The following is a 123,949-nucleotide window of genomic DNA, read 5'->3' as shown; positions in this document are numbered from 1 at the left end:
AACATTAGTGTCAGTATTTATTGCATGTACACAGTATCTCATACATTATTTTACAACATTTTTTTTATAATATTAATTTCAGATTAATTTGGTCCTAACAACACCGAAATGAATTATATTTAGTAAAATATAATGTAGATTCAAAATTATATGAAAATAGTTTTGAATTCTATCCACAGATTTAATTACAACTAGGTTTTCTGCACAAATCATTATAAGAAGATCATTTTTTCAAGGACAGTAAGCTAAGACCATTAAGTGGGTCTCTCACACACCTCTCCACAAGCAGCAGGTAAGTGTCAGGGTCATCGAGGATCTGGTTAATTTCCTCATCAAAGTATCCTCTCTGGTATTAGGGTGACTATATTATCTCACCCATTGTCAATAATCTTCTATTGTTGATCTCTCTTTAGTTTTGAAATATTTTCAGAGTAACACACTTGTTTGCCTTCTAATTGACCTGCATTGATGACTACAGTTTTGTCTTTGCCTTCTCTGTTAATCTGTGAAACTCACCTCTACCTTCTCCATCTAGTGGGAGAAGTAACAGTCCTGTCTGAGAATCATTTTCACTCTGAAGGTATGTTTGTGTTTTCCTTGGTATTGGGGTCAAAGAATCATTTCCTGCCATTGTTTGGATTGGACATTATTCCATTTGTTTCTTAAAGGTAGCCTTTTTTCTTGGCAACATGAACAGGTATCCTGTGGCTGTTGACTGGCTCAATTATTCCCCCTTTTACAATTTGTGCTTCTAGCAGATGCATCCCGTGGCCTTCCTCGATCAGATATATATTTTTTTATAGCTTCAAATAAAGATATTGTGGCGTATGTGAATGGATCTACATATCCAGTGACTGTTCCTTCCTTGACATCAACACAATTGTTGATTGGGTCTATGATTCCCTCAGTGGCAGCCTGGGCCTCCAACAGGGCCAATGCTCAGCCAGGCTTCAGTAGACGTTTCCTCAAGGTTTGATATATTGCTATATTATGCGTTGTCTTCTCCAGGAAGACTCCAGCTACTGCACCGGTGCCTTGTGCATGGCCATTTTCCTTCCCTTCCATATATTTAGTGATCAACTCCATCTTGACTTTCAAATCTGTGTAAAGACAGAGAATATTTTGTTAACCCTCTGGAAACTAAGGGTGTATTGCAATGAATACTGGACAGCATACTATCTCAAGGCAATCTCTCATAAACATTTCAATACGAGTTAAATCACCAGCACAGCTGATCTCAATTGCAACAACCATCATTAGCCACAGAATTGCCGCTTTTGTCAGTGTCAACTTTTAGTCCTGGTTGCTGTCAACATCATTGAAGACTTTCACTTTGGTGAGTATAGAGCCCCACAGTAGAAGCATCATAATACCTATAAAATCTAGCAGTTAAACACAAATGGTTTCGATAATTTTTTCTACTACAGAACCACTTTCATGTAGGCTTTCGCTGGCATGACATTTTGATAACTGAGGAAATATCGCTGACAAAGTTACTTTTTATCAATGTATTCGGCTCTATTTACTCTCAGAATCGAAAATTCTAATTATTAGCATCAAAGTAGACATGCAAGACTATAAATCCCTGCAAGCTCCTGTACGCATTCTCGAGGTGTAACTTTGCATTAGGACTTTTGATCAAATCAAATGTATTTATAAAGCCCTTCTTACATCAGCTGATATCTCAAAGTGCTGTACAGAAATCCAGGCTAAAACCCCAAACGGCAAGCAATGCAGGTGTAGAAGCACGGTGGCTAGGAAAAACTCCCTAGAAAGGCTGGAGCCTAGGAAGAAACCTAGAGAGGAACCAGGCTATGAGGGGTGGCCAGTCCTCTTCTGGCTGTGCCGGGTAGAGATTATAACAGAACATGGCCAAGATGTTCATAGATGACCAGCAGGTTCAAATAATAATCACAGTGGTTGTCGAGGGTGCAACAGGTCAGCACCTCGGGAGTAAATGTCAGTTGGCTTTTCATAGCCGGTCACTCTGCCGCTCCTGCTGTCTCTAGAGAGTTGAAAACAGCAGGTCTGGGACAGGTAGTACGTCCGGTGAACAGGTCAGGGTTCCATAGCCGCAGGCAGAACAGTTGAGACTGGAGCAGCAGCACGGGCCAGGTGGACTGGGGACAGCAAGGAGTCCTCAGGCCAGGTCGTCCTGAGGCATGGTCCTAGGGCTCAGGTCCTCCGAGAGAGAGAGAGAAAAAGAGAGAGAGAGCATACTTAAATTCACACAGGACACCGGATAAGACAGGAGAAATACTCCAGATAACAGACTGACCCCCCTCCCGACACAAACTACTACAGCATAAATACTGAGACAGGAGGGGTCGGGAGACACTGTGGCCCCATCCAACGATACCCCCGGACAGGGCCAAACAGGCAGGATATAACCCCACCCACTTTGCCAAAGCACAGCCCCCACACCGCTAGAGGGATAGCTTCAACCGACAACTTACCATCCTGAGACAATGCCGAGTATAGCCCAAGTGATGCATATACAGTGGCAAGAAAAAGTATGTGAACCCTTTGGAAATACCTGGATTTCTGCATAAATTGGTTACAAAATTTGATCTGAACTTCAACTAGGTCAATACAATAGACAAACACAGTCTGCTTAAACTAACAACACAAAACAATTCTACGTTTTCATGTATTTATTGAACACACCGTGTGAACATTCACAGTGCAGGGTGAAAAAAGTATTTGAACCCTTGGATTTAATAACTGGTTGACCTTCCTTTGGCAGCAATAACTTCAACCAAATGTTTTCTCTATGCTCAGAAGGAATTTGGACCATTCCTCTTCACAAAACTGTTTCAGTTCAGCAATATTCTTGGGATGTTTGATGTGAACTGCTCTCTTGAGGTCATGCCACAGCATCTCAATCAGGTTGAGGTCAGGACTTTGACTGGGCCACTCCAGAGGTGTATTTTCTTCTGTTGAAGCCATTCTGCTGTTGAATTACTTCTCTGTTTTGGGTCGTTGTCCTGTTGCATCATCCAACTTCTGTTGAGTTTCAATTGGAGGACAGATAGCTTAACATTCTCCTGCAAAATGTCTTGATAAACTTGGGAGTTCATTTTCCCGTCCATGATAGCAAGCTGTCCAGGCCCTGAGGCAGCAAAACAGCCCCAAAACATGATGCTCCCTGCTCCTCTCTGATGTTTAATTTTCAATAACTTACTCCGCTTGCTGCAAGTAGTTGAGATTGGTTGGATATCATACAGTTTAACCCGTTGTAACAAATGTGAGAAGGCATGTGCCTTCACATTAATTCTATTTTTCAAAAATTACTGGCGAACCTTCACAATTTATCCCTGAAAGCTGAAATCAATGGGATTACCGCACAGCGCGGGATTTCACTGTGAACAAAGGAAAAATGGTTACTCTCCCTTTGATAGCTTAGCATCTAGCTGCAAAGCTAGCCATTCTTGTACATGAATATCACTTTCAAGCACAACAGAGTTCCCTTCAATACGGGAACTAACAACGTCTCATGTTCAACCCAGTGTTTTTTTGCTAGCAATGTTTTACCGGAACATGCGGTAACATAAAGAAATACTCGCCTTGATCTACTCACGCTACTGAAACGCGAGAGATGGAGAGATAATAATTTTGCTTCGGTCAAATTAATATATCTACTCAAATTTCTTTAATTGGCCGGCCCGGCTCATATGTCCTTAAGAGATTAATAACAACCGAGTCGAATCGCGCCTGAAAGGCGAACGACAGAAATAGTACTTCGCTTTTGGCCCAACGAGTCTATTTCTCAGAATTCCTAAATCTCATAGGCATTCAGTAATTCAGGATTCACTTACCCTACACACTGACTTTTCATCAGATGTACAACACAAGAGTCAATCTCTCCCTAGTATCTGGATGAAAAGGAAACACACACACCCCACTCTCAACAATAATCCTGCCTACAGTGCTTTTGGTGTATTACGTAATTTGCTACACAATTCATATAGACTGAATTCAACAGTAAGGCCTTGTTTTATTTTAGATTACTCTCACTGGGGCTCCAATATGTTGCGACGTACCTTTCATTAATCTGATGATTTATGTATCGAATCAACTATGTTTAATTGTTACTCAATTAAATTAATCATGTAACAATTAACTCATTAGGATTTGGGGCACCACGGAAGAAGTTGTTTAACCAGGTACCATCTCCCAAATTAAACTCTAGATGATATAAGATATATATAATTTATTAATCATTACCTCATATCAGTCTCATAATTCTGAACGTTACATAATTCTTGCATCTACACACATCCCAGTCTTACTGATCATTCCGTACCACACAAATGTATTTAATTATTTATTTACTAACTAATGAAATGATAGCACAGGATACACACACGGCATAGGTTATTGATTAGAAACTTCATACGGTGAAAACCGGTCCCTAATGGACTACCGACAACATGACTGCTTGTTTATAAAAAGAGGGAAGAGTGGATAAAAAGGGAGACAACACTTGTACACTTGTAACTATGCTCACAGTAATCTTAGTACTTTGCTTCGAACTGCCGCCCATTTGGGTAAGAAATAATTAACCTCTCTGCGCACGGAACCCGGTAGCGGACTGAAATTCCACAACATACGGTGATCGCTACATAAATAGTCATATTAAACAGTCATGAAAATACAAGTGTCTTACATATCAAAAGCCTAGAATCTTGCTAATCCAACTGCGTTGTCAGATTTAAAAAAGGATTTACTGCGAAAGAATACGATGTGATTATCTGAGCACAGAGCCCCATAAAAAACAACTATTTCAACAAGCACAGGCGTAACATAATCACAAACTGCATTAAAATAAATCATTTACCTTTGACGATTTTCATCTGTTTGCAATTCCAATGCTCATTGTTACACAATGAATGATCTTTTATTTGATAAAATCCGTTTTTATAGCCTAACGCAAAACATTTTGTGAACCGGTTGTGTCGTGAATTCCGTCTCATTCCATTTTCGACGATACATTCCAGGTAAATAACCCACACAGAACGTGACTTTTACAGTCATGTTTGGTTTCACTGCAATCAACTGATTTGTTTGTAACACAATCAAACCTGATGGGTCATTTCGCGGGACTTATTGACTGAAAGAAACCAATTTGAAGACAACAAGTCATGACATCATTGTGCACCAATGATTTGCCTGCTGTTTTGTTGATTGACTGTATTTTAACCCAATGACCACTGATAGTCTTGAAATCTAGCTGGGTAGATAGCCAATGAGCTGAGGTAAACGGCAATAGGTCATGTTTATGTGTTGCAAGACCAACCCATGTAGTAAGCTCCAGCGTAAAGAGTTATTCGCTATTGAGGTTTCATACCGGAAGGAGAAACACAAAAAAAGAAAATCTAAGTCTAGATATACAAATGTACACACAATTTTAGAATAAATTGATTGGGAAAGTGAGACAGAGATTGTTGTAGGACGATTCATTTAGCGATTGTGGAGGAATATTTTTTGAACGGGAGAGGACATCGTTTTGGACTTAGTTCTTATCATGCTAATGCCCTTGTTTGAAATTAATAATATAAAATATTATTTGTTATTTTATTTTTTAGAAGCAATATATAAACATGTAATGTCTTAATGTGAGATGCGTGTGTCTGCCGCCCCACCCCACATGAAATAGCCTATTTGAGGCTGTTGAGGGGAGGGCAGGCCCACAACAATGGCCAAAGTTAAATGAAGACAGTAGATACAGCTGGTCTGTTGTAATATAATAAAGACAGTAGATCTAGCTGGTCTGTCATAATATAAGAGAGACAGTAGATCTAGCAGGTCATAATAATATATTCAACCTATATATATATATATATATATAATCTGTTTATTATACCTGTTGATACAGGGCTCATATGTGAAACTATTCTAACTGAACATTTTCTTTCACAGTGACACTGACTCCGAATGGCAGCCCCCAGGGCCAAGGTTTCCATCCCCCACTGAAGCTGGTTCATCCAGCTCCTGCCACAAGTGGTGTTCATCTGCCCAAATGTATTTCTGCAGAAATGGATGTGCCTCAGGGCCAAAAGGGCACAGCATGGAGGCGTCGCTGTGTTCTTTGCTAAATGAAGTGCCCCATCACCTGCGCCACATGCTTGGTGACCCTCTGCTTTACAGCAGAAAGAGACTGCTATGGCACCTGGCATCAGCAGGCCTTGCTGCTGTTCCAGTTTCAACTGTTCTGCCTGCGGCTATGGAACCCTAAACTGTTCATATTTACTCTTGAGGTGCTGTCCTGTTGCATCCTCTACAACTACTGTGATTATTATTATTTGACCCTGCTGGTCATCTATGATCGTTTGAAAATCTCGGCCATGTTCTGTTATAATCTCCACCTGGCACAGCCAGAAGAGGACTGGCCACCCCTCAGCCTGGTTCCTCTCTAGGTTTCTTCCTAGGTTTTGGCTTTTCTAGGGAGTTTTTCCTAGCCACCGTGCTTCTACACCTGCATTGCTTGCTGTTTGGGGTTTTAGGCTGTACAGCACTTTGAGATATTAGCTGATGTACGAAGGGCTATATAAATACATTTTATTTGATAGAGGACTGAGGGTCTTCCAAATATTGAAAGTGTGTAAATAGTTACCCATGTTATTTTGTAAATATATATATATATTCCATATTTATTTCTCCATTAGAATACCATTTCGGTATTTTGTATATAGTTATTTGTTTCAAAATGTATACTTTCACCAATTTGGCCACTTGGGTACATTTGGACTACCTGTGTGGGACACCTGGGTGACTTCATGATAATATCATGTAGCACACTCATTTGGGAAGTTATCATTCTGAAACCTTGCACAAGTACTGTTGCCCTCTTATGTTTTTCCCTGAAATTGTCCCCATCATCCTATCTGAATGTTTGTTTTATCTTGTTCATTTTAAAGATGATGATAAAAAAATAAACATGTTTTTTTTCATTGTATTATTTAAACCAGATCTATCCATTGTGTTATATTCTCCTACATTCAATTCACATTTACACAAACGTCAGAGTGTTCTCTTTCAAATAGTACCAAGAATATGTATATCCTTGGTTCTGTGCCTGAGCTACAGGCTATTAGATTTGGGTATGTCTTCAGGTGGAAATTGAAAAAAGTAGGGGGTAGCTCTAAGAGGTTTAAATGTATTTGGCTAAGGTGTATATAAACTTCTGACTTCAACTGTATCTATGTACGTATATATGTTTGAATGTTTATGTATGCGTATGTATATATGTGTGTGTATATGGATATATAAATTCAGCAAAAAAGAAACGTCCCTTTTTCAGGACCCTGTCTTTCAAAGAGATTTCAAAGATAAATCATAAACATTTAATGAACATGCACCTGTGGAACGGTCGTTAAGACACTAACAGCTTACAGACATTAGGCAATTAAGGTCACAGTTATGAAATCTTAGGACACTAAAGTGGCCTTTCTTCTGACTCTGGAAAAACACCAAAAGAAAGATGTCCAGGGTCCCTGCTCATCTGCGTGAACGTGCCTTAGGCATGCTGCAAGGAGGCATGAAGCCTACAGATGTGGACAGGGCAATAAATTGCAATGTCTGTACTGTGAGACGCCTAAGACAGCGCTACAGGGAGACAGAACGGACAGCTGATCGTACTCGCAGTGGCAGACCACGTGTAGAACACCTGCACAGGATCGGTACATCCGAACATCACACCTGCGGGACAGGTACAGGATGGCAACAACAACTGCGTCACACCTTGAACGCACAATCCCTCCATCAGTGCTCAGACTGTCCGCAATAGGCTGAGAGAGGCTGGACTGAGGGCTTTGTAGGCTTGTTGTAAGGCAGGTCCTCACCAGACACCACCAACAACTTTGCCTATCGTTACAAACCCACTGTCGCAGGACCAGACAGGACTGGCAAAAGGTGCTCTTCACTGACGAGTCGCGATTTTGTCTCACCAGGGGTGATGGTCGGATTCGCGTTTATTGTCGAAGGAATGAGTGTTACACCGAGGCCTGTACTCTGGAGCGGGATCGATTTGGAGGTGGAGGGTCCGACGTGGTCTGGGGCGGTGTGTCACAGCATCATCGGACTGAGCTTGTTGTCATTGCAGGCAATTTCAACGCTGTGCGTTACAGGGAAGACATCCTCCTCCCTCGTGCTACCCTTCCTGCAGGCTCATCCTGACATGATCCTCCAGCATGACAATGCCACGAGCCATACTGCTCGTTCCGTGCGTGATTTCCTGCAAGACAGGAATGTCAGTGTTCTGCCATGACCAGCGAAGAGCCCGGATCTTAATCCCATTGAGCACATCTGGGACCTGTTGAATCGGAGGGTGAGCGCTAGGACCATTCCCCCCAGAAATGTCCATGGAAGAGTGGGGTAACATCTCACAACAAGAACTGGCAAGTCCATGAGGAGGAGATGCACTGCAATACTTAATGCAGCTGGTGGCCACACCAGATACTGACTTATTTTTTATTTGGAACCCCCTTTATTCAGGGACACATTATTCCATTGCTGTTAGTCACATGTCTGTGGAACTTGTTCAGTTTATGTCTCCGTTTTTGAATCTTGTTATGTTCATACAAATATTGACACGTTAATTTTGCTGAAAATAAATGCAGTTGACAGTGAGAGGACGTTTCTTTTTTTGCTGAGTTCATATAAATGCCCATCCATTTGTAAAACAGGCCGTTGCCTTGGATTTTTTAGTCCTGATTCCTGTGAATTTGGCTATTTAAGCTCTGAATATCAGCTACCCAACTTTATCAAGCGTTATCCTGAGCCTATTTGCAATGCATTTACACAGCCGGAAATGCTAAAGTATTTAATTTTTTCGGTATGATCAGTTTGTCAAAAATGTATGGGTACAAACTTGAAACTTAACTTACATTTTACGATTCTATCACCGGGTGTCTTTCAGAGATATTTTTTTATATAAGTTCTATCATGTTTCAGCTCTTTGGTCTTGGCCATAGTGGAGTTTGGAGTGTGACTGTTTGAGGTTGTGGACAGGTGTCTTTTATACTGATAACAAGTTGAAACAGGTGCCATTAATATAGGTAATGAGTGGAGGACAGAAGAGCCTCTTAAAGAAGAAGTTACAGGTCTGTGAGAGCCAGAAATCTTGCTTGTTTGTAGGTGACCAAATACTTATTTTCCACCATAATTTGCAAATAAATTCATTAAAAATCCTACATTAAAAATCCTACAAAAATCCTGTATTTTTTTTCTCATTTAGCCTGTCATAGTTGAAGTGTACCTATGATGAAAAGTACAGGCCTCTCTCATCTTTTTAAGTGGGAGAACTTGCACAATTGGTGGCTGACTAAATACTTTTTTGTAATCACTTGTGGAATGTTTTAACAGCAGTTGACAGTGATAAAGGTTGTGATTGATTACCTGGCACAATGGAGAGAGAGTTCCATCCCACATGGGTGTGTGGGAGGAACAGGTGGAACCAGGTGTTCACTTGCGATGTGAAAGACCGGTTCGTGACAACACTTATGAGCCAATCGAAGTCTTTCATTTCGATTCATGTCTAGATTCATGGCACTGTCTGGGTACATGTAAAGCATATGTGAAACACAGTTATACAATGCCATTAGGAGTTTAGTGATTGAGGTATACTTTATTCCAAAACATTGCGTCAAGCCTACACTTTATCAGAAGTAGGATTGAAGTCAGAAGATTACATACACCTTAGCCAAATACATTTAAAATCAGTTTTTCACAATTTCTGACATTTAATCAGAGTAAAAATTCCCTGTCTTAGGTCAGTCAGGATCACCACTTTATTTTAAGAATGTGAAATGTCAGAATAATAGTTGGGAGAATGATTTATTTCAGCTTTTATTTCTTTCATCACATTCCCAGGTGGTCAGAAGTTTACATAATCTCAATCACTATTTGGTAGCATTGCCTTTAAATTGTTTAACTTGGGTCAAACATTTCAGGTAGCCTTCCACAATCTTTCCACATTAAGTTGGGTGAATTTTGGCCACTTCCTCCTTACACAGCTGGTGTAACGGGGTCAGGTTTGTAGGCCTCCTTGCTCGCACACGCTTTTTCAGTTCTGCCCACAAATTTTCTATAGGTTTGAGGTCAGGGATTTGTGATGGCCACTCCAATACCTTGACATTGCTGTCCTTAAGCCATTTTGCAAGTATGCTTGGGGTCATTGTCCATTTGGAAGACCCATTTGTGACCAAGCTTTAACTTCCTGAGTAATGTCTTGAGATAATGCTTCAATATATCCACGTAATTTTTCCCCTCCTGATGCCATCTATTTTGTGAAGTGCAGCAGTCCCTCCTGCAGCAAAGTACCCCCACAACATGATGCTGCCACCCCAGTTCTTCACGGTTGGGATGGTGTTCTTCAGCTTGCAAGCCTCCCTCTTTTTCCTCCAAACATAACAATGGCATTATGGCCAAACAGTTCTGTCTTTTTTTCATCAGAGGACATTTCTCCAAAAAGTAAGATATTTGTCCCCATGTGCAGTTGCAAACCGTAGACTGGCTTTTCTTATGGCGGTTTTGGAACAGTGGCTTCTTCCTTGCTAAGCGACCTTTCAGGTTATGTCGATATAGGGTGGATATAGATACTTCTGTACCGGTTTCCTCCAGCATCTTCACAAGGTCCTTTGCTGTTGTTCTGGGATTGATTTGCACTTTTCGCACCAAAGTACGTTCATCTCTAGGAGACAGAATGCATCTCCTTCCTGAGCGGTATGACGGCTGCGTGGTCCCATGGTGTTTATACTTACATTTACATTTAAGTCATTTAGCAGACGCTCTTATCCAGAGCGACTTACAAATTGGTGCTTTCACCTTATGACATCCAGTGGAACAGCCACTTTACAATAGTGCATCTAGGTCTTTTAAGGGGGGGGGGGGGGTGAGAAGGATTACTTTATCCTATCCTAGGTATTCCTTAAAGAGGTGGGGTTTCAGGTGTCTCCGGTAGGTGGTGATTGACTCCGCTGTCCTGGCGTCGTGAGGGAGTTTGTTCCACCATTGGGGGGCCAGAGCAGCGAACAGTTTTGACTGGGCTGAGCGGGAACTGTACTTCCTCAGTGGTAGGGAGGCGAGCAGGCCAGAGGTGGATGAACGCAGTGCCCTTGTTTGGGTGATAATAATACAAAGAAGAAAAAAAAACATTTATTTCTTGTTTTTTTTGTGCCATCATCTTTAAAATGCAAGAGAAAGGCCATAATGTATTATTCCAGCCCAGGTGCAATTTATATTTTGGCCACTAGATGGCAGTCGTGTAGGTGCAAAGTTCTAGACTTATCCAAGGAACCATTGCATTTCTGTTCAAAATCTTGTCTCAAGACTGCCCAAAAGTGGTTAATTTGTTTATTAATAACTTTTCATGTTCAAAACTGTGCACTCTCCTCAAACAATAGCATGGTATTATTTCACTGTAATAGCTACTGTAAATTGGACAGGGCAGTTAGATTAACAAGAATTTAAGCTTTCTGACAATATCAGATACATCTATGTCCTGGGAAATTGTCTTGTTACTTACAACCTCATGATAATCGCAGTAGCCTACATTAGCTCAACCGTCCCGCAGGGGACCCACCAATCTTGAAGTAGTTTAAGATGCAGTAGATTGTCACCTGAGCCTGTCTTATAACCGTGGACACTGACAGCTGTCAAGCGGATCCGCTAGTTTCTTATACTCTGAAAGTCTCCCCTGGAGACCCTCACCATGGCAGTGTATTCAGGCTGTATCACATCCGGCCGTGATTGGTGGTCCCATAGGGCAGCGCACAATTGGCCCTGAGTCGTCCAGGTTTGGCCGGGGTAGGCCATCATTGTCAATAAGAATTTGCCTCATTAAATAAAAGTTCAATAATAATAATAACAAATAATGGATGGGGAGAGAAAGTATGACTACTAACAGTTATGATGATGGGCGACAGGGTAGCCTCTTGGTTAGAGTGTTGGACTAGTAACCGGAAGGTTTCAAGTTCAAACCCCCGAGCTGACAAGGTACAAATCTGTTGTTCTACCCCTGAACAGGCAGTTAACCCACTGTTCCTAGGCCATCATTGAAAATAAGAAATTGTTCTTAGCTGACTTGCCTAGTTAAAAAAATTAAGTAAATAAATAAAAGTCTACCCAGCCTGATCCTACATCAACAATCAACTAAATGGAATTGTGTGATCACAGTTATTTATACCATAACCAATCACCATGAAAGCAATGTATGCAAATCCATTCGTTAACTGTTCTTCATTTTTTAAATGTTTTAACACTGTTTTATGCATTGAATCAACTGCTGAGACAACATCACTCTGGTGTGTGAAAGAGCATGCATGTGTGAGAAATTATTAAGATTAGATTCACTTAGATTCTCTGACATAATCACTTAGCTACATAACGTTCTCTCTTAGGCCAGTTGACATAGAATATGTTGAGACTTGCAATTCTACTATTGTTTGTACAGACGAACATGGTACCTTCAGGCATTTGGAAATTGCTCCCAAGGATGAACCAGACTTGTGGAGATTTGTGGTATGGTTGAAAACGAGTTTTAGTGACTCCAACCGAAGTGTATATAAACTTCTGACTTCAACTGTACACCAAGGTAAGTATTTGTCATGCATCATCTGAGCAGGATCAGTTGGTAACAGAGGTCTCATCAGGGTCAGGCAGCCAGGGAAGACCAGTCTGTGACGGTGAACTTTTGCCGATACAACACTTTATTCTCTCTGTTGAAGCAAGCACTAGACAAGCAAAGACTGAAACTATTTGAAGGCAGTCTGACAACCTTTAAAGTTGCTTCTCCAAAATGTATCAAGGGTTGATAGAGGCTTTTCCCGATGACACAAAACATGTAAAACAAAAATGTGAAGAAGACCTGGGAGACACTATTGATGATGATGAATGGATACAGATGTTAGAATGCCCAATCATGTTCATATCATCTCAGACATAAATTACTGCAGTTTAAAACCATCCATAGAACATACTATATGCCAGTTAAACTGAATATCATTCACTCAGAAATTGTATTCTTCTGCTGGAGGTGTAAAACACAAAAAGGGGACATATTTGCACATGTTCTGGTCTTGTGAAGGCTGGCTGAATCCTGGCAAAGACTATGTTCTTTTATCATCTCAATATGCAGATTCCTCCCTTCTCCCTGTTTTTGTTTGCGTGGAAATGTTGATACCGGAGACCGTTATCAGAAGAAACTGTGTAACCTAGCATTTATAACGGCTAAGAAATAGAGTGACATTAATTGGAAGGTTGGTTATCCACCAACAATGGATGGAAGAAATGTCAAGTTATGTATTACTATATTTAATTTTTTACAACATTAAGGGTAAACTGTGCAACTTTCATAAGGTCTGGATTCCTTATATGGAATACTGTACAACAAAAGGAGTCCGTGTTGAAAACATCACCACGTCAGGGGAGATATCTATTTAGGCAGTCTGATGGCCTGCTGATAGAAGCCGTTTGCAGGTTCTCGGTCCCTGCTTTGATGCACCTGTACTGTCTCCGCCTTCTAGATGGTAGCGGGGTGAACAGGCCATGGCTCGGGTGGTTGTTGTTCTTGATGATCTTTTTGGCCTTCCTCTGACATCGGGTGCTGTAGATGTCCTGGAAGGCAGACAGTGTGCCCCCGGTGATGCGTTGTGCAGACCGCAACACAGTCTGGAGAGCCCTGTGGTTGTGGATGGTGCAATTGCCGTACCAGGCGAGGATACACCCCGACAGGATGCTCTCAATGGTGCATCTGTAGAAGTTGGTGAGGGTCTTCGGGGCCAAGCCAAATTTCTTCAGCGTCTTGAGGTTCTTCACCACGTTGTCTGTTTGAAGGGACCATTTCAGGTTGTCAGTGATGTGCACGGCGAGGAACTTAAAGCTTTTCACCCAGTTCGTTTTGTTCGTCAAGCTTACCAGCGTTTTCCCTCTTGCTCCTGTCTTTTTCTAGTTTTCCTGGTTTTGACTATTCTGCCTGCCCTGATCCTTCCGGCCGTCCTGTACCTTGTTTAATCCACTATGGATTATTGATCCTCAACCTGCCCTGATCCTTCCTCCTGTCCTGTACCTTGCCCCACCACACTGGATTATTGATCCTCAGCCTGCCCTGATCCTTCCTGCTGTCCTGTACCCTGCCCCACCACACTGGATTATTGATCCTCAGCCTGCCCTGATCCTTCCTGCTGTCCTGTACCCTGCCCCACCACACTGAATTATTGATCCTCAGCCTGCCCTGATCCTTCCTGCTGTCCTGTACCTTGCCCCACCACACTGGATTATTGATCCTCAGCCTGCCCTGATCCTTCCTGCACCTTGCCCCACCACACTGGATTATTGATCCTCAGCCTGCCCTGATCCTTCCTACTGTCCTGTACCTTGCCCCACCACACTGGATTATTGATCCTCAGCCTGCCCTGATCCTTCCTCCTGTCCTGTACCTTGCCCCACCACACTAGATTATTGATTCTCAGCCTGCCCTGATCCTTCCTGCTGTCCTGTACCTTGCCCCACCACACTGGATTATTGATCCTTCCTCCTGTCCTGTACCTTGCCCCACCACACTGGATTATTGATCCTCAGCCTGCCCTGATCCTTCCTCCTGTCCTGTACCTTGCCCCACCACACTGGATTATTGATCCTCAGCCTGCCCTGATCCTTCCTGCTGTCCTGTACCTTGCCCCACCACACTGGATTATTGATCCTCAGCCTGCCCTGATCCTTCCTGCTGTCCTGTACCTTGCCCCACCACACTGGATTATTGATCCTCAGCCTGCCCTGACCCTGAGACTGCCTGCCATTCTGTACTTTATGGACTCTGATCTGGATTATTGATCCTCAGCCTGCCCTGACCCTGAGACTGCCTGCCATTCTGTACTTTATGGACTCTGATCTGGATTACTGACCTCTGCCTGCTCTTGACCTGTCGTTTTTCCTGCCCCCTGTTCTAGTAATAAACTTTTGTTACTTCGACATGTCTCCATCTGGGTCTTCCCTGAAATGTGATATTGTTTGAGTGTAATTATCTACATGCGTACATATTTGCATCAGGAAAAACATTTAATTACTCAAGACATTGCATGGACTTTTGTGTTGATGCCTCATAAGTTTATTTACATTCTGTTAGGTGTTACATTAAAGTACAATGTCACCCTTTCAAAACGCCATTGTAAGCATGCTTGAAAACCCAACTTTAAAGTAAATCCTTCAAACATTTTTAAAAGGCTTCACAACCAAAAATGTATTCTCAAATGGATACAACTATTTATATTTTCAACCAAGTTAAATGTCCTGCTTTAAATGACGTGCAGCTTATAAAGGCTTCATAAACACTACATATATGTGTTACAAATCATCTACAAGCATATGTCATGCTTTATAAAGGGTTCATAAATGTGGCATAACTGTGTGACATAACCACCAATCTCACATGTGACATAACCCACAATGTCAAATATGACATAAACCTGTACTTTATAAATGATGGCATAAGCACAGCTTAATAAAGGCTTTATAAATCATATTAAATTGAAGGTTCACAAAGCATTTATAACCCTGTCATGCATCTTGGTAGAGCATTGCAATGCCAGGAGAGTGGGTTCCTGAAAACACTCATACATAAAAATATATTCACGCATGACTGTGAGTCACTTTTGATAAAAGCGTCTGCTAAATTTGATATTATTTTAAAACATTTCTAGGATGGTACAACATCTTTCCCTCTTGTGTGCATAGTCAATATTGGACCAGACCTCAACTTTCCCCAAAATACTGTGCTGCAGGTTGACACACTCTGTGCAGTCACGCACAGCAAAACACGTTGGCGAGGCATTTTAAAATCCATTTAGATTTTTTGCCTACTTATGTTTTCTTTTCCCAAATAAAATGTTCTCAGTTTTGTTTTTCCAGCTTTCAGATTTCCCCAATTGTTTCAGGTTCTCCCTCGTTTTTCTTTGACGTTTTTAATTGAAAAACTACAACATTTGATTTTCTGTCTTCACTACAAAGCTTAAGCCGCATCAGGGGATGACTTTTGAGGTATGTGAAAAATCTATGAAACATATATTTTGAGTGTAGTTGCCCTTGAATTCAGTGCTCATGCCCTGCATTGTTGTTTGGTTAGAGGGCTTTTTGTTACGGAACAATCGCACATGTGATGATTATGTGCAGTGATTAGCATTATGACCATCAATGGATTGGGTGGAGTAAAAGGCCAGCAACACTCACTGTACACTGTACAGTGATTCGCATTCCAAATGTAATACAAATGTCACTTATATATGAACATATATGAATCATTGTTAATGTTTAGACAACTATTTTTCATATATCATGAATACAGATTATTGACACTTTTATACTATGAATTCAATACATGACGTACTTTTATTTGGAAGAATTCCTCAATTCCGTGACCCGGAAATAGTTTTTTAGCGTTACCGACAAGATGCTGATCATGTGATGAGTTCGCAAATCAAAATGCCCAATTGTGGTGCCACTGGACAGTGATAAACAAGTTAACCTTTATTCCTTGTAATTTAAATTGACTAGAGTTGAGTTAAATTCCATACTGTAGCTACCTCAGTCGTTATTTCAAATAATTTCGGTAACTTCACAGCAATTGCTAGCTAGCCAAAATGTTCCTAGCTAGCAGGCTCAGCTAAATAAAAATCCCCTTAGATACAGACATGTCTCATTGTCATGTCATCACATTTGTACATTAAATAATAGAATAATACGAATCAAATGGAGTTTCTGGCGCTGCACAGAAAAACAGACATGCTAACTTTCTTTGTTGTTACTTTTAAGGTTGGAACCAACATGCAGTACCTCCAGCAGGCAGAGAGGCAAGAACCATCAATCCACTAGCTCAGGGACAGGCTACAGTATTCACAGTCCTGTGTAATGTTCAATATAATTGCTTTGCTGGACTTTTTGAAACTTAATGTATTCGTCTTTAATGTTTATTTGTTTTAGCTTTTAGTGATCATTTCTTAAGTGTTAATACATATGTGTTTACATCATTAAGCTTTTATGGGTCTGTTATGAATGACCATAGGTGTCTGACTTTATAGTCAGTACAGCTTCATATGATACAAGGCATTTATGTATGTGTTATAAATCACCAAAGGGGTCTGACTTGAGTACAGCGTCATGCAAAATACATCTTTACAGGACTATGCAAGTATTACAGGACACTACAGTGTCAATAAATAGGTTATTAACGTTCGACTGAATTCTGAAGGTTCTATCATGATCCAAAGGTTACTGTAGGATGTAAGAGGTATTTAAATGGGCTGATGGACTTGCAAAGACCTGATGGGCCCAACAACGCACGGTATGGCTTGTTTCTGTGTGTGCGTGTACTGAGGAACATGTAACTTGGCGCCAGAAGACAGCCATTTTCATTTTTTAGGTTGGGGGCTTTCATAAAGGTCAGTGTTTCTTGGTGTAATGTCGTCCCTAGACTATTGAACACACCACACATTTAAGCCTGTGATATCAACCATTCAAAGCTGGCCTTAGTGGAGTGACCACAGAATTCTATAGGAGTGACATTACAGAATAAAGTACTTGTCATCATCACTAGTTAACACAGTTAAAAAGTCATAATTATTGCTAAACCCTGCCCATTTCCACAATTGATCTTCTTAAAATAAGATTTTAAACCTAACCCTAACTAATGAAGGCCAAGTTTAATGTGTTGGTCAAGCAGACCTTCCGCATATTTGGGCGGATGTGTCTGGGAATGAGATTAGGTGTAATGTGACTAACATGACTTCACTTTAGAGCGTATTCCAATCCCTTGACCCAACATGTCTCCCTTTATAAAGCACATGTTGCTATCATATTCCACATAGAGGGTTATGTCACATTTGACATGGGTGATTATGACACATTTATGAACCATTTACAAAGCATGACATACGGTGCTAGATACTTTAACACATTTATGTAGTGCTTATGAAGGCTTTATGAAGCCTTCATAAGATAAGCTGAATGTCATTTAAAGGGGGATCAAACATGCAAAGCAATAATAAAATATGTATGACAATATTATGGAAATTTAGATTTTTTTTACAAAGGAAAGCACTTTTAAGGAACAATAAAACAAACAATTGTGGTGGAAAATATGAACACTGGTTTAGGAGGCAACAAGTGATTAAGCTTAAAGATATTTTTCAAATTTACACTGACTGTACAAAACATTAGGAACATTACTCTTTCCATGATAAACTGACCAGGTGACAGGTGAAAGCTACGATCCCTTATTGATGTCACCTGTTAAATCCACTTAAATCTGTGTAGATGAAGGGGAGGAGACAGGTTAAAGACAATTGAGACATGGATTTTGTGTGCCATTCAGAGAGTGAATGGGCAAGACAAAAGATGTACCTGTTTTTGAACGTGGTATGGTAGCAGGTGCCAGGTGCACCAGTTTGAGTGTGTCAAGAACTGCAACCCTGCTGGGTTTTTCACGCTCAACAGTTTCCCATGTGTATCAAGAATGGTCCACCACCCAAAAGACATCCAGCTGACTTGACACAACTGTGGGAAGCATTAAGAGTCAACATGGGCCAGCATCACTGTGGAACGCTTTCAACACCTTGTAGTCCATGCCCCGACGAAATGAGGCTGTTCTGAGGGCAAAATGGGATGCAACTCAATATTAGGAAGGTGTGCATAATGTTTTGTACATTCAGTGTATAATACAGTGTACAGTACATAGCTTGTCAGTACATTTCAAATGTTATAATTATTTTTAGCTCTAAACATTTATTTAAATATTAGCCCTGTACAAATGTTCTTAGTTGTATTATATAGAAATAAAAGGGTTTTGATGCGGTATGAATACTGTATGATGCATAAATTGTGTCATGAACTTGGGAAATACCTGATAATAATGATAATATATAATTTGAACTATGGGAACTGTGTCCGTTTTTTTCTCCAGTTGTGAATCACTCAATTTACAGTACAATTCGCACCTTGTAATCGACGCAACCCTTTGATGCATTGAATATGCAGGCACTTACAAAAACATTTCAATACAGCAATTGTGGTTTGTGTGGAGGTGGTTAAAGACTGTTACTGAGATCAGGTGGAGGTGAGCAGGCAGAGGGTCAAAGTTAGACGCAAGGTTGTGGTTTGTGTGGAGGTGGTTAAAGACTGTTACTGAGATCAGGTGGAGGTGAGCAGGCAGAGGGTCAAAGTTAGACGCAAGGTTGTGGTTTGTGTGGAGGTGGTTAAAGACTGTTACTGAGATCAGGTGGAGGTGAGCAGGCAGAGGGTCAAAGTTGAAGACGGTCAAAGCAGTGATTCATTCTATTTTGCTCAGTTAACAACATCATCCTTTATTTTTTTTAAATAAATGGCTGAAAAATAAAAAACAAATAAAACAAATGATGGACATGTATGTCGGTGCAGTCTTGAACATTGCCGGTGATCTTCTTTTTGACTTGAGGTTTTCAGGATATTGGAAGACATCAAAGCATCAGCACACAGAGGAGGAGTGGAGATGGCTAAGGGAGTCAAATACAGACAAAACTTAGATTTCAACAAAATTAAGAAAAAAATACTTGAAGATACAGCATTTATTTAAGATTCACGTCTAGCAAAAAAAAAAAAAAATCAAAGAAAGGATTTAGAGACTCACCTTTCAAAAGTCTCCAGAGAAGCCATGGTTCTGCTGAGAAGTTATTGTGATTTGTGATTTGGGGCATTCTTTCACTTCAAGTGAGTTTGTCCAGGTTATATTATGTTGGGATTGCCATCCTTGGAATGCTCTCTCCATAAGGTGCTTGACTGTATTAAAGACTGCATAGTTTTAACTGATTGGTAGTCCATTGTATATTACAAGAAGGGGATAGGTAGAATCCAAACATTAGCAAAGTATTAGCGGCACTGTAGCCGAGATGAGAAAAGATCTTGAAGCTTGATTTTTGTTTAAGCATTTCTTCCAGTGTTATAATAAGTAATTGTCCTGTGACTCCTTATTCTACTCTGCAGATTGGATGCTTTCCTTTCTATATATTTGTAATGACAGACATCCGTTTAACAGCTTTTACATGTAATTTGTTTTTGCCATAAAAAGGTATACTTTATAATAGATATTGTTCTTTCTTTGATGGAATTTAACAGAAATATATAAAAATCAAAATTAAATTTTTACTCAAATGTCTGAAAATGTAACTATAGAAGTATAATGAATTAGAACTAATAACAAGCTGGCTTAAAAATGAAAAAAATATGTCAATATGTCTAACACTGAAAACGTTATTATCAATATAATTGTAGTTGCTAAAAATACAGCTCTTCTGTATGTAAGCATATAAATAATGGCAACATTGCCAGACTACACAAAACAAAAGAGAGCAACCAAAAATGTACTTCAAAAAGATTTAACTGAATAAACTATGGACAAAATGTAAAGCCAGCAAAAAGATGTATAATATACTGCAGAAAAGCCCCATAATAACGACATGCAGAGCAGAATAAAGGTAGTCTATTTTTCTAATAAGAATTAGGCAACTGGTGAGTAATTGGGTTGTATTGTGGTGAATATTCTCTCTTCAGAACTGCAGTTCCTGCCCATTGCTGATGATGTCAGGGCCTGTGCTAGCTCATCCATGCTAAGTCCGCTTTGTAATCCTGCATTATATCTGCGCCCATAGCTCGTCGAGCTGAAGGAGGAGGGGGAAAAGTTAGTGGAGAAACCAGAGCCTGTGGCATCAAAGCTCCCTCGTCTGGAGCCTGACCTGGAGCCAGTTCTTGAGTCGGGCCGGGAACCGGATGCTGACCCAGAACCGCTAACACTGTAGGGACTGTAAAGGCCTTTACTTGATTGAGAAGAGGCTTCCAACAGACGCAGACCAGAACCCTCCTCAATCATGCTTCTATCCATGGCATCCTTGTATGAGATCTTAAGCTTTGTTTTTGGACAGGTGAGATATTTGGAGTATCCACTGACATCTCGTAGCTTTTGTGCAGTACGTGCATCTAAGGTGCCCTTGTTGACTGCAACGTCTAGTGGAACTCTGCCAGTGACCTCTGGTTCGATCAAACCACCAGTTAGATATTGTACTTCCAGGAATCTCTGACCCGCCTCATAGTACAACCACCCTTTTTTTAATGCTTGTGCAGCAGACATTTTTTTTTTGGTTCTGGGATCCTCAAATCCATTGAAGGCCTTCTGTGCCAGGTTGATTCGGTCAACCATGATCTTATCCACAAGTCCCATGTTCATTGCATCTGAAACTGAGAACTTCTCTCCAGTGTTTGGATCAATGATGCCACCAACGCAAGCCTGAGCCTCCAGCAATCTTTGACCTGTGATATTGTCCACAAGATTTCTGTGCATGGCTTCTGTGACAGACACCTTTTCCAATGTGTCAGTATCCAGTATTCCAGCCACAGGCACGGTTTCTTCTGTTGGGTCATTCCATATTGTTGCTGGGGGTTTGATAGAGGGAGCTGGGCTACTGGAGTAAGATGATGTGGACCCGAAAGAGGATGACCTGGATCTGGTGCCAGTTATGTTTCCGGACAACATGTCTGCAAACTCTGTGATGGACAGAGTTCCAGCACGGTATTGATCCAGAGCAGACTGGTCAATGAGGCCCTTTGTGATTGCATCATCAATGTCATACTGTCGGCCAGACCTCCTATCAATGATCATGGACTTCACAACACCATCAGATGAGGTTATAGTAATCTCCTCCCACTCACACTCTTGCTCTGCAAGCTCCATGTAGGTCTGTTGATCTATAAGTCCTTTGCGATATGCCTCATATACAGACATCTCTTTGCCTGTCTCTGGGTCAACAATGACTACCCTGCGTTTACGCACAGACGATTTAGAGGATGTCTTCCTCTCACGTTTCTTTTCTTTCAACAGCAAAAGTGCTAGTCCAGTTTCCGGGTCAATCATACATCGCTCCATCAGTTGCAGGTAAGTGAGGTTCTCCTCAGTGTTAGGGTCAAAGAAGCCTTTAGTGTCATCAGATGGGTCTGTAAGAATGCCATTCATCTCCTCATCAAACAGGCCACGTGTGTAGGCCATCTCGACTGGCAAGCGGTGACTCTCTTCTGGGTCAATGATCCCACCAGTGGCAATTTGGGCTTCCAATAGGCGAATGCCGTGGTCTTTCAGAATGAGACCCTTTTTCATGGCCTGGAATAGAGAGATGATCTTGCCAGAGTACGGATCCCTGTAGCCTGTAACGGCACGCTCAGCAGAGATGAGCTTGTCTTTGAACTCTGGACCAACAACTCCCATTTTAACAGCTTCACCAACATTCAGCTTCAGGTTCTTTATTGGGTCAATTATATATCCTGTTGCTGCTTGAGCCTCAAGAAGTTCAAAGGCTGTCCCGGGTCTTATCATGTTCTTTTTCATTGCTTGGTAGATGGACAGACGGTCTTTGCTGGATTCTACATATACTCCGGCAATGCAGCTTGTACCCTCAAGGTACTTCTTCACTTCTCTGCTGACCTCCTCTACTGAGATAAGGCCTTCAGTGAGATCATTGTATGTCTTTTGGTCAATAATCTGTGAACGAAGCAGCTCATCTAAGGTGATTTGCTTTCTGAGACCCTTGAAAAGCAGCCTTCTGTCGGCCAGTGAAAGTAATCGCAGACCACTCTCTTTATCAGCTTTGCATCTCTTCAGCAGCTGGGCGTAGGTCTGTCTCTCCTCTGTGGTTGGATCAACATAACCTTGTACATCACTGTTTGGATCAGTGATTCTGTCATGCGTTTCCTTATTGATGTATCCGCGTTGCATGGCAACATCTGTGGGAAGGTGAAAGTAGTATTCTGGATCCATAAGTCCCCCAGTGGAAGCCTGGGCTTCAAGGAGCCTCAGGGCATAGTCCTCAGGAACAAGGTCTTTTTTCATCGCTTGGAAGAGAGAGATTACTTTTCCACTGTAAGGATCCTTGTAGCCAGTGACTGCCCTCTCGGCAGAGAGAAGTTTGTCATGGATTTCAGGGCCGACTAGCCCTTTGCGCACAGCTTCGTCAACTGTTAGCAATTCTTCTTTCACAGGGTCAATGATGAATCCTGTTGCCGCTTGGGCCTCCAGGAGACTGATAGCAAAATCAGACTTAATGAGACCTCTCTTCATGGCCTGGTAAATACTAACCTTAGAGGGGGAGTCTGAGAGGATTCCAGCAATACTGCCTGTGCCAAACAAATACTGCTTTACAGATGGCATTTCCATGACCTCCCGGATAGTTTTCTTCTCTTGCTTCAACAGATTGTATGTTTGAAGGTCGATAATGCGAGAACTATAGAGCTCCTCAATAGTGACTCTTCGTCTGATCACATCACAGGACATGCTCTGCTCTCCTTTCAGGATCTCCCTTTGTTCAATGATTTCAATGACGATGATGATCATTCTCTCCTTTGTGATTTGCCCGAGGCGATACTGCTCCAGGAGCCTTAGCTTTTCCTCCTCCGGGAGAAGGTTTGACCCCATGACATCCCATAGGGTCATTACCTTCCCTGCATAGCTCTGATGAGGGATATCCACTTGAGTGTTAGTCAAGTCTGTCTGTGCCATTTCTTCAGTGTATACGTATGACTTTTCCACAGGACTTTGAGCTTCAGCCTTTGATAACGGCAGGAAGCACAGACCGGTATCTGCATCTCTTATGCATTTCTCTTGCAGTTGTTTGTAGGTGGAACTTTCATTATTGTTGGGATCAATGAAAGCTTTGATATCCCCTGAGGGGTCAGTGAAGTTATTAGCCATTTGCTTATTGAAATAGCCACGTTGGAAGGCCACATCATTTGGAACACAGTGGCTGCTGACTGGATCAATAATCCCTCCTGTGGCCACCTGAGCTTCCAACAGGGGAATAGCATGTTCTCGTAGCACAAGCTCCTTCTTCATGGCTTGGAAGAGGGAAATCGTGTTGCCCGTGTATGGATCTCTGTAGCCAGTCACTGCTTTCTCTGCTGACAGAAGTTTCTCGTGAACCTCAGGACCAACAACTCCTGCTTTCACAGCATCATCCACAGTGTACCTCTGGTTTTTGACAGGATCGATAATGAAACCGGTTGCTGCTTGTGCCATGAGCAACGAAAGACCTGTATTTTGTCTCAATATGTTCTTCTTCATTGCTTGATAAATGCTAACCTTTTCCTTTGATTCGCCCATATAGATGCCTACAATCTGTCCATCTGTTCCTTGCAAGTACTTTCTGACTGAGTCAATGTCACTGATTTCTTTGGGTTTCTTTTTACCCTGTTGGAGTAGATCATATGTAGCTTTATCAATTATTTTGGATTCAAACAATGAGCTGGCAGTGACAGATGACCTAAGCCCTTCAAAGCTGGCCTGTTCCTTTTCCTGTTTCTTAGCCTCCTTTTCATCAACCATTGTGACAATGATTGTAATCATTCTTTCAATAGTCACAGTTCCAGTTCTGTACTGTCGAATCAACTCGATTCTTTGTTCCTCTGTAATATATTCAGAGTTTATGATCTCCCAAATAGTGACTTTCCTTCCTTTGAAAGGTCCATACGGCAGATCCATAGTTGCCTGGTTCAGGGCATCTTTGATCTGGACCTCAGTGTATTGATGTTCCTCTTTTGACTTACAATGTCCCTCTTTTGACTTTTGAATTGCTTTCTCTGAGAGCGGAAGAAATGGAAAACCAGTCTCTTTGTCAGTGACACATTTTTTCATGAGCTGTACATAAGATGCATTCTCCCACATGTTAGGATCAAAGAAAACTTTAGTTTCATCAGTGTTGCTGCTCAAGGTCTTGTTTGTTTCATCGTTAAAATATCCACGTTTGCAGGCAACATCATGTGGGATGTGATAACTTTTAACTGGATCAATTATACCTCCAGTTGCAAGCTGAGCCTCTAGCAGACGGATACCCTGGTCTTTCTTAATGAGGTCTTTCAACATTGCCTCAAATAGGGATAGATTCTTTCCAGTGTAGGGATCTTTGTACCCATTAACAGCTCTCTCTGCAGACATAAGTATTTCATGCATCTCTGGGCCAACAAGACCTGATTTAACAGCCTCATCCACAGTGAGCTTCTGATTTTTGACAGGGTCAATTACAAATCCAGTCCCAGCTTGAGCTTCAAGAAGAGTCAATGCAGTCTCGGGAGAGAGCATCTGTTCCTTTACAGCTTGATAGAATGGTATTTTCTCATTTGTTGACTCAATGATCACTCCAGCAATGCTATGTGTACCCCTTAAGGCTTTCTTAACAGGCTCCATCTCAGAGATTTCTTTGACAGTTGTTTTACCATTATGCAATTTGTTGAACAGGTCTTTATTGAGGATCTTAGATTCTAGAAGTTCAGCTGCAGTGACAGGAATCCTCAGACCGTCAAACACAATTTCATTCCTCTTCTCTTTGTCTTCCACAACGCTAATTACAATTTTGATAATTTTTTCCACAGTAATTTTTCCGGTCTTGTACTGGCGAATCAGATCCTTCCTCTGTGCCTCTGTGAAATACTCTGAGTTAATGATTTCCCAAATGGTCACAGTCTTTCCTTGGAATCTTCCAAATGGTACAGAGATATTCGCTTTAGTGAGTATCTCTTTAGTTTCTTCAGTTGTGTAGGTCTTGTAACTTTGTGTAGCTTTCTCTGTGATTGGTAACATAAGTAGGCCTGTCTCTGCATCTGGGGTGCATTTCTCCAATAGTTGCTGATAAGTGAGGCTCTCCTGAGAGCTTGGGTCAATGAATAACTTTGAGTCATCAGTAGGGTTTGATAGAGTTTTGCTCATCTCAGCATCCAATTGGCCCTGCTTATAGGCTGTCTGGAGAGGCACACGGTGACTATTGACAGGGTCAATTATTCCACCAGTTGCAATCTGAGCATCCAGAAGTCTAACGGCCTGGTCTTGTTCAATCAGACCTTTTTTCATGGCCTCAAAGAGTGAGATTTTGTCTCCAGTGTAAGGATCTTTGTAACCAGTAGCTGCTTTTTCTGCAGAAAGCATTTTGTTATGGAGTTCTGGACCTATTAATTCCTCCTTTACAGCTTCATCCACAGTGAGCATTCTGTTTTTCACTGGATCGATGATGAACCCAGATGCTGCCTGAGCTTCGAGAAGCATTGTGGCAGCGCCAGGAGAAAGTTTATTCTCTTTCATGGCCTGATACACACTCATTTTTTGCTTGGCTGCAGTCAAGACTCCGCCAACACTATTCTTGCCTTTGAGACATGTTTTCACTTTCTCAGTCTTGCTCAGGTCTTTCACTGTGGTTTTGCCTTTTTTCAGCTTATCAAAGTCCTTCTTGTTCAGTATACCAATGTCATGGAGCCTGCTGGCAGGAACCTTCTCCCTAATCCCATCGAAAGAAAAGGGTAATTCTTCGTTTTTCTTCTCACCATCAACTACTGCAGACCCATCCAATACTTTCTTTGTTGTTCCCACCATTGTCATTGCAATCAGCTGATCTTCAGGGACCTCATCCGTTTGCATCTCCATTTCTTTAGTGTGGGATTTTGCTGATGTTTTTAATGTAGAAAGTTGCTGCAGCTTCTCTCGTAGCTTTTCATTCTCCTCACCCAACAATTTCTCTTGTTCAAGCCTTTTCTTTTCAAGATCCTGCATCTCTTTCTGCTTGTTGCTCATCTCGTCCTCAGCATCCTTCTGCTTTTTAACAGCGGCATCCATTGTAGCGTGGAGTTTCTTCTTCTCCTGTTCCATCTGCTTCCTTTGACGATCCTGCTCATCTTTGAGATCTTTGGCCTTCTTAACCTCATCCTCAAACTGTTTCTCAAGCTTATTTTTCTCTTCTTCAATGAGCTTTTCTTTTTTCAACAACAATTGTTTTTCTGTCAGGAAAGTCTGCTCAAGAACGATCTTTTCCTTTTTAATTTGTTCCTGTTGGGCATTGGCCATCTAATTTTGAGAAAAAAAAGACAAAATTAATACAACTCCAAACATACCTTCTTCACATGTTCTTAACATTCTATTACACTGATTATAACTGCTAAATAATATAATCAATATATTTATATATAAATGGTATTGTATATACAGCATATAACTGTATTCTGTATTCTATGATTGGAAATGTATTTGAAATCGGTTTAATTTTGAAATGCAATTATAAACATTTGCTAGAAAACATAATTGGATTTACAAAATGCAGCAACATTTGGTAATTCATGAGCAATTGCTGGACACTTAGTATTGTTGACAGTCTCTGCAATTCACATGAATACTTTGGACCTCCTTTATGTGTTAGTGTTTTTGAGAAGGTTATGGATATTTGCAAAGGGGTTTGCACTTTTTATTTCACAGGATTATTTCACATTCTGCAATACCTCTTTAGAATTGTTCTGTAGATCTGCAGCCTCTTTTTGTAATTTCTCATTTTCTTTCTGAAGGTCAGCTATGGCTTTGCGTAGGTCATCAGACTCTTTGCTGCTCTGTAATCTCTGCACCTCCAGTTTCTCTACAATTACTTTTTCTGAAGCATGTTGCTCTTTCTCTTGGAGACGAACCCTGATCTCATCTGCTTGTTTCTTGAATTTCTTGGCCTCCTCTTCTGCTTTAGACTGAGCATCACTAAGCTGTGTCACCCTAAGCTTCAGTTTTTCTGCCTCCACCGTAGCTTCATGCTGCCTCTTGCGCTCAGCCTCTAGGGATTTTTGGAAGCCCTCTGTCTCCTCCTCAAAACGTTGCTGCATCTGCTGTTTGTCCTCCAGCAGTTTTTGGGCCTGCTTCTGAGCCTTGTCCTTTTGTTTCTGGAGATTCTCTGCCTCAGCTTTCAGTTTAGCTGCTTCTTGGATAGCTTGCATTTTCTCCTTCAGCATTTTGTCAGCAATTGCCCTCTGTTCTTCAAGCTCGGACTCTGTAATCTGTCTCTCTCGGGCTGCCTCCTGAGCTTCTAAGCTTAGCCTGGCAGCATCCTCCGCAAGCTTCTTCATGTTCTCAGCTTCCTCTTCCAGGAATTTCTGAGTATTATCTTTGTCTTTACTCATGAGACGCTGGTTTTCATTCTCAATTCTAAGCTTAAGTTTGACCAGCTCCTCCATCTGGACCTTGATCTTGAATAGCTCATCCTCCACTTGAGCTTTCTGCTTGACAGCATTGCTAACTTCATCCTTCTGGCGCTGAAGCTCTTCATCCAAAACAGATTTCTGCTTATCAGTCTCATCCAGTCGTTGTTTCACCTTTGTCAGCTCCTGCTCAACTTGTTTCTTCTGCTTCACTGTTTGTTCAGCTAGCTTTTTGTGCTTGGCCATCTCTGCATCTGCCTGCTGTTTCTGTTTCAGAGCAGCAGCCTCAGCTTCTGCTTGCTTTGCAGCCTCCTGCTCTGCTTCCATCCTCAGTCTCTCAGCATCCCCCTGAGCCTTGGCCTGTTTGGCAGCCTCAGCTTCAGCTGCTTTCTTCTGCTTCTCAGCATCCTCTGCTTTTTGACGGAGTAAAGCAGCCTCTTTCTCAGCTTTCTCTTTCGCCTTCTCAGCTTCTTGTACAAGATTCTTAGCCTTGTCAAACTCCTCTTTGAGCTTGCCCTGGAAAAGATTGTCCTCTTTCTGCTTGACCAGAACAGCCTGTGCTCTCTTTTCTGCAGCACTACATTTCTGTGCAGCCTCTTTGGCTAGACTAATCTGTTTCTCTGTTTCTTTGTCAGCATCCTCCTTTTGCTTGTTAGCATCAGCAGCAATCTTTTTAAGGCGCTCCACTTCTTTCTGAGCTGCCTGGCATTGACGCGCTGCCTCTTCCTCTGCTGCAGTGATCTTTTTTACTTTCTCTTCAGCTTGCTTCCTTTTGTTCTCCTCCTCTAAAGCATGCTTTCTGAGTTTCTCTGATTCTTCCTCCGCCTTGACTTTGTTCTTATGTGTCTCATCTGCAATGCCTTTAAGCTTGTTCAACTCCAACTCAAGATCCAACTTGCCTGTTGATGCCTCCTCAAAGTTTAGTTTTAGTATGCGAATCTCCTCTTCGACCACCCTCCTCTGCTTAAGAGTTTCCTCTACAATCTTCTTCTGCCTCTCCAATTCAGAATCAGAAGTTTTCTTAAGCTGGGTGATCTTTTCATCAATGTCTTGCTTGTGCTGTTTTGCTTGGTCTTCCAGGACCTTTCTCTGATAAGCCTCATCTTCGGCTTTTCTCCTAAGTCGCTCATTTTCTGCCTCTTTATCCTTCAGGGCAATCTCAGCTTCAGTTTTCAGACAAGTTGCTTCATTAATGGCTGCCAGTTTTTCCTTGAGTATCTTCTCAGCCTCTCCTCTTTGCCGAGCTGCCTCATCCTCTGCTACCTGCCTCTGCTTCTTTGCGTCTTCAGCAATTGATCTCAGCTTAGTCGCCTCTTCAGCTAGTTGCCTCATTTTCAATGCCTCAGACTCAAGGAGATTTCTGCTTTTCTCTGTTGTAGACATGGTCTCCTTCTCAGCTTTGGACTTCATCTGAAGAAGAACTTCCATTTCACGTCTTACTTTGGCCAGTTCATCTTCTAGCTCTTTCCTTTGTTTTACAGCAGCATTCACCTCATTTTTCAGGCGCTGGAGCTCTTCATCCAATAGAGACCTCTGTTGCTTACCATGGTCAAAGTCAGCCCTTAGGCGAATTAGCTCTTGCTCTGCAGAGAGTTTCTGCTGGGCCATTCCCTCTGCCAATTCCCTCTGTTTCTCCAGCTCCTTCTCTGCCATTTCCTTTTGCTTAAGAGCAGCCTCTTCAGCCTTAGCCCTTTTCTTTGCCTCTCGCTGAGCGTTCTCTTTCTGCTTCTCTGCTTCCTCCTGAGCCTGGCTCTTCTTATGGGCATCTTCCTCAGCCTGGAGTCTCAAACGGAGTGCCTCGTTGGCTTTCTGCCTCCACTTCTCAAGTTCCTTCTCTGCTTCCTCCCTGGCTTTGTTGGCTTCCTCTTGTTGCTTCTTGAGGCGCTCTGCTTGTTCCTGCAACTGAATAACAGTGTCCTGTTCTTGTTTCAGTGATGCCTCGAGCTTTACTGCCTTCTCGTTAAAGGACATGCGTTTGGTTTGCAGCTCGGTGGCGGCACTCTTCTGTGCCACCTCCTCTGCAACCATGACCTGCCTCTGCTTCTCCTCCTCTGCCTGTTTCATGCGCCTCTCTGCCTCTTCAGCTTGCATCTTGAACTTCTGCACCTCATCCAAGGCCTTCTGCTTTTGCTTGGCAGCCTCTTGTTCTGCCTCCGCTTTGTGTTTCAGCTCCTCCTCCGCGTTACGCTTTTTCTGAGTCTCTTCATTCACCTGCTTGCGAAGCTTCTCTGCCTCCTCCTGAGTAACTTTTCTCAGTCTCTCAGCCTCGACAGCCATGTCCCTGAGCTGCTGAACTTGGGCCTCAGCAGTGGCCTTCTGCTTTATGGTGGTCTCTAATTGGATTCTGATGATGTGGATCTCCTCTTCTATCTTGGTGTGACTGTACAGTGCCTCCTCAACCTGCTGGCTCTTGGATTGGATCTCTTGCTCTGACAGGTTCTTGAGTTCGTGCAGCTGCTGCTGTATGTTGTGCTTCTGTTTCTCAGAATCCACTTTCACAACCTCCCTCCTGCTGACCTCTTCTTTCATTTTCAACTTGAGCTCCTGGGCTTCTTGTTCCGCTTTAGCGATAGCTTTTGCGTGTGCCTCAGCTAACTGTCTTTGTTTGTCTAATTCAGCCTGCATCTCAGACAGCTTTTTTCTCTCCTCCTTCTTTAGTATTTCAGTAGCTTTCTGTATTAGTGGAAGCAAAAAGTAAAGGGAAAAACAATGTTAAGTATTACAGTGTTAGAATATAAATGTTTGAGTTGATTGAATTACTCAAAAAAAGTAAAACGTTTAAGTACATGTAGGTACACATACAGTGGGGTCCGAAATGATTGACACTCATTATAAAGATGAGCAAAACTGACTTTAAAAAGTTCCAATGTTTTTGAACATACAATATAGCTCAGTATTTGAATGATGTATTTTATACAGTAATTTCTGCTCATCTTTATCAAGGGTGTCAATCATTTCGGATCCCATTGTGGAACAAAACGTTACTTCAAATGAAAAAACATTTGTTATCTAGGGAGAGAAATGTTTGTTATTTGCTTTAGGGAAATAATCACACATATCTCGTCACATTTACTTAATGTATGGCACATATAATGAGACATTTTCACAACATTATTTGGGATCTTGAATGGTATATCATGCCAAATAGGTATTTTACCTTGGGTCTTTTGAAGTAGCCATTTAATCTTTCATTACTAAGATAAAATACGAATCAATCAAATAACACTTTTCAATGTACTGACCTAGCTACTACTCTTCAACTTTACCTTGGACTAAGATTGCATTACCTTGGACTAAAATTGGAACTAAACTTGAAAGGACAGAAGCTGAAAAATAATAATTTGCAAAGAGTGTATTACCCATAGAGAATATGCTTGGTTTGAGTTAGGTTGGAAAATAAAGGGGCTAACAAAACTGGTTACTTGAAATAATCATTCTGAGGTGGTAGTTAGTCAGACTGCAGAGTCCTAATCACCAGATCAGAGAAAATGGAGTGTGCAGAAATATTTTGTTTCAAGAGTGAAACAACAAATTCAATTGCAGAAGAAAAAAAGGCTGGGGTTGAATGGGGAGCCTGATGTTTGCTTCAGATTTGACTGGATACTGTAGGAAAACTAATTTGCAAGTGTAATTTAAAGACTTATTCCACATCCATGAACCACAGTATAGGGAGAATGAGAGACAGATACTGTTAGTGACGTCTTAGGGATGTGCTGCAGCACCAGAATTTGAAATGACTCTTTTTTTATTAGTCACCTTCCATACTGCGATGAGCTATACTAAAACTAATTCATTTCCTCATAGACCACATCAGCTAAAATATATTGAACCCTTTAATTAATACATTAATACATAAAGAGAGTGTTTTATAGTAATTGTTGTTATCGCCTGGGTATTCAAGTCTGTTTGTGCCATCATGTCACTCCTTGACATGCCAAACATCTAAATAGTTGACATGGGCGCACAAACAGATCTCGGACCAGGCAATTGTTATTTTGGTTGGTGGGTTTAATTCAAGTTGTCGGGAGCAGGGAGCTGCTGCCTGCCTTCAATGTGTCCCTCAATTACCTCCTCGTCCTCAAGGCGGCGCTGTGTCTCCGTGATAAACTTGATGTACTGGCTGGTCAGAGTCATTAGCTCACTGTAGCGAGTTCTCAGAGTTACATACTGAAAGACAATTTCAGATGTTTAGTAATCCCATTGAATTGTTATCAACTTTAAAGCTACTGTAGCTGTAAAAGACTATTAAATAAATTCCTCATTGTGTCTATATGACCGACCTCTTGGATGATATTGTCAGATGCACACTCCATTTTGGTTTTCCTAAGGGGCGAAGCCAGGGGCTCCACCAGAGCTTTGTACGTCACCACCTGAAGCTCATAGTCCTGGGGAAAACACATGGACATAATATAATCATTTTATTAATGCAACAAATCTCCATATGCATGATCTTGTTTTAAGGGATTTGCATACGCACCTTGACCGCGTCAATATATGCCCTTGCATGTTTTTGACACTCCTCAACCTTATCTTTGTTCTTCTCGATCTCTTCTAGGAGTTTCTACAATGATAAAAGATTGGAACACTGACTGTCATGATAATGTAACATTATATTCCATCATCGAGCAAAGAAGATTCATCTCCACTATTTGTAATGGAAGCCTCCTGCTACATTGTCTTGGGTGCCTCACATTGGTGGTGGATGAGGTGAGTTTCCCCTTTACTATGGAAATCACTTTGAGCATCTAGGTTTGAAAAGCACTATATAAATCCAATCAAATATTATTATTAGTCGTAGAGTACCTTCTCCTGTGCCAACTGTTGCATAAGGGCCTTGCTGTCGCCGATGGGCATGGCCTGGATCTTCTCCTGCCTTTGCTTGGCATCACCGAGCCATCTGATGAGCCAGTCATAGCTCTCGTGGTAGGCGCACATCTGCCTCCCCAGCAAGTCCAGTTCCTGTTGGCGCAGGTCTATCTGGGCAAACACGACCTGCCAGCGCTCCTCTAGCCCGGCCACTAGTTGGCGGTAGTGTTCCAGCTCGGTGTTGTGCTCGCTGTGGACCACCTTAATCCGCTCATTCACGGCCCCCGCCTTTTTCAGTTCCACCTGGAGATTGTCGAACGTCTTCTGGTCATCCTCTGCCTCGCCACGCATTGTCTACCAGAGTGAAAGAGAGAGAGAGAGAGAAAGAGAGAAGGAGAGAGAGATAGAGAAAGAAAGAGTGGGAGAGAGAGGAACATCACTACAAATGCATAGAAATCATTAAGTTACTGTCGGATAACCAGTCCATGTAAAAGCATTGTCTATTCACCAACGGATAGAATACAGTTCATTCTAACAGAGACACTGTACCTTTAGCTGGGTGTGGTAGTTCTCCACCTCTTTTTCATCTGTTGGCATCTTGTTTACGTCTCGTAAACGGGCTTCATACTTTTTGAGGGTGTCCTCTGCTCCCTTTGTGCTGCGGATCACTATGTCGATGGTCTTCAGTCTGAACAAGGAATGGTGTATAGTGTTAGCTGTATATGTAACATGACTCAGATCTACTATTTAGATTGAAGATGTCACTTATTGGTCCTATGGTTTTGATACGCATGTCGTAACAATCAGAGTCGGGAGGAACTCACTTGTCCAGGTACACGGACGACAGGCTGTAGACGTGCTCCATCTTCTTCAGCGTAATATCCAGCTCAGAGCGCAGTACTGGGGTGGAGCCGGACTGCTGAGGAGATGCCAGCACCTCCTCTGTCTTCTCAGCCACATTGGTCAGGTCTTTCTTCAAGCCCTCCAACTCTGACTGGACTTTCTATGAGCAGAAAAGGGAATAATGGACCATAACTGGCTATTCCACCTGGGCATCCAAGCAGTCATGGAGTTGTTAACAAGCTAACCAGCAATGTACTGTAAAGTGAAATAGGGACACAAAGCTATTCTGAAACTTCTTACGATCAGAAACGAGCAGATGGAACATACTAAACAGCATGACTGATCTAAAAATGTTAGTTTGTCTCTTCTACTGTCTAACTTCATTTACTTGACACACACAAACTTTAAATAGCTTCCTAAACAGTAACCCCATGTTAAATGCGACCTGGCTCTGTTTAAATAGCTTCCTAAACAATAACCCCATGTTGAATTTGGCCTGGGTCTGTTTCAAATAGGCATGTTATCTAATTTGGGCTCAAACTTCATTACAGATCTACCATTAACTCTGTTTGCTTTGGGATTGGATGTGTGATTTATAGCAACCATTTACCAGTGGCCTGGCTACCCCTGAGTCTAAATTACATAGATACTGATTTTTTTCTGTCTTGGTCGAGAAACAGCTACAACAGCAAATGTATCTTCCTCCATTGCCGTTAGACCCATAGTGAAGTGCCCGAAAACTCCCAAGGTGCCCCTATAATGTATTGTTGTATTGTCTTTGTGTTGTTCTTGTCTGTAACTGTTATGCACTGTGTCATCTATTTTGTGTGGACCCCAGGAAGACTAGCTGCAGGATGTGCAACAGCTAATGGGGATCCTTATAAACTAAACAAAAAAATGTCACTGAGGGGTGACGTCACTGCAGTACCTTCTGCTCAGCGGTCCTCTGGGCGCAAGCCTTGAGCGGTTCCTTGTCCACGGGCTGTCGCAGATGTGCGACGGTGCGAGTCTCACAGCCCTCCAGCTTCAGACACAGGTCCTTGATCTTGGTCAGGTAGCTTCGGCACTCAGATTCATCTTGCTCACCTGAACAGAACAGAAGAAGTTGAATTTACAGATCAATAGGACTAGAATTCTGGATCAGAAAATAGTGCTCTGTTCCCTGATTAATATTGAATGATAAAAAGAGCATATAGCTATGTATTTGCTTAAAATTATTTGGCTACATGGGCTGCATCCCAAATGGTATCCTATTCCCTATACAGTGCATTACTTTTGACCAGGGCTCATAGGGATGTGGTCAAACGTAACGCACTATGTAGGAAACAGGGTGCCATTTGGGATGCATCCACGGTTATGGTACAATAGTACAGTCAAAATAAAATATAATAAAATAGAAAATATAATAAAATCACATTTTATTGGTCGCATACACATTTTTAGCAGATGTTATTGCTGGTGTAGTGAAATGCTTGTGTTCCTAGCTCCAACAATATATATAGCTGAAGAATATGTGGATAGTATATCTACAGCAATAGTTGAATAGAATGGACTTGACTAGAATACAGTATACAGTGCCTTCGGAAAGTATTCAGACCCCTTGACTTTTTCCACATTTTGTGACGATTGTTATACAAAGCAAAAACAGTTTTTTTTTTTTTAAATTGTTGCAAATTTATGAAAAACAACACACAGAAAGACCTTATTTAGATAAGTATTCAGACCCTTTACTATGAGACTCAACATTGAGTTCAGCTACATCCTGTTTCCATTGATCATCCTTGAGATTTTTCTACAACTTGGGAGTCCGCCTGTGGTAAATTCAATTGATTGGACATGATTTGGAAAGGCACACACCTGTCTATATAAGGTCCCACAGTTGACAGTGCATGTCAGAGCAAAAACCAAGCCATGAGGTCAAAGGAATTGTCTGTAGAGCTCTGAGACAGGATTGCGTCAAGGAACTGATCTGGGTAATGGTTCCAAAAAACGTCTGCAGCATTGAAGGTCCCCAAGAACACAGTGGCCTCCATCATTCTTAAATGGAAGAAGTTTGGAACCACCAAGATAATTCCTAGAGCTAGCCGCCCGGCCAAACTGAGCAATCGGGGGAGAAGGGCCTTGGTCAGGGAGGTGACCAAGAACCCGATGGTCACTCTGACAGAGCCCCAGAGTTCCTCTGTGGAGATGGGAGAACCTTCCAGAAGGACAATCATCTCTGCAGCACTCTACCAATCAGGCCTTTATGGTAGAGTGGCCAGACGGAAGCCATTCCTCAGTAAAAGGCACATGAGAGCCCGCTTGGAGTTTGCCAAAAGACACCTAAAGACTCACAGACTATGAGAAACAAGATTCTCTGGTCTGATGAAACCAAGATTGAACTCTTTGGCCTGAATGTCAAATGTCACGTCTGGAGGAAACCTGGCACCATCCCTACGGTGAAGCATGGTGGTGGCAGCATCAGGCTGCTGTGAGGATATTTTTCACCGGCAGGGACTGGGAGACTAGTCAGGATCAACGGAGCAATTTACAGAGATCCTTGATGAAAACCTGCTCCAGAGAGCTCGGTTCACCTTCAAACAAGACAATGACCCTAAGCACACAGCCAAGACAACACAGGAGTGGCTTTTGGACATGTCTCAATGTCCGTGAATGGCCCAGTCAGAGCCCGGACTTGAACCCGATAGAACATTTCTGGAGAGACCTGAAAATAGCTTTGCAGCGACACTCCCCATCCAACCTGACAGAGCTTGAGAGGATCTGTGCCAAGCTTGTAGTGTCATTCCCAAGAAGACTCAAGGCTGTAATCGCTGCCAAAGGTGCTTCAAAAAAGTCTGAATACTTATGTAAAAGTAATATTGAAGTTTTTGATTTATTTACATCTTTTAAAACCTGTTTTGTTTTGTCATTATGGTGTATTGTGTGTAGATTGACGGGGGGAAATTATTTAATCAATTTTAGAATAAGGCTGTAACATAACATAATGTGAAAAAAGTCAAGGGGTCTGAATACTTTCGGAATGCACTGTACATATGAAATGTGTAAAACAGCATGTAATCATTAAAGTGACCAGTGTTCCATGTTTCTATGGGCAGGGTAATGGATGGTAGCCGTCTAGTGCCAGGGAGTAAGTTCAGGGCAGGGTAATGGGTGGAAGCCGGCTAGTGCCAGTGAGTAAGTTCAGGGCAGGGCAGGGTAATGGGTGGTAGCCGGCTAGTGCCAGTGAGTAAGTTCAGGGCAGGGTAATGGGTGGTAGCAGGCTAGTGCCAGTGAGTAAGTTCAGGGCAGGGTAATGGGTGGAAGCCGGCTAGTGCCAGTGAGTAAGTTCAGGGCAGGGTAATGGGTGGAAGCCGGCTAGTGCCAGTGAGTAAGTTCAGGGCAGGGTAATGGGTGGAAGTCGGCTAGTGCCAGTGAGTAAGTTCAGGGCAGGGCAGGGTAATGGGTGGTAGCAGGCTAGTGCCAGTGAGTAAGTTCAGGATAGGGTAATGGGTGGTAGCAGGCTAGTGCCAGTGAGTAAGTTCGGGGCAGGGTAATGGGTGGAAGCCGGCTAGTGCCAGTGAGTAAGTTCAGGGCAGGGCAGGGTAATGGGTGGTAGCAGGCTAGTGCCAGTGAGTAAGTTCAGGGCAGGGTAATGGGTGGTAGCAGGCTAGTGCCAGTGAGTAAGTTCAGGGCAGGGTAATGGGTGGAAGCCGGCTAGTGCAAGTGAGTAAGTTCAGGGCAGGGTAATGGGTGGAAGCCGGGTAGTGCCAGTGTGTAAGTGTGTCAGTTCAGGGCAGGGTAATGGGTGGTAGCCGGCTAGTGCCAGTGAGTAAGTTCAGGGCAGGGCAGGGTAATGGGTGGTAGCCGGCTAGTGCCAGTGAGTAAGTTCAGGGCAGGGTAATGGGTGGTAGCAGGCTAGTGCCAGTGAGTAAGTTCAGGGCAGGGTAATGGGTGGAAGCCGGCTAGTGCCAGTGAGTAAGTTCAGGGCAGGGTAATGGGTGGAAGCCGGCTAGTGCCAGTGAGTAAGTTCAGGGCAGGGTAATGGGTGGAAGTCGGCTAGTGCCAGTGAGTAAGTTCAGGGCAGGGCAGGGTAATGGGTGGTAGCAGGCTAGTGCCAGTGAGTAAGTTCAGGATAGGGTAATGGGTGGTAGCAGGCTAGTGCCAGTGAGTAAGTTCGGGGCAGGGTAATGGGTGGAAGCCGGCTAGTGCCAGTGAGTAAGTTCAGGGCAGGGCAGGGTAATGGGTGGTAGCAGGCTAGTGCCAGTGAGTAAGTTCAGGGCAGGGTAATGGGTGGTAGCAGGCTAGTGCCAGTGAGTAAGTTCAGGGCAGGGTAATGGGTGGAAGCCGGCTAGTGCAAGTGAGTAAGTTCAGGGCAGGGTAATGGGTGGAAGCCGGGTAGTGCCAGTGTGTAAGTGTGTCAGTTCAGGGCAGGGTAATGGGTGGTAGCCGGCTAGTGCCAGTGAGTAAGTTCAGGGCAGGGTAATGGGTGGAAGCCGGCTAGTGCCAGTGAGTAAGTGTGTAAGTTCAGGGCAGGGTAATGGATGGTAGCTGGCTAGTGCCAGCGAGTAAGTGTGTAAGTTCAGGGCAGGGTAATGGATGGTAGCCGGCTAGTGCCAGTGAGTAAGTGTGTAAGTTCAGGGCAGGGTAATGGATGGTAGCCGTCTAGTGCCAGGGAGTAAGTTCAGGGCAGGGTAATGGGTGGTAGCTGGATAGTGCCAGTGAGTAAGTTCAGGGCAGGGTAATGGATGGTAGCCGTCTAGTGCCAGGGAGTAAGTTCAGGGCAGGGTAATGGGTGGTAGCTGGATAGTGCCAGTGAGTAAGTTCGGGGCAGGGTAATGGGTGGAAGCCGGCTAGTGCCAGTGAGTAAGTTCAGGGCAGGGTAATGGGTGGTAGCCGGCTAGTTGTGGCTATTTAACAGTCTGATTTTTGTTCTTGGTCATTTCGATCATGAATTCATTATTTATGCTCACATAATTATTGTCATTTTCTGGAACTATATGTCTCATGAAATCCATATAATCACTCAAGCTTTTGCTCATCAACAAATAGTTTCAAAATCAAACTCAATCCACTGCCAGCTTCATGCAGGAGAAATGATTAAACAACATGATTATACAACCCATGCAAACTCATGCGATTGGACAAGGTGGCTAATGCAATGAACAGAGAAGTTAGAGAAAATCTTGAATGATGGATAGGTTGAGTGAAGTTAATGGAGTGAAACGAATCAGAACTATCAGAGAAAAAGCTAAGCCAGTCAAGAAATGTGCTCAATCTGACACTGCAACTGGGACACCTTACCTCCAGAGGGTGACACATAGCCTGTAATGTGAATTTAACAGTTAACCACTATTTCTAGACAAATGGGCCTGTGATGAATTTCAACAACGAATATTGAAATCATGATGTTCATGAACGGAAAATGCAATGGCAACTCATAAGGTGTGCAGTGCAACAAAGTGTGAAATAAAATGTGCAACACTGATGTCATTAAAAAAAAACATGGTTTGATGCTACTTCGTGTACTATATTGACCCTCTACCTGCCCAGATGTCCAACACTCACCTTTCTCCAGAGAGTGTAGCAGTCCTTCGTAGTGCTGGCTAGCCTTGTTGTAGCTACTCTCCACCTGCATGCGGTCGTCTGCACCAAACAGCTGGGAGTCCTGGCTGTCTCTTAGGAACTCTTGGTAGTGGAGTTCCAGGTTCCTCAAAGCTAGCCTGTACTCCTCCACCCTCAGGGTCTTAAACTGTAGTGATGGGGAAGAAAGATAGGAAAGGTGAGTGTGGTTAGGAAGAGTGTTAAATTCTCTTGGCTAAATTCCATCTGACCCCCCATTCCAGGACCTTTGGAATTGTATAGGTAAGAATAAATCATTTTGTGGGCCTAATTCAATTCTACAACAAAGAATTGTTGTCTCCAAAAAGTATGTGTGCATATCCCAAATGGCATCCTATTTCCTGTGTAGTGCGCTACCTTTGACCAGGCTGCACTACATATGGAATAGGGTTCCGTTTTGAGACACTGTGTGAAACTGAGCTCACCGCGGTGATGTTCCATGAGCTGATGAGGTGGATGTCTCTCGTCAGGTACTGCCAGGACATGAGGCTCTTCATGTCCACGTACAGCATCTGCCACAGGACCAGCAGGTTCTGGTGACTAGTGTCCAGACTGTGGGAGGAGGTTAGTGAACCATACAGGTGCTGGGGTCAAACGCAAGAGCACAAAAAGACTTGGGACCAGGCTAATGTTGTTAATGGTAAGGCTAAATCAAAAGTTTTGTCCATTTTGTTTCATGGTAAGGCTGAATCAAAGGCTTTTGCCATGGTGTTTTATTGCAAGGAGATGATTGGTTGCCTCACCCTGAGACGCCGCTCACTGCGTCATTATTGGTGGGAGGAACCAGGAAACAGATGGAGGGCACGGTGGCCTTGCTGCCTTTGGGGTTCTGCACCTTCCACTTGTACGGCTGAGAGTTGTCCAGCAGTACACACTCCTCCCCTCTGTGAACTGTGAGCTGGAAATAGGTACAAAATGGATGCCCACATTGTACTGTATCTGACCAGTTCTAATGACAAGCCTTCAAGCATGACTAATAAGATAAATAGAGAGAAAAAACTAAAACATATACTACTGCTTTTCTACTTCTAAGTGTCTACGCTGAGTGTACAAAACATTAGGAACAACCTTCTGCCCTCAGAACAGCTTCAATTCGTCGGGGTATGGACTCTACAAGGTGTCGAAAGGATTCCATGTTGACTAAAATGCTTCCAGCAGTTGTGTCAAGTTGGCTGGATGTCCTTTGGGTGGTGGACCATTCTTGATACACACAGAAAACTGTTGAGCATGAAAAACACAACAGCATTGCAGTTCTTGACACGAACCGGTGCACCTGGCACCTACTACCATACCCAGTTCAAAGGCACTTAAATATTCTTATCTTGCTCATTCACCCTCTGAATGGCACACATACACAATACATGTTTCAATTGTCTCAAGGCTTACAAATATTGTTTTTTACCTGTCTCCTCCCCTTCATCTACACTGATTGAAGTGCATTTAACAAGTGACATCAATAAGGGATCACAGCTTTCACCTGTCACCTGGTCAGTCTGTATCATGGAAAGAACAATGTTTTGTACACTCAGTGTATGTTTTGAATAAACACTATATTTCCACTGATTCTGATAGAATGTGCTTATACACTGTAAAACCGGATAAGACCTGGCTGCTCAAACATTTCTGAGGAAACCGATCACCTCAAGAAGTCAATAAACTTAAATAGCTGAAATAAGCAGTACTACCTTCATATTAGTAATACAAATGCAGTTTTTTAAAGTAAGGTATACTTAAATTTAACAACCCCCACTAAGCCAGCGCCTCTAATCATTTCCCGTGTGCCTTGGCTCTTCAATTGAATTGTAGAGTTACCACCCATGACCGTATTTGTTAGTGACAGAGACATGGTTGATGAATTCATTAATTTTCAGTCAAGTGTCCTTCACCAAGTGAGTTCCTAGTCGAATATTATCACTATAATAAAACCATTACATATACATAAGGCCTTATACAGTAAGTAGGGTTGCAAAATGACAAACTTTCCCAAAACGAATTGTAAATAACATTATGCTGGCTTGCAAAGTGTTGTGTAATTCCTATTGGGATCTAGCCAGCATTAGGCTATGCAAGAATTTACATTTGTATTCACCCGCATCACTTAGGAGACTACCTAAGCTTTTAAACTGGAACAATCAATTTCAGTAACAGATGTCATGATTGGATTCGCTTAGAAAAATGCTATTTATCTTTGTGTAGCATAACATTTAATCAATCAATCACTCAATGTACATGCAACAACACTGATATAGTTGAAGTCGGGAAGTTTACATACACTTACAGTTGAAGTCGGAAGTTTACATACACCTTAGCCAAATCGCTTTTTTTCACAATTCCTGACATTTAATCCGAGTAAAAATTCCCTGTCTTAGGATCAGCACTTTATTTTAACAATGTGAAATGTCAGAATAATAGTAGAGAATGATTTATTTCAGCTTTAATTTCTTTCATCACATTCCCAGTGGGTCAGAAGTTTACATACAGTCAATTAGTATTTGGTAGCATTGCCTTTAAATTGTTTGTTTAACTAGGGTCAAGAGTTTCGGGTTGCCTTCCACAAGCTTCCCACAATAAGTTGGGTGAATTTTGTCCCATTCCTCCTGACAGAGCTAGTGTAACTGAGTCAGGTTTGTAGGCCTCCTTGCTCGCACACGCTTTTTCAGTTCTGCCCACACATTTTCTACGGGATTGAGGTCAGGGCTTTGTGATAGCTACTCCAATACCTTGACTTTGTTGTCCTTAAGCCATTCTCCCACAACTTTGGAAGTATGCTTAGGGTCATTGTCCCTTTGGAAGACCGATTTGCGACCAAGCTGATGTCTTGAGATGTTGCTTCAATATATCCACATGATTTTCCTACGTTATGATGCCATCTATTTTGTGAACTGCACCAGTCCCTCCTGCAGCAAAGCACCCCCACAACATGATGCTGCCACCCCCGTGCTTCACGTTGGGATGGTGTTCTTCAGCTTGCAAGCCTCCCCCTTTTTCCTCCAAACATAATGATGGTCATTATGGCCAAACAGTTCTATTTTTGTTTCAGCAGACCAGAGGACATTTCTTCAAAAAGTATGATCTTTGTTCCCATGTGCAGTTGCAAACCGTAGTCTGGATTTTTTTATGGCGGTTTTGGAGCACTGGCTTTTTCCTTGCTGAGCGGCCTGTCAGGTTATGTCGATATAGGACTCGTTTTACTGTGGCTATAGATACTTTTGTACCTGTTTCCTCCAGCATCTTCACAAGGTCCGTTGCTGATGTTCTGGGTTTGATTTGCACTTTTCGCACCAAAGTACGTTCAGCTCTAGGAGACAGAACACGTCTTTTGACCCGCTGGAATTGTGATACAGTGAATTATAAGTGATATAATCTGTCTGTAAACAATTGTTGGAAAAATGACGTGTCATGCACAAGAAGATGTCCTAACCAACTTTTTCAAACATTCCACACATTTCTTGTTAACAAACTATAGTTTTGGCAAGTCAGTTAGGACATCTACTTTGTAATTGTTTAAAGACAGACTATTTCACTTATAATTCACTGTATCACAATTCCAGTGGGCCAGAAGTGTACATACAAGTTGACTGTGCCTTTAAACAGCTTGGAAGGTCCAGAAAATGATGTCATGGCTTTAGAAGCTTCTGATAGGCTAATTGACATAATTTGAGTCAATTGGAGGTGTACCTGTGGATGTACACTGCTCAAAAAAATAAAGGGAACACTAAAATAACACATCCTAGATCTGAATGAATGAAATATTCTTATTAAATACTTTTTTCTTTACATAGTTGAATGTCCTGACAACAAAATCACACAAAAATGATCAATGAAAATCAAATTTATCAACCCATGGAGGTCTGGATTTGGAGTCACACTCAAAATTAAAGTGGAAAACCACACTACAGGCTGATCCAACTTTGATGTAATGTCCTTAAAACAAGTTCAAATGAGGATCAGTAGTGTGTGTGGCCTCCACGTGCCTGTATGACCTCCCTACAACGCCTGGGCACCTCCTGATGAGGTGGCGGATGGTCTCCTGAGGGATCTCCTCCCAGACCTGGACTAAAGCATCCGCCAACTCCTGGAAAGTCTGTGGTGCAACGTGGCGTTGGTGGATGGAGCGAGACATGATGTCCCAGATGTGCTCAATTGGATTCAGGTCTGGGGAACGGGCGGGCCAGTCCATAGCATCAATGCCTTCCTCTTGCAGGAACTGCTGACACACACCAGCCACATGAGGTCTAGCATTGTCTTGCATTAGGAGGAACCCAGGGCCAACCGCACCAGCATATGGTCTCACAAGGGGTCTGAGGATCTCATCTCGGTACCTAATGGCAGTCAGGCTACCTCTGGCGAGCACATGGAGGGCTGTGCGGCCCCCCAAAGAAATGCTACCCCACACCATGACTGACCCACCGCCAAACCAGTCATGCGGGAGGATGTTGCAGGCAGCAGAACGTTCTCCACGGCGTCTCCAGACTCTGTCACGTCTGTCACGTGCTCAGTGTGAACCTGCTTTAATCTGTGAAGAGCACAGGGCGCCAGTGGCGAATTTGCCAATCTTGGTGTTCTCTGGCAAATGCCAAACGTCCTGCACGGTGTTGGGCTGTAAGCACAACCCCCACCGGTGGATGTCGGGCCCTCATACCACCCTCATGGAGTCTGTTTCTGACCGTTTGAGCAGACACATGCACATTTGTGGCCTGCTGGAGGTCATTTTGCAGGGCTCTGCCAGTGCTCCTCCTTGCACAAAGGCGGAGGTAGCGGTCCTGCTGCTGGGTTGTTGCCCTCCTACGGCCTCCTCCACGTCTCCTGATGTACTGGCCTGTCTCCTGGTAGCGCTTCCATGCTCTGGACACTACGCTGACAAACCTTCTTGCCACAGCTCGCATTGATGTGCCATCCTGGATGAGCTGCACTACCTGAGCCACTTGTGTGGGTTGTAGACTCCGTCTCATGCTACCACTAGAGTGAAAGCACCGCCAGCATTCAAAAGTGACCAAAACATAAGCCAGGAAGCATAGGAACTGAGAAGTGGTCTGTGGTCCCCACCTGCAGAACCACTCCTTTATTGGGGGTGTCTTGCTAATTGCCTATAATTTCCACCCGTTGTCTATTCTATTTGCACAACAGCATGGGAAATTTATTGTCAATCAGCGTTGCTTCCTAGGTGGACAGTTTGATTTCACAGAAGTGTGATTGACTTGGAGTTACATTGTGTTGTTTAAGTGTTCCCTTTATTTTTTTGAGCAGTGTATTTCAAGGCCTACTTTCAAACTAGGCAGAGTTGGAAAGAAAAAGCCATATCTCAGACTGGCCAATAAAAACAAAAAGATTAAGATGGGAAAAAGAACACAGACACTGAACAGAGGAACTCTGCCTAGAAGGCCAGCATCCCGGAGTTGCTTCCTCGCTGTTGACATTGAGACTGTTGTTTTGCGGGTACTATTTAATGAAGCTGCCAGTTGAGGACTTGTGAGGCATCTGTTTCTCAAACTAGACACTAATGTACTTGTCCTCTTGCTCAGTTGTGCACCGGGGCCTCCCACTCCTCTTTCTATTCTGGTTATGCTAGTTTGCGCTGTTCTGTGAAGGGAGTAGTACACAGCGCTGTACCAGATCTTCAGTGTATTGGCAATTTCTTGCATGGAATAGCCTTCATTTCTCAGAACAATTAGAGACTGACAAGTTTCAGAAGAAAGTTCTTTGTTTCTGGCCATTTTGAGCCTGTAATCAAACCCACAAATGCTGATGCTCCAGATACTCAACTAGTCTAAAGAAGGACAGTTTTATTGCTTCTTTAATCAGGACAACATTTTTCAGCTGTGCCAACATAATTGCAATTATTCTCATGATCTCATCAATTAGCCTTCTAAATTATACATTTGGAGTAGCTAACACAACATGCCATTGGAACACAGGACTGATGGTTGCTGATAATGGGCATCTGTACGCCTATATAGATATTCCATTAACAATCAGCCGTTTCCAGCTACAATAGTCATGTACAATATTAACAATGTCTACACTGTATTTCTGATCAATTTGATGTTATTTTATGGACAAAAAAATTGCTTTTCTGTCAAAAACAAGGAGATTTCTAAGTGACCCCAAACTTTTGAACGGTAGTGTATATATATTTTTTAACCTGCAGTAGGGCATGCTGGGAAAATGTTAATTTGTTATCATAGCTTTAAAAAAAACTGAGTTGGTGTGACTTCTCATTTAGTTTTGAGTCAGTACCACATAAACATTTGAAGTAATAATGACTTTTCATTGACTAAGTACAACTTACTAGATGTATTTGAGTTAGAGTGTACTAAGTAGTAGCCTAAGAATGTTTGCTTCTCCACTGGAAAGCTGGTCACATGAACATTAATATCTCCTCACCTCCATCTGTTTGAAGTCGCAGACGGCCTGGACAGGCAATTTGCCCTTAACTGGTGTTGCTGGGTTACGTGGCTTCAGCTGGACAATGGTCTTCGCCCTCCGGTTCAGCCCATCCAAATGGGTCTTAAACTCTTTCAGTTGCTCCTTCTCATCCTATAGGAAATATCACATTGTATTTAATAAAACAAACAATGACAGGTGCTGTTGCTATTGTAATGTCACTGAAGTAGAGTTGCTGAATTTCACTTCTTCAAGTAGAGTAAGTCAACCTACAGCCGCGTCCTGTAACAAGTCCTCGAGTCGTGTCACAGTGATGTTACGGTTGCATGTGTATTTCTTCTTCATTGTCTTCTGCATCTTTTTCATCGTCTCCTCTGCCTCTTTCACGTCGGAGAAAAACTACAATGGGTAGAAAAGGAGGAGCACAAGCCATTTTAAAGATAGGATGATGTATTTTAAGAAGTGTTTTTATGCTCATTGGACCATCTGAGGGGGATATATGAGTCGGCATACTTGGAAGTAGGCAGTGTTCTCTTTGAGGTGGGACTCGATGCAACAGCAGAGCTGCAGTATCCAGCTCCACTGGGTCTGCAGTGCTGCAGTGAAGGCCTTTGGTGGAGAGAGAGAGAGATGGGTGTGAGACAACCATTGGCCTCTTTAAAAAAGCGCTTTAACAACCCACCGATCCTCATGTCCTCTGCTTTTTAGGCATGAAACACAAATCCCTGTTAAATAGATACTGTAATGCAGGGGTAGGCCACTAGATTTAGCCACAGGATGATTTTTGTCTGAGTATATGGTCAGGGGGCCGGAACATAATTTGAATAATTTGAACGCTGTAAATTAAACACAAGTAAGCCCAAAAAGAGATTGTATTTAAAGATAACATTCTAATTTCGTACCTTTAATACATTGAGACACAATCACAAATCTTTATTTTTATTCATGGGAATACTTGGAACATAATTACTCAATTAATTTTAGCTGAATTCCTGGTGATATAAATGTATTTTTTTCTCACCTCTACAGTCGTCTTGGCAGGGTGACCCTCCTTCAGTAGTTTGTCTCCTTGGACCTGGACACTGTTGACCCTCTTCTCCCTGTGCTCCAGCTCTTTCATCAACCCCTGAGATAAACCAAAGAAAACACAGGAGTTACAGCAAGAGGGGGGATATTACTAGATATGCAAGTACATCCCTAATCATAATAAACAAATGACTAATTATTTTTTTCATTGGCAAGATTAGCAAACTTAGGCATGACATGCCAGCAACAAACGCTGACACTACACATCCAAGTATAACTGATCAAATTATGAAAGACAATCACTGTCATTTTGAATTCCGTTAAGTGAGTTTGGAAGATGTGAAAAAAGTATTGTTGTCTATAAACATTGACAAGCCACCGGGGTCTGACAACTTGGATGGAAAATTACTGAGGATAATAGTGGACGATATTGCTACACCTAGTTGCCATATGTTCAATCTAAGCCTACTAGAAGGTGTGTGCCCTCAGGCCTGGAGGGAAGCAATAGTTATTCCGCTACTGAACAATAGCACAGTCCCCTTTACTGGCTCAAACAGCTAACCAATCCGCCTGATACCAACCCTAAGTAAACTTCTTGAAAGAATGGTGTTTGACCAGATACAATGCTATTTAGAGTAAACAAATTGACAACAAACTTTAAACACGCTTATAGGGAAGGACATTCAACAAGCACAGCACTTACACAAATGAGGGATGATTGGCTGAGAGAAATTGATGATAAAAATATTGTGGGAGCTGTTTTGTTAGACTTCAGCACAGCTTTTGACATTATTGATTATTGCTCTTGCTGGAAAAATGTATGTGTTATGGCTTTACACCCCTTGCAATATTGTGGATAAAGAGTTTCCTGCCTAACAGAACATAGAGGGTGATCTTTAATGGAATCCTCTCAAACATAATCTAGGTAGAATCAGGAATTCCCCAGAGTAGCTGTCTAGGCCCCTTGCTTTATAATTTTTTTACTAATGACATGCCACTAGCTTTGGGTAAAACCAGTATGTCTATGTTGGCGGATGGCTCAACACTATACACGTCAGCTACTACAGCGAGTGAAATGACTGCAATACTTAACAAAGAGCTGCAGTTAGTTTCAGAATGGGTGGCAAGGAATAAATGAGTCCTAAATATTTCAAAACCTAAAAGCCTTGTATTTGGGACAAATCATTCACTAAACCCTAAACCTGAACTAAATCTTGTAATGAACAATGTGGAAATTGAGCAAGTTGAGGTGCCTAAACTGCTTGGAGTAACCCTGGATTGTAAACTGTCATGGTCAAAACATGTTGATACAACAGTAGCTAAGATGGGGAGAAGTCTGTCCTTAATAATATGCTACTCTGCCTTCTTAACCTCTTCAGTCGACCCTCTACTTTTTTGAACATTTTGTTAAAAATCGCGCAACATTTCAGCGCCCTGCTACTCATGCCAGGAATATAGTACGTTCATATGGTTAGAATGTGTGTATAGGAAACCCTCGGACGTTTTTAAAACAGGTTAAATCACGACTGTGGCTATTACATAACGTGCGTTACATCGGAAAGCGCAGGAAAACCTGATCACAGAAAATGGAAATAAATATCCTTGCGCCACTACCGCAATTGTTAACAGTGAGCCGAATTAGATAAGACCGAGCATTCAACTCCCACAGCATCCCCATGTTGTCGAGTATCTTGTGAATTTAATCATCTTTGATTCTTGGTTGAACCGAAAGAGGGGCACCGCTTACCTCCGGTCTCCGCCCAGATCATTCCGGAAGAGCTCTCTCCTGAAATTTTTCCAAGACGACAGCTAATGATATGTACATCGCCTACGGATGATTTTTATCGCTTATTAACGTTTACTAATACCTAAAGTAGCATTACAAACGTATTTCGAAGTGTTTTGTGAAAGTTTATCGTCTACTTTTGAATTTAAAAAAATGACGTTACGTTGTGAAATCGCTGTTTTTTCGTTTATCACACAGTCTACATATAACGATATCTTGGCTTTATATGGCCCGATTTAATCGAAATAAAGACCCAATAGTGTTTATGGGACATCTAGGAGTGCCAACAAAGAAGATGGTGAAAGGTAATGACTGTTTTCTATTTTATTGTGCGGTTTGTGTAACGCCGAAATGCTAATTATTTTGTTTACGTCCCCTGCTGTGCTTTTCTGTTGTAGTGTATTGGTGCATGCTATCAGATAATAGCTTCTCATGCTGTCGCCGAAAAGCATTTTAAAAATCTGACTTGTTGCCTGGATTCACAACGAGTGTAGCTTTAATTTGATACCCTGCATGTGTATTTTAATGAACTTTTGAGTTTTAACTAATACTATTAGCATTTAGCGTAGCGCATTTGCATTTCCAGAGCTCTAGTTGGGACGCAAGCGTCCCAGGTAGAGGTAAGAGGTTAACAAAACTATTAACAAGGCAGGTTCTACAGGCCCTAGTTTTGTCGCACCTGGACTACTGTTCAGTCATGTGGTCAGGTGCCACAAAGAGCGATGTCAGAGAAATACAATTGGCTCAGAACAGGGCAGCACGGCTGGCCCTTAAATGTACACGGAGAGCTAACATTAATGATATGCATGTAAATCTCTCAAGGCTCAAAATGGAGGTGAGATTAACTTCATCACTACTTGGTTTGTAAGAAGTGTTGACATCCTGAATGTACTAAGGGGTCTGTTTAAACTACTAGCACACAGCTCGGACACCCATTCATACCCCACAAGACATGCCACAAGACGTCTGTTTAAACTACTAGCACACAGCTCAGACACCCATTCATACCCCACAAGACATGCCACCAGAGGTCTGTTTAAACTACTAAGACACAGCTCAGACACCCATTCATATCCCACAAGACATGTCCCCAGAGGTCTGTTTAAACTACTAACACACAGCTCAGACACCCATCCATACCCCACAAGACATACCACCAGAGGTCTGTTTGTTTAAACTACCGGCACACAGCTCAGACACCCATCCATACCCCACAAGACATGTCACCAGAGGTCTGTTTTACATGGAACTCTATTCCACATCAAGTAACTTACACTAGCAGTAGAATTAGATTGAAAAAAACAAACAGATAAACACATACAGCAGGGACTGTGAAGAGATACACAGGAACAGACACGCTAGCACACACATTCTACACACACGTACATTGTAATATAGTTGTATGGTGGTATTATACATTTTTGTATTGTTGATATGTAGTGGAGTAATAATGTTATACATAATGTTATATGTAGCGTTTTCTCTTTTGATTGATGTGTTTGGACCCCAGGAAGAGTAGCTGCTGTCTTGGAAGCAGCTAATGGGGACCCTTCATAAATACTTCCCCAAATAATTTAACAGAATCTGATCAAAAGCTAATTAAAGATGGCATTTTACTGTTCTGTAAAGTGCAATAGCTTTTTACTTTACTCTACAAGATACCGTACTCTTTTCATATTTAAATTAAGTTGAACTTTCCAGGTATGGTGAGGACTTTTATTTTATTTTAAAATTTTATATAACTAGGCAAGTCAGTTAAGAATAAATTCTTATTTTCAATGACGGCCTAGGAACTGATGGGTTAACTGCCTGTTCAGGGGCAGAACGACAGATTTGTACCTTGTCAGCTCGGGGATTTGAACTTGCAACCTTCCGGTTACTAGTCCAATGCTCTAACCACTAGGCTACCCTGAGAACAGCCATACCGAGTAGTTGTCTTTCTTGGTTGTCATGTTGGTGTTGCGTTCGCTCCAGTCATAGTTAACCTCCTCCTCTTCCTTTTCATTCAGCCACATCAACTCCTTGGTGGCTGCAGTGACAAAGGCATGAAGCCCGTCCAGGCTGTGCAGACGAGCCTTGGAAGAACTCTGGGGAGAAAATAATATACATGAGATTGGAGAAGACACATTAGATAAATGTCAGATAGTTGAAAAGTTGTAGTTGCACGTTAATATCTTGAGTCCAGAACATACCAGAAGCTTGCCATAATGCAACTCTAGCTTGGATAAGTTGTCTCTGTAGGCACCTTTGCTGACAGGGGAGAGCTGACTCTGAAGGGGAATAGAAAAAGAGACTAAAGATTAGAGAAGAAGCAGGGTTAAAAAAAGAAACAGTCAGACTACTTTGAGCATTAACCAAAGAGGATCAATGATGGTATGACTGAATCAGTCCAACTCCAATCCCATCCCAGGTAGTTTTTCCAAAGTACCTCGTCTGCCTTTGCCCTGCCAATCTTAGCATGGAACTCCTCCACTGACTGGTGAAGGCCGCGGTGGCTGCCCAGCTGGGACTCCACGGTGGGCAGGTCCGAGCCCCATTCCCCCCGGTCCACCCGCCTCTGGTTCTCCTCCACCCAGGCCAGCAGGTCCTGGATGTAGCGCAGGGTCACCTCATCCAGCTCGGGACGCACCCTCATGGGTGCCTGCTGAAGGGTTTGCATCTGGGACATCTGGGTGATGGTTACCCCGGACTTCAGGCGCAGATTGTACTCACTGCGCAGGTTCACCAGCCGCTCGTGGAGACGGTACACTCTGGAGGTAAAACAGGAGAAACAATGATGACTTGTTCAATGACAACAAACCAACTTGTCATAAATATGTAAAGACATAGTAATAATATAATAGTTACAATACAGCTTGTCGCACAAGGCCTCACAATAACATAGTAATGCTCTGAGTGAATGTCGTGGCGCTGAAATGGTTTTACTCCGTGGTTGTTCTGACCTGCGGTACATCTGTTCAGCTTGTAGGTGGCGTCCATCCTTCAGCAGCTGCACATCGTTGAAGAGGTACCGGATCATGCCCTCGGCCTTGTCCAGGTCTGTATCTATCTCTGCTGTGTGCTTAGCAGGCTTTCCTGAGTTCAGCAAACGGACATCCTAGAACATAGATTACAATATAAACACCATGACACCATGTGTTCCATCTTGAATACAGCATCAGTAGGCATCAATCCATCAGCGTGAGAAAGCTTTTGAACATCAGAACACATCCAATCTGCGGGGTATTAATTCACTGTATCATTGACTAGACTCATTCTAGCATGGGCTTGTGGTTACAAATCTGTAGGGCCACAGACTGTACATTATACATATACATATATTATCTATATTGACTGTCTGCCCCAGCAGGGTATGAGACTCACCATCTGTAGCAGGCCCTCAACCTGGTTGAGCTGCTCCTCACACACCCCAGACTCCATCTGGACCTTACTGACAATCCTCTGCAGCCGCTCCAGCCTGAGGGTCAAAGGTCAACACATCAGTTGAGACATGTTCCACAGTCTCTCATAACTCGGCTCTTAGGCTGAGGTATTGTCTAATGAGGTAACGATTTAACTCAATGATGGAACAGTAAATCATGACTGACAATACTCTACTCAAAGACAACACTGGCCCCTTGGCCAGATCCCTTGTGAAACAAGCATTTTGACCTCAATGGGACAACCTGGTTGAATAAAGATATAATATAAATAAATAATACAAATAAAAAAATGATGTGGGTATGAATTCATTTCAATAGCTTCGATAAAATATCTGGAGAAAAACAAACATCAGAAACGTTATGCAGGCATGGTAAAACACTCACTCCTTCTCGTTCTTCTTGCGAAGTAAATACTCTAAACCATAGCTCTGACTGGCAAAGGCCATGATGGATTCACTGACAGCTTGTCCTCCCCAGCAGATATGATGACAGTCCACAGGATGTTGTAATGCGATAAGGTGTTGGGTGGTTGGCTGTTGCGTGACTCACAGACCACAGTAGCTTCTCCGACCGCTGCCCTGACTGCTTACTTCAAGACTGGAAGTCTTGTGATGAGAGACCAACCCTTACCAAAAACTACATACGCCCTGCTTGTGATTTGGAAAGGATCGTCCTATAATAACTTGCTTAGGACACAAATAATCACATTATTGAAAGGTTTTGAACTCTTTGCCATGGCAACGGCAGTGCATGGATCTTTCAGTGAGTCATAGTCGGGTTGTCTAGCTATCTTTATCTGACAATGTCTTCTCACATCCACATAGTTACAGCAACCACATAGTTACAGACGCCTTTGGGGTTTAAATGCTATTTTCTCCAATGTTTTATGTCTCGTTTAATTTATTACTTCTAGTAAACATTGAGTTTGCTTTAACAACTGAAATGCAAAAGAAACACCATGTGACAGAGTCCCTAAATCCAGAATTTCTCTTGAAAACTGCATCTAACAAAAACACGTGCAACAGATTTCAGCCTCATCTCAAAGATGAAGGTATAATCTCAAACACCATAGGCCCTCTGACCACAGTTTTGTGCGTCTGTATAATGGCTGACCCACCTCTCAAATTCTGTCCTTAGAAGACGCTCTCTCTCCAATATGGCTACATGCAGACGACCCCACTCCTTCTCCACATCGATAGGGTGGTATCCAGGGGGCACCTTGACATGACCCACCTGAACTGCACCCTGCAAGGACAGACACAGACAGGAAAACGTTCAAAAAAAAGGGCCAGCATCTATTTGATACAGTTAGTTGATTTAACTATTCACTCTGGGTGTTTTGGCTTCTCTTTTTAGAGGATTATTTACGAACCTCAAATGACTTGTAGACATGTTTGGATCGATTCTTGTCAGCTTCCTTTGCCGGCAGCTCTGTCTCCTTGAACTTCAGAAACTGGCGCCAAAGAACCTGAATATTTAAAACGTTGCTGAATTAAGTCAACATGACAACTGAACATAGTTATTGTTTCATCCCATCCCTCAGACAATTTTCAGAAATCAGAGACAAACAGTTAGAGTATTTCCTCATCAAGCGAGACATAAGGTATTATGGAGGCTAGTACCACTTCCATAACTGCAACTCCACAGTCGCGCCAATATGAAAAAAAACATGTTTAATTCACTGTCACAACTGAACATAGCTTTTGTCATATACAGCATAAAGTCTCTAAGACAATTATTATAGACAATTAAATAAACAGACAATTAAAATATTCACTTACATGTATCAAGCAAAAGATTGAGGTGAGGAGACTTACCTCAATCTCCTCATAGCTGGTAGGGAACTTCCTCTCCTCAAACACGATGATGTGGTGTCTGATCCACTGCAGCAGCAGGGTCACCAGCTCATAGTACTCCTGCCAGCGCAGCTCCAGCTCCTGGGGGACACACAGGAGACAGGAGAAGGTTTATTAGTGAAAAGGTTAATGAAACTATATTGAACAAAAATATAAACGCAACATGTAAAAGTGTTGGTACCAGAAGTTTTCCATATGCACAAAAAGCTCATTTCTCTCAAATGTTGTGGACAAATATGTTTACATCCCTGTTAGTGAGCATTTCTCCTTTGCCAAGATAATCCATCCACCTGACAGGTGTGGCATATCAAGAAGATGATTAAACAGCATGATCATTACACCTTGTGCTGGAAACAATAAAAGGCCACTCTAAAATGTGCAGTTTTGTCACACAGCACAATGCCAGAGATGTCTCTCGAGCTTGCAATTGGCATGCTAATTGCAGGAATGTCCACCAGAGCTGTTGCCAGAGAGTTGAATGTTCATTAGCTGGGCCTGGCTCCCAAGTGGGTGGGCTTATGCCCAACCATAGATTATGGCTTAATGAATTTATTTCAACTGACTGATTTCCTTCTAGTAACTGTAACTAACAAATAATAATTGAAATTGTTAAATGTTGCATTTGTATTTTTTGTTCAGTATAAAACAAATCTGGGAGTCTCCATACCACTAAAAATCACTCCACTGGTCAAACATGTTGTTGGGTGAAATTCCCTCTAGATGCTAATCTTGATTCAGTGCTGAATTTCCCCCACTACTGGTTAATGTTAGAATTGGAGGAGGGGAAGCTGATCCTATACCTGTACATAAGGGAAAATTCCCTCTGGAGCGTCAAAGACATCTTAAAGTTTGGGAAGATGTGACCTCGTAGGTGAGACCTGGAGGAAGCCCTTAGTGGTGATGACCTATACAGTTCCAAGAAGACAACACTCACATTGGCTTTCACCCCATCCTGGACGTCAGGTACACGGGGCATGACGTCATACAGGGAGGACACATATGTGATGATGGACTTCTCGTCTGGGTGTGGCACATCCACATCTTAATAGAGGTGGAGACAATGAACACAACAGTTCAAAACTGATTTTAGAAAAAGATAAATGCAAGTATTCATTCAAATACAGATACCTGAGAATAGTATTGACAGTCATGGAGAAAACAATACTCGCACGTTCCGTTACCTTCTGGGTCGAGCAGCCGAGTAACACCCAGGTCTCTCTCTGCCACACTGAAGGCCTGCTCCAGGTTCTCTACATGGGTCTGTCGGTACACCTTACTCATGTCAATCAGAGTAGGCCTGGGGACAGAGCATAGAGAAGACTGTTAAAACTATGAAATTGAATCTCAGACACTGTATTTTTTTTATAGAATATAGTGCAAATTGATGTATTATATTAATCTTTGCAACCCCAAAACATTTAGGTAAAACCATTAAATTAAGAGTTCCTTTTCTAAAATCCTTTTTTTTGGCAAATGGTCGGGGGGTCTGAAAACATGATTACAAATTAACCACAAGAAGTCCAAACAGATATAATATTTGACTAAAACATAACCATTTCAAACATGGCTTACATTAGTATATGATCACGCGTCTCTCTATGATGCGTGAGAACACAGATTTCCCAAATTAAAATCACTCGATTTCCTGGTGTTTTTAGTGTTTTATGTCCAACAATGATGAAGAACAAAATACGTTGGGGAACCGTGCTGAAGGCAGTTTAATCATGATGGAATGACTGCATTAGATCCTGATCGACATGCCTCCCTCAGAGGAATGTGAATACAGACAGAAGGAGGGCAGGAAAAAACAAGAGCTCCTACCAACCAGTAATTTAGAAATCCCCCCACCTTTTCATGCACAAAACATGCAAGTAATTCCATGTACACTGCCAATAAAGGTAATTGCAGTCAAATAACATGCAGATACAAGCTTTGACTGCTTGGAATGAGCACAGGGCATCTCATATTTGCCAAGGGATTTAGTCTGGCATGGTTAGACAAAATACAGGGGGTTTGTAAACAAATTATAAAAAGGGATAAATTGCATAAATTGTTATATTCCCTATTAGAAAGGAACTAATGTCTAGAAGTAGAAAAAAAGGAAACGGCTATCAAAGTTACCACCACCTTAATGAAAAAACCCTCCATACCCTTGCACAACTCTTTGCACATTGTAGTCTCCATGGCCAGTGGGCTGGTGCTCCATATCAGAGTGTCTGTAGGAGTGTCTGTCCCTGCTCAGGTGCACTATGCAAAGTTCTGACCCTGCCTCCTGCTCCCTGTTCTGGGAGCCTCGGCTGGAGGACTTCCCTGGGCTCTGGGACCCCTGACCCGAGTCAAAGGAGCTGCTCTCAGCTGGGATGTCCTCACACAGCATGACCACCCGGTCCTCCAGGTCACTGACGGAACCCTGGGTGCTGCTGGAGGTGCTGTTCAACCGTCTCTTGGAGGAGCGGAACTTCTTCTTCAGACTGTGCATCATGGTGAGGGTGTGTGTGGGTGTCCTCAACTGCAACAGTGTTCAAACGCTCCCCTTGCAGTTTTTCCTTACAGTCTTACAAATCCATCCGCGTATGAGACTGTGACAGATGCTTTCAAGATTTTACAAGGTTTATGATGCATTCTCACCCTCCAGATACGAGTAAATAGACGTTCATACTGTAGCGGCAGTCACTCCCCCAAAACACAACTATCGTTCAAGTTTTCCAGTCCTTTTTCAGTTCAGGGTCTCATGTATCCACATTGCCTTTGATTAAGCATCCCCTTTCCACAGCTAGATAATGTGCAAAGCCTTGAGCGTTGACGGTCATAGAATTGAGAGATGCCTTTCTCATGCTTTTCCCAAATTCAATTTGTTGTGTGTGAGCCCAGACTACTTTGTTGATTTGTCGTTCTGCAGTGTGTTTCTGTCTTGCTCTTCGTCTGTGTGGAGTTTGTATGGCAGACACACCTAAGACACCTGGGCGTACCCGAGCTGTGCTGCTATCTGCTGACACTTAAAAAGCACAGCCCTGTGGGCATCTTATTTTCAAATTCATGGGACACAAATGAAAAAAACTAAATACTACCTCAAAGCTGCCTCGCCACCACCTGTGCCTTTCTCCTGAGTCGTGTGTGTGTATGTGTGAGCCTACAGGGTGTGTGTTTATACAGTATGTGCAAACATGAAAAGTCTGTTGTCAAAATCTACCCTGACCTCTTATGGTAGTTGATATGTCTATAGGTGTTTAGCTAACTCTTTCAGTGTTGAGTGACTGGGCCATGGACTCTACAAGGTGTCGATAGCGTTCCACAGGGATGCTGGCCCATGTTGACTCCAATGCTCCCCACAGTTGTGTTAAGTTGGCTGGATGTCCATTGGGTGGTGGACCATTCTTGATACACACGGGAAAACCCAACAGCATTGCAGTTCTTGACACAAACCGGTGCGCCTGGCACCTACTACCATACCCTCCCCGTTCAAAGGCACTTCAATTTTTCGTCTTGCCCAACCACCCTCTGAACGGCACACATACACAATCCATGTTCCAAGTGTCTCAAGGCTTAAAATTCCTTCTTTAACCTGTCTCTTCCCCTTCATCTACACTGATTGAAGTGGATTTAACAAGTGACATCAATAAGGGGGTAATTCACCTGGATTCACCTGGTCAGTCTATATCAGGGAAAGAGCAGGAGTTCATAATGTTTTGTGCACTCAGTGTATTATTGCTATGTGCTTGAATGCTTACCTGGACATGCTACAGCAAATGAAATGTTTTCATCAGTGAAACTGCTTCCAAATAAAATCATGAGAAGTACTTGTAATATTTGACTGAATTTGATTGACGACTGATTGCATAACTATCTATCTGAAGAGGTCAGCCTTTCTGCAGCGTGACAGTGAATATGAAATTCACATTTCTGTCTTTGTATGTACAGTAATACATGTCAAATGTAACATGTAGGTGGAGCCTTACGAGGAGCACAGGGGTTCACTATGTCCCAAGGACATATATTATAGCAGGTCCAGGCAATCGCATGTATTCACAAAGTGGTTAGGCTTAAAAAAATGTGTTCTTGGATGTCCATGTATCCCCCTGGCACAACTTCCCCCCTGTGACACCCAGGATGTCCTCAAGTCCCAGTCAGATCACCTCAATCCTTCAAGGCTGCATCTCACCTGTGTTTGTGTATGACGGCGTTGAAGAGCTTGCCGTCCCTCCAGCTGGTGGTGAAGTTGTCGCAGCGCATCCCCTGGTATCCCTCCACCATGCGCTGGGACCACAGCAGCAGCTTCTCCTTGGCCGTCATGTCGTCTGACTGGCCATTCACCTGGATGTCGGAGATCTGGGGGCGGGGGGTATTGGTGAGGCAGGCTATAAAGTGTTCTTTAATCATGGTCCTGAGGATCCATAGGGTATACAGGCTTTTGTTCAATTCTAGTAGTACTAACACATATTTTTTTTGTTTGTTGTTGAACCTTTATTTAACTAGGCAAGTCATTCAAATTCGTATTTAAAATGACAACCTACCCCGGACTAACCTTAACTTGGACGGTGCTGGGCCAATTGTGCACCGCCTTATGGGACTCCCAATCACGGCGGCTGTGATACAGCCTGGAACTGATTTAACTAATTTGACGATTAGTTAATTATTTGAATCAGGTGTGTTAGAACTGGGCTTAAACAAAAGCTTGCACACCTTATAGGTCCCCAGGACTGAATAACAGTGTTATAGATGATTCAAGGTGTGGTGGGTTGGAAAAAAGGGTTATGGGCTGTGGATAAAGGGAACATAACGGAAGAGAACTCTGCGTGCTTTGGTATAATCATAATGCATTGATTTCAAAGGCAGGGAAACCTTTTTCCAATAAGCAACTTGACTTGATCCAGGCTTAAGATGACTCACATTTTCAACCTCAAAAACCAACAGTCAGATGCAAAATTATTATAAAATCCATTGCAGTTTGCTGCTGTGAAAACACCTCAAACAGCTTTATGTTCCTGGTTGCAGAATCCAAGTTGTGAGAGTAAAAACATCCATGGGGCACAGAATTGAATAAGGTGCAGTGAATTCCTGCAGCGAAGACAAAGCTATTAGTCACAGGTTGAGAATCTCTCAGCAGTCCATTTCCTTCTGGAGAGCGAGATGAGAACTACTGCATCTACAGGAAGCTTCAACAATACTGAGGTAACTTAAGATAAATGGCGAAGCTGTGTTTACTTTAGCGTTTTGTTGCTGTTACTCGATGCTCAATACTATGTGTGCATTGCATACTGTGTTTGTTCAATGCATTGTTAAATAATGAATGTATTGCCTCCCCTCTCAACCACCAAAAATAAAACCACCAAATAAAAAATGGATGATCCATGGAGTAGTGGTTACTTTTAGTCATAAAAAGGACACTTTATAGAGCCTTATTGGAACAAGAAAGATTGCTTTATGACCAATGTGACTTTCAATGTTTGGCCGGTGGTGGAACACTGTCAGTGGTTCTAATATCCCTTTCAGGCTTTTTTGAAGGAAAGGGTGGAGAGAGGAAAAATGTCGGCCTTACCATCCCTCTCCCTTCTTCTCTGTAGTGGGGGAACCACACTTCTATGTAGGTACTCATGATGTGACTCACACACACCACATGGAAACATCAATTTGCCTTTATGAGAATCTAGAGATTCCTGCTTCCTTCCACTTCATCAAGGCATCCAACCGTAAACAATAGGATAACCATGTTGTGCCTGTGGGCCTAAGTAGTGAACTACATAGGGAATAGGGTGCCATTTGGGACAAAGTCAGATTCCTCTCATCAAAAAAAAGTATAGCCAAATGGTGGGACTCGTTGAAATGCTTATATCCGCTACCTGCCACACCCAACTCTCTTTCTTGCCTCCCCACAGGAAACACTGAGTCACCCTGGAGTGGACGGAATTCCACATGATGGTAATCCCAGTATAACCAGTATACCCATTATAGAATCAAAGAATCTCCTTGCCCTTCTTTTTCCATATTTCAAAATACTCTCAACTGCTAAACAAATAACCAAATACTCCCAAGCATCTCCCATTTGGGGAGAAATCATTTCCATCCTTTATTGAGTTATATTGAGGATGGAAACCTCACATGGTATGAGAGTTTCAATATGTTTTTACGATGCCCTGCTAGAGCTGCCCAGGTCAACTGTAAGTGCTGCTATTGTGAAATGGAAATGTCTAGGAGTAACAACGGCTCAGCTGCGAAGTGGTAGGCCACACAGGCTCACAGAATGGGACCGCCGAGTGCTGAGGCGCGTAGCACGCAAACATTGTCTGTCCTTGGTTGCAACACACACTACTGAGTTCCAAATAGCCGCGGGAAGCAGTGTCAGCACAAGAACTGTTCGTCAGGAGCTTTATGAAATAGGTTTCCATGGCCGAGCAGCCGCACACAAGCCTAAGATCACCATGCGCAATGCCAAGTGTCGGCTGGAGTGGTGTAAAGCTCCCGCCATTGGACTCTGGAGCAGTGGAAATACCTTGTCTGAAGTGATGAATCACGCTTCAACATCTGGCAGTCTTACGGACTGATATGGGTTTGGCGGATGCCAGGAGAACGCTGCCTGCCCGAATGCAGTGCAAACTGTAAAGTTTGGTGGAGGAGGAATAATGGTCTGGGGTTGTTTTTCATGATTCAGGCTGGGCCCCTTAGTTCCATTGAAGGGAAATATTAACGCTACAGCATACAGCGCATTCGGAAAGTATTCAGACCCCTTGACTTTTTCCACATTTTGTTAAGTTACAGCCTTATTCTAAAACAGATTCAATCTACACACAATACCCCATAATGACAAAGCAAAAGCAGGTTTTTAGACATTTTTGCAAATTTAAAAGACATTTTAAAATGAAATACCTTACATAAGTATTCAGAGGACTCTGAATACTTTCCGAATGCACAGTACAATGACATTCAAGACGATTCTGTGCTTCCAACTTTGTGGAAACAGTTTGGAGAAGCCCCTTTACTGTTTCAGCATGACAATGCCCCTGTGCACAAAGCAAGGTTCAAACAGAAAAGGTTTGACGAGTTTGACGTGGAAGAACTTGACTGGCCTGCACTGAGCCTCGACCTCAACTCCATTGAACATCTTTGGGATGAATTTTCCATTTACATAACATTGCAAAAATCAAAAACGTTCTGTCCAAAAATTATGCAGAAAAATGTATCCATGCTTTTGTCACCTCTAAACTCAGCAAAAAAATAAATGTCTTCTCACTGTCAACTGCGTTTATATTCAGGAAACTTAACATAAATATTTGTATGAACATAACAAGATTCAAACTCTGAGACATAAACTGAACAAGTTCCACAAACATGTGACTAACAGAAATGGAATAATGTGTCCCTGAACAAAGGGGGGTCAAAATCAAAAGTTACAGTCAGTATCTGGTGTGGCCACCAGCTGCATTAAGTACTGCAGTGCATCTCCTCCTCATGGACTGCACCAGATTTGGCAGTTCTTGCTGTGAGATGTGTTACCCCACACTTCCACTCTGTGTTACCCCACTCTTCCACCAAGGCACCTGCAAGTTCCAGGATATTTCTGGGGGAATGGCCCTAGCCTTCACCCTCCGATCCAACAGGTCCCAGACGTGCTCAATGGGATTGAGATCCGGGCTCTTCGCTGGCCTTGGCAGAACACTGACATTCCTGTCTTGCAGGAAATCACGCACAGAACAAGCAGTACGGCTGGTGGCATTGTCATGCTGGAGTGTTATGTCAGGATGAGCCTGGAGGAAGGGTACCCACATGAGGGAGGAGGATGTCTTCCCTGCAACGCACAGTATTGAGATTCCCTGCAATGACAACAAGCTCAGTCCGATGATGCTGTGACACACAGCCCCAGAACATGACGGACCCTACACCTCCAAATTGATCCTGCTCCAGAGTACAAGCCTCGGTGTAATGCTCATTCCTTCGACAATAAAAGCGAATCCGACCATCACCACTGGTGAGACAAAACCACGACTCATCAGTGAAGAGCACTTTTTGCCAGTCCTGTCTGGTCCAGCGACGGTGGGTTTGTGCCCATAGGCGACATTGTTGCCGGTGATGTCTGGTGAGGACCTGCCTTTACAACAGGCCTACAAGCCCTCAGTCCAGCCTCTCTCAGCCTATTGCGGACAGTCTGAGCACTGATGGAGGGATTGTGCATTCCTGGTGTAACTCGGGCAGTTGTTGTTGCCATCCTGTACCTGTCCTGCAGGTGTGATGTTCGGATGTGCCGATCCTGTGCAGGTGTTGTTACACGTGGTCTGCCACTGTGAGGATGATCAGCTGTCCGTCCTGTCTGCCTGTAGCGCTGTCTTAGGCGTCTCACAGTACAGACATGGCAATTTATTGCCCTGGCCACATCTGCAGTCCTCATGCCTCCTTGCAGCATTCCTAAGGCACGTTCACGCAGATGAGCAGGGACCCTGGGCATCTTTCTTCTGGTGTTTTTCAGAGTCAGTAGAAAGTCCTCTTTATTGTCCTAAGTTTTCATAACAGTGACCTTAATTGCCTACTGTCTGTAAGCTGTTAGTGTATTAACGACCATTCCACAGGTGCATGTTCATTCATTGTTTATGGTTCATTGAACAAGCATGGGAAACAGTGTTTAAACCCTTTACAATGAAGATCTGTGAAGTTATATGGATTTTTACGAATTATCTTTGAAAGAAAGGGTCCTGACAAAGGGACGTTTCTATTTTTGCTGAATTTAGTTTAGACTTCTGCAATGCTCTACTTTCCAGCTACCTGGATAAAGAACTAAATAAACTTCAGTTAGTGCATGGCTGCTAAACATGGCTGCTAGAATCTTGGCTAGAATACACCAATTTGATCATTTTGCTCCAGTGCTAGCCTCTCTACACTGGCTTCCTGGTTAGGCTAGGGCTGATGTCAAGGTTTTACTGCTAACCTACAAAGCATTACATGGGCTTGCTCCTACCCATCTTTCCGATTTGGTCCTGACATACATACCTACACGTATGCTACGGTCACAAAACGCAGGCCTCCTTATTGTCCCTAGAATTTCTAAGCAAACAGCTGGAGGCAGGGCTTTCTCCTATAGAACTAAATTTTTATGAAATGTTCTTCCTGAGAGACCTTTAAGTCTTTATTGAAGTCTCATCTCTTCAGTAAGTCCTATGATTGAGTGTAGTCTGGCCCAGGGGTGTGAAGGTGAATGGAAAGGCACTGGAGTAACGAACCACCCTTGCTGTCTCTGCCTGGCCGGTTCCCCTTTCTCCACTGGGATTCTCTGCCTCGAACCCTATTACGGGGGCTGAGTCACTGTCCCTACTAGTGCTCTTCCATGCTGTCCCTACGAGGGATGCGTCACTTGAGTGGGTTTAGTCCCTGACGTGATCTTCCTGTCCGGATTTGCGCCTCCCTCGGGTTCGTGCCGTGGGGGAGATCTTCGTGGGCTATACTCAACCTTGTCTCAGGGTAGTAAGTTGGTGGTTGAAGATATCCCTCTAGTGGTGTGGGGGCTGTGCTTGGCAAAGTGGGTAGGGTTATATCCTGCCTGTTGGCCCTGTCCGGGGGTATAGTCAGACGGGGCCACAGTGTCTCTCGACCCCTCCTGTTTCAGACTCCAGTAACTATGCTGCAATAGTTTGTGTCGGGGGGCTTGGCTCGGTATGTTATATCTGGAATAGTTCTCCTGTCTTATCCGGTGTCCTGTGTGAATTTAAGTATGCTCCCTCTAATTCTCTCTCTTTCTCTCTCTCTCTCTTTCTCTTCTCTCGGAGGACCTGAGCCCTAGGATCATGCCTCAGACTACCTCAGACTACCTGGCCTGATGACTCCTTGCTGTCCCCAGTCCACCTGGCCGTGCTGCTGCTCCAGTTTCAACTGTTCTGCCTGTGGCTAGGGAACCCTGACCTGTTCACGGGACGTGCTACCTTGTCCCGGACCTGCTGTTTTCGACTCTCTCGCTCTACCGCACCTGCTGTCTCTAACTCTGAATGATCGGCTATGAAAAGCCAACTGACATTTACTCCTGAGGTGCTGACCTGTTGCACACTAAAACCACTCTGTTATTATTATTTGACCCTGCTGGTCATCTATGAACATTTGAACATCTTGGTACTGTTATAATCTCCACTCGGCACAGCCAGAAGAGGACTGGCCACCCTCAGTGCCTGGTTCCTCTCTTCTAGGGAGTTTTTCACAGCCACCGTGCTTCTACATCTGCATTGCTTGCTGTTTGAGGTTTTAGGTTGGGTTTCTGTATACCTCTTTGTGACATCAGCTGATGTAAATAGGGCTTTATAAATACATTTGATTGAAATTTGATTGACTGGAACACAGACTGCGAGCCAGGCCTAATCGCCCAACATCAGTGCCTGACCTCAGTGCCCGACCTCAGTAATGCTCTTGTGGCTGAATGGAAGCAAGTCCCCACAGCAATGTTCCAACATCTAGTGGAAAGCCTTCCCATAAGAGTGGAGGATATTATAGCAACAAAAGGGGACCAACTCATTATTAATGCCCATGATATTGGAATGAGATGTTCGACGAGCAGGTGTCCACATACTTTGTAGTACTTTGTTACACCGTGTTGTGTAACAAACTGGTTATAGGATGTTTTACTTAGATCGCATCACCCTGGCCTAGGCCTATCATTTGAATAATAATAAACATATTGGTTTGTTTTATGTTATGAGTGAAGCATGACATACCTGGAAGTGAAGGATGATGGTCCATATCAGGCCCAGGGTCAGCTTGGGGTTTCCATCAGCGATGTCATCATTTCTGATGTTGACCAGTTTGACCTGTCACAAATGAGACACAAGTATGTACAACTATCTTATGGCCCTCTAGATTAATTTATATCTAAATGGTTAGCTAATGAATTATAAGGCAGAGGTGTGGACTCGAGTCACATGACTTAGACTCGAGTCAGACTCGAGTCACAAATATGATGACTTGCAACTCGACTTTGACTTTAACACCAATGACTCGTGACTTGACTTGGATTTGAGACTTATGACTCGACCTGACTTCATACCCTCCCCAAGCCCAAATATTAAAAATGATGCTATTTAAAAACGTGTGCAGCGGATCACATTATGCCAGCTGAGAGAATGTTGTGCGTTGCAGTGCAGAGGAACGTCGGCGGGTGAATTCAGGTGGAGCCCTTGGAAAGATGATCCCCAAAATGATAATTTTCAGATATAAAGACGATGCTGTATCAACAAAAAACGGATTGCAACTTGCAAAACATGCAGGAAGAAAATTACAGACGGAGGCGCAACAATTTCCAACTTTGTTCGACATTTGAAGCTGCACAAAGAACGGTAAGTTGTGGCTAATATAGATGACAGCTAAATATATGTTATTACTTTACTAGTGTATCATGTAGACTAACGTAACGTTAAATCAATGAGCTTCCACACAGTCAGTCAGTGCGGGAACGTGATCATTGCACCCGAGATTGAGCTACAACTGGCTAGGCAGTTGGTAGCCTAAATCCTGTCTGATGTTACTGCTGTTCCTAAAACCATTGCAATACGTTAGCCTACTGTAACCACACAGTGTGTGAGTGTGTGTTAAGATTGGGCGATTATGTACAAGCCTACGTCGCCCGATTGCGCCCCATAGCGATCCTCGATAGTTGATCCCTATTGGGGGGGGGGGATCTTTCCCATGGCTACCCATGTATTTCCATGGAAATATAATGTTTATTTGGAAAGTAATAAATATAGAGATATTTTAAAAAGCATTCATGATTTGTGTAAATGCAATATACTAACGATTACTCTTGTTAAAAATATGAAATGGTATTACATTTGGTGAAGAGCACATTATGACTTGTTTAGGACTCGAAATTCAAAGTTTAGGACTTGAGACTCGACGGTCTTGACATGAGACTTGACTCAGACTTGCCTGTCTTGACTTGGGACTTGACTTAGAACTTGAGTGCTAAAACTTGAGACTTACTTGTGACTTGTAAAACAATGACTTGGTCCCACCTCTGTTATAAGGTATTGGGACTGTTAGATTACATTATAAGAATCAGTTCAAGTGAGAAGTTTTTTTTTTACTTAAAAAACATAGATATATTGATCCATTTAATCATCACACTGTACCTGTCTGTGTTTGAGGAAGTCCAGTGCGATCTGTACATTCTGCAGTTTGTGGAAGCGCATGCGCCCCTTCTCCCTGGGCTGCGAGATGTGAGAAGAAATTTTACTTTAGAGGGAGATGAAAACACACATTCAGTACCAATAGGACAGGGAAGAGCAGGCCCCATGACTGGAGACAAGGTATTTCTGACTGAGAAAACATTTGATATGGATTACAAGCAGCAGTCTTGGTCCTATATACAGTATATGATTTTTTTTGTAGAGAAATGATACTTAAATGACATGATCACACTTTGATCTACAACACAATCCACTCTTACCAAGCAGATACCTGGAGCCAAGCAGCAGTGATTAGAGTCTTTATGCTTCTCAATCTCGAGAGATAATGGTCAAGTGTTCAGGAGACATATCTGGTCCACCATTACATGCACAGGTGCAGCAAGTCACAAGCTCTCATCCAATCACAAGCTCATCTACCATACAGGTCGATCTCTTATTGGCTTGGTTTACAGTAAGTTGGGTCAAATGACCGGATGCCTGTATCTCTTTCTGAGACCTCAGACTAATATGCTAAGACTTGGATGGAACTAGCAGACACAGATGGAACTAGCAGACTGGACATGAAATGATCTAGTGCTGAAACTGAAGGAAATATCCCAGCTTTATTCATCATGTTTCTAATAAGTAACTAAAGATGACTAAATGCCTTCTAAAGCACCTACTCCACTCACATAGGTTATCAACACACAATGACTAGGCACTACCAGTAATTTACCACACAATATCCCCAAATCCATGGGAAAATACAAAAACGATCATCTTACATCTGCATTCCCTACTTAATGACCCAAATGGCACCCTATTCCCTATATAGTGTACTACTTATGAACATGGCCCATATGGTTCTGGTTAAAAATAGTGCATTATGTAGGGAATAGGGTGCAATTTGGGACACATCCCAAGTCTCTGAAAGCTCTTCAACAGATGGAAGAGGACGACGACGTTGCGGACACAGAGACAAGGAGGTGACATCAACATGCACAACCCGGCAGCCACCTGGGGGAGTGACAGATGCCACGCCCGAGGAGGCGCTATACAGTCCAGGCCCACTCACCAACCGCGAGTTCCTGACAACGTCACGCTCCCTCGGCTATCACAGCAAGACCATAGCAAGAGAAGAGGCAGAAGCAAAGGGGGCAAAGGTCAGGGCAAGAAAGGAATTAGAAAAGGAAAAACAGGGGTCAAACAAGTGCGAAAAGGTTAGAGAAGCAAATTATGAAATTTGTGTTAAATTAATGCTATGAGATATTACTTATACCAAAAACAACTTCAAATCAGTGCCATGGATAGGTTAAGTCAAATTGTGAGGCATTCTTAAGCATGTACTGTATTGTTTGTGGACCACCTACTGTATCCCAGCAAGTTTCAACACATGCAAGAAGGTGGTGAAAACAAAACCTACCAGCCCAGGTTGTGTATTACATCAAGTATAGGAAAGACTACAAAAGATCTAATGCATCATCATGACTAATTCAAATATTATAGTATAATGGACTGAAAAGCAACTGATGTGAGTAGGATGGGGGAAAGGGACAGAAGGAAATGAGAGGTTGGGAAAGAAGGTTGTAGCAGAAACAGAGGTCCTCCTTCCAGCCAGAGGGCAAACGTTACAGGGACTCACCAGTGTCTCTCCAGAGAGCACCTCCAGCAGGGAGATGAGGTTGTGTCCATCTCGGAGGTCCTCGTACAGGTCAGTGATATGCCGCTGTGCCTGGGGAGGGGAACGGTCAAGAGAGACAGTTGGAGACTATTCACAGAGAGACACAGTGGATCCATTATGGTTCAATGCACTTGAAGGGTTTCTCTGTTATCTATAAGCTGATCAGCTGTGAGGATGAGGAATGAATACTGCTTACGTACTGTAAATACTCGTGATCTAACAAGACCGGTGCTTAGAAAAGCTCTGTTCGTGAAGAAACAACACTGTTCTTGACAATATAATCAGCGATTAGGAATCAAACTGAGAGCCCTGCAATTTTCCATAATAACTAATAACCAAGATGTTTGCTATTTCTAAGTCATTCAGGCTAAAGACACTCTAGCAATCACTATTTTGGCAGACTGGAGTCCCCATTGTATTTGAAACTAAAGAAACCTCTAGTAATGTAACAGTATCTCTGTCTGTATCAGTTAGTATCTCTTGATTGTATTCACACTATACTACTCACACACAGCCAGTTTGTCTGAGAATCTGAAGATGCATTGCTTAGGTCAGTGGTTGCCAACTTTTTTGGTTACTGTACCACTAAGTGATATTTGCTCTGCCTGGAGTACCCTTAAAGTACCCCCTCATGTGCATTTTACATGTTCTATGTTCTCATGAGGCTTCTCAAGTATCCCCTGTGTATAGGCCAAGTACCCCTAGGGGTCCTAGTACCCCTGGTTGGGAACCACTGCCTTAGATGAGTGACCTTTATAGTTTACTTTAAACATTTTGATTTACAGATTGATTGATATGGGGCGGCAGGTAACCTAGTGGTTAGAGCGTTGGACTAGTAACCAAAAGGATCCAAGATCGAATCCCCGAGCTGACAAGGTAAAAACCTGTCCTTCTCCCCCTGAACAAGGCAGTTAACCCACTGTTCCTAGGCCGTCATTGTAAGTCTTAACTGACTTGCCTAGTTAAATAAAGGTAAAAATAAAACTACTTGTTTATCTTCTTATCCTAATTTGATATAAACTAATAGCTATGCAACTTATAAAAAGGGTCACACGACCTCCTGCCGTAGCAATTACAGTGACTTTGTCCAAAGCTAAACGTTTCAATGTTTTTGAGAGTTAATTTGATAATAGGGTATCTTTCATATGCCTCCTCATAAAATAGCACTTAGGCCTAAGCAATTGCCAGATTGGTTTGATGGGACATGCTCTAGTCAGCCACTTTACTCTGCAGAGAGGCTGAAGCAGCGATTACATTAGGAAGTTAAGAGAGGAGGGAAAGAGACACAGACAGGACAGAGGTTAGAGATTTAGGTGCCCGGCTAGAACGTCTAAGGAGAGGAGCAGCAAAAGAAACCCATGCAGAAAAGAATGCACGTCCACTCAGCACTCTGAACAGGCTCACAGACCGTCTGCACCTACCTCTGCTCTCCAGTGCTGATGGAAGGATGGAAAGACAGGATGAGAAACGGAGGAGAGGAAAGTAGAATGAGCAAAAAGGTGGACGTTCATTTGACTGACAGTTGGAGAGATGTTAAAAAAAGACAGGCTGTTTGGGTAAAACACAGTATTGCTGAATGCTTTTGTTTTCGTATCATGCCAATCATATGTAAAATAGTTTGTCAGAGTAAGATGTATGCACTGAACTTGAATCTATATTTCACCATAGTGAAAAAGACCATAAGAAGAGTGCGATGTCCCATTTGACTTTGCATGAACAACAGCCCTCAGGAGTGTTTGACAGGCAATGATCCACAACTAGACCTGTGTATCTCCCTCCCAGTTAATCCCATGGTCCTTTTCTGAACAAGGCCCAAACAGCCCGGGGGCAGCCAAAGCCCTGAACCACACAGGTCCACTGCATATACATGAGAGGGATTCCCTTTACAATGGAGTACCGACTCAGGACAACCGTCCCCGTGCCAGAGGATATCTACGCCCCTATCGCATGAATCGCACAGACATTTCACACAGAGTTTGACACACTTGAGTTCACAGGTGAAAAACAAAAAGAAGAAGAAGGAAATAGAGATTCCTTACTTTGACTTCTCTGGTTCAGCAATGACATGCAGTACAGCAGACTGCTGGGATGGTTTAGTTAGTTGGTTGATTCCACATTGTTTCAAATATGTGAAGTCTCACATTTTCTGTTCACTGACACTTACGCAGTCCCTATAAACAGTATATTCCACCCTCTTCTGAGGAGGGTGGGATAGCAGCAGCAACTGTCCATCCATACTGTACGAGGCCCATAGAGTCCCTTGCTAGGGACCTCAGCATTTACTGAGAGTAACATAAACATCTCTCCAAGAGAAACTAATTGAAAACTCTGTAATGTGTCCCACTAGCCAGAAACCCTCAGGGGTCCATCACTATCCACCCTGGTGCTCTCTCGCTCAGTCTGCCCACTGCAGGGCTACGTCCCAAATACCACCCTATTCTCTATATTGTGCACTACTTTTGAGCTGTGCCCTATGGGTCCTGGTCCAAAGTAGCGCACTATATAGGGAACAGGGTGCCATTTGGGACGCACCTAACAGCCCCAGAAGCCAGACTGTCTGTGGGCCAGATGTGTGCGGAACATGACCCATGCCCAAAACTCCAGCCCGCCTCGCTCTCCTTCATAGAGCTAAAGCGAGACCAGATGCTTGTGACTCATTCCCACACATAGCACAGAAATAGCATGCGTGTACGTACTGCCATTGCGCTGAGAACAAAATCAAAACTGGTACGAAAATATGTTTTTAGCACAAGTAGGGTGTTTACTTTCCACGCAGCTCCAAATCTTATTTGGGAGACGATGTGAGTCACAATGGAAATGTATGGTGCAAATCCATATTTTCCAGTAAAAGTACAGTGGTTTCCCAAGTCTTTTTTATGTAAACCAAGCTTCTGTTTGAGGAATGCCTGATGATTCATACTATTAATACAGCGCCACAGGCCTGTGTTTTCCTCTTCTTGCCATAGACACTACAACAACAGGCAACCAAAAATATGTTTTTGTGACTGCCACTATAGAAATATGACAGTGGCCTGCATGGGAACCATTGTACAGGCTCTCTAGGACATCTCAGGCCATCCGAGGTCCTTTCACTTATCAACAGTTATCATTAAGTAGACCCCTAATAGTCTGCACTTAACAAACTGCTCAAGCAGTGATAATTGTAGTAACGGATGGATGCAGTAATTTGGCCATTGGCATCGTTATACAGTATCATTATGGTACCGTCTACATCAAAAGTAGATTCAGAGATGGACGGTTGGACAGAACGTCAAATATTTGACCAAATTTGCTTCTAATCAACCTAATGGTCAACATTTGTTTTTTTCCTATCTTGCCGTTTTCAAAGTCGCTATCATGTGAACAGCTGTGGGCTTTGAGTGAACCAAGATGAGTCAAAAAACATGCTGTAATTGCAGCAATGAAATAAAAAAAACTATTTCCTGCTCATATGATCAATTGATGCATTTTCAAAAGCTTTTGTTCAACAGTTTGCCAAGAGGCAGAGAGCATGCATTAGCAAGAAGCTTTGCACCGCGTGCCCTCCAGTCAGTCAGAGTAGCGACTCATAACAGAAACATTAATCTGCGGCCACTGACAGAAAACAAGGCCCTCTGGCTACGTCCCAAATGGCACCCTATTACCTATAATAGTGCTCTACTTTTGACTAGGGCATTCGGAAAGTATTCAGACACCCTGACTTTTTCCACATTTTGTTATGTTACAGTCTTATTCTAAAATTGATTCAATTATGTATTTTCTCATCAATCTACACACAACACCACATAATGATGACGTTAAAACAGCTATTTTAGAAATGTTTGCAAATGTATTAAAAATAACAAACAGAAGTACCTTATTCAGACCCTTTGCAATGAGACTCAAAATTTAGCTCAGGTACATCCTGTCTCCATTGATCATCCTTGAGATGTTTCTAAAACTTGATTGGAGTCCACCTGTGGTAAATTCAATTGATTGGACTTGATTTGGAAAAGCACACACCTGTCCATATAAGATCCCACAGTTGACAGTGCATGTCAGAGCAAAAACCAAGCCATGATCTGGTGAAGGGTACCAAAACGTATCTGCAGCATCGAAGGTCCCCAAGAACACAGTGACCTCCATCATTCTTAAATGGAAGAAGTTTAAAACACCAAGACTCACCCTTGACCTGGGGGAGAAGGGCCTTGGTCAGGGAGGTGACCAAGTACCCGTTGGTCACTCTGACGGAGCTCCAGAGTTCCTCTGTGGAGATGGGAGAACCTACCAGAAGGACAACCATCTCTGCAGCACTCCACCAATCAGGCCTTTATGGTAGAGTGGCCAGACAGAAGCCACTCCTCAGTAAAAGGCACATGACAGCCCACTTGGAGTTTGCCAAAGACACCTAAAGACTCACAGACTATGAGAAACAAAATTCTTTGGTCTGATGAAACCAAGATTGAACTCTTTGGCCTGAATGCCAAGCATCACGTCTGGAGGAAACCTGGTACCATCCCTATGGTGAAGCATGGTGGTGGCAGCATCATGCTGTGGGGATGTTTTTCAGTGGCAGGGACTGGGAGACTTGTCAGGATCAAGGGAAAGATGAACAGAGCAAAGTACAGAGAGGTCCTTGATGAATACCTGTTCCAGAGCGCTCAGGAATTCAGACTGGGGCAAAGGTTCTCCTTCCAACAGGACAATGACCGTAAGCACACAGCCAAGACAGCGCAGGAGTAGCTTCAGGACAAGTCTCAATGTCCTTGAGTGGCCCACCCAGAGCCCGGACTTGAACCCAATTGAACACCTCTGGAGAGACCTGAAAATAGCTGTGCAGCGACGCTCCCCATCCAACCTGACAGAGCTTGAGAGGATCTGCAGAGAAGAATGGGAGACTCCCCAAATACGGGTGTGCCAATCTTGTAGTGTCATTCCCAAGAAGACTCAAGGCTGTAAGTGCTGCCAAAGGTGCTTCAACAAATGGTCTGAATACTTATGTACAGTACCAGTCAAAAGTTTGGACACACACATTTTTCTTAATTTAAAAAAAAAATGTCTACATTGTAGAATAATAGTGAAGACATCAAAACTATGAAATAACACATATGGAAACCAAAAATGTGTTAAACCTAAAAAATATTTTATATTTGAGATTCTTTAAACTAGCCACCCTTTGCCTTGATGACAGCTTTGCACACTCTTGGCATTATCTTAACCAGCTTCATGAGGTAGTCACCTGGATTGCATTTCAATTAGCAGGTGTCCTTGTTAAAAGTTAATTTGTAGAATTTATTTCCTTCTTAATGCATTTGAGCCAATCAGTTGGATTGTGACAAGGTAGGGGTAGTATAGAGAAGATAGCTCTATTTGGTAAAAGACCAAGTCCATATTATGGCAAGAACAGCTCACATAAGCAAAGAGAAATGACAATCCATCATTACTTTAAGACATGAAGGTCAGTCAGTCAGACAATTTCAAGAACTTTGAAAGTTTCTTCAAGTGCAGTCGCAAAAACCATCAAGCGTTGTGATGAAACTGTCTCTCATGAGAAACGCCACAGGAAAGGAAGACCCAGAGTTACCTCTGCTGCAGAGGATAAGTTCATTAGAGTTGCCAGCCTCAGAAATTGCTGATCCAATAAATGCTTCAGAGTTCAAGTAACAGACAAATCTCAACGTTAACTATTCAGAGGAGACTGTGTGAATCAGGCCTTCATTGTCAAATTGCTGCAAAGAAATCACTACTAAAGGACACCAATAACAAGAAGAGACTTGCTTGGCCAAGACACACGAGCAGGTGGAAATCTGTCCTTTGGTCTGATGAGTTGTTGGAGGAAATTAATGCTGGAAAAGGCACTGTTCGTCATTGTTCCTGGATGGCTGGGAGAAGTTGCTCTCGGAGGATGTGTTGGTACCATTCTTTACTCATGGCTGTGTTCTTAGGCAAAATTGTGAGTGAGCCCACTCCCTTGGCTGAGATGCAACCCCACACATGAATGGTCTCAGGATGCTTTACTGTTGGCATGAAACAGGACTGCTGGTAGCGCTCACCTTGTCTTCTCCGGACAAGCTTTTTTCCAGATGCCCCAAACAATCGGGAAGGGGAGTCATCAGAGAAAATGACTTTACCCCAGTCCTCAGCAGTCCAATCCCTGTACCTTTTGTAGAATAACAGTCTGTTTCTGATGTTTTTCCTGGAGAGAAGTGGCTTCTTTGCTGCCCTTCTTGACACCAGACCATTCTCCAAAAGTCTTCGCCTCACTGTGCGTGCAGAAGCACTCACACCTGCCTGTTGCCATTCCCGAGCAAGCTCAGAACTGGTGGTGTCCCGATCCTGCAGCTGAATCAACTTTAGGAGACAGTCCTGGCGCTTGCTGGACTTTCTTGGGCGCCCTGAAGCCTTCTTCACAACATTTGAACCGCTCTCCTTGAAGTTCTTGATGATCCGATAAATGGTTGATTTAGGTGTAATCTTACTGGCAGCAATATCCTTGCCTGTGAAGCCCTTTTTGTGCAAGGCAATGATGACGGTACGTGTTTCCTTGCAGGTAACCATGGTTGACAGAGGAAGAACAATGATTCCAAGCACCCTCCTTTTGAAGCTTCCAGTCTGTTATTCGAACTCAATCAGCATGACAGAGTGATCTCCAGCCTTGTCCTCGTCAACACTCACACCTGTGTTAACAAGAGAATCACTGACCCGATGTCAGCTTGCAATTCATCTGATCACTCTCCATAGCATTCTGGAGTATATGCAAATTGCCATCATACAAACTGCGGTAGCAGACTTTGTGAAAATGTATATCTGTGTCATTCTCGAAACTTTTGGCCACGACTGTACATGATTCCATATGTGTTATTTCATAGTTTTGATTTCTTCACTATTATTCTACAATGTAGAAAATAGTAAAAATAAAGAAAAACTATTGAATGAGTAGGTGTCCAAACTTTTAACTGGTATTGTAAGTGTGATATTTCAGTTTTTTTTTAAATTAATTAGCAACAACAAAAAAAAATCACAAACCTGTTTTTTTATTTTTATTGTGGGGGATTGTGTGTAGGTTGATGAGGGGGAAAAACAATTTAATCAATTTTAGAATAGGGCTCTATCATAACAAAATGCACTGTATAGGGAATATGGGGCCAGTTGGGATGCACACACTATCTTTACCATGTAATGAGTAAACCTTCTCTCATATTTTAGCATCATATCCTATTCCAGTTGAGAATGTTATTCATCTATCCAGATCAGAGCCACATAACACAATCACTTAGTTGCAAGTGATTTCCTCAATGAGCCTCTAAACTGGTATGTTGTCCTGTGTATCACATATGTATGTGCACTGCAATGTTATAACTCCCTTGTAGCTGCTTTCCTACAAAACTGCTGAATTAATTATGGACCCCTATAAAATACACGGATGAGATGACCACATTGAATATCAATGAGCTGAATCTAGTTGTACATGTATTCTGGGGGAACACCCCATTACAGCTTTGGTTATTGTCAAGTTTAGAGTAGATGTGGGATGTGAGGTGTTATATGTCCTCATCTTACCTTCATCAAGTGCTTGTTGACCCATTTTGTGAAGGTCTTCTTCTGTACCCGGTCCCGTTCATCTATGGGACAGAGAGAAAGTAATGGTCAATATCAACAGCATGCAGAGACTCAACTTCAAATAAGAGACCAAGAGTTATATAGCTACAGAATTCTGTCGTCTGTGAGGTAATGTCTATGGGGGATCACAAAAAGTGTGGATAGTTCATACAGTTAAGTGGGGTGGTATGCTCACATTCATAACACATTTGTCCCAAGTGCTGGATCAGAGAGGACAATAATGTAGAACAAAAAATGTATAACATAAGATGGGTGAGGGGGAGTACTTTACAGTGTTACCATTTGTTGCTCAACTGGGAAGAGCATAATACCATAGTAATACCATTCTCAGGTCTGTGTTTGATTCCACCGTGTGATTACTAACTCTAGGAGACTGTCAACGCATGTCTGATTATGGGCAAGAGTGAAAACTGTCCTGCTATCACTATCCACATCTACCAGCAGCAGACATGAGTATCAGTACCTTCCAGAGATGGCTGCCTCGCTTCGCGTTCCTAGGAAACTATGCAGTTTTTTGTTCTTTCACGTGTCATTTTTTACATTGGTACCCCAGGTAATCTTAGGTTTCATTACATACAGTCGGGAAGAACTACTGAATATAAGAGCAATGTCCACTCTCGATCAGTACGACCAGGAATATGACTTTCCCGAAGCGGATCCTGTGTTCTGCCTTCCACCCAGGACAACGGAATGGATCCCAGCCTGCAACCCAAAACAAAGACGTCGTAAAAGAGGGAAACGTAGCGGTCTTCTGGTCAGGCCCCGGAGACGGGCACATCGCGCACCACTCCCTAGCATACTACTCGCCAATGTCCAGTCTCTTGACAACAAGGTTGATGAAATCCGAGCAAGGGTAGCATTCCAGAGGAACATCAGAGACTGTAACGTTCGTTGCTTCACGGAAACATGGCTCAATCGAGAGACGCTAACGGAATTGGTGCAGCCAGCTGGTTTCTTCACGCATCGCGCCGATAGAAACAAACATCTTTCTGGTAAGAAGAGGGGCGGGGGCGTATGCCTTATGATTAACGAGACGTGGTGTGACCACAACAACATACAGGAACTCAAGTCCTTCTGTTCACCTGACTTCGATTATAATCACAGCCGTATATTTCCCCCCCCAAGCAGACACATCGATGGCCCTGAACAAACTTTATTTGACTCTTTGCACACTGGAACCCACATATCCTGAGGCTGCATTCATTGTAGCTGGGGATTTTAACGAGGCTAATCTGAAAACAAGACTCCCTAAATTGTATCAGCATATCGATTGCGCAACCAGGGCTGGTAAAACCTTGGATCATTGCTATTCTAACTTCCGCAATGCATATAAGGCCCTCCCCCGCCCTCCTTTCGGAAAAGCTGACCACGACTCCATTTTGTTGCTTCCTGCCTACAGACAGAAACTAAAACAAGAAGCTCCCGCGCTCAGGTCTGTTCAACGCTGGTCCAACCAATCTGATTCCACGCTTCAAGACTGCTTCGATCACGCGGACTGGGATATGTTCCACATTGCGTCCAACAACAACATTGACGAATACGCTGATTCGGTGAGCGAGTTCATTAGAAAGTGCATTGATTATGTCGTTCCCATAGCAACGATTAAAACATTCCCAAACCAGAAACCGTGGATTGATGGCAGCATTCGCGTGAAACTGAAAGTGCGAACCACTGCTTTTAACCAGGGAAAGGTGACCGGAAACATGACCGAATACAAACAGTGCAATCAAACAAGCTAAGCGTCAGTATAGAGACAAAGTAGAGTCACAATTCAACGGCTCAGACACAAGAGGTATGTGGCAGGGTCTACAGTCAATCACGGATTACAAAAAGAAAACCAGCCCCGTCACAGACCAGGATGTCTTGCTCCCAGGCAGACAAAATAACTTGCTCGCTTTGAGGACAATACAGTGCCACTGACACGGCCCGCAACCAAAACCGGCGGACTCTCCTTCACTGCAGCCGACGTGAGGAAAACATTTAAACGTGTTAACCCTCGCAAGGCTGCAGGCCCAGACGGCATCCCCAGCCGCGTCCTCAGAGCATGCGCAGACCAGCTAGATGGTGTGTTTACGGACATATTCAATCAATCCTTATCCCAGTCTGCTGTTCCCACATGCTTAAAGAGGGCCCCCATTGTCCCTGTTCCCAAGAAAGTTAACGTAACTGAGCTAAACGACTACCGCCCCGTAGCACTCACTTCCGTTATCATGAAGTGCTTTGAGAGACTAGTCAAGGACCATATCACCTCCACCCTACCTGACACCCTAGACCCACTCCAATTTGCTTACCGCCCAAATAGGTCCACAGCCGATGCAATCTCAACCACACTGCACACTGCCCTAACCCATCTGGACAAGAGGAATACCTATGTGAGAATGCTGTTCATCGACAACAGCTCAGCATTTAACACCATAGTACCCTCCAAACTCGTCATCAAGCTCGAGAACCTGGGTCTCGACCCCGCCCTGTGCAACTGGGTGCTGGACTTCCTGACGGGCCGCCCCCAGGTGGTGAGGGTAGGTAACAACATCTCCACCCCGCTGATCCTCAACACTGGGGCCCCACAAGGGTGCGTTCTGAGCCCTATCCTGTACTCTCTGTTCACCCATGACTGCGTGGCCATGCACGCCTCCAACTCAATCATCAAGTTTGCGGACAACACTACAGTGGTAGGCTTGATTACCAACAACGACGAGATGGCCTACAGGGAGGAGGTGAGGGCCCTCGGAGTGTGGTGTCAGGAAAATAACCTCACACTCAACGTCAACAAAACGAAGGAGATGATTGTGGACTTCAGGAAACAGCAGAGGGAGCACCCCCCTATCCACATCGACGGGACAGTAGTGGAGAGGGTAGTAAGCTTTAAGTTCCTCGGTGTACACATCACAGACAAACTGAATTGGTCCACCCACACAGACAGCGTCGTGAAGAAGGCGCAGCAGCGCCTCTTCAACCTCAGGAGGCTGAAAAAATTCTGTACTGTATACATATATACTGTACCCTATATCATCTACTGCATCTTTATGTAATACATGTATCACTAGCCACTTTAAACTATGCCACTTTGTTTACATACCCTACATTACTCATCTCATATGTATATACTGTACTCGATACCATCTACTGCATCTTGCCTATGCCGTTCTGTACCATCACTCATTCATATATCTTTATGTACATGTTCTTTATCCCTTTACACTTGTGTGTATAAGGTAGTAGTTTGGAATTGTTAGGTTAGATTACTCGTTGGTTATTACTGCATTGTCGGAACTAGAAGCACAAGCATTTCGCTACACTCGCATTGACATCTGCTAACCGCGTGTATGTGACAAATACATTTGATTTGATTGGATTTGTATACTGTTTTCCACGCAGCCTAACAAGGCACCTGATCCAAGCCTGGCAAGTCCAATGCCAAAGCAACCCAACTCTCACTTCCCTATTCAGTCTCATTCTGTACAGTAACGCAGCATTAAGATTATACAGTATAACACAGTGTCTATGGTTGAACTATAGAGACGGGCTTGAGAAAGTAAACATGGAGTACAACTCAACTGTATCAAAACACAGCCTAGCATGGGAATTTAAGCTATTATTCCTTCATAAGCCATCTGTGACTTGAGAAACAGAGTTTGATTTCATCCTCAGGATCAGCTCTTAGATCAAAGCAGATGTTGTGTGACAATGAGAAAGAACAGAACAATGTCAGGGACTGGTGAGTCACGGGGGCAGGGAAACAGAGGAGAGGATGTGCCCCACCAATGCCAAATCCCTTTACTGGTACTGCCTGTGAGTCACACATGCATGGCGTCTTGGAAAAACTGCACCAACACAGAAGTGGCATCGTGAGGCACCACACACAAGCTTTCCTGTCGTGCCAATGCAGCATCCCCATGGTAGGCAGCCAAGTCAAATCCCCCTCAGTTATGTTTTTAACAGTAAGGCTACATCCAATTGGCACTCTATTCCCTATATAGTGCACTACTTTTGACCAGGACCCATAGGAATCTGGTCAACGGTAGTGCACTATACAGGGAATTTGCGACACAGACTAAGAGTTCCACTGCTGTGACACCGACTATGATCTACAGAAGCAAAGGTCAAGGTGTAACTGAAAAAAACAAAAAAAACATTCCAGTTCAAAAAATAGCAATGGGAACTTAAATCCATTTATCCTGATTGTGTGTTCTTGGTTGAAAAGCTCATATACAGTCTGGAACACTTAACTCCGAGACATGGCTATAGCCTTTCCTAGTCTGAGAAACTGAAACAAGGCTTAAAGTTAAGGGTTAGCCTTTCCTAGTCTGAGAAACTGAAACAAGGCTTAAAGTTAAGGGTTAGCCTTTCCTAGTCTGAGAAACTGAAACAAGGCTTAAAGTTAAGGGTTAGCCTTTCCTAGTCTGAAAAACTGAAACAAGGGTTATTAGGGTTAGCCTTTCCTTGTCTGAGAAACAGACTGAGGTTAGATTAATTGGGAAGGTATCCAATCTCCTTCAAAACCTTCATAGTCTACTCCTACTGCCATAGTAATAAATAGTGCTCTCAAAAACAGCCAGACTATTTTTAGTCAGACTATTCTATTCTCTCAGCAAACATGTATTTAGCAGTGGTGGAAAAAGTATACAATTGTCATACTTGAGTAAAAGTAAAGATACCTTAATAGAAAATGACTCAAGTAAAAGTGAAAGTCACCCAGTAAAATACTACTTGAATAAAAGTCTACAAGTATTTGGTTTTAAATATACTTAAGTATCAATAGTAAATGTAATTGCTAAAATATACTTAAGTATCAAAAGTAAAAGTATAAATAATTTCTAATTGCTTATATTAAGCAAACGGCATCATTTTATATAAATGTTTTATTTACAGATAGCCAGGGGCACATTCCATCACATAATTTACAAATGAAGTGTGTGTGTTTAATTAATCTGCCAGATCAGAGGCAGTATGGATGACCAGATATGTTCTCTTGATAAGTGCGTAAATTGGACCATTTTCCTGTCCCGCTAAGCATTGAAAATGTAACGTGTACTTTTGGGTGTCAGTGAAAATGTATGTAAAAAGTACATTGTTTTCTTTGGGAATGTAGTGAAGTAAAAGTAAAAATAGTCAAAAATATAAATAGTAAAGATACCACAAAAAAATATATATATTTACTTAAGTACTTTACACCACTGGTATTTAGTTATGGTCCACAACCTTATGTTTTAATTGGCTTGTCCTAAAGTAATCTGCTAAAGTAAACTTGAGTGACACTTTAATAAACCAATAAGGCTGGACAAAGCCAGTGACACATAAAGGGGTGTGACATAACATGGCAGTGCTGTGACAGTAATGGACAATGCCCCTGTTTGTATATTTGACTTACATGAAACAAACTAACTTGGACTAGTTGTTTATAATTACATAGACATAAACTGTCATATCTGCCGACAGTTGGGTAATCGCAGGTAATCCTACGCAATACAATCTAACAAGCGAAAGCTAAATATTTCAACAGTCACATAATTTGAGGAATTCATAACTCGGGAAAAAACATCAGTTACTCAATCAAATAAAAGCTCAATAAAGTGAAGCATTTCTACCAGATGAAACCAAGCAAAGATCTGTCTTTCTTTTTGATAAAAATGAAAACGCCAACTAGACTAGTCAAAACTATTAGACACCATGATAATTCTACCTTTCCTTCCATCGGTGGCCTTGAGCATCCCCTGGTAGTAGTATCCGTCAGTGAAGACCCTGTCACTTCCCACACTGTCACTGGAGTAGGTTCTGTAAACCGGCTGCATTGACATCCCACTGTCAGGTAGGTGCAGTTAACTCAGAGAAGTAACAGTAACAAATACTGTTTGTAAGGTTACTCTGTCTAGTCTCTGAGACTTCTGCTTCTCTTTACTGCTCAAAACGCCGCTTCATAAAGAGCGTGTAGTCAAGTGGGTGTGTTCTAGCTCAAGACTGCCCCTGCACATGCCTTCTCTCCCCTTTATCCCTCTCTCTTTCCCCTCTCTGTTCTCACTCTCTTGAGACTTTTTTTCCCTCTTGCTTTTGCAAAATGCATGCCTGCAGGCTACAATGTCAGGGCCTGTCATTCACTGCTCTGTGTTGTGTGTACTGAAAGGGAACATCCCATATCCTTCCAGCCCAGCCCACCCTGGCCAAACCTCTGCCTAGCTGGGCATCTCCCTGCGGGAACAGATAAGGAGGCTTACAGCTAGACAGATTTACTAGAGAAAAATACAGAACCACAGGTTTCCCCCCTGGAAGAAATGTTTTTGTTAAAAGCTCCATAGAAATAATTGTGAAGGTTTCGTATCCATACACAGTTTTCATGAAAATACTGATGCGCTTCACCTGCTAGACAGTGTATTCTGCTTAATCCTATTCCAACGACTTGACAAACTTTCACAGGACAGCCAAAAGAGCTTTTGATTTTCTGAAAAACAGCAAACAGTAAACGGAAGAAAAACAATCCTAGATGAGTGGACATTCCCCCATTCTTACTCATGAAGGAAAGGTTTAGGAATGAATGCTATTCAATGACTACAGCTCAGCGTTCAACACAACAATACCCTCAAAGCTCATCACTAAGCTGACGATCCTGGGAATAAACACCTCACCAACTAACTAGAATGTTCCAAACACACCAAGGCAGTCGTGAAGAGGGCACGACAAAGCCTTTTCCCCCTCAGGAAACTGAAAATATTTGGCATGGGTCCTCAGATCCTCAAAAGGTTCTACAGCTGCAACATCGAGAGCATAAGTCTGGTTGCATCACTACCTGGTATGGCAATTGCTTGGCCTCCGACCGCAAGGAACTACATAGAGTAGTGTGTACCATCCAGTACATCACTGGTGCTAAGCTGTCTGCCATCCAGGACCTCTACACCAGGCAGTGTCAGAGGAAGGCCCAAAAAATTGTCAAAGACCCCAGCCATAGACTGTTCTCTCTACTACCACATGGCAAGCGGTACCGGAGTGCCAAGTCTAGGATGAAAAGGCTTATCAACAGTTTTTACACCCAAGCCATAAGACTCCTCAACAGGTAATCAAATGGCTACCAGGACTATTTGCATTGTGTCTCCCCCCAACCCCTCTTTTATGCTACTGCTACTCTCTGTTCATCATACTGTATATGCATAGTCACTAACCATATCTACATGTACATACTACCCCAATCAGCCTGACTAACCGGTGTCTGTATGTAGCCTCACTACTTTTATAGCCTCGCTACTACTATTTTTCACTGTCTTTTTACTGTTGTTTTATTTCTTCACTTACCTATTGTTCACCTAACACCTTTTTCGCACCATTGGTTAGAGACTGTAAGTAAGCATTTCACTGTAAGGTGAACTACACCTGTTGTATTCGGCGCATGTGACAAATAAACTTTGATTTGGCCATACAACCATATAGTAACAGTCCACTAGAATCTGTTATAGCCACTCAGGGCTCCATGCGTTCTGGCCAGTGGTAAGTGTGTGGTGAGAGAGAGGAAGAGTGTACATGCAACTAAAACTACCACAGCCCACGCTGAATGAAAGGCCTGTATTATAGCAGACCAGACCAGGGTATAGTACAAGGCAATGGAAATAAGTCATCAGGCAATACATCAAATGGCACAATCACAAGGGAACCCTTAATTATGAACGGTCTGTTTCCATCAGTACAGAATTAGAGGGAAACCTCCATCAAGAAATGTTTTCATCAAGGAGTCAGTACACAGTGGAGTGTTGACTCGGAGCAGACTCCAAGTCTGTGTCCCAAATACCACCCTATTCCTTATATAAGGAAGCCAGTGTCTGAATTTAATGGAAGACATCAAAACAATAGTGTTTTGGTGCTGTGAGTGTGCCTCACTAGATAAAAACATCCCATATGTCCATAACTAACAAATGTATATATCTGGTGAAAGTTGAAACTGGACATGGACTTCACTCAGAAGACAGTTATGATGATTTGGAGGGGTCAAGGCCATAGCACAAGTCCAGGCAGACATGCTAGCGGGCGGCAGAAAGCCCCCTTCTCCCTTCACAGGTCTCCACAGGTGTGTTGCATAGCACCCAAATACCTCTTACACCTTCAACCCTCTAGACCATATATATTTCTCTTTCAAAGGGGACATTCATGATCATGAAGAAGAGCAGAGAGAATACTTTGGATGCCTGCTTAAGACACTGGCTTGTTTGGGCTTGAGTAGTGGGAAGTGATGACACTGCTCTTCTGCCAAGTCCTGTATCTCCGCAGGGCAGGTAAATTTAGAAAGCATGAAAAGAGCATATACTGTTGAAGTGGAAGTTTACATCCACTTAGGTTGGAGTCATTAAAACTCGTTTTTCAAACACTTCACAAGTTTCTTGTTAACAAACTATAGTTTTGGCAAGTCGGTTAGGACATCTACTTTGTGCACAACACAAGTCATTATTTCACTTATAATTCACTGTATCACAATTCCAGTGGGTCAGAAGTTTACATACACTAAGTTGACTGCCTTTAAACAGTTTGGAAAATTCCAGAATATGATGTCATGGCTTTAGAATCTTCTGATAGGATAATTGACATCATTTGAGTCAATTGGAGGTGTACCTGTGGATGTATTTCAAGGCCTACCTTCAAACTCAGTGCCTCTTTGCTTGACATCATAGGAAAAACAAAATAAATCAGACATAGAAATTGTAGACGTCCACAAGTCTGGTTCATCCTTGGGAGAAATTTCCAAAACGCCTGAAGGTACCACGTTCATCTGTACAAACAATAGTATGCAAGAATAAGCACCATGGGACCAAGCATTCGTTATACCGCTCAGGAAGGAGACACATTCTGTCACCTAGAGATGAACGTACTTTGGTGCGAAAAGTGCAAATCTATCCCAGAACAACAGCAAAGGTCCTTGTGAAGTTGCTGGAGGAAACAAGTACAAATGTATCTATATCCACAGTAAAACTAGTCCTACATCGACATAACCTGAAAGGCCGCTCAGCAAGGAAGAAGCCACTGCTCCAAAACCGCCATAAAAAAGCCAGACTACAGTTTGCAACTGCACATGGGGACAAAGATCGTACTTTTTGGAGAAATGTCCTCTGGTCTGATGACACAAAAATAGAACTGTTTGGCCATAATGACCATCGTTATATTTGGAGGAAAAAGGGGGATGCTTGCAAGCCGAAGAACACCATCCCAACTGTGAAGCATAGGGGTGGCAGCATCATGTTTGTGGGGGTGTTTTGCTGCAGGAGGGACTGGTGCAGTTCACAAAATAGATGGCATCATGAGGTAGGAAAATTATGTGGATATATTGAAGCAACATCACAAGACATCAGTCAGGAACTTAAAGCTTGGTCGCAAATGGGTCTTCCAAATGGACAAAGTCAAGGTATTAGAGTGGCCATCACAAAGCCCTGACCTCAATCCCATAGAAAATGTGTGGGTAGAACTGAAAAAGCTTTTGCGAGCTAGGCCTACAAACCTGACTCAGTCACACTAGCTCTGTCAGGGGGAATGGGCCAAAATTCATCCAACTTATTGTGGAAAGCTTGTGGAAGGCTACCCGAAACATTTGACCCAAATTAAACAATTTAAAGGCAATGCTACCAAATACTAATTGAGTGTATATAAACTTCTGACCACTGAGAATGTGATGAAAGAAATTAAAGCTGAAATAAATCATCTCTACTATTATTCTGACATTTCACATTGTTAAAATAAAGTGGTGATCCTAACTAACCTATGACAGGGAATGTTTACTCTGATTAAATATCAGGAATTGTGAAAAACTGAGTTTAAATGTATTTGGCTAAGGTGTACAGTGGGGCAAAAAAGTATTTAGTCAGCCACCAATTGTGAAAGTTCTCCCACTTAAAAAGATGAGAGAGGCCTGTAATTTTCATCATAGGTACACTTCAACTATGACAGACAAAATGAAAAAGAAAAACTCCAGAAAATCACATTGTAGGATTTTTAATGAATTTATTTGCAAATTATGGTGGAAAATAAGTATTTGGTCAATAACAAAAGTGTGTCAATACTTTGTTATATACCCTTTGTTGGCAATGACAGAGGTCAAACATTTTCTGTAAGTCTTCACAAGGTTTTCACACACTGTTGCTGGTATTTTGGCCCATTCCTCCATGCAGATCTCCTCTTTAGCAGTGATGTTTTGGGGCTGTTGCTGGGCAACACGGACTTTCAACTCCCTCCAAAGATTTTCTATGGGGTTGAGATCTGGAGACTGGCTAGGCCACTCCAGGACCTTGAAATGCTTCTTACAAAGCTACTCCTTCGTTGCCCAGGCGGTGTGTTTGGGATCATTGTCATGCTGAAAGACCCAGCCACGTTTCATCTTCAATGCCCTTGCTGATGGAAGGAGGTTTTCACTCAAAATCTCACGATACATGGCCCCATTCATTCTTTCCTTTACACGGATCAGTCGTCCTGGTCCCTTTGCAGAAAAACAGCCCCAAAGCATGATGTTTCCACCCCCATGCTTCACAGTAGGTATGGTGTTCTTTGGATGCAATTCAGCATTCTTTGTCCTCCAAACACGACAAGTTGAGTTTTTACTAAAAAGTTATATTTTGGTTTCATCTGACATTCTCCCAATCTTCTTCTGGGTCATCCAAATGCTCTCTAGCAAACTTCAGGCGGGCCTGGACATGTACTGGCTTAAGCAGGGGGACACGTCTGGCACTGCAGGATTTGAGTCCCTGGCGGCGTAGTGTGTTACTGATGGTAGGCTTTGTTACTTTGCTCACCGTTCTTGTGATCATTTTGACCCCACGGGTGAGATCTTGCGTGGAGCCCCAGATCGAGGGAGATTATCAGTGGTCTTGTATGTCTTCCATTTCCTAATAATTGCTCCCACAGTTGATTTCTTCAAACCAAGCTGCTTACCTATTGCAAGATTCAGTCTTCCCAGCCTGGTGCAGGTCTACAATTTTGTTTCTGATGTCCTTTGACAGCTCTTTGGTCTTGGCCATAGTGGAGTATGGAGTGTGACTGTTTGAGGTTGTGGACAGGTGTCTTTTATACTGATAACAAGTTCAAAACAGGTGCCGTTAATACAGGTAACGAGTGGAGGACAGAGGAGCCTCTTAAAGAAGAAGTTACAGGTCTGTGAGAGCCAGAAATCTTGCTTGTTTGTAGGTCACCAAATACTTATTTTCCATCATAATTTGCAAATTCATTCATTAAAAATCCTACAATGTGATTTTCTGGATTTTTCCTTCTCATTTTGTCTGTCATAGTTGAAGTGTACCTGTGATGACAATTACAGGCCTCTCATCTTTTTAAGTGGGAGAACTTGCACAATTGGTGGCTGACTAAATACTTTTTTGCCCAACTGTATGTATACTTCCGACTTCAACTGTATACACCTAAGCCAAATACATTTAAACTCAGTTTTTCACAATTCCTGACATTTAATCCTAGTAAAAATTCCCTGTCTTAGGTCAGTTAGGATCACCTGTATTTATATATATATATATATGAGAATTCAAAAAGGAAATGTAACTATTGAATATGAACAGACACACCCTCCCCTGCATGCAGATACAATGCCAAGACATGAGAGATGTGATAGCAGTTTTATTATGACTGCTTAGGTGGGAGGAGATGCCTGACACTCGATAGTACATTCCTGCTCAGGGTGTAGGTGTGCGGTACCCACCCTCCCTACAGATGGGGAGCCTCCTTTCCATGATAACACACCAATGGCTCCATCTCAACTCCACCGACCCACCAAATCTCTCTGCATGCGATGGCCAACAGTAATGAGGATGGGAATTTTAAGAAAACCCCAAGAGATAATATGTTCACACACAGCTGGTTCTGATTTATGATGTAGGAATGCTATGAATCTTGGGGAGCTCCCTAAACAAGGCCAAGGTATTGAAGCCCGTGGGCATCGGAGGGCAGAAAATACTAGCTAGTAAAATTCACTACTGTCATTGTTATTGCTGCAGCACAGTCTCTTGGCTCCGCAATATTTGAGTTGGAATTGAATCTTAGAGCATATATGTGCCCCTGGTTTTTCATGAAAAAAAAAAAAAAACTCCAGTACCCAAACTATATTCTCATCTCGTATATTATACATGCGTTATGTATCCAAAACTACCACACAATCCTGTGACTCAAAAAAAGCCACATGTGACATTGATCGGCCCACACACAAACATTTATTTTAAACATGGTTGTATGCTGTATACAAAAATCTGATGTGTTGCATATTTTATTTATTAATGTTTAATTTTAATCATGTGTAAAAACTGCACACTTCCTAAATGCATCCTTCTCCAAATATACTGCAAGGAACAGATCTCAAATACTAGTATATTAGTATGGAAGACCATTAGTTTGGAAGAGGTCTATTGAGGACGGTCATTTTTAATGAGTGTAATTGATTGACTGTTTTATGAGGTCGTTTTGTTGGAAAATGTTGTTGCCCGTTTTCCCCGAGTAGGATAGAATACTGCACCTGAAACAGACTATTCCTTTAAGGGATACTATGGTTGGTGCATGTGCCTTTGTGTCTCTTAATGTGCTTAAAAAATATATATATGTGGTGGTTATTGTTGCATGTCCTGTCATTGACGATGCACGCTGTGTTAAAGCAATTTCCCAAATTGAGATTAATAAAGTAATACTCTCTACTCTACTATAATCTCTCTACGCTCTCATATTTCAAGAATGATGAGGCCAAATTGTATCCCAGGCATAAGTGAGTGGAATTAGCTGTCTCCCTCTTCTGTTGAAAACAAGGCACTACAGAAACATGCCCTGTTGATCAGAAATTTTTATTGACAGAATGAAGAATTTCAACAACAAAAAAATCATCAAGCTAATCAGGGTTAATTAAACTTGAACTAAATTCCCCCTCTTAACTTTATTTCAATACTTTTTATTGAGTCGTCCAAAGACAGTTTATCCTTACACCATAAAGAAACCATTGATGTTTAGCTGTAACCTGTTCCTCTGCAGTGTCTAGTCTACCACCTAATCAGCATTATGACTACTAACATCCTAGGTCAACATTTAGTAGAGTTCTGGCAAATGTTATTCGACAGTCATGCAAGACTGTGGAAAAATGAAACGTGAGAGCTGTTTCCAGGACAACAGAACAAAACACAAAGGAAGCGGGAGCCCCTTAACTAGATTTATAGATGTGTGGTTTTGTCCAAAAACCTCTGGAGCACCAGAAAGCCTGAGTCTGATAGAGCCTGAGTCCGTGGGGAAAGGGGGCAAAAACAAAAGGCCAAAGGCTGCGTGTGCGAAACACATTCCGGGCATATTTTTAAAACTTTGCAACTACTTACTACTTTGCAACTACTTATCATGTTAACAAACCCTTCCCCTAACCCCTAGCTTAGCTAATGTTAGCCACCGTCTCATTTATTTAGCAAATATTGTACGGATTGCAATTCATAACATATCATACGAATTGTAATTTGTAACATATCATACGAAATGGATGATGGACATCCACAAACTACTACATACCACACGAAATGTAACATGCCATACTAATTGGAGTGTCTCAGACTGACATTTACTATGTTACCTCTACCCCAGAGTCCAGGTTGTACTGTTATGCATTGGTCGACTTGCACGGGAATCATATAATCAACATACTATTTCAGACACACTAGTGAAAGTCACATACCATGAACAACACACACTGTAGGTCTAGATAAGAAGCTGACTGGTTTTTCACAAAAATAATAAAGCACTTTGTCATATAGTAACACCGCAATTATAACAATACACTCTATATAACTTGTATTTTAATATTACTGCAGATATTACTTATAAGTTACTTATAAGGTTATTCTGAGAAGTCTAATTTTACAGTTGTGCTACCCTGAACCAAGTCCTTTACAGTCTTGTTTACTAATGATGGCATGGAATAGGTTAACGTTATCTGCCCGAACCAACGCTTCCCTGCCAGATCTCCTCCTCTCCAGTCCAGTAGTGCTGTATTGACGGAGTGTTGGACACTGCTTACCTGCGCAACACATTCTGCTGTACAAATGGGACCCCACTTCTCCACAGCTCATTTCATTGATGTAATTTGCACGTCCATAAATAATGTCCTGTTCGAAACCGCCATACCGAAAAGACACAGCGGCGGTACGAGTATCTTGAGCGTTCGCCATACCAAAACGGAGCACCCAGAAAGTTGTGTCGCGCGCGCACTCTGCTTTTGTCGAAAGAAGTGCCCGTGGAACTACGCGGCGTTCGAAACAAACGGTGTCTTTATTTTCTCTCTTTTCAACATACAATGAAAAAACAAGGGGCTGTCGTATTAAGTTACAATGAGTCAAATCTTCACGTTCTGAAGCCCAGCCCACATGATTTTGTTTAGGAAATTACCCAGTGAGCGCAGTCTCCCCGTAGCTTCATTCTACACGCGCCCGCCTCTACGGGACAATGCGTTCTTAATCGGTGCTATTGAAATGCGATACTAAAGGCCATCCCCAATATAACAATCTGTCTGGACTGTTTCACTTTAAACTGTTTCAGCCCGACACGCTATGTCTCTTTTACTAGCTGCTAGAGGGTGTTTCATTTCAACTTTGACATAATGATCCCTGAAGGAATGGTGTCAATAGCACTAGTCACCAATGCACATATGATGTTGTCACAGGTGAGATGCTTGTTAAACATCTCACATTTTCATTGGTAATTTCATATATATTAGACACTATTTATATATTAGACACTATATTCATATATTTTGGCACTATTTCTCTTCCCAACCTTTTCGGTTACTGTACCGTACCACCAAAGGCATTTTGCCTGTGCATTTTACCAATAGGCCTATGGTCTCACAAGTCTTCTCAAGTACCGTCTGTGGATAGGCCAATGTCCCAGTACCCCTGGTTGGGAGCCACTGTGCTAAATTAGTCAAATGTACTACATCTATTTTTTTTTACATACAGTACAAGTCAAAAGTACCTATTCATTCCAGGGGTTTTCTTTATTTTTACGATTTCCCAGGTTGTAGAATAATAGTGAAAACGTCACAACTTTGAAATGACACATAATGAACGATCCAGTAACCAAAAATAGGGTTAAACAAATCAAAATATATTTTCCATTCTTTCAAAGTAGCCACCCATTGACGACAGCTTTGCACACTCTTGGCATTCTTTCAACCAGGTTCGTTCGTGTACGGTATTACTCTCCACCGGTTGTCATCATGTTGACAAGGGCATTGGTTTGACAGATCATAGAAGGTGTGATGATGTGTTCATTTCTTCCTCGCTGTGTTGGTTAAGGAAAACAGCAATGCATCATTTATTTTCCAGTGTCTTTTAATGATGTTAAAAATAACACAAACAAAAAGGGGGTACATTTCCTGTGAGAAGAAGACATTCCCAAACACATTCGTTCAAAACCATTTTAAATGGATAAAACCCACTAGGAGTCAGTTCATTTTCCAAACCTTATTATGCTTACTCAATGCATTCAGTGTAATATTGCCGTAACCGACTGAAACATTGGGTGTACACGCATTGTGAGGTGTTGGTTGGTTTTAGACTCAGCAGCTAAATCAGCCAGGATTAGATCATGGTTGATAGACTGAGCATTGCACAAAATGTTGAATAAATTGGCTCTTTTTCCTTTTTTAGATTTTCGTCATCCATGTCATTCAACTATTTTATAGCATTTTTAACTAATAAATTAACTAACAGAGAATACGAAAAAGAAAGAAAAAGATGATACCCTAAATATGCATTTTGTTTCATGTACTTTTTGAGCCATAAAGAATCTTTGGCTGCATTCAATTATGAAAATATTTTGACTGAACCGCTTACACATAGAGAGAGAAGGATGTAAAGAATGTATTAGAACCCGCCCCTTTCAGGTCACCTAATGCCCTAATGTACGTATGGACAATCTGATAGGATCAAGATATCGTGTGCTATAAAATAGAATTCAAACTTTAATAGAAAACTACAAACTATGTTTAAGGCGATAAGATTATACGCTTCACATTTCAAAACATTCCTAATGACTAGTCACATAATGTAGGCGCTTATTGTCAATGCTGACCATAAATCTATTAATCCATGTATTTGGCATACTCCTTTTTCATCTTTCTAAACTTTAAGGGCTGTTTTGTTGGAAGCTGTGAGTCAAGCGCTTCGCAGAGGTAGTTGATGGCATTTCGCTGAAAAGAGCGAGACAGTTTTGCTCTATGAGGGTTGTGGCAGGCCGGATCTTCATCCTATGAAACACAATTAGACAGTGCTCAGAGAGGCGGTGCCACCCGGACACTGTTGAGCGAGGTTGAGGACATGCCAAGATGCTGGAGAGGGACAAAGATGTAGGCACATCTTTGCGCACACATGTGCATATGAAACTCTGGAATTGTAGTACTGTGTATTCGGTGGAGTATTTAGTATTGGTTGAATCTTGAATATTGGTGGAGTACATTGTATTGGTAGAATTTCGAGACCTAAATCGCATTAGATATTGCCAGGGTGTGTCATTTGTTACATTAGATCAGGGGTGTCGCATTGATTTTACACCGTCGCATTGATTTTTGCATTCAGTCTTCAACGAGGTCCAGAAGGTCGTACTGGAAATTGGTTATATTTCCTTGCTGTCAAAATGTGCAAAACATGTTTCTCTATCCATCATTTTGGGATTTTTCGATGCTCCCTGACTGTCTAGGGATTATTAGCAAGCTAGACAGTCAAGAAACTGTTTGAATGTAGGACCATTGACTGTGCACTGTGATTATTAGCGAGCTAGACAGTCAAGAAACTTTATGAGTATAGGTCCATTATCATTTCTACACAGTTTCAATTTGGTTCTAGTCATTTTAACATATATTGAGTTAGAGTTTTTACTCAAACCACCCGTAGGACGTATGTTTGACACCCCTGGATTAGATAAAGATTCAATCAAGAACTGCTTATAAGAACTGATCAAGAACTGATGAAAAGTACAATACCAAAGTAATCAAGGATAAAGGTGCAGTAAAAGAATAACATCTGAGAAAAGAACACAACAGGAAGTGTTTCTCATCTCAATGGAACTCGTAAACAAAGGCAGTCTACCGCTTTGGCTGAACAGACTGCTTTATTACCCACTATTACTATTAGGAGAAGCCATTGCCAAGATCAACTCAAAGCCCACGCCACAGCTCTTCAATGTGGCCAAAGATTGATACATAAATACTGTTTTCTTGGTCTGTGCAAGGTACAGTAAAAGCTGTACAAATACACACATTCAATCAGCAGTGACGCTAAGATCTTGCACTGTGGCTGTGCTAATGGTTCTTTGATTATTAAAGCACACACACTGGGTGTGTCTAAATTGCACCCTATTCCCTATATGGCTGTGCACTATGTAGGGATAGGGTGCCATTTGGGACACAACCAACTGAATAGCACACATGCCTACAGACCCACAGAGCCAGTCTGGGGAACTTCCAGTCTGTTATGGTGGTATCCAGGATACACACACACACACACCACACACACATCATGTGCACGGGATTGAGTAAGGCACTATCACCCAACCTCTGCTGTGTGTGTGTGTGTGTGAGTTGGCCAGTTTTTTTTTTTAACTGTTGGGGGGGGGGGGGGGGTAAACGCCCTTCGCCTGCTGCACACTCACCTCCCCTATAACTGAACTATGTCAAAGGCACCCTTGTCAATCAAAGCACTGCCTTATAGAAGTGCCAGGGCGGCCATGGTTGTCCCTCCACCGTCATCCAAAATGTGACCAATATACAGTTGAAGTCGGAAGTTTACATACACCGTAGCCAAATACATTTAAACTCAGTTTTTCACAATTCCTGACATTTGATCCTAGTACAAATTCCCTGTCTTATGTAAGTTAAAATCACCACTTTATTTTAAGAATGTGAAATGTCAGAATAATAATAGAGAGTGATTTATTTCAGCTTTTATTTCTTTCATCACATTCCCAGTGGGTCAGAAGTTTACATATACTCAATTAGTATTTGGTACCATTGTCCTTCAAACGTTGGGGGATATTTAGCCCATTCCTCCTGACAGCGCTAGTGTAACTGAGTCAGGTTTGTAGGCCTCCTTGCTCGCACACGCTTTTTCAGTTCTGCCCACAAATGTTCTATAGGATTGAGGTCAGGGCTTTGTGATGGCCACTCCAATACCTTGACTTTGTTGTCCTTAAGCCATTTTGCCACAACTTTTGAAGTATGCTTGGGGTCATTGTCAATTTGGAAGATCCATTTGCGACCAAGCTTTAACTGATGTCTTGAGATGTTGCTTCAATATATCCACATCGTTTTCCTCCCTCATGATGCCATTTATTTTGTGAACTGCACCAGTCCCTCCTGCAGCAAAGCACCCCCACAACATGATGCTGCCACCCCCATGCTTCACTGTTGGGATGGTGTTCTTTGGCTTGCAAGCCTCTCCCTTTTTCCTCCAAACATAACGATGGTCATGATGGCCAAGCAGTTATGTTTTTGGTTTCATCAGACCAGAGGACATTTCTCCAAAAAGTACGATCTTTGTCCCCATGTGCAGTTACAAACCATAGTCTGGCTTTTTTATGGCGGTTTTGGAGCAGTGGCTTCTTCCTTGCTGAGCACCCTTTCAGATTATGTCAGTATAGGACTCGTTTAACTGTGGATTTAGATACTTTTGGACCTGTTTCCTCCAGTAACTTCACAAGGACCATCGCTGTTGTTCTGGGATAGATTTGCGCTTTTCACACCAAAGTACGTTCATCTCTAGGAGACAGAACGCGCCTCCTTTCTGAGCGGTATGACGGCTGCGTGGTCCCATGGTGTTTATACTTGCATACTATTGTTTGTACAGATAGTATGCTTGGCTGATTTCTTCAGATTTTCCCATGATGTCGAGCAAAGAGCCACTGAGTTTGAAGGTAGGGCTTGAAATACATCCACAGGTACACCTCCAATTGAATCAAATTATGTCAATTAGCCGATCAGAAGCTTCTAAAGCTATGACATCATTTTCTGGAATTTTCCAAGCTGGTTAAAGGCACAGTCAACTACTAAGTATGTAAACTTCTGACCCACTGGAATTGTGATACAGTGAATTATGATCAGGTGATATAATCGGTCTGTAAACAGTTGTTGGAGAAATTACTTGTGTCATCATGCACAAAGTAGATGTCCTAACTGACTAATTTTTCAACCTCTCCACACATTTATTGATAACAAACTATAGTTTTGGCATCAAGAAATGTGTGGAGAGGTTGAAAAACGAGTTTTAATGACACCACCCTAAGTGCATGTAAACTTCTGACTTCAACTGTAAGTATTTATTTTGAATGTGTAATATGTTCATCAAACACAGAAGCCATCCAATAATCTGCTAAAAGAAGTCCAATATGGTATGACAACAGTGAAAACAGTAGCATTAATTATTACTAAGGTAGCATTAGCAATGAAACCACAAATGTAATAGACTTCTGCCCTTCCCTATGCATTGTCTGCAGTGCAGTGCTGAAAGTTGACCAGGCCGAATGCAAAGCAGCTAAATATTAACACGCAGAGGTAGAGATAACCCACAGTCTTTTTGTGCAAAGAAATGTTTGCCTGATATTTCACAGTCAAGCCAACATATTATCAGTTAGCATGTCTAGTTGTGGATTCAATAGAATAACGTGTGAACTTAATACGATTTGGGTCATACAGTAAGGATATTACTTAACAAAACGAGTAGGGCTCACTTGAAAAAAGGGATGTCAATGTCAATGTGACTTCCCTGGTTAAATAAAGTACAACGCTGTAGAAATCCCTTATCTAAATAGGTGGGTCCTCTAGTAACTTCCTGTGAGACTCGTCAATCTGGACAGAGTCGCTTAGGGTCAAGAGTCATTACCAGCCAAGGTACGGTACCTGGCCAAGGTTCAGGAAAACAACAAATTGGACCCCAAAATTTAATTTAAAGAAGATTGTGCATCAGATAAAGAGCTACTCAGACTGGTGCCGATTTTAGCATCCTCTTATGGCTAGCTGGCTGCATTACAACTTTACTTTATTGTCTCAGCGATTTAGTGTACGGGTGTTTCTCATTTCACAAGTGCAGGTAATTATCCCCTCTCGCACGCGCGACATCTGCAGCCTTAAACTCAGGCGTCCTGTAATTTGCCTAAGGGTGTGGTTGTCCCACTGTTCTGCAGAGGAAAGCCTGACAGGCTCACTGTGACAAGCTGTGTCAACAATACATGACATTTGAAAGAGGTGTCTGTGCCACAGGTATAGGGACGTAGCCAGCTAAACTTTACGAGGTTAACTGAGCCAAATCGTGTGTGTGATATTTCTTCAGAGACCAGAAGGCCTGATGATATCCCATGTCTATAACCATTAACATTGTGAACATTCCATATAGGACCAATGTGACAGCATGTTGAACATGTTCATAAACAAAAGGAGTCGTTCGAAAACAAAAATCACAATTCAGGGCTTTTGCGATCACCTTGTATGCAAGTCTATACTGCAATCGCCTTGTATGCAAGTCTATACTACACAAGACCATTCAAATTTACCATGTAATAGATGAAACGTTATTATTTGATCAAACTCTCTATCCCATATCACACCACAACACATAAATGTTCCACTCTCACAAATAGAACAAATGATCTTCACGTGAAACAAAATGATCATATCTGTCTAGAGGTTATTTTTCAATGATAGGGAATAATTTATTTCTCCTTAGTGCATGTACCTTCATAACAACTTCAGATAAGTGAGACAAGACTGAGGCGGAACTACAAGTCGTGAATCCAACTGTGAAGCAATGTCAGTCAACAAGATACCACAGCATCATATTACAGCCAGCATTTACAGGGTTAACACCACCAACTTTACAGTCAGGAAATTTGAGATGAGAGGGAGAAGAAGAGGGGGAGCAGCAGGCACCACAAAAGCACAGAGAGTAGAGAGGGAAGAGAGAGCAGACCATTTAAGACAAATGGTGACGACTAGAGACCTTCTGATCTCTATTCATGTGCCCCAAGGACATATTTACTGAAGTACAGTAAGCCTCGTAACAAGTTTTTTTTCCAGCTGGTCTTACCTTCTCTTAACTGCCTCCTACGTTGCCTCCACTGCCAAACAGCGATCAAAGTGACAATATGTCCTACAACCACCAGGGTTGGGAACACGCTTCCAGGGGGCCTTTCCGGCATCAGGCCTGGGACCGAGTGGGGTCTCGCAGGATCCAGAGACAGCTGGGAGAGCCCGGGTGAAAGGTGAGGGTGTGTGGAGGAAGGGGGGGGCAGCCAGGGGTGTGGTGCCGCCGTCCTGGACTTCAAACCAAAGAGGAAGCCAACATGCTTGCAACTTACGAGAGAGCAGAGCGAAAGAGCACCGCTCCCACCTTTTTTTCTCCTTCTGACTCAGACTGCTGGCAAAAGTGGCCGAGCTCCCACCCACTCTCTCTTGCTCGTTCCCTCGCTCCCTTCCTTCCACAATCACTCTGCTTCTCGTTCGTCCACTCAGACTTGCATGATTTTGCTTCTTTACTTAGCCAGGTACATTTAAGTCTATTGATTGTAGCCTTCAGGTAACACAGTAAAGATTTGAAATTAGTAAAATATGTCTAGTCAGATCTATCTCTTCAACTTCTCTGTTTACAATAGCCTTAGTTGGATGTGGTGTGGTCAAAGCCACATTCCTGCTTCATGTGTGAGAGCAACTATTAGCATACCGTAAATACCATACTATATAGACAAACACAATAATGTTTTTAAACCTAAAGTTATAGCTTACTTTTGCACTATGCACCATTTTAACTTCCATTCATTATGTTTTATCTATTTTTTAATATTTTATTTGACCTTTATTTAACTAGGCAAGTCAGTTAAGAACAAATTCTTATTTTCAATGACGGCCTAGGAACAGTGGGTTAACTGCCTGTTTAGGGGCAGAACGACAGATGTGTACCTTGTCAGCTCGGGGATTCGAACTTGCAACCTTTCGGTTACTAGTCCAACGCTCTAACCACTAGGCTACCCTGCCGCCCCAATATGTTGTGTTTACTATGTATGGTTCTTTTTAGTCTTTCTTGTAAAAGAGATGTACATTTCAATGTGACTTCTGATTAAATAAAGGATGAATAAAAAAAATAAGGTAGTGTGGGAGACTACTGAAGGTAGTGTGGGAGACTACTGAAGGTAGTGTGGGAGACATCTCATAAAGTGAGATGTTGATCTAGATCTCTCTTTACTTACACAAGTATCTCTCCTGGACCTAGTTTCTGTCGTCAAAGTAGTGTGGTGTAAAGTGATCTCCTATTTGCTGTTGCTACTCCAACTGGTTTGCTCCATGGGAAGGCTCACAAACCTCTAGCAGTAAGCTACTCATTATTTTCCATCCTCCCCATGAGTCATACAAACCAAGGATCTCACTTTTTTTCTCCAAAGGTTTATGTTCCTATTTACATTTTTTTCTTCTTCATTTTCCTAGAAGCTATGTCTTAACTCCATATTCATGTCCATAGGCTTTCCAGAAGCCTAAAGAACTGGGTCTTGTTTCTTGACCACTAACAAATAAAAATCCCCCAACCTCCAAATACCAACTCACTGTTTAAGCCTTCTGCCTGTCAATCCAAACACCTACCCTATTCTTTCTGGACAAAGAACGTCATTAAAGACCTGAAGGTGAAATATCTTAGAGAAAAGCCAACCCCGGAGTGGGAATGTTCCTTAAAACACAGATCCTGTTTTCATGGCTGTCTCTTTGTGAAGGTGCTCTCTTTGCAGAGCCACACAATGCATAAGTCCTTGACATTGGAACGTATCCCCCATCACAAAACAAACTATGACTTGTAACCGTTCCATAGCCACAAAACACACAAATAAAACCCGCAGACACACTTCACATGACACGCCCCAAAATACAACATCAAAAAGTTTCATTCTGTGGGCAGAATAAGTGAGAGTATTGTAGCCTAAAACCACTGGAAGCAAACTGAACTACATACAGTATGCTCTAGCCAAATTAGAAAGCCTTCCGGTCGGTTATGCCCCTGTCAAAGGTGCGAAGCCTGGAACCAGGCTAGTTTCCCAGTAACGATAAGCAACACACAGACACACTTTTATCAACCTACCAGGTATGATCTTCATCTATAGAAGATACCGCAAGAGGGATATTTAGCCTAAGAGGAGATATTCAGGATGTCAAAGACAGATCTGGTCTGAAGAGACAGAGAGGTGGTTTCTCTCGTATCTCTGTCTGATAACTCTATTATGAGGGGTGTCCCTTTCATGCTAATTTGAGGGTTGTCTATTTTACCCCTGCTGGTACATGTCAACCAAAACCATAGTGACCAAAACTATTGTCAAGGGGATATGGAATAGGCCTACACATTTAAGTTAAAAGTGAACACTGAATGGGCAATATGGTCATGATGACAAGCTAGGAACCTGACAGAAAATATTCTTCTAGCTTCGTGATGTCACATCAACACTCCCAACGACATAGGTGGAGTCTGCCCCAATGTTTACCACATTTAAACCACGTAGACAAGAGTGACTCATAAGAAATACATCTCAACAACAGGCCTCAACTACAGTGTCGTGAAAAAGTATTTGACCCATTTCCAATGTTTTTGTTTTAAATTGTGTGTGGGAGGGGGGGGGGGGTAGAGCAGATTTAATATTGCAGACAGATTGTGGTTTCCATCAATGTATATATTATCAATATATATATTTTTGTAAATATATACAGTGCCTTCTCTTACATTACAGCCTCTAAAATATATATATATTTTTTTTATTGTCCCTCACCAATCTACACACAATACCCCATAATGACAAAGCAAAAACAGGTTTGTATGAACTTCAGCAAATGTGTAAAATAAAATAAACTGACATATTCAGAGACCCTTTACTCAGTAATTTGTTGAAGAACCTTTGGCAGTAATTACAGCCTTGAGTCTTATTGGGTATTGACACTACAAGCTTGGCACACCTTTATTTGGGGAGTTTCTCCCATTCTTCTCTGCAGATCTTCTCAAGCTCTGTCAGGTTGGATGGGGAGTGTCGCTGCACAGCTATTTTAAGGTCTCTAGAGATGTTCGATCAGGTTCAAGTCCGGGCTCTGGTTGGGCCACTTGTCCCAAAGACACTCCTGCATTATCTTGGCTGTGTGCTTAGGGTCGTTGTCTTGATGGAATGTGACTTCACCCCAGTCTGAGGTACTGAGTGCCCTGGGGAAGGTTTTCATCAAGAAAATAATATTTTGCTCCGTTCATCTTTCCCTCGATCCTGACTAGTCTCCCAGTCCCTGCTGTTGAAAAGCATACCCACAGCATGATGATGCCACCACCATGTAGGGATGGTGCCAGGTTTTCTCCAGACTTGTCTCTTGGAATTCAGGCCAAAGAGTTCAATCTTGATTAAATCAAACCAGAGAATCCTGTTTCTCATGGTCTGAGAGTCTTTTACGTGCCTTTTGGCAAACTGCAAGTGGGCTGTCATGTGCCTCGACACAATGGCTTTTGGTTTTTGCTCCGACATGCACTGTCAACTGTGGGACCTTATACAATGGTTCCTCCTTTAAAAGTTGTGTCATACTGCGGCACACCCTGCTGCAGCATTCTGTGGCACGTTATCTATTTGTCAGCCATTTCTTCTGTTACTGCAAGTTATTGCTAGTTTAACCACCAGAGGGCATCTTTTGAGAAGCATTTGATAGTATTCCATATTGGCATTACCAGAGAATTGAAAACCTTTTTTGTAATAACATAGTATATGGGATTGATTTTAAGAACTTTGGCTTAATTAATTTGATTAATATTATGGTGTTTCCATTCAGAAAAAAATGGTCAGTTTGTAAATTCAGACTGTTTCACTCTCGGAGCGCACACTGGACGTTCGGGCCGAGGAGTAGGGTTGATTTAGCTTTACAGCGGCAGTCAAGCTAATATTTGCTCGCTACTTACAGACACAAATGAGACCACTCTGACCATTTTACTCACCCTAGCAGAGCTGGTAAGGCAGTTTTCGTGTTAACCAGAGCTTTGGTGACTGTAAATGTGGTGCTGGAAACAATTTAATTGTTGTCATGTGTAGGCTGGACACATGACATTTTTAACAACGTTCTTTTCAGATAAAAATGAGTTAATTGCATCCGCCGTGGAGCCCAGTTTCATAATATGACCATATTTCCCAGCTGCTTGCCGTTGTTTTGAAGTCATTGCAAAAAAAACAGGCCTGATTTTGTGCATTTTTCACCCTGCCAGCTCCTTTTAGTTCAATTGAGCACCGTGGCACCAACTCGCCTTCTGAATGTTCTATTCCCAGCTTATTGTTCAATGTCACAATGCTTGCTTCGCTATTGTTGGCAATGAGACCTGCTCACGTTGTTTTATAGTTAAAATGTAAACAACAAAATGTAAACAACAAAAGGGGAACCACTACTTTAAGGTCTCAGAGCGAGTGATGTCACCGATTGAAACACTATTAGCGTGCACCACCACCACCAACTAGCTAGCTATTTCACATCGGTTACACTAACACCAAACATGTTTGCTTATTTTTTCTTTAAGCAATGGCTTTTTTCTGGCCACTCTTCTGTAAAGCCCAGCTCTGTGGAGTGTACGGCTTAAAGTGGTCCTATGGACAGATACCCCAATCTACGCTGTGGAGCTTTGCAGCTCCTTCAGGGTTATCTTTAGTCTCTTTGTTGCCTCTCTGATTAATGCCCTCCTTGTCTGGTCTGAGAGTTTTGGCAGGTTTGTTGTGGAGCCATATTCTTTCCATTTTTTAATAATGGATTTAATGGTGCTCTGTGGGATGCTCAAAGTTTCGGATTTTTTTTATAACCCAACCCTGATCTGTACTTCTCCACAACGTTGTCCCTGACCTGTTTGGAGAACTCATTGGTCTTCATGGTGCTGCTTGCTTGGTGGTGCCCCTTGCTTAGTGTTGTTGCAGACTCTGTGGCCTTTCAGGAACAGGTGTATATATACTGAGATCATATGACAGATCATGTGACACTTAGATTGCACAGAGGTGGACATGATTTAATTAATTATGTCACTTCTGAAGGTAATTGGTTGCACCAGGTCTTATTTAGGGGCTTCATAGCAAAGGGGGGGGGATACATATGCATGCACCACTTTTCCATTTTTTTGAAACTTGATTTTTTTGATGTTGTTAAAAACCATTTAAATTACAGGTTGGAATAGGAAAAACGTAAAGGGGGTTGAATACTTTTACAAGGCACTGTATGTGTTTACCAGAGACGGTAATGTGAAGAACAACATGACCTGCACCAAAGTCAAATTAGGATATAACTTTAGGCAAACGAGACAGTGTCAAAGTTTAACGGTTAGAATGCCCTGATTTTATTTTGTCACACTCACATCCATAAGCTATTTTCTGTAATTGGCTCGCCATCAAACTTGTAAATAATGATGTTGTTGTGAGTTTATTTTCCTGCAAAAATGAATACAAATGAGCTAAAGTGAAGACATTGTCAGCTACTGTATATGATATGGTCATTAATTGAACTGGCTAGCTAACTTAACATAAGCTAGCTAGCTAAAAAGCTAGAAATAAACCAAAACATTGTTTAGAAAGTTGCTTTTAGTTGCCTGGTTTGATAGATTGACATATACTTAATACATTTTTTTTTTAAATACACCAGTTATGCTATTTTGGACCACCAGGCTGCTGATGTCATGCAGCCTGTCGTTTTTGTGTTCATACTTTTTCATAACGGACGACAATAAAATGTTCATTCTAACGGCGACAACTGTCGATAGACGTATTATAAACCAGCCTTTGGTCTTGAAATCTTTGGTTTAGTACATGTGAATCCTTAAAGAGATGGGTGGGGCTAAGGCTTAAGAGGGTGTGAACGATGCTGAATGGGTGTAGACAAAGAAGAGCTTTCCAGTTTGTGTACCAAACATTGAAGGGCCATTTTCTCAAAAGTGGGGTAACAAGTTTACCAACTTTCAAAGCAGAATTACTTTCCCATTGTTCCTCCTGCAGTTTATGATATACAATTTTCTAGCTCTGAGTTTCTACTTTTATCCAACAAAAAAAAAACACAATTTGAAATGTTGCTACATAAGACCGAATTGAGCCGGTCGGTCACATATAGGGAATAGAGTACAATTTTGGATGCAGTCACTGGCTCGCTTACTGTGACGGCTAGCAATTACCCATACTGCCCCTGCATAGGAGTGCGACAGGCAGCATCCCAAAATGGCACTCTATTCCCTATATAGTGTACTACTTTTGACCAGAGCCCTATGGCAGTGCTGGAAAAAGTACCCAACTGTCATTCTTGAGTAAAAGTAAATAGAATTTAAAATAAAATTATTAAAATAAAAATAAAGGCCCCCAGTAAAAGTCTAAAAGTATTTAGCATTAGTTAATTGTCAAAAGTAAAAGCATAAATAATTTCAAATTCCTTATATTAAACCAGACGGCACCATATACTTGTTTAGAAAATGTACGGAAAGCCAGGGGCACACTCCAACATTCAGACATAATTTACAAACTAAATGTGTTTAGTGACTCCGCCAGACTAGAGGCAGTATGGATGACCAAGGATGTTTGGTTGATAAGTGCGTGAATTTAACTATTTTCCTATCCTGCTAAGCATTAAAAGTAGTTTTGGGTGTCAAGGAAAATGTACGAAGTAAAAAGTACAATATTTTCAAAAGGAATGTAGTGAAGTAAAAGTAGCCAAAAATATAAATGGAAAAGTAATGTACAGATACCCCAAAAAACGACTTAATACTTTAAAGTATTTTTTACTTAAGTTCTTTACACCACTTCCCTACTGGCCCTGGTCAAAAGTAATGCAGTAAATAGACCTTTTCACAGACCTTTTTCTCAAAAGTATCTCTAGCACTAAATTACCTGAAGGTTCTGCGCAATCACATTCTGCACATGTCTTTCTTTACCTCTACCTTACGCACGCATTTTTGTGGTCCCCTTCTCTTCTCAATCAGTTTAATGGGGATATGCATTTGGGCAAATCTACGGTAAGAGAATGACACAGCCTCTGACATTTTTTCACTTTAAAAGTATGCCAAACAAAAACCATTAACTGCTAAGTTAAATGAACCATACAACTCTGTGCATATGTACTACCTTTAACAATTTCATAAAAAAGCATTTACTCGAAGAACAACGCAGATGTCAGGTTTGGTAACAGAACGGCAGTAAAATGTCCCTCAGTTCCAAAAACTCTGTTAAATGTCTACTCCAAATTAAGTTTTAATGGTGTCTTCGGAAAGAATGGGCTGTCAGCTGACACCTTGAGTTTGAAAAAAATAATCTATTTCGGTTATTGAACTACTGTAAGTGAATTGGATTGGACCCGGTATCAGAATGATTGTAACAGAATGACACCATGGGTCCCTGATCTGTACTATACATAATTATGAATGTCATTCTCTTCATGGTGATGTATCCTGAATAGGTACACAAAAGGCTCTAGAGATCATTATACTACCAACCAACTATCTGCTGATAAGCAACTGCTTGCTAAGGTTACGGTTAGGGTTAGGTTTAGAATAAGGGTTAGGGTTAAGGTTAGGGTTAGAGTTACAGTAATGTTATACTATGCTATTATATTCGGTTCTGTTATGCACAATAGCCTACTATCATTACGTGATCTTGCAGAAATTGATTCAGCTTTGATCTAACTTTATTAAACGATCACCATTCGCCAGAGTAGCCTGTTCCCTAAGAGTAGAGCAGACTGTATGTAAAGTAGAGAATAAACACATGTGCAGAACGTGATCTGCACATGCGCTAAAGCTTTGGGACCTTTAGCACCAGAGATACTTTTGAGAAAAAGGTCAGGGAAAAGTGGGATCCGCAGCCACTCTGGATAGAGAATAGGGTGCCATTTGGGACGCACACACTACCCCTCATTGGGGGAAAAAACAGGACGGGGAGTAGCCACTCAGAGGAGTTCATCCTGCTCACACCCCCTGGATTTAGCCAGCTCTGGGGAACCTGATCCCTGGCAGAACCAGACTGCGTGAGTGGGAGGAGCCTGCCCGACAGCTCTTGGTCTTACCATAAAGTTTGTGCTACAACTCTGCTTCACAGTTAATACTTATTGTCAAGATAAATCAGCAAATCCAAATAGATGGAACGTAGAATGTGTGTCGTTGGCTGGCAATTTATAGACCACAAATCTCAACTTTCACTACTGAAACTAGTTTACCACATAATCGTATCAAAAACAAATGGAATCTAGCTAAATACATAATATGACCAAAAGTATGTGGGTTGTGCCGTGGCGGAGATCTTTGTGGACTATACTCGGCCTTGTCTCAGGATGGTAAGTAGGTGGTTGAAGATATCCCGTCTAGTGGTGTAGGGGCTGTGCTTTGGCAAAGTGGGTGGGGTTATATCCTTCCTGTTTGGCCCTGTCCGGGTGTGTCATCGGATGGGGCCACAGTGTCTCCTGACCCCTCCTGTCTCAGCCTCCAGTATTTATGCTGCAGTAGTTTATGTGTCGGGGGGCTAGGGTCAGTTTGTTATATCTGGAGTACTTCTCCTGTCCTATCCGGTGTCCTGTGTGAATTTAAGTATGCCCTCTCTAATTCTCTCTTTCTCTCGGAGGACCTGAGCCCTAGGACCATGCCTCAGGACTACCGGGCATGATGACTCCTTGCTGTCCCCAGTCTACCTGGCCATGCTGCTGCTCCAGTTTCAACTGTTCTGCCTGTGATTGTTATTATTTGACCATGCTGGTCATTTATGAACATTTGAACATCTTGGCCATGTTCTGTTATAATCTCCACCCGGCACAGCCAGAAGAGGACTGGCCACCCCACATAGCCTGGTTCCTCTCTAGGTTTCTTCCTAGGTTTTGGCCTTTCTAGGGAGTTTTTCCAAGCCACCATGCTTCTACACCTGCATTGCTTGCTGTTTGGGGTTTTAGGCTGGGTTTCTGTACAGCACTTTGAGATATCAGCTGATGTACGAAGGGCTATATAAATCAATTTGATTTGATTTGACCTGCTTGTCGAACATCTCATTCCAAAATCATTGGCATTAATTTGGAGTTGGCCCTTCGTTGCTGCTATAACAGCCTCCACTCTTCTGGGAAGGCTTTCCACTAGATGTTGGAACATTGTTGTGGGTACTTGCTTCCAATCAGCCACAAGAGCATTACTGAGGTCGGGCACTAATGTTGGGCGATTAGGTCAGGCTCGCAGTCAGTGTTCGATGGGGTTGAGGTCAAGGTTCTGTGCAGGCCAGTCAAGTTCTTCCACACCCATCTCGACAAACCATTGTTGCCACACAGTTGGGAGCACCGAATCGTCTACAATGTAATTGTATGCCGTAGCGTTAAGATTTACCTTCACTGGAACTAAGGGGCCTAGCCGGAACCATGAAAAACAGCTCCAGACCATTATTCCTCCTCCACCAAACTTTACAGTTGGCACTATGCATTGGGGCAGGTAGCGTTCTCCTGGCATCCGCCAAACCCAGATTTGTCCGTCGGACTGCCAGACGGTGAAATGTGATTCATCACTCCAGGGAACACGTTTCCACTGCTCCAGAGTCCAATGGCGGTGAGCTTTATTCCATATGACGCTTGGCATTGCGCATTGTGATCTTAGGCTTGTGTGCGGCTGCTCAGCCATGGAAACACATTTCATGAAGCTCCCGACTAACACTTCTTGTGCTAACGTTGCTTCGAGAGGTAGTTTTGAACTCGGTAGTGAGTGTTGCAACCAAGGACAGACAATTTAAAGGTGCTACAGCGGTCCCGTTCTGTGAGCTTGCGTGGCCTACCACTTTGCAGCTGAGCCGTTGTTGCTCCTTGACGTTTCCTCTTCACAAAAACAGCACTTACAGTTGACCTGGGCAGCTCTAGCAGGGCAGACATTTGACGAACTGACTTGTTGGAAAGGTGGCATTCTATGACTGTGCCCCGTTGAAAGTCACTGAGCTCTTCTGTAAGGCCATTCTACTGGCAATGTTTGTCTATGGAGATTTTATGGTTGTGTGCTCAATATTATACACCTGTCAGCAAAGGGTGTGGATGAAATAGCCAAATCCACAAATATGAAGGGGTGCCCACCTACTTTTATATATATATTGTAGCTTAAATGTGAACCATATGCTACAGGTTTTTCACAAAGAGATGGAATGCCACTACTGTTATGTGATACACTAGCAGCATTAGATCCCAGCTTTAGCAATGCAAACCTAATGCTGACACCTCTTGGTAAGAATACTGTACTGTACCTGTAGTTAAAACGTCCTACCTTGGCCCTGTTGAATCAGATCTTCCATGAAGGATCTACCATAATCAATCTTCATAATAGCTAATACAAAAATATATATATTCACAATACAACAACAGAGAGAAAATGATACCACTAGCTACTAGAGTCTAGTCTCTGTGTGCATTTACTCTTTCTACACTCGTCTCCCTACTGTTAGAATTGAATATCTCCAGCAGCAACAGCCTGAGCTGAAACAGGGAGTGGAGGTCAGATTAAAAGGTGGCTGCCACATGTTCCCATCTGAGCTCCATCGTGTAGGAGCTGAGGCTTCGCCCCATTTAGCAGGAAAAATGGCAGAAAAAGCAGTGTTCACTAATTGAACTCACATTTCCCAATATCTCTTTATTTTTACCTTTATTTATACAGGTTTTTTTCTGATTGAGATAATATCTCTTTTCCAAGAGACACCTGGTCCAATACAATCTTGCTGAGTCATTCTTGCTGAGTCATTTATCAGCCTGCAGAGAATGGAAAGTTCTCAGGGGGGCTGAAACAGGCCATGTGGAGGAAGCATCCACAGGCCAGGACTGAAACAAACAAAAAACACCTTACTTTTCCCACTTAATAAACACAACTACTTGAGTAGTTGAGTAGTTAAACATGAATGTACAATATGTCATGTTTTTCACCTGAATGTTTTGTTCTCTATTTATCAATGTAATATCCATGTATTTCAGTGTCTATGACAACTATGTGGGTATTATTACAACTTTATCCATACTGTACACAGATGGGGAGTAGAGCTGTTACCCAGCAGATGGCAGCAGCAAGTCCAGCGAGTTTTACAGCTCGTGGACGCTGGGTGTGAGTGTGGACGTGTCGTGTGTGGATGCATATTGATGCAGTTGCCCCATGCAATTGCCTTTTTTTGAGGCATCTATCTTCTGAACTACATTTGAACAACAATGCATTAATTGTCCTATAAATGCATTGTAACATTATAATTGTCACTACTTGCAGGATTCACACACAGGATGATCGGGTTCAGGTGAGTGCCTCGTTTATTGTCTGGCAATAAAGCAAACAACGTAGGTGTAAAGCAAACAACGTAGGTGATCAAGTTAGAAGTGACAATTCTCCAGCTCCGTATTAGCCTTAATCATAAAGAAAAAAGGCGTTCAATTACACAATGCAATTGTATAGCTTTAATCTAGACAACGGAGCTGATCGTGGACTACAGGAAACAGAGGTCTGAGCACGCCCACATCGATTGGGCTGTTGTGGGGCGGGTTGAGAGCTTCAACTTCATCGGTGTCCACATCACTAAGGACCTATCATGGTCCAAACACACCAACACAGTCGTGAAGAGGGCACGACAATGCCTCTTTCCCCCTCAGGAAGCTGAAAGGTTTTGGCATGGGCTCTCAGATCCTCAAAAAGTTTGACTGCTGCACCATTGAGAGCATCTTGACTGGCTTCATCACCGCTTGGTATGGAAACTGCTTGGCATCTTACCGCAAGACGATACAAAGGGTTGAGCCCCCCTGTCATCCAGGACCTCTTATACTACACGACCGGTACCAGATCGCCAAGTCGGGGACCAAAAAGCTCCCGAACAGCTTCTACACCCAAGCCATAACACTGCTGAAAAGTTCAGCAAATGGATACCTGGACAATTTGCATTGACCACCTTTTTTTTTTGTTGCACTGGCTTTATGCACACTCACTGGACTCACACAAAGACACACTTTCACACTCTTCACATACACTGCTGCTACTCTGTTTATTATCGATCCTGGTTGCCTAGTCACTTTACCCCTACCTACATGTACATATTACCTCAACTACCAACACTGCTGCTACTCTGTTTATTATCTATACTGGTTGCATAGTCACTTTACCCCTACCTACATGTACATATTACCTCAACTACCAACACTGCTGCTACTCTGTTTATTATCGATCCTGGTTGCCTAGTCACTTTACCCCTACCTACATGTACATATTACCTCAACTACCAACACTGCTGCTACTCTGTTTATTATCGATCCTGGTTGCCTAGTCACTTTACCCCTACCTACATGTACATATTACCTCAACTACCAACACTGCTGCTACTCTGTTTATTATCGATCCTGATTGCCTAGTCACTTTACCCATACCTACATGTACATATTACCTCAACTACCAACACTGCTGCTACTCTGTTTATTATCTATCCTGATTGACTAGTCACTATACCCCTACCTACATGTACATATGACCTACCCTACTACGAACACTGCTGTTACTCTGTTTATTATCTATCCTGATTGACTAGTCACTATACCCCTACCTACATGTACATATTACCTCAATTACCCCAACTACCTCGTACCCTTGCACATTGGCTCGGTACCGGTATTTCTTGTATATAGCCGCGTTATTATTATTTTATTGCGCTACTATATCCTTTTTTCCCTTATTTGCACATTTTCCGTACTTTTTAACTCTGCATTATTGGGAAAGGGCTTGTAAGTAAGCATTTCACGTTAAATAGCACTGCAAATAGTACTGCTGGATTTAAAAGTCATAGTCAAATCAAAAATATAACACTTTTAGCAAAAAACATGTATCTTTAATTTACAATCTGTAGAAACTATGAGATTATAAAGGTTCAGAAATTTTATGAAACAGCACAGTTAAAAATATATCGGTAAATAGAAATCAAAACGGGATGCTCTTCAGAAAATAGATGGGAGGAAAGAAAACTATTGAAAAATACATTGTGTCCGTAAAAAGTTTGGGGTCACTTAGAAATGTCCTTGCTTATGAAAGAAAATTGAAAAAGATCTCCATTAAAATGTCAAATTGATCAGAAATACAGTGCAGACATTGTTAATGTTGTAAATTACTATTGTAGCTGGAAATGACTGATTTCTATGGAATATCTACATAGGCTTACAGAGGCCCATTATCAGCAACCATCACGCCTGTGTCCCAATGGCACATTGTGTTAGCTAAGGGCTAATTGACTATTAGAAAACCCTTTTGCAATTATGTTAGCACAGCTGAAAACTGTTGTCCTGATTAAAGAAGCAATAAAACTGTCCTTCTTTAGACTACTTGAGTATCTGGGGCATCAGCATTTGTGGGTTCGATTATAGGCTCAAAATAGCCAGAAACAATGACATTTCTTCTGAAACTTGTCAGTCTATTCTTGTTCTGAGAAATGAAGAATATTCATTGCGAGAAATTGCCAAGAAACTGAAGGTCTCATACAATGCTGTGTGCTACTTTCTTCACAGAACAGCACAAACTGCCTCTAACCGGAATAGAAAGAGGAGTGGGAGGCCCCGGTGCACAACTGAGCAAGAGGACAAGTACATAGGGGCATAGGCACGCACAGTACAGTACAGGGTCAGCCCTCAGCACACTGCTCCAATCCTTTTTTGAACACAGCTGGCAACAAAAACAGCACCAAAGCCACACTGGCTAATTATCTAATGTAAGGATACTGAGCTCCGTGCAAACCCTTCATAGACTGTGTGGTTTTTACCTACTAGTCTGACAATAGTGTCTAATAATCAGTGGTGTTTTCAGTGGATCTTTTCAACTAGGAGTGAATGTTGTGGTGTGTGGTTTTATCCTTGTGTGTTTTAAATATGTATTTCTCCAGCATTTTGGCAGTCCTCTGTACAATGGCACATCATTTCACACAGTGAAAACAAATACACAAAAGATGATTCAAATCATGCAACAGGTCAGGCATATAACATTGAAAAATTAAATGCAACATATACACTACCGGTCAAAGGTTTTAGAACACCTGCTCATTCAAGGGTTTTCCTTTATTTTGACTATTTACTACATTGTAGAATAATAGTGAAGACATCAACACTATGAAATAACACATATGGAATCATGTAGTAACCAAAAAAGTGTTAAACAAAAATCTAAATATATTTTATATTTGAGATACTTCAAATAGCCACCCTTTGCCCCAATGACAACTTTGCACACTTGGCATTCTCTCAATGTGCTTCACCTGGAATGCTTTTACAACTGCATTGAAGGAATTCCCACATATGCTGAGAACTTGTTGGCTGCTTTTCCTTCACTCTGTGGTCCGACTCATCCCAAACCATCTCAATTTGGTTGAGGTCGGGTGATTGTGGAGGCCAGGTCATCTGAAACAGCACTCCATCACTCTCCTTATTGGTCAAATAGCCCTTACACAGTCTGGAGATGTGTTGGGTCATTGTCCTATTGAAAAACAAATGATAGTCCCACTAAGCCCAAACCAGATGGGATGGCGTATCGCTGCAGAATGCTGTGGTAGCCATGCTGGTTACGTGTGCCTTGTATTCTAAATAAATCACAGACAGTGTCACCAGCAAAACCACCTCCACACCACACCTTCATGTCTTAAAGTAATGATGGACTGTCGTCTATCTTTGCTTATTTGAAGATGTTCTTGCCATACTATGAACTTGGTATTTTACCAAATAGGGCTATCTTCTGTATACCACCCCAACCTTGTCACAACACAACTGATTGGCTCAAAGACATTAAGGAGGAAATAAATCCACAAATTAACTTTTAACAAGGCACACCTGTTAATTGAAATGCATTCCATTTCATGACTACCTCATGAATCCTATAGAGAGAATGCCAAGAGTGTGCAAAGCTGTCATCAAGACAAAGGGTGGCTATTTGAAGAATCTCAAATATCAAATATATTTGGAACACTTTCTTGGTTACTACATGATTCCATTTGTTATTTCATAGTTTTGATGTCTTCACTATTATTCTACAATGTAGAATAATAGTAAAAATAATGGAATACACTTGAATGAGTAGGTGTTCTAAAGATTTGACCGGTAGTGTAAGTGTTCTGAGAATTACATTTCATGTTACAAAGAAGAACTACATTTAGTTAAGTGCAAAGCAAGCAAGCCACAACCATGCAGTATCAGACTATTATATCATGCATCCTGCAAGTGACATATGATTTAGAGAGTCTGGTTATTGTTTCGCCTTATGGAAAATGACAAGTGCATTACTTGTATCATTATTGGATCTAATTAACCACAGATCACCCTCCCACACATTCACAAACAAACAGTACCCATAGAAACGTCTGTGATGTCACTGATGCAGGAAAAGACTGTAGTCGAAGAAGGGTTAATAACTAGAAAGAGCTCAAACCTTGTAGAGCATCAGGCCAGATCTTCTTCACCTCCTCCTCCTCATCAGGTTCCTCTGTGAGAAAGGCCCAGTCATCCTGGGGAAGGGAACTTTTCAGAGCGGCAACGGGGCACTCAGAGGGGGCGATGGGACACTCAGAGGGGATGACAGGGGCAGTACACTCAGCCCCAAAGAGAGGACTAGCCTCTCGCTCAAGTCCAAACTGTGAGACAGTGCCTGCCATTCCAATGGAGGGGGCTTCCATGAAGGCCTCAGACTGGGAGATTTGGTTCTCAAACACTGTGGAATACACTGTGGAGCTTACTACCTGGGAGGTTACCTCAAGTGGCATCTCAGATCTGAAGGCTGCCATACCAGCGGGTATTTCTTGAGTGATGTGCTCTAGCACTGTCTGCTGATGGTACTCTGTGAGGTCTGTGAAGTCCTCTGTGACTGGGCGTAGAGGGGTGGGAAGGTCAGTGTCAGAGTCTGGCTCAGTGGAATCAGCTTTGGTCAATGGGACGGAGGCCTTAACCTCCGGTATGGCTTCTGTAATTGTAACTGGTTTACTTTTGGCCTCTACGGCGCCTTCTGTTGTTGTAGATGGCTCACTCTCAGCTTCAATGTTTTCTGTGGTTGTAGCTGGCTCACTCTCAGCTGCAATGTTTTCTGTGGTTGTAGCTGGCTCACTCTCAGCTTCAATGTTTTCTGTGGTTGTAGCTGGCTTACTCTCAGCTTCAACGATTTCTGTGATTGTAACTGGTTGACTCTCGGCTTCAGTAGCAACTGCAGCTGTGATTGGTTCAGGCTCAGAGGCGTCAGAATCAGAAGAAGCCTCAGACAAAGAGGCCTCAGGCTCCTCATGAGTGGATGGTTCCTCCTCAACTTCTTTGGGCTCTTCGAGTATCTCAATATCAGTATCATGTGGGAGGTCTTCGGGAGGAACTTCAGGGGCATCCCTGACAACCACCGCCTGAATGGCAGCGGCTTCTTCAACAACCACCATCTCCGTGGCAGTCACTTTCTCAACAACATCTTCCACCTCTTGGATGGACTCTTCAGCAGACCCTTCAGTGGATTGTTTGGGCTCTTCTTCAAACTCTTCAACAGGTGCGGTGGCCTTGAGGACCTCCTCCTTAATGGCCTCACCCACCTCAGGCTCTGGGGCCTTTTCAGCTGCTTCTTTTATCTCCTCCACAACTGGCTTTGGCTCCTCCTGTTCCCACACATCTGAGAGCACCTCTGCCGCTTCCACAGCGGTGATCTCTTCCTTTTGTGGCTCAGCCTCTTCAACAGGCATGGGGGCCTCAAATGACACTTCCTCAACTGTCACCTCCTCCACGACTTTACCCAATTCTAGGGCTGGGGCCTCTGGTTCCACTGCAGGGATGAATACTGGTTCAATGATCTCTGCAAAAGGCACGAGCACAGCAACTTCCTTGGTCTTCTCTTGCTTAATAGGAGCAGGGGCAGGAACTTCAGGCACAAATGGTTTGACATCTCCAGCTGGGGCAGGGGATCTGACAGGCCTAGCCTCCAGAGGAGGAGGATAAGCAGGGCCACGTGGAGCAAAGTCTCTCCTCTGGCCCTCTTCTGGCACACGCTGTTGCTCTCTGTGGAAACCTTGGCCTCTTCTGAAGAAAGTCTGGGTCTCAGCTCCAGGCTCCCCTACAGCTCCGCGTCCGTGGCCCTGGTAGGAGCCCCTAAACCTCATTGCGAGCCTCACACCCGAGGCCTCCTCCTCGCCGGGGAGTCCCCTCTTGTGGCGGTAGCCCTGGCGGTCTATCATGCCCTGCTGGCTCTCCTTTCCGACCCTGGGTTTGGGGGCGTAGAAGGGGGGGCCCTCCACGGTCTGGACCACTCCACGGCTGGCCCGACGCATCATGTTCAGGGTGGACGCGGGGCGACGCACGCGCTGCAGGGAGGAGGGCACGATCTCAGGTGGCAGACGTAAGTAGTCCCGCAGGTACACGATACCCTCGTTGGTGAGGTACCAGTAGGAATGCTTCCATGCAAAGGTCTCCCGCACAAAGCCTTTGGATTTGAGGGAGCCCATGGCCCTTATCACCTTCAGGTTAGCAACCCCCTGGATCTCAGGGTGCATGCACTGGGGACGCCTGTCCTTCTTGGCCACCATGACGCCATCCCGAAAGAGGAGCTCATAAATGGCCCTCAGATCTGCCAGGGGCATTCCCATGCCAGCAACCATTTTGACTTCTTGGGTTTTCTTTTAAGGCCTAATTAACTTATTTTGTTTAATGCAGAGGAAACTGAATGCAGTCACTTCTGGTTATACAATAGCAGGACCGGCTGCCAAGTATTAAGACTTAAAATGTTTTAACAAAGTCATACAGTCTTGTGTATTTCCTTATTTCTTCTAATGTGTTGGGGGAAAAATATATATATTTCAGTCCCACAGAACACAGGAAATGTTCCCTATGAATCAGTTTCCCTTGGAAGTAAAAAAGGCACTGATCTACCTAAGTGCCTGAGTCAGTGTGGCACAAAAAGCAAGCCCACAACCCCTCCTACCTTCTCTCTGGTCGGTGGAGAAACAGCCTGGCCGAGGCGAGTAGGGAAGAAAAGGGGAAAAGCGAAGGGGGTGTGTGCACACGCGGGATGCAGAGAAAAAAGGAAGGAAGCTAAGCAGGCAAGCTAGCAAGAGAGCCAGGAGTGACACACCTCTGCCGCACCATAGCACATGTGTTTGTACACTGTGTGCCTAAAGGGAACACCCCCACCAGAGCTCTGCCACTCCCCCTTTGGCTGCTGGAAGCAGAGATCTAGGCAGAGTGGGCTGGCCTCCAACGCATGAACAAAAGAACACATTGGAGACACCCTGTCCTGTACAGTCCGCAACAGCCAGACATTCACTCATCTTAGTGCAAACCTCTACAGCCAATCCAGAGCACATTTCTTGCACTCAGTGACATTTAGGTGTAGCCTATACTTTGCACTCCCACCCCTGTAAGTAATACCCAAGTCAAACCCTTTTCCCTGGGGCATTTGGGGGGAGTTACACAGTATTCCCCCTGTTTTCACTTACAGTATATTTTTTCTGAAGCTTACACACTCACATTTGAATATCCAAAGAGGGGGGCAACCTACTGCTTAAAGAGAGAGAGAAAAATGACACATTGACCGTCCAAACTCCAGGAGGTGTTTCACAAAACTGAGCAAGCATGTTGAACATACATGGAGCACATGTGTCTGCGTACGCACATGCGAGTCTAGTAGGGGAACAGTATGTCCCTCAGAGCACTTTAAGGAGGAGGAATTATTATTGGTTCTTTGCTCCAGCACTCTACTGAATTTTCAACACTGCAATCCTTGATAAACTGCTCCCTCTTTAAAGGCCCAAAGCAGCCGTTTTTAGATTGGTATAATTTAGCAACTAAGTACCTTACTGTAATTGATTTTTATTAACATTGGCAAAAATAGCTTTTTAGCAAAATAATATTTATCAAGCAAGACTTTTTCTATAACTGTCTGGAAGTGGTTTGTGTGGGAAGGTTAAAACTGAAAACTACCTGTTATTGGCAGAGAGGTTTGGAACGCTTGTTGCTATTGGTCTATTAACTAATTTACCACATGTTGATGTCACCATGGAAAGCTGAAACTCCTGTCCATGAAAACCTTCTGATTAGAAGTTCCTGAGTAGATTGGATTTTCAACCAGCAACTATCAGGAAATAACACTGATCAAATGTTTTCATCGCCTGTTGGACAGCTGTTCTACAACACAGGCAAAACAGAGCTTTGACTGCATTGGGACTTTAAAACTGCTTAATCTTTCATTTATTTATCTTGTGTTCATAAAACACCATGATTGCAATTAGTGGTTCGTTTCTCATTACTAGCCAAAATGCTGAGCATGTTTTTGAAAGCCATTATTGTAGTCTTAAAAGTTAAAAGTGTATTCAAAACCCTTAGGCTACTAGTGATTTAACAATAGGGAATTGTGCTCGTAGAAAGAATGACGAGAACGCATTCTCGATCTGTTGCTGTGTTGCACACTTTCACTAGATCAAATAGTGCAAATCTAGTGAAATCAAACGGCTAACTACCGCTAACCATGTATAGACTGCTGTACTGAACAAGAATACCCTCTTCTTCCCCAATTGAGTCAGCAGCCAGGAACACCACATTTAATATCTAATGCATGTGAAGATTACATGTCAACTTGAACATGTATCGGTCTATGCAGTTCACTTTGTGGTTGCAGGGTATATGGAAGAGCTGGAGAGGGTCTGAGTGTTACCTGTTAAACTGGTCTAAATGGAGTCTCAGACTTAGGGCTGTGACGGTCATGGAATTTTGGATGAAGGTAATTGGCCAAATGACCGTGGTCACCATAATAACCATTCGAATAGCCCCCCAAAAGTTGTACTTAATAATTTTTTACACACACTTTCTCCTCTCCTCTGCTCCTGACCACATGTGCTACCTTAGGAGTACACCACATCAGTCACTGCCTTCATCAATAAGTGCATCGATGACGTCACCCACACAGTGACCATACGTACATACCACAACCAGAAGCCATGGATTACAGATAACATCCTCACCAAGCGAAAGGCTAGAGCTGCAGCTTTCAAGGAGTGGGACTCTAACCCGGAAGCTTGTAAGAAATCCCGATATGCCCTCCGACGAACCATCAAACAAGCAAAGTGTTAATACAGGACTAAGATCGAATTGTACTACACCGGCTCCGATGCTCGTCGGATGTGGCAAGGCTTGCAAACCATTATAGACTACAAAGACACTGAAACATGCATGAGAGCACCAGCTGTTCCGGACAACTGTGTGATGACGCTCTCCGCAGCCGATGTGAGTAAGACCTTTAAAGGTCAACATTCAAAAGGCTGCAGGGCCAGACGTATGACCAGGACGTGTACCGCGAGCATGCACTGACCAACAGACAAGTGTCTTCACTGACATTTTCAACCTCTTCTGTAAGAGTCTGTAATACCAACATGTTTTAATTTTTTATTTATTTCACCTTTATTTAACCAGGTAGGCTAGTTGAGAACAAGTTCTCATTTGCAACTGCGACCTGGCCAAGATAAAGCATAGCAGTGTCAACAGACAACACAGAGTTACACATGGAGTAAACAATTAACAAGTCAATAACACAGTAGAAAAAAAGAGAGTCTATATACATTGTGTGCAAAAGGCATGAGGAGGTAGGCGAATAATTACAATTTTGCAGATTAACACTGGAGTGATAAATGATCAGATGGTCATGTACAGGTAGAGATATTGGTGTGCAAAAGAGCAGAAAAGTAAATAAATAAAAACAGTATGGGGATGAGGTAGGTAAAATTGGGTGAGCTATTTACCGATAGACTATGTACAGCTGCAGTGATCGGTTAGCTTCTCAGATAGCAGATGTTTGAAATTGGTGAGGGAGATCAGTCTCCAACTTCAGCGATTTTTGCAAATCGTTCCAGTCACAGGCAGCAGAGAACTGTTGTTGGCTTTAGGGATGATCAGTGAGATACACCTGCTGGAGCGCGTGATATGGGTGGGTGTTGCCATCGTGACCAGTGAACTGAGATAAGGCAGAGCTTTACCTAGCATGGACTTGTAGATGACCTGTTTTAAACAGACCACCATAGTCCCTGTGCCCAAGAACACTAAGGTAACGTGCCTAAATGACTACCGACCCATAGCACTCACGTCTGTAGCCATGAAGTGCTTTAAAAGGTTGGTCATGGTTCACATCAACACCATTATCCCAGAAACGCTAGACCCACTCCAATTTGCATGCCGCCCTAACAGATGCACAGACGATGCAATCTCTATTGCACTCCACACTGCCCTTTCCCACCTGGACAAAAGGAACACCTATGTGAGAATGCTATTCATTGACAACAGCTCAGCGTTCAACACCACAGTGCCCTCAAAGCTCATCACTAAGCTAAGGACCCTGGGACTACACACCTCCCTCTGAAACTGGATCCTGGACTTCCTGAAGGGCCGCCCCCAGGTGGTGAGGGTAGGTAACAACATATCTGCCCGCTGATCCTCAACACAGGGGCATGCTCAGCCTCCTCCTGTACTCCCTGTTCACTCATGACTACAAGGCCAGGCACAACTCACAACACCATCATTAAGTTTGCCGATGACACAACAGTGGTAGGTCTGATCACCGACAACAACGAGACAGCCTATAGGGAGGAGGTCAGAGACCTGGCCGTGTGGTGCCAGGACAACAACCTCTCCCTCAACATGATCAAGACAAAGGAGATGATTGTGGACTAAATGATTGTGGACCGAGCACACCCACATTCTCATCGACAGGGCTGCAGTGGAGCAGGTTGAGAGCTTCAACTTCCTTTGTGTCCACGTCACCAACAAACTAATAATGGTCCAAGCACACCATGACAGTCATGAAGAGTGCACGACAAAACCTATTCCCCCTCAGGAGACTGAAAAGATTTGGCATGGGTCCTCAGATCCTCAAAAGGTTCTACAGCTGCACCATTGAGAGCATCCTGAATGGTTGCATCATTGCCTGGTATGGCAACTGCTCGGCCTCCAACCGCAAGGCACTACAGAGGTTAGTGCGTACGGGCCCAGTTCATCACTTGGGCCAAGCTTCCTGTCATCCAGGACCTCGATACCAGGCGGTGTCAGAGGAAGGCCCTAAAAATTGTCAAAGATTCCAGCCACCCTAATCATAGACTGTTCTCTCTGCTACCGCATGGCAAGTGGTACCAGAGGGCAATTCCAGGTCCAAGAGGCTTCTAAACAGCTTCTACCCCCAAGCCATAAGACTCCTGAACATCTAATCAAATGGCTACCCAGACTATTTGCATTTCCCTTCCCCCTCTTTTACACCACTGCTACTCCCTGTTATCTACGCATCTATGCATATTACCTCAATTATCTTGACTAACCGGTGCCCTGCACATTGACTCTGTACTGATACCCTCTGTATACAGTCTCGCTATTGTTATTTTACTGCTGCTCTTTAACTACTTGTTACTTTTATTTCTTGTTAGTTTTTTTTTTTAAACGGCATTGTTGGTTAGGGGCTTGAAAGTAAGCATTTCACTGTAAGTTCTACACCTGTTGTATTCGGCGCATGTGACTAATAACATTTGATTTGATATCATTTGACATAGAATGAATAGAACAGGCATCCCCATTCAAGTCCATGTTGGCATAATGGCTACTCATAGGAGCAAAGAAGGAAGTCAAATATGTCCCTATGGGCCCTGGTCCAAAGTAGTGCACTATACCGAAATAAGGTGCCATTAGGGACGCAACTTAACAGCAGTGGTAGTTGTGAGGAGGGAGGCGGGAATGTACAATCACACTAATGCAACACCAGACTCCATTAACAATAGTGTCTCAGAGTTCATCTTCTGACAGGGGAGGGAGAGGCTATACAGTAAGCCAGTCATCTAAGCTATACGCTCTTGTCGGGGATGAACAAGACACACAGATCATTTGAATGGACAGTAAAGAAACCCTCTGCTAAACAGGTGTCCACAGTGCAACAACTGTAAAGTATCAAACATCTATAGGCAGTCATCCTGACAAAACACTGAACTACAGTATCAAACTATTAAAACACACTGCTTCCTTATTCTAGCCATGACATGGAATGATGTAGCCTAATCAGTAAGATATGATGGAAATTCCTAAACTGTACACGATCACCTACAGTATATGTAAAGCACATCACACCTTTCATGAGTCATTGGATACATTCCACAGTACCTACATCTTCAACCCTGCATATCCATCTCCACATTATTTTATCAACTCTTTCTGCATCCCAAATGGCAACCTATTCCCTATGGGCCCTTATCAAAAGTAGTGCACCATGTAGGGAATAGGGTGTCATTTGGGACGTAGATCTGTCACACTTGATTAGTTATCACTATACTATAGTACCTACACATCTCCCCATTCTTTTATCAACTCTTGTCTCGCACAACACACCAGTCCCAGGACTCTGGCACAGTGTCTGTGTCCCAAATGGTACTATGTTCCCTACAAAGTGCACTACTTTTGACCAGAGCCCTATGGTCCTTGGTCAAAATAGGAAATAGGGTGTCATTTCGGATGAACACAGCCCAGTGATGCAGATGCCTGATGCTAATGAACAACCACCAGGGATGGTGCTGCTGCCAGAGGGAGGATTTCACGCACTGATTACAAACAAAGGAGTCTCTAACAACCTATCGCAGTGGATCTCTTCACCGTGTTCATGATTCCCGGCTACAGCCAGACTGGCATGCAAGAGAGCTTGTGGCCAAGTTAGAACCATCACGGAACCATTGAGTGCTAAGATTTTCCTCTCTCAGGACAGGATGGAGAGATAGGACACCCTATTCAGCCTAGACTTGGACATGCACACAACTGCAGTAAATGTGCATTATTAAATCAGGTCTATTGGATTGTATTACTTTTCATCAAAACAGTACAATATACTGTACAGCCCTACAGCAGGCACTGGAGCAATGCGTTTTGAAAAATCATCTGAGAATCGACCAAAAACTATGACGTTCTCCTATGTGGTCCACCAAAACCTTCGTAAACATGTAGCCACAGTTCATATTTGGATAGAGGAAATTTTTTTGTCGCACTTTTCGACAGGAAATATAGCACATTTTCAGACCGCGTTGAAGACCGAATTCGGCCCCCGGGGGCAAAATGAGTTTGACACCACTGGCCTAATGGATCCCCTGAGCAACGCCTGGGCACACCCTTTCAGCCCTGTTGCTTCCATCCACCACCACCCAAAATAGCAATGTCAGCGGGGGATGAGGGGCACTTGGCAACCGTACTCAGAGGAGTATGGATGAAGTTGATACCACCGGTCCACGGTGGGCCGCCACTGCTAAATAATTGCCGCCATGACAAAAAAATATGATTAAGAAAATAATACATTTTAAGTGAAGGTCAAATGTTTTCAGTGGAAACTTAAATGACTAAAACAAGACAAAGTATGTAGAAAAAAATAGTGGAGCTTTATAAAGATCATCTTAGAGCACTAACAACCACCAAAATAAAAACTGTAACTGTAAAAAAAAAAATGGCATGGCGCCCAAATTATTTTATTATAATGTTTGAGTCACTCAGATAGCATTAGAAAACACAGGGAGCCATGTGTAGTTACAGTTCATACAGTGAGAGAGAAAAGTATTTGATCCCCTGCTGATTTTGTATGTTTTCCCACTGACAAAGAAATGATCAGTCTATAATTTTAATGGTAGGTTTATTTTGTTGTTGTTATTCTGTCTCTCACCGTTCAAATAAACCTACCATTAAAATTATAGACTGATCATTTCTTTGTCAGTGGGCAAATGTACAAAATCAGCAGGGGATCAAATACTTTTTCCCCCTCACTGTATACTGTAGGTCTATAGCATTTGAAACAGACCTAGGCCTACATCCTTCAAAAATGCACAGATTCTGTTAGAACCACTTCAGGGGTGTTGCCATGGTCAAAATTAGTGCACTATAGGGAATAGGGTGACATTTGGGATGCGGCCTGAGTTAAAGCAAAAGGAGATAATATCTACTCTGATTAATGACCTGTCCCATCATCTTCCTGATATTCTCCTCCTCCATTCTCAGAACCGCTTAGCTGTGGGGTCTGGCAAACCTATACTGTAACCAAGGGTTGTTAGAGTGTACTGTAGGTACATTTTTGTTGTCACTTGTACTTTCGTAACCTCGTCCCAATTGCTTCCGAGAGCCTGCTGGTGGAGGAGACTTTCATGAAATTGTTTGTTCATAACAAAACATGTTTAATCCTTTTTTCAATGCACTGAAATGACTTCTCCTCACAAAACAAGTCATCAAATCAGGTTTTCTGCAAAGCGAAATCTGGTAAATATCAATTATGGGGATGACAGGGCCACATACTTCAAGTTGGGACTAACCAGACTGCATATATGGTGCAGATTAGTGAATGTTTTAGTGTTTTTCAGTGAGCTTGGTTTTGTACCAGTGAAACATTTCACAGAGGTGTAGCATACCACTTAATGAGACATAATAACAGTAGTACAGCTTGATTTAGTACCTATTCTAAAGGAGGACAGTGTCTGTGTCTCAATTGGCACTATATTCCCTATACAGTGCACTACTTTTGACCAGGGCCCTATGGGCTCTGGTCAAAAGTAGTGCACTAATTGCATAAGATTGCATAACAACAACGCTAGGTAGCGACCCAAGTGGCACCCTATTCCCTAAATATGGCACTACTTTTGATGGGCCCATAGGGCTCTGGTCAAAAGTAGTGCCCTATGTAGTGCACTATGTAGGGAATAGGGTGCCATTTGGGATGAAGCCCTAGTCTCTCATTTACGCATGATCAGTGCAGACACAAGCCCTACCATGGTGAAGACGATGCAAAGGAAGGCTCACCATTACTCAATAAATGTAATGTAATGACAGTTTTAAATTAATACTGCACTTATCTTTGGGACTCTGTGAGAACCACAGACATTTGGAACACAGCTGGGATTTGAAATAGAAGATATCTGCCTCAAATGTTTAAAAGAGAAAGTTGGCATAGCTAACCGCTGAGCTGTTAGGTAAATGAGGAGTAACCAAGTTGGGTGAGAGAGGCAAAGGGCCCACTGAAGGAGATGATAGTAGCTGACAGATAATCGGGGAGTTCCAGAATAGTGGTGCCAGGAACCACATGCCATCTACATTCAACAGCCAAAACAGACCTAGCCTGGGGGGAACCAGTCCCTGAGAAACAGCACAGACACACAAAAGGGGCAGTGTCTTTTGGCTTTTAACACAATTGAAAAACATTAAGATTTTGTTGATTATAGACCATGTGACCTGGCCAGGAAAAAGAGAGTTATAACAGACACCTGGTCAAGAAAAACACCCATTTCAAATATGAATTACATACCAAAGACAGATGCGTATGGCACACTGTTCTTAACGCCTCTTGCAGACAGTATAAAACACAGGTAAAAAAAGAAAAAAAGAAAAGAAGAGCACCAGGAGTTGGAACGGATTCAGGGAACAGAACCAAAAACAGACATTTTTCGGGGAACAGAATCAGAAGCGGGAACGAAAGTGATCATATAATGTTCTGGAACAGAAACATTCATTATTTTATGGGAGTATGGGAACCGGTTAATAATGTTATTTTACAGTCTGGGCTTTTTTTCAGTCCCACCGAAAACGTAAAACAAAGTGCCTATGCAAAGCCTTCAGTCTGTCACTCAGAAACTTATTCCAGTGTCTGCCTGCCAGCTGAAAATCTTTGCCAGTGTGTGTGTGGACGTGTGTAGGGTACCTGCCTCTCCCCCTCTGAAGCATAGCCTACTGAAGTTACAAGCGTGATTCAGAAATTAAGGAGAGTTTTTTAATTACAGAATAATGGAGACACGTTTTCAATGCTAGCTAAAGGATACTATAGATATCACATTTCACATTAGATGTATTAACTACTAAAGGTGTGTTTTTAATTATGGTGCCTCTCTGCACATACAAGCTTGTTAGCTAGCTAGCTAGCTAGCTAGCACGGGTCCAACATTAAGCCCGTTGGAAGTTCAAAGACATTCAAAGTTCCTCCATAGAAGCTGCTCCGTAGGTATAATTCTGTGGGCCTAATTCAGATATTGCATGTCATAACAAGATGCCCAGTGCTTCAAGCCAAGCCTCCCACTCCACCCTCTCTTGCTGTCTCTCCACCCGCAAAATTTCAAACGCATCTCGCATCCCTACACTTGTCTGGCCATCGCGCATGTAAACAACTATAGCTTGGCGAGTTATTGTTGAGCTAAATGTACAAAAAAATAATTTCAGAGGTTTAAAAAGGAACGATACAAACAGCTACTTTTTCTGGGATGGAAAAGGTTCAGAACTTTATTTTGCAGTTCAGAACAGTGGAACCGAACGGAAAAAAGAAAGGTTCGGTTCAGAACAAAACAAACTCCTGCAGAGTACTGACACCTGAGAAAGTCCTGAGAAAGTCCATAATCCTGCAGCTCTCACTCCCTTTTCCTCAGGGGTCACAAAACACTTCAACTGTGCGAACCTTAATGGAAAAGCCACAAAGTGATTTCTTTGCCTTTAGAAGGTCAATTGTGTCTGTGTTCCATTCAACATGAGTCACCCGTCATCCATGCCTCCCTTGAGAGAGCAGCGAATGTGGAAAGAAATATGGAGCCCAAGCAGGCACACTATGGACCCCCATTGCAGGGCTAAAACTATGCAGCAGGGGAATGATAAAATATTTGTTTTCCTATTTTCTGAGAGTTAGATGGTAGAATTGTGCCTTCCTCTGACTCAGGAAGTACTTCTCTACTGCTATTCCACCAATTACAAGTCTGTAGAGTGGAGTGGACAAAACCATCAGTAGAGTGTGGTGCAGTACAGTGTGGTGTACCAGTAGCCTACATGTCAACTCACACTGCCCTCTATTGGAGACAGGACCCTAGTGGGGACAAGACCCAAAGCACTCTGG

General features: G+C 42.6%; 2 protein-coding genes across 2 annotated transcripts; both read right to left on the bottom strand.

Annotated features, from left to right (window-relative positions):
* Positions 1 to 15,080: 15,080 nt before the first annotated feature.
* On the bottom strand, positions 15,081 to 89,378 carry LOC115128763 (plectin-like). The gene is made up of 34 exons (XM_065017673.1): positions 89,119 to 89,378; positions 75,060 to 75,121; positions 67,482 to 67,571; positions 65,804 to 65,881; positions 64,394 to 64,486; positions 57,874 to 58,040; positions 54,896 to 55,011; positions 54,649 to 54,755; positions 53,676 to 53,795; positions 53,231 to 53,326; positions 52,976 to 53,103; positions 51,800 to 51,893; positions 51,379 to 51,533; positions 50,865 to 51,186; positions 50,629 to 50,706; positions 50,362 to 50,523; positions 46,646 to 46,750; positions 46,138 to 46,233; positions 45,898 to 46,023; positions 45,625 to 45,777; positions 39,984 to 40,138; positions 39,666 to 39,792; positions 39,187 to 39,370; positions 38,923 to 38,943; positions 34,571 to 34,728; positions 33,624 to 33,802; positions 33,349 to 33,487; positions 32,797 to 33,153; positions 32,471 to 32,554; positions 32,274 to 32,378; positions 32,062 to 32,160; positions 27,316 to 30,666; positions 19,655 to 26,887; positions 15,081 to 19,520 (listed from the first exon to the last, which is right to left on the bottom strand). The coding sequence occupies exons 1-33, from the start codon at positions 89,267 to 89,269 to the stop codon at positions 20,522 to 20,524; spliced, it is 13,824 nt and encodes a 4,607-aa protein (XP_064873745.1). The 5' UTR covers positions 89,270 to 89,378; the 3' UTR covers positions 15,081 to 19,520; positions 19,655 to 20,521.
* A 147-nt stretch (positions 89,379 to 89,525) lies between these two features.
* LOC115128254 (enolase-phosphatase E1-like) lies at positions 89,526 to 114,190 on the bottom strand. The gene is made up of 2 exons (XM_065017672.1): positions 111,512 to 114,190; positions 89,526 to 91,347 (listed from the first exon to the last, which is right to left on the bottom strand). Exons 1-2 carry the CDS (start codon positions 113,697 to 113,699, stop codon positions 91,343 to 91,345), a joined length of 2,193 nt encoding a protein of 730 aa, XP_064873744.1. The 5' UTR covers positions 113,700 to 114,190; the 3' UTR covers positions 89,526 to 91,342.
* Positions 114,191 to 123,949: the final 9,759 nt, after the last annotated feature.

Source organism: Oncorhynchus nerka, linkage group LG4 (assembly GCF_034236695.1).
Source record: "Oncorhynchus nerka isolate Pitt River linkage group LG4, Oner_Uvic_2.0, whole genome shotgun sequence".
NCBI lineage: Eukaryota > Metazoa > Chordata > Actinopteri > Salmoniformes > Salmonidae > Oncorhynchus > Oncorhynchus nerka.
This window is presented reverse-complemented; position numbering and strand designations above follow the sequence as displayed.

Excerpts from the sequence above, each read along its gene's own strand:
- LOC115128763 (XM_065017673.1), bottom strand. The coding sequence starts at position 89,269 with ATGGCGAACGCTCAAGATACTCGTACCGCCGCTGTGTCTTTTCGGTAT. Across the intron at positions 54,756-54,895 it reads TCGGCTGCTCGACCCAGAAG|ATGTGGATGTGCCACACCCA; the intron begins GTAACGGAACGT and ends ACCTCTATTAAG. Across the intron at positions 34,729-38,922 it reads CTATGTGTCACCCTCTGGAG|GTGAGCAAGATGAATCTGAG; the intron begins GTAAGGTGTCCC and ends TGTTCTGTTCAG.
- LOC115128254 (XM_065017672.1), bottom strand. The coding sequence starts at position 113,699 with ATGGTTGCTGGCATGGGAATGCCCCTGGCAGATCTGAGGGCCATTTAT.